Source organism: Callorhinus ursinus, unplaced genomic scaffold (genome assembly GCF_003265705.2).
Source record: "Callorhinus ursinus isolate GAN/ISIS: 27379988/994484 unplaced genomic scaffold, GSC_fseal_2.0 scaffold10, whole genome shotgun sequence".
NCBI lineage: Eukaryota > Metazoa > Chordata > Mammalia > Carnivora > Otariidae > Callorhinus > Callorhinus ursinus.
The window spans coordinates 52,771,760-52,914,528 of NW_027397072.1; the positions used below are offsets into that span (position 1 = coordinate 52,771,760).

At 40.9% G+C, this 142,769-nt stretch overlaps 5 protein-coding genes and 1 non-coding gene across 25 annotated transcripts; 5 read left to right on the forward strand and 1 right to left on the reverse strand.

Annotated features, from left to right (window-relative positions):
* Nucleotides 1-4,063: 4,063 nt before the first annotated feature.
* On the forward strand, nucleotides 4,064-8,558 carry FAM136A (family with sequence similarity 136 member A). 2 transcript variants are annotated; one of them, XM_025868457.2, is made up of 3 exons: nucleotides 4,064-4,250; nucleotides 5,144-5,284; nucleotides 7,067-8,558. In XM_025868457.2, exons 1-3 carry the CDS (start codon nucleotides 4,164-4,166, stop codon nucleotides 7,253-7,255), a joined length of 417 nt encoding a protein of 138 aa, XP_025724242.1. In that variant the 5' UTR covers nucleotides 4,064-4,163; the 3' UTR covers nucleotides 7,256-8,558. The 2 variants fall into 2 exon arrangements, with proteins under 2 accessions (XP_025724242.1, XP_025724243.1); XM_025868458.2 differs by lacking the exon at nucleotides 4,064-4,250 and adding an exon at nucleotides 4,268-4,729.
* A 1,329-nt stretch (nucleotides 8,559-9,887) lies between these two features.
* On the forward strand, nucleotides 9,888-20,305 carry SNRPG (small nuclear ribonucleoprotein polypeptide G). The gene is made up of 4 exons (XM_025868460.2): nucleotides 9,888-10,021; nucleotides 13,768-13,790; nucleotides 14,852-14,976; nucleotides 19,838-20,305. Exons 1-4 carry the CDS (start codon nucleotides 9,990-9,992, stop codon nucleotides 19,886-19,888), a joined length of 231 nt encoding a protein of 76 aa, XP_025724245.1. The 5' UTR covers nucleotides 9,888-9,989; the 3' UTR covers nucleotides 19,889-20,305.
* A 31-nt stretch (nucleotides 20,306-20,336) lies between these two features.
* PCYOX1 (prenylcysteine oxidase 1) lies at nucleotides 20,337-40,757 on the reverse strand. The gene is made up of 6 exons (XM_025868459.2): nucleotides 40,596-40,757; nucleotides 39,317-39,523; nucleotides 37,913-38,087; nucleotides 24,639-24,850; nucleotides 24,167-24,319; nucleotides 20,337-23,741 (listed from the first exon to the last, which is right to left on the reverse strand). Exons 1-6 carry the CDS (start codon nucleotides 40,705-40,707, stop codon nucleotides 23,083-23,085), a joined length of 1,518 nt encoding a protein of 505 aa, XP_025724244.1. The 5' UTR covers nucleotides 40,708-40,757; the 3' UTR covers nucleotides 20,337-23,082.
* A 6,442-nt stretch (nucleotides 40,758-47,199) lies between these two features.
* TIA1 (TIA1 cytotoxic granule associated RNA binding protein) lies at nucleotides 47,200-77,615 on the forward strand. 15 transcript variants are annotated; one of them, XM_073897566.1, is made up of 14 exons: nucleotides 47,565-47,834; nucleotides 49,310-49,414; nucleotides 57,536-57,632; nucleotides 60,186-60,284; nucleotides 61,905-61,959; nucleotides 62,132-62,164; nucleotides 63,384-63,471; nucleotides 66,614-66,689; nucleotides 71,198-71,306; nucleotides 71,699-71,794; nucleotides 71,909-71,993; nucleotides 72,364-72,487; nucleotides 73,697-73,839; nucleotides 74,931-77,615. In XM_073897566.1, exons 2-14 carry the CDS (start codon nucleotides 49,362-49,364, stop codon nucleotides 75,055-75,057), a joined length of 1,185 nt encoding a protein of 394 aa, XP_073753667.1. In that variant the 5' UTR covers nucleotides 47,565-47,834; nucleotides 49,310-49,361; the 3' UTR covers nucleotides 75,058-77,615. The 15 variants fall into 15 exon arrangements, 12 of the variants coding, with proteins under 12 accessions (XP_073753669.1, XP_025724257.1, XP_073753667.1 ...); XM_025868463.2 differs by having other exon boundaries at nucleotides 47,566-47,834; nucleotides 73,694-73,839; XM_025868467.2 differs by lacking the exon at nucleotides 49,310-49,414.
* On the forward strand, nucleotides 47,202-47,272 carry TRNAG-CCC (transfer RNA glycine (anticodon CCC)). The gene has a single exon. It is a non-coding gene; the product is annotated as a tRNA-Gly (tRNA).
* Nucleotides 55,229-119,321, forward strand: CUNH2orf42 (chromosome unknown C2orf42 homolog). 5 transcript variants are annotated; one of them, XM_073897563.1, is made up of 11 exons: nucleotides 55,229-55,254; nucleotides 100,594-100,746; nucleotides 101,749-102,018; nucleotides 102,402-103,236; nucleotides 104,190-104,270; nucleotides 107,193-107,297; nucleotides 109,852-109,956; nucleotides 111,876-111,983; nucleotides 114,171-114,271; nucleotides 115,634-115,796; nucleotides 118,180-119,321. In XM_073897563.1, the coding sequence occupies exons 4-11, from the start codon at nucleotides 102,414-102,416 to the stop codon at nucleotides 118,386-118,388; spliced, it is 1,695 nt and encodes a 564-aa protein (XP_073753664.1). In that variant the 5' UTR covers nucleotides 55,229-55,254; nucleotides 100,594-100,746; nucleotides 101,749-102,018; nucleotides 102,402-102,413; the 3' UTR covers nucleotides 118,389-119,321. The 5 variants fall into 5 exon arrangements, with proteins under 5 accessions (XP_073753664.1, XP_073753665.1, XP_073753663.1 ...); XM_073897562.1 differs by having other exon boundaries at nucleotides 55,231-55,254; nucleotides 104,160-104,270; nucleotides 118,180-118,867; XM_073897564.1 differs by lacking the exon at nucleotides 111,876-111,983 and having other exon boundaries at nucleotides 55,230-55,254; nucleotides 104,160-104,270; nucleotides 118,180-118,867.
* Nucleotides 119,322-142,769: the final 23,448 nt, after the last annotated feature.

Sequence of the window (142,769 nt, forward strand, 5' to 3'; positions counted from 1 at the left end):
TTCTGTTAAACCTTAGAGGGATTTACATGGGCAGGACTGCAGAAGTGAGCAGGAGGGTGTTTTCTTCAAGTTGAAGGAGCTGAGAAAAAAAAATAAAATAAAATCCCATGGTAGCAATCAGATCGTTGGTACGGAAGATCGGAAGATCGAGTGAGTCAAGGCGGGTCCTCAGCAAGCAGGTACTAAGCTAGGATTGGCCACACCTTCAGGAATCAGAATAGCATTCTGTGATCCAAGGAGGAAGGAATGCGTCCTCTCAGGAAGCTGGGTGAGGCAAGGCTGTCATTACGGCAATCTGGGCACAGCTATGGTTACGGACAGGCCAACCTGTCGGCATGAAAACAGAAATCCGTAGCACCGGCGGCCACGTAGTGAGCTTTCCCATGCTAACCTTGTGTCCAAAGAGCATATCTGGGCAGTTACATGACCTTAAGTCTTTATGGGGAAAGTACCTAATAATAAAAATAATAATTTTATTTTTATAAAGATGTTATTTGACAGAGAGATAGGGAGCACAAGCACGGGGAGCAGCAGGCAGAGGGGGAGGGAGAAGCAGACTCCCCGCTGAGCAGGGAGCCCGACGTGAGGCTCGATCCCAGGACTCTGGGATCATGACCTGAGCTGAAGGCAGACACTTAACGACTGAGCCACCCAGGCGCCCCAAATATAATAATAATTTTAAAGTGTTGCTGAGTGAGCTGCAGTATTACCTGAGCTAATCAATCCTTGCTCTCTTGCTTATCGATTATGATGAAATGTTTTTTTTTGAGAGAATTTTTATATAACCAAGAGAGACACATTAATTGCAGAGAACTTAGAAACTCCATGTAAATACTCAGAAGAAAATTATAATCATTTATAATCTCATCACCAATATATAACAAACCTTTACATTTTATTGTATAATTCTTCAAATTTTCATATATATATATATAATCATGATGTACACTCCTTTGTCACTTGATTTCTTCCCCCAATCAAATAGAACATACATCTCTTCATGTCACTAAAAATACTTCTACAGCATCATGCTTTGTGCCTGCAGGGCACTCCATTGCATGGTACTTTTATTAATTATTTAATCAGTTTCCTGTTACACATTTACTTGCTTCCAAATATGACTATTGTAAATGCCATAGTAAACCTACTTATTCATGTCTTTCCAAACATTATTTCCCTACGTTCTTCCTTTAAACGGAATTGTTGAGTCAAGGGGTTTTTATATATTTATGGCTTATATATATTGCCAATAGCCTTGCCCTACAGCTAAGTCCCCACCACCATTCACATCATTACATCATCACCTGTATGAATGTTCTTTTCTCCTCTCATTCTCTTTTTTTAAGATGTGTTTATTTGAGAGACCATGTGCACACACACGTAAGCATGGGGGGGGCAGGCAGAGGGAGAGAGAGAGAGTCTTAAGGAGACCCCCCCGCTGAGCGTGGAACCCCACAAGGGGCTCAATCTCAGGATCCTGAGATCACGACCTGAGCTGAAACCAAGAGTTGGAGGCTCAGCCAACTGAGCCACCCAGGCGCCCCTTCTCTCATTCTTACCTACGATTGGTTTTAACCTGATATCTAACAAATTTAACAGTACTATAAAAAACACTGATGTTTTTTATTTCTTAAATTTTTAGTGATGCTGAATATTATTTCACATGTGCATTCATTTCCTAGGGCTCCTGTAACAAAGCACAACAAATTGGGTGGCCTAAAACAACAGAAATGTCTCACAGTTCTGGAGGCCAGAAGTCCAAAGTCAAGGTGACAAGATTTGTCCAGGTCCAGCTCTGCCTCTCTACTTTCAGGCTCTGTGCTTCTCCCCAATGCTGAGAGATCATTAGGTAGCTCCTATCTTGGGCCATGGGAAAGAGATATTCTCAGGCTTCCTGAGGCCCTCTCTACCTGGACCTACCATGCAGTCATCTCTCTGGATTCTGGTCACCATCGTAGGGTTCTACAAAGTTAGATGTGTCCCCTCAGCTCTTGGATTGCTTCACCATCTGGGGTTTTACCAGCCCCCATCCCAGGACTTACTCGAGTGGTTCCATTTGTATTATAATTTCAGTCTTCTCCCTAACATTGATCATTAGCCACATGCTACGTTTCCCTTTATTTGTACATAATGACATGAAAGTACTTATAATTTAAAAGCAAGATATCAAAATGCAGCACAACTAGAAGTAGACTGGAGTCCTGGAGCTGCCGCATGAGCTGAACTTCAGCTGATTTATGAGAAATAAATGTTTATCGTGTTCGATCCAAAAAATTTAAGAAAAATGCCAACAATGGCATTTAAAATAGTAGGGTAGTATTTATGGATTTAAAATTTTTAATTTCTCTATTATTGCTTTTGTCTGGTTTCCAAATATTTTTGATTAATTACTTCTATAACAAAATAAATTATTCATTCATTAGACAAACCTTTAATAACGGGTTAGTATACGCCAGACACTAAGCAAAGAATTTAGGAAGAACGATGAAAAAGATAAACGTGGTCCTTGTCCTCGAAGAGGTTTTACTCTAGAAAAAAAGAAAAAAGAACACAGGACAAGTAATGAGTAGTAGTGATGAGCACTGTCACAGGTAAGTACGGGATGCTAAGGGAATGCATGACAGAGGAGCATATGGGAGTGGGGAAGTAGGCAGTCAGAAAAGTCTTTGAGGTCCTAAAGCAAGTTTCAACAAATTTCAAAAGACAGAGTATGTTTGGTAACCGTAATTCAGTCGCCTCTCCGATTGATAGGAAAAGTTATCTTCGGGGCACCTGGGTGGCTCAGTCGTTGAGCATCTGCCTTCGGCTCAGTTCATGATGCCAGGGTCCTGGGATCGAGCCCCGCATCGGGCTCCCTGCTCTGCGGGAAGCCTGCTTCTCCCTCTCCCACTCCCCTTGCTTGTGTTCCCTCTCTCGCTGTGTCTCTGTCAAATAAATAAAAATCTTAAAAAATAAGTTATCTTAAAAATATCCATATGCTTGGAAATTAAGAGGTGCCTTTCTAAATAATCCATGAATCAAAGAAGAATTTGTAATGGAAATTAGAAAATGTTTGAACATACTATATTCAAAACTTGTGAGAGTAGCTAAAGCAGTGTAAGAGGGACACAACCTTAAAAACACATGTACAATTGACCCCTGAACAATATGGGTTTGAACTGCACCTGTCACTTAAATAGGGATTTTTTTCAATAAATACAGTACAGTAGTATAAATGTATTTTCTTATGATTTTCTTAATATTTTCTTTTCTCTAGCTTACTTTATTATAAGAATATAGTATATAATATATAAAACATGCAAAATATATTAATCGACTGTTATCAGTAAGGCTTCTGGTCAACAGTAAGCTATTAGTTTAAGTTTGGGGGGATTCAAGAGTTATATGGGGAGCACCTGGGTGGCTCAGTCGTTAAGCATCTGCCTGCCTTTGGCTCAGGTCATGATCCCAGGGCGTCCGGGTCCCTGCTTAGCGGGAAGCCTGCTTCTCCCTCTCCCACTCCCCCTGCTTGTGTTCCCTCCCTCGCTGTCTCTCTGTCGAATAAATAAAATCTTTAAAAAAAAAAAAAAAGTTATGTGGGGATCTTCCACTGGGGTGGGGGTCAGGGCCCCTAATCCCACATTAACCCCACATTGTCCAAGGGTCGACTGTACATACATATATGAAATTACGGAGAGGGAAAATTTAATCTGTAGTAACAGCAGATCAGTGGTTGCCTGGGGTCAGGGTGGGGGAGTAGGGGGAGAAAGGGTGGAGATTGACTACGAAAGGGCAAGGTTTGTTAAAACTCCCAGAGCTATATACTTAAGATCTGCGCTTTGATCTGGATGTTAATCAGATTAAATATTTTTTAAGACTGAAGGAAGACAGGAAAGGAGAGAGAAGACAGTGAGTCCCAGCGCCCCCTCCAGCCCCATAGGGGCTCAGGCTTAGCCGGGCGTGCGGGGCGTGGCCACGAGGGGAGGAGGGGCAGACGCCTGAGAGCCCGATGGGGAGGCGGGGCGCGGGGCGCGGCAGGCGCCGGCAGTTCTTCCTCTCCGACGCCAGGCGGCGGCGTGGGCGGGGAAGCGTGGCAGTGACCCGGGCAGCCGCAGCAAGAGGGCGGGCCGAGCGCGGGACTCCATGTGGGCGCCGGCGCGGAGTGGGTGAGGCGCGGGGTCGCCATGGCGGAGATGCAGCAGCTGCGGGTACAGGAGGCGGTGGACTCCATGGTGAAGAGTCTGGAGAGAGAGAACATCAGGAAGATGCAGGTAGCGGGCGGGGGTCATGGCGCGGAGTCCCGGCAGTCCGCGATTCCCTTCTCGCAGCCGCGGTGCGCTGCTGCCCGCCTCCCTGCAGACCCGAGTCGGGGCGTCCCTGGGGTCGCCGCGGCCCCCTCGGAAGCACCTCTCACCCTCAACTCGTGGAGCTTCCGCCGAGCGAATGAAATCTGTGCTCCCTCCCCACGCGCGAAGCCATTTTCCCCCCAGGCCAGCTCCGGGGAGGGGCTGTTAGACCCTGGACCAGCGTTAGAAAGCCCCTAGTGCGAGGCGTTCGGCCTCCCCCGCCTTCCTGTCTTGTGCTGCCCCTTCCGCAGGTGAGCGGACCGAGGCCCAGAAAGGGCACGGCCAAGGTGAAACACCGGAAAGGCAAAAGCGCTTGGCTTCCTCAGTGGCCGTGTCATGCCCGTTTTAGTGTCTGCTCCACACAGTGCTGCTTTATTTGCCGTTGTGCTTTGATCCCCTAAATGGTATGTGGCTCTTGGTCCTGCCTCTCTTACAAAATTGTGGGGTTTCTGTTGTAGTGCTTCTTGGGTCATTGATAATGGATCGGTTGCCCCCTGGTGGAAAGTACATTACTAGGTTGCTGACCTCTGAACCCTGTGGTATAGGTACCTGATTTTCAGAATTTGACTTCATCAGACCCACCTCCACCTTCTCCGTCCACCCCAGCCTTCGATGCACCAAGTGCCAATGAGCTAGCAGCAAAAAGGCCGTGAAATCTTCTGCTGGGCTTCGGGGATAATTTTCCCATTTGTGGTTTTAGGTTCTTGGTGCCTGTTAGGAGAGATGCAAATATAGATGCTCCTCTGTTGCACTCCATGGTTATCTCTGCCCCAGAGGCTTTCCTGCCTAACCTCTCTCTCTCTGCCCTCCCTCCCCAGGGCCTCATGTTCCGGTGCAGTGCCAGCTGCTGTGAGGACAGCCAGGCCTCCATGCAGCAGGTGCATCAGTGCATTGAACGCTGCCACGCGCCTCTGGCTCAAGCTCAGGCCTTGGTGACCAGTGAGTTGGAGAAGTTCCAGGTGAGAAATATCCCAAGCAGAGGATGTCAGGCCTTGGTGTTGCTCTTTATTTGTTCAAAACTCTTGGCTCTAATATCTTGGTTCTTTTAACATTTGTGACAGTCCTGTGGCCAGCCAGTCTTCACAGGGTTTGAAATTTGGGGGAAAACTCCTGGAGGTTGAGTGCTATAAGTATTCCCCATAGAAGAAATGATGTAAAAAGGAGTTCATGACCAAGAGCCTTTTCCATGACCATAGACACGAAATAGATTTACCGTATAGTATAAAGCTTTCTAAGACACATATTAATTCATTCTTAGACTAGTAGAATCCCCAGGAAAGTGGAGTAGGCTAGTCATAAAGAGGTGCAGATTAGCACAATATCCTGCCGTCATGTTGTGGACTTGCCCACCCAGAACCACCCCTGTTTGCTATACCTAGAGGGCAGCTCCTGTGTCACTAAAGAACAGTCATTTATATGAAGTATTAGTAATACTGACTCATTGATGTCTTCCTCACAAGCCCCTCTGAGGTCACTAAGAGCAAAAGGTATCCACCGGATCTCTTTCGGGAGAAAAGGGTAGCCACAACTTCATTTTATTCCCTTCCTATGACTGTACCTTCCTGGAGCCAGAGAAAGCAGAGCCCACTTCTGAACCAGTTTTTCATAGCCTGAGATCCTGTTCACATGGGACAAATTGTATCTAATATACAATTTTTACATTCTGCTCTACGGAATTCTTCAAAATTACTGACACTGTGAAGGACAAACTTATCCAATTTCCTGAACCCACAGAGGTTTCTTTGTGTTCATTTTGACAGCTAATTTTCACGATAGGGTCTTTGACATTTTGATTCTTGAATTGCTATATAACTTTTTCCTTCTATTCACTTTGTAGTCCTCTCTAATTAGACTTACTCTTCTACTCCGCCAGAGCTGTGCTGGCCACTCCCCTCTGTGGAGCTAAATCCGGTGGTCATTTCTCATCCCTTATCTTACTCAGCCTGTCTGCATCGCTGACGCAGTGATCACTTGCCTCCTGAAACAGTTTGTTCAGTTGGGCACCAAGACACCTCACTCTGTGGTTTCCCACCTCTCTCCCTGGCTGTCCTTTCTTGGTCTCCTTTCCTGCTCTTCCCCTCCAGCCTGTGAGCATCGGAGTGCTAGCGCTGTCCTTGGGCCTTTTTTGATTTAATTCTCTAGTCTCATAGCTACAAATATCTGTAATAAATATCGTCTATAGGCTGACAACTCCTACATTCATTCGTATCTGTAGACCAGATTCACTCAGATTCATATATCTAACTGCTTCTTCAACATCTCCCCCCATTTTGTCTAATTCCCCTCATTGGAATGTAAGTTCTATGAGGGCAAGAACTTTATGTTTTACTCATTGCTGTATTCCCCAGCATTAGAAGAGTACCTGACACATAGTAGATACTCAATAAATATTTTTTGAGCGTTTTTCTGTAGCAAGGACAGACATTAAAGAATCAAAATGTAAGTCTTAACTATAGTTGACCAACGGTAGCTTCTAGTTACTTCCCTCTTCTGCAGGGGGCTTCTGTATAATTTATTCTATCATTCATTGCTTTCTTGTCATGCTTTGTCTGGACCCTCCTGGTGCCACCCTCTATTTCAGTCAGGATAATCTTGATTAATTGCACTATAGTGTCCCTTTAATTGATCAAGATTATATATGTGAGGCCAAAATATGTAGAAAGGGGCCTAGCACATGGTAAGCACTTGGTAAATGGAGGCCAGCCTTTCAGCCTTCTCTGCCCTCTTCCTTCTTGCCACAGGACCGCCTGGCCCGATGCACCATGCATTGCAATGACAAAGCCAAAGATTCAATAGATGCGGGAAGTAAAGAGCTTCAGGTGAAACGGCAGCTGGAGAGTTGTGTGACCAAGTGTGTGGATGACCACATGCACCTCATCCCGACCATGACCAAGAAGATGAAGGAGTCTCTCTTGTCCATTGGGAAATAGAAGTCCTCGCAATTGGCCATCGAGGCTGACCAGCAGGAATCTATTTAAAAAGAAATGGGAGTTTTGGTCTTTTAAGTGAAGTTTATGAAGAAATTAAGGATGGCAGCAAGTGTGAGGCATGTGTCACTTGCCTCTGGATACTGGTTCCTTTATGTTTCAACCCTAGAAAGTGAAATGGAAAAAACTGGTGCTAAAATTTGGGTTAGAGATGGTCACAGGAAAGTTTTTGATAGCCTAAATTTCATGTGCTTGTCCTGGCTCAAGGGATTCCTTGTACCAAGCCAGAGCCCTCCAAGATACCAGATTGTTCTCAGTACACAGCTACCAGCAGGCTGGCAGGTTCCTCTAACCTGCCTATGATTTGGTGGTATAAGCAGAGGTGTTTCTGTTTGTTGCCAACCTCCTGTTTACCAGAAGGATCATCAAATCGTTTTCTATAAGCTGTAAAACAAAATCCACGAGGTTACTAATTTAGAAGGGAAAAAAGATTTCTGGGTCTTTGTTTTGCTTGGTTTTGTTTTATATACAAGGGCATGAAGTTGATTTAAGATGTGGAGTTGGGAGAGTCAGATAAGAACTTTGAACAGTTCTTGTGGATATCTGTTCCTGGCCATCAAGATGTGGATATACATTTCTTGAAATATATATTATATCTTTCAGCTAGGAGACCCTGTTAAAACATGACAAGCGATGTTACACTGGGTATGGGAAGCGGACTTTCCCTCTCACTGGCTGCCATGATGGGCCCTGAGGCTATCTGCAGAAGAGCAACAAGACAATCTCGGAAGTGACACTCTCCCTTGAAGGGAAAGGGGGTTTTTATTGCACTATATACCAGTATCCAGGAATGAACATTGAAGGAGGAACTGTTGTCTTCTTAATTATGAGAGTTATTAAATACTGGATGTGGAAAAACCTGATTTTTATAGAACAGAATGGAATGAAGGCCTAAACTCAGTATTGCTTATTTTGCCCCCTGAAATAACAGAGCCCTATTGAGACAATCCCTTGGCAACAGGAAGGTCAATGGAGAAAAAGTAGGCAATCAGGGGTGAGCTGTGATTCCTTTAAAGGAAAAGAGGGGCAACCCCCTATTACCAAATACCACTTTTGCCTGGGGCCTTTGCAGCAAGCAGTGTTCCTGCCCCAGCTCTAGCACCTTTTCATTTTGATAAGGACCTTACTGTCTTTTTACCAGCTTATTACTTGAAATGATAATATAGCCTGTGTTTGGTGTTTCAAGGCTGTGATATATTTTCCTAGTGGTTCAGTTTTAAAAAATAAAGGTTTAGTTTTTCCTCCACTAAGATGTTTCTTATGTCTGGGTAGTGAATATATAACTTTCTTAGGATGCTTCTCTTTGTAGTGTGTGAAATAAGTTTCTTAAGAGGTCATGAAGAGTAAAAATTATTTATGAACTATGATTCAAATGCAGGACTGGTTCGTTGTAAATGGGAAGAACTGAGGGCAGGCTACATTCATTAAAAAAAAAAAAAAAAAACTAAGGCTAAAAAAATTCAGTATCCATTTCAGGACTCTAGCTTCAACTAAACACTAACAGCAAGATGGAAAGGGTAATTAATGATCCCTCTTGAGAAAAATGCAACATCTAGGATTTTGAGTGTCAAGAGAGTATAAACTATGTGATGAGTTTAATTAAGTCTTTACTATCATTAGTAAATAGAGCCATTCCTGAACATTAGGAATGAATGGAATTATGGAGACTCGTCCCCTACTTAGAATCACCAAGGCTTTACTATTTTGGCCTAAGTCTTCTATAATCCCAATTTGTATTTTATTCATACATATGTATTCGCCTTTTTTTTGGGTAACTTAAGTGGGAACAAATCGGAGATCACTTTACACTTGAGTTGATTTTCAAGTCAAGAGTATCTCATTAGAGATCGTTCACGTTTTTTATATAGGAGCAAGGCACATCAAGTAGGGTTCTGGAGGCAGTGTTACAAGAATTGGAGGACTGTCAATAGGTAATCCACTTCCGCGCTCTAGATTCAAATTCTTTTTTTTTTAAAGATTTTATTGATTTATTTGAGAGAGAGAGAGAACGAGAGATAGAAAGCACGAGAGGGAAGAGGGTCAGAGGGAGAAGCAGACTCCCCGCTGAGCAGGAAGCCCAATGTGGGACTCGATCCCGGGACTCCAGGATCATGACCTGAGCCGAAGGCAGTCGCTCAACCAACTGAGCCACCCAGGCGCCCCTCTAGATTCAAATTCTTAGAAACGCTACATCACCCTACTTCTCTGGTGTCCAAAGGTCACTAATTGATGTTACTGGAACGCTAGGCTTAGCGTGACAATATGCGGGAATACATGCCAAAGAACTATTAGAGGCCCACTACTCCAGAACCTATATTCACTTAATATATGAAGAAGGCAACCAAGGCAGTGCACAAAAAGGGATAAGCCGGTCTCGCCTAGAAACTAGAGACCAAGCTGCTATGTCAATTTTACAAACGAGGAAACGGAACTGAGAAGACGACTGGCCCCACCCCTAACCCTATCTTGGCCAATCGCTGGTGACGCAATCGGAAACACGAGACCGATAAATTCAGGCGCCCCCAAAGTATCGCGAGGTAAAATGTGAAATCAGCCGACATTTGATTGGCTGGCGGGATCGGTGACGTCAGACGCGAAACGCCGGGCTTACCGGGGGAACGTGTGGGACGCCACGAATTCCGTTTGGAGGCATCTTTGAGCTCGCGCAGTAGACACCATGAGCAAAGCTCACCCTCCCGAGTTGAAAAAGTAAGTATGTGAGAGGGCCGCGTCCAAGTGGCAGCTTCTTTGCGTGCTTTGAGTTCCTTAGGTCCTCTCCATTTCCTGCAGTGTGCCTGACGTGCATGTTCCGGCACGAGGCCGCCGAGAACGCCAAAGGGTCTCGCGCCTGGGCGCCTAAAGCCCGCGCCGACGTCTCGTTTCGGCTTGGTTGACATGGCATGGTTACTAGTGACAGAAAAGGTGTGTCTATTCTGCTGTCTCGCCTTCCTGGGTGCATCTCCCGACCCCACGTCTCTCAACGCGCTCCCTCTCGCTCTTTCTCCTTACTTGGAGATCCTGGAATGCCATCCTTTGTTGAACTTCTTGAATAGCGTTAAATTCTAGATAAAGTGGCTTGAGAGTAATTCTATAAAGAACTAAGAAGATGGGCGGAATGGAAGTGTTTAATAGTAGATGAGTCAAAAGCCACCTTAATCTTAGAGTGTGTTGTAGCTGTTTCTTTGAGCTTTAATTTAGAAATCCCATTCCTTTCTTTTGCTTTCTTGTGCTGAAGTTAAACTTGAATGTTATGTGATCTCTCGCTCTATTAACAGAGCTGTTTGAGAACGTTCATTTTTTTAATCAGAGAAAACTAGGGATTTTTTTTTCTGCACCCAGTAAAATCCACTCAAAACAGGATTTTCCTACTTTAAAGCTTTAACCTCCGCACTCGTGACTGAACTTAATATGTTCGATGCCTCCTAATTATTTGTCTGTCTCGTTTATACCATGTAATGCCAGAATTCTGCGCACGGTAGTTGGATAGCACAAAGTATGAAAAATTGATTTCAGGAATCGATTTGTGAAACAGCCAGCTGGCCTGTGTATAGTTCACTTATTACCAGCCTCATGGAGAAGTCAGACTTAAAGAAAAGGTTGTATTTAGTAATTTTACATTTAGGGGCACTTAGGTGGCACACTTGGGTTCAGCTCAGATTGTGATTGCAGGGTGGTGAGATCAGCCCCATGTGGAGCTCTCAGCTCTTGCTTAGTGTTTATCTCTCCCACTGCCCCTCCCCACTGGTCTCTCTCAAAAAAATGAATCTTTAAAAAAAAATAATTTTACATTTAAAGGTACATCTGTATCAAAGCCATTTTTTGTGTTTTAGTTGGATCCCTTAAAGAATTATTAATCATAAGTCTAACATTAAGAAAAGTAGAAATTATTTTGAAAATGCTGATCTAAAACATTCTTTTATTGATGAGCTGGTAAAATCTTAGAAGTATTCTCTGGATTCTTAAAGAACTGGTGAAATGCTAATTATTTTTTAACAAAAGAACATTGTCTACTTGTAATCTTGGACTTTCTTTTTTGTTTCTTAACAGATTCTTTTTTTTCTTAACAGATATTTGAGAATCTCAGAGAACGAACCTAGTTTTAATATTTTTCTCATCTCTAGATTTCATGTATTGTAAAATCCTTTGAGACCTGCCTCCAAAATGACCTTCAGATTTTTTTTTCCTTTACTTTCTCACAGATATTTTTTACTCTTTATACCCTCCTCCTGGTTTAGCTTAACTCATCGTTATTGACTGGGAGGGAGGGAGTCTGGTTCTACTGGCAGGGATCTAGTAAGTAGAAGCTGGGGATGCTGCTAAACATTGTACAGTGCACTGGACATCGTTCAGTAAAGAATTATGTGACTCCAGATGTTAATACGCCAAGGTTTAGATATCTAAACCTACCCAGATTCTCCATCCCGCCTCTTAAAAATCACTGCCACAGTGGTCTTGCCAATGACTGGACTTTGCCTTAATAATTTATCACTGTCTGAATGATAAAGTCTAGGCTTCTTGACACAGCATTTAAACTCTTCCATCTGAAATCTTACAAGTGCCAAATACCACACACACTAATGGAGTGCCTGCATTCTCCAGCCAAACTGAACCATTTGTGTTTGCTCAAACTTTCTCACCTCCTCTGTGACTTTTGAACAATTTACTTAATCTTCTTGATCCTCAGTTCCTCGTCTGTAAAATGGTGGTAATAACAATATATAACTTACAAAGTCATCATAAGGGTTAAATAAGTTCATGTGTGTTATATTTGCTGTGTTGTATATAATTATCCTATTAAAATGGATTATTTTATATATCATACTACATATTTTTGGTTTTTTTTTTTTTAAAAGATTTCATTTATTTATTTTAGCACACGTGAGGGGAGAGGGAGAGAGACAAACAGACTCCGTACTGAGCGCCAAGCCCTACTTAGGGGCTCCGTCTCACAACCCTGAGATCATGACCTGAGCCAAACCAAGTCAGCTGCTCAACCGAGGTGCCACCCAGGTGCCCCAGGCCTGTGTGTTAAACTTATCTCTGAATTCTCCCATTACATGTTATACATTAAAATTGCATGAAATTTCAGGGGCGCCTGGGTGACTCAGTTGGTTAAGCGTCCCACTCTTGGTTTCAGCTCAGGTCATGATCTCATGGGTGGTGAGATGGAGCCCCCTTTCGGTCTCCATGCTCAGCACGGAATCTGCTAATACTCTCTCCCTTTGCCCCTCCCCACTTGTGCACGCACGCTCTCAAATAAACTTTTAAAAATTGCATGAAATTTCATATTTTCTAGGCTGTAACTGGAAGGGGTAAAAACTGGTTTGGTTACATGGCTTAATATTTCCATAATACCCTGCTGAGATGGGATTTCCCTGTTTAATTCAGATTTTTTTAAAGCTTCAAAATATGTATTTATTTTGCTAAAAAATACTTATGTGTTGAGAAATATTTTGAACACAAGTGTGATGCTTAATATTAAAACAACACTCCTTATTGTCTCAAATATAAAATAAAATAGCTATTGAATTGGATATGATTTGATTACCTTCTAGTTTCCTCACAACTTTGGTTTTGATAATCAAAATATAAACAAATCTTTGTTTTTCTGTTATGGCTCTAAAATCCAGTCATCAAGGGGTGCCTGGCTCACTCAAGTCAGTGGAGCATATGACTCTTGATCTCAGGATTGTGAGTTAGCCTCATGTTGGGTATAGAGATTACTTTAAAAATAATTTTAAAATCTTTTTTAAGAAAATAAAATCTGGGGACGCCTGGGTGGCTCAGTCGGTTAAATGTCTGCCTTCCGCTCAGGTCGTGATCCCAGGGTCCTGGGATTGAGTCCCCTATCAGGCTCCTTCCTTGGCAGGTAGTCTGCTTTTGCCTCTGTCTGCCAGTCCCCCTGCTTGTGCCCTCTCTCGCTGTCAGAGAGACAGACAGCGAGAGAGGGAACACAAGCAGGGGGAGTTGGGAAAGGGAGAAGCAGGCTTGCCGCCGGAGCAGGGAGCCCAATGCGGGGCTTGATCCTAGGACCCTGGGATCACGACCTGAGCCGAAGGCAGACGCTTAACAACTGAGCCACCCAGGCACCCCATTAAATAAAATCTTTAAAAATAATAATAAAATCTAGTCATCAAACATTAGGTCAGTATTGAACAACAAGAATGTTTTGGTAATTCACATCATATAAAGACTTAGTTTGATGTGCATTAATATATTTTAAATTCATTCCATTTTTATTTATTATTTTGCCCCTTCCCAAATTACATTGTGTAAGTGCTAAATGAGGTAGCCCATTATTCTCTACTCTACAACAGTACAGGTTTTCTACTATTTTAAATTTCATTATTTTTATTGTGCAATTTAGCAAATCGTATTGACTGTACCTACTTTTGTGCTTATGCTTAAAATTTTTAAATCATTTATATAATTTGTACCCCTTTTTGCTTTTTCAGATTTATGGACAAGAAATTGTCATGTAAGTATCTTGTGTTTTTTGTTTTTATTTATTTTTTTTTTAAGATTTTATTTATTTATTTGACAGAGACAGAGAGCACAAGCAGGGAGAGCAGGAGTGGGAGAAGCAGGCTCCCCGCTGAGCAGGGAGCCCGATGCGGGGCTCGATCCCAGGACCCTGGGATCATGACCTGAGCCGAAGGCAGACGCTTAACCGACTGAGCCACTCAGGCGCCCCTGTTTTGTTTTTAATTAATTGCTTTCTACATGTGTCTTGGCAGTATATAATGTTTGGTGCAACTTCATAAAAATTTAAATCACACAGAACCTCTAATTCACACCCATTAATTAAGGAGGTTTATCAAAATCCTACCCAGACAATTCTGTTTGCCTAATTTCTGATATTTACCAAATTGCACAGTACTTTGGACTTTTCATTATTTCCTTTAAGCCTTCCCTCACTTAGACAAAATTAATGGGATTTTCCTATTTTGTGATAGTTAAAAGTGTATCAATATTTTTTCCTTTAAAAACAAAGGACTTGGACCAGGACTAAAAATCTGACCTATACAATGCTAGAAGGATATATGGGTTAAGACCTGGGCTTCAGAGGCAAGCAGCCTTCCCTTTGAATCCAGGTTCTAGCCCACAGTACCTGTATAACCTTGAACCAGTTTTTTAAGAAGCTCTGTACTTTAGTTCCCTCGTGAAAAGTTAGAATAATTCTACTTGATAGGATTTTTGTAAGTTAAATTTTGTATTTACCTTTTTTTAATTCCAAAATAGTTAACATACAGTGTTGTATTAGTTTCAGGTACAATATAGTGATTCAACACTTCCATTCAACACCTAGTGCTCATCACAAGTACACTCCTTAATCCCATATATTTCACCCATCCCCCACCTGGATTTTTATAAGTTTAAATGTGGAAGTAAATGTGAAATGTTTAGCCCACTACTTGACATATAGTAAGGGTAGAGGATTATATTTCTCAAGTACCTGGATTTAATTCCACCTAATTTTTAATGAATAGTTGATATTTATTGGTCAGTTTTATTAAACTATTTTTTCCCTTTCTATAGTGAAATTAAATGGTGGCAGACATGTCCAAGGAATATTACGGGGGTTCGATCCGTTTATGAATCTTGTGATAGATGAATGTGTGGAGATGGCAACTAGTGGGCAACAGAACAATATTGGAATGGTGGTAAGTAAAGATAGAAGCTTTCTCCTAGAGATTTCATATTTTGAAATAAGGATTAACTTCCTTTCTATTAAAGTCTTGGTTTAAATTGAAATTAGGTAAATAACAGCAAAGATTAGACTTTCCATTTTCCTTTTAGTTTAACATATGGCAGTCATTTAACTGTGATAGTATCCTAGTTACCTGTAGGTTAGGTCTGAATCTTATGCAGAACCCTCTGAAGTCCTTGGATTTGAAATAGCCGTAGGAAATCACTTTTGAGCCTTTTTTTTTTTTAAGATTTTATTTATTTGACAGAGACACAGAGAGAGGGAACACAAGCAGGGGGAGTGAGGGAGGGAGAAGCAGGCTTCCCACAGAGCAGGGAGCCCGATGTAGGGCTCGATCCCAGGACCCTGGGATCATGACCTGAGCCAAAGGCAGACGCTCAACTGAGCCACCCAGGCGCCCCCATTTTTGAGCTTTATAATAGAGACCTATAGTCCTTCATTATGCTCAGTTTTAACTTGCTTATGAGCTCCCAGAAGATCTTACTAAAAGGTAGATCCTATCTAACAAGTGTGTGATGCAGATCTGCTAGTCTACCATCATACTTTTTGATTTTAATTGTGTATATAATTAACCCAGATTTTCTGGTTTATTGCACCCAAATTTAAAAGTGGCCAAGGTAAAAGTTGCAAGGGATGATCACAGTGACAGCCATTCACATGAAAGAAAATAGGAAAAAAATACACTGAGTTAATTATAGGAGCAAACATTTCTACATTAGGCCATGGTGGTATGACTACTGAAAAAGTTTTTGATGTTTATCAGCAAGACCCAGGCTTTGAATCCCACTCTTTGTCCAGCACAGGACAATATACCCAGTAAGTAAGTTCCAGGTTTCTTGGAAAAAGTAAATCAAAAAGGACAACTTCGCTTCAGCAAATCATTGAGCATAAAGACCTCTAAAAGATGGTAAGAGTTCCTAATTAGCCTTGATTTTTTTTTTTTTTGCCTCATAATTTTTAATCACTTTTTCCAAGGTGTATGTTATTGCTTCTTTCAAATGCATTTTCATTTGAAAAGCAGATCAATGGTCTGGGCTGGAAAAATAGCTTAGAGAATCCCTTGAAATGAGACTCCCACCCCCCCCCAAGTTTTATGCAAATGGACCTTCCTTTCAGGTACGTTCTCCTTGAACTTCTGTTGAAAGATGAATAAAATTATGGGCAAATCATTATCAGCCAGTTTCTTCTAAAAACCCACAGACACCCCCAAGATTTCTCTCTAGCCTTTCCTTTTACAGATTCAGTAATCTTCATTCTAAGAGGGGGTTAATTAGGTTTTTAGTTTATATCTCAACAGATTTGCCAAAAAGATTGAAGAAGGACTTTGATATCTAAAAGTCAGTTCTAATTTGGGAAGATAATTTTGAGAGAATTGTGTGACACTTCTTGGGATTTTATCCAAGAAGGGATTAAACCTAGATCATGCATCTTTCTTGAAATTTTCCCCCTAAATTTTAATCGGCTTAGTCTTTACACAGAAATTGGTTATGAGCACCTACTTACTGTGTTAGGCAGTCAGCTCTTCCACCTCTGATGCTTGTCATATGACCAAAAAAAAAAAGTTTTTATTAGTAGGCAGTAATTCTTGCAGCTGAGTTAACACTTTGAAAATGAAATAGTAGGCGGCGCCTGGGTGGCTCAGTCAGTTAAGTGTTTGGCTCAGGTCATGATCTCAGGGTCATGAGGTCAAGCCCCACATCAGCCTTCCCACTGAGCAGGGGGAGTCTACTTCTCTCGCTCTGCCCAGCCACCTGCACACTTCTGCTCTCTCTTTCTACTAAATAAATCTTTAAGAAAAAGAAAACGGAGCAATGACAACATATTAATTGTCCTTAATAAAAAGACTTTTTTTGAGAGAGAGAGGGAGCAGGGGGAAGAGGCTAAGGGAGAGGGAGAGAATCTTAAGCAGGCTCCACCCCCAGCGTGGAGCTTCCACAGAGCTTGATCTCAGGACCCTGAGATCATGACCTGAACTGAAAGCAAGAGTCGGACACTTAACCAACTGAGTCACCTAGGTGACCCCAATAAAAAGACTTTTTAAAAGATTTTATTTATTTATTTGAGAATGAGAAACAACATGAGAGGGGAGAGAGTCAGAGGAAGAAGCAGGCTCCCCGCTGAGCTGGGAGCTCAACGTGGGACTCGATCCCAGGACTCCAGGATCATGACCTGAGCCGAAGGCAGTCGCTTAACCAACTGAGCCGCCCAGGTGCCCCAAAAAAGACATTTTAAAGAAAACGCAAGAATGTTTTTTCTGAGGTTGGAAGAAAAACAAATAGGTTACGGTTTTGTTTTCACAAGTTTGGCAAAGGAGACTGTTACATTGGCTTTGCAATTCCCTTGTCCAAGTCAGTGATCCACTGGGACCATTGAAATGACTTAATTCTGTTATGTGTAGAGTAGTATTAAAAATGTGTGTGTTCTGGGGTGCCTGGGAGGTGCAGTCTGTTAAAGTCTGGCTCTTGATTTTGGCTCAGGTTGTGATTTCAGGGTCATGAGATTGAGCCTGCATGGGGTTCCATGCTCAGCACAGAGTCTGCTTAAGACTCCCTCTCCTTCTCCCACCTGTGCTGTCTAAAATAAATAAATCTTAAAAAAAAAAAAATGTGTTCTGAGGGGGAGATAGTTTGAATTAGGGATCTGTCAGCTGGATAATTACCTAATGATGTCTCAGCTAGCCTCTTCTGAAACATCCCCATAATTGTCAGTGGCCTCACCTCTCTTATTCCTTTAAGATTTCATTCCACCCCAGAGCTCCCCTAAGAATGTAATAAAAATTCTATATTAAGGTGCTGCATAGTTCAGGAGTTCTTACCAGCTTTGAGGTTCTGTAGTTCCATTTTAGGTTTGTATTTGTTACTAGATAGCTGTGCCCTTTCAAAAGACTAAAAGCCTAAACAGCATTTCGTAAAAACTAGCACTGAAGCACAAAAGGAGCACTATGGAATTCTGGACCTGATGGTTCCGGTTTGATTTGGAGAATTAGGCCTAAACACAATGAGAAAAGAGGAAGATTACTATACAGCAGAAGTGTCTACCCACTAACCTTACTCCATGTGTTATGTGAGAAGGCAAAGATGTGTGCGATACCTACTATTATAGAAAATGTTGATAAAAGTGACACAGTTGTATTTTGTTTTTTAATAATGCTCCAGAAAATCCTCAAATCTGAAAATCTTAGTTATCTGAAATAACTTCTCTGCCACCCTCCCCTTTCTAGGGTTAGAAATGGACACATTTAAGGGAGAGATAGGAAAGAAGGCTAGTAGTTTTTCGTGCTTCGATCAGTGAGATTTGATGTTGACCATCTGTTGCAAATAAGCCAGGAATTAAAACCCTGAGAACTAGATAAGCCTGTTGTTTAGCTTTCTTCATTTCCATCCCTAACTCAGAGGAAGAATAAAAGTCTGTAGGCTCCTTCAGTCCCCATCATCTTCAGGGCATTGTTCTCCTTTCATGCTGCTCTTCTTCACCACCTTCTCATCATACTCATTGCTGTTTGTCTCTGCCAGGCTCCAAGACACTGTCCCACCTGTCATATTCCTTTCCCTTCTGTCAGCTGCAGTAAACATGCAAGGTCATTTGTTTATTTAACAGGTGCTTACTGAGCCCTCTGTGTGCCTGCCACCACTTTAGGCACTGGGGATATTGCACCTGCCCTCATAAAAATGGCATTTGGGTGAGGAAGACAATAAATAAACAGTATATGTAATAAATGAGCAGATAGAATGGAGGGGAGAAAAAGTTTTTTGGTGTTTTTTGGTTTTGGGTTTTTTTTTTTTTTACTCCAGTTGCCTACAAGCACAGCTCTGTTTTGAATCTTACTCAGAATGCCTCCATTTCTACTATTTCCTCTCATCACCCTCCTGTCCTTTCACCTTTCCTGCTCTACTTGACCTGATCTGTAGTATGACCTACAGTCCACCGGGGGTTCCTTGTGTTCCTTATGTTCACAGTCCCCTTGCCTTCTAGTTTAACTTACTTTTCTACCCATTTTAAACTCAATTACCAGCCATTTCACCTGTGCTCATAAGGATCCTTCCTTATCTCCATTTATGGAATGGCTACTATGTTAGGCACTGTGCTCCTAGGGCCTTTTCTTTATAACTTCTCTTCCTGCCCCTAAGCTCTCTCCCATTCTTACATTGCCAGAACAATGGTTATTCCCTTGACTGTGAAGCTTTCATTGGCTTATTGTCGGTTTCATGATGTCTTCCGAGTACCTTAACACTGGCATTTGAGGCCTTCTAAGATTGGCTGCAAACTCTGTTTCCTACTTCCCATCATAACCTTTTACTACAAATTAGAATCTTTCCTTATCCCCTTACACTTTTTCATCTCAATTTTGTTTAAAGTTCTATCTTCCTGTCAAAATTCTGCCCCATTTTCAAGACCAACTGAAATGCCATCTTCACAAAGCATACTTTTCACAATTTCCATCCTGGTTTGTTCCCTAAGTGATCTTACACCCCTAGACTGACATTCTGCTGTACATTTTTCCCATTGACTTATGGATCGCTTGGGACAGAGGTGGGTATGTTATTTCAGTACTGCAGTTTAAAAGGTGAGAAATCAATCATTGGAGACTTAGCGTTCTCAAAAGGGTACTTGTTAGTCTTGTTAAATCTAGAAAGTACATCTTACTTAAAAAGGGCTTCCTGGCTTCTTGTCATGATTAAGACTTAGTATCCCTGTGGCTTGAAAAAAGCCTCACAAACTAATCTTTAATACTGAAAACCCATTAATGGATTTGTGAAAATTCTTTCATCGATGTCTGTCAAATAAATTGTGTTCTTTTCAAATTTTCTTTTTAGGTAATACGAGGAAATAGTATCATCATGTTAGAAGCCTTGGAGCGAGTATAAACAATGGGTGTGTTCATCAGAAGAAATCAACTGCTTCCACATGTCCCCTCCATAGTACCTGTTTTACTACAATATAAAAATCAGGTCGTGTGCATTTTCATATTGAACTTTTTTGTTAAATAAACTTTTATAATAGTCAAAAATGCTTTCTCAGACATTCTGAATGTAGAAAATTGAGTATTAGCTCTAATTTTTTCTAACATGAATTGTTCCTCGTTGAGATTGATTTGTTCTAAAGCTTTTATGCATTAATATAGAAGAATCTGATTAAATATGAAGCATGGCAAGGTTGCCTTTTTTCCATCTTCTCATGGAAAGAACCTGCATACCTGAGCGGGTTTCTTCTGAAACATTAACTGCAATTTTCGAAACTCTTGTAGTTTTGATGTACTTTTTCCAAGTACATCTACGTTCCAAGTATAGTGCAATTGAAGTAAAACACAGGAAGTAATGATACAGTTGTTTATTTTGAACATAAACACGGAAAAATTTTTAATACAAGAATAGAACTCTAGAAAAAAACATTCCAGTGTACTGTAGTTCTTTGTGGAGTATAGAGAATAGTTATAATCCTCCCCATATTCACCTAGGTCATAAATTTTATGGCACACAAACTCAGATGAAAGATAAATTGCAAATGGTGGTATCATAAACCTAACTTCAAGAACCCTATCAAGCAAATGCTTAGGCCTCTACTTTTTGATCTTGTAAAAAGCCTACAAATCTTGAATCACTTTAAAACTGTAGAGAATAGGGTATACAGAGGTGACTAAGGTACTTGAAAAACAGAACACAATGGATGGCTTATATATATATATGTCTAAAACGTTATTTCCTCTTTATAGAAAGTGTTTACAGCCAAAGAATAGCTAGAGGGATCAAACCAACTTAATCACAATAAGGAGAGTTGGTATCAAGTGCAGTACATTTTTATTCCCTTCTCCAGCAGCTCTTTAAATCTTCACTGATGTTGACAGGCATTTTTTTGCAACCACATAGAGCTAAATTACAGAATTGGTTCTCCTAAGTGCGGTTCCTAGACCAAGAGCATCACCTAGGAACTTAATAGAGATGCCTGTTTTCATCTACCACTCCAAACCCACTAAAACAAAATCTGGGGTGAGGCCCAGCAGTATTTTTAAGAAGCACTCCAGGTGATTCTGATGCATATTCAAGTTGGAGAACCACTGGAGTAGAACTGGCTTTCAGTCAACTCCTACATAATTTTTACCATTCTCTTCTGTACAAAGACAAATCCAGTAGTCTACTTAAGTATAACAGGCTCTGATAGTATTTTTCTTCCAATAAAAAAAAAATTCCTTATTTAATGCTGTTTCCATTAAAACTATTATGCCTGATACATTAATAATCTGTTTTGTTCTTGAAGGAAGCAGTTTCTGATGCCCTATTGGAAAACTTAATCAGAGTAGGTCTGATACAGTGGCAACATTGTACATTGGTGTTCTTCTAAGTAAATAATATATCCCATTGCAAAACAAGTCTGTAAGTGAATTAACTATTTCATTACCAATTTTTATTTATCAATCTTTAGCACACATATAACAATATTACATTCTCTACAATACTGTCTTCATTAAAACCACAAAAAGAAAAATGTGACTGCCTCTTAACATACTGGTTAAGAATAAAATTTTTAAAGAGCTGACCCTTTGACAAACTATAAATTTAATCCCTGCCTTTACATCAAATACATTTTGGCAGTTTTATCAGCATATTAATATTCACAATTGTAGAGACAAATCATTTTAATTAAGGATCAGTGTTTTCTTACACCATTTTGTGAAAGTAGCTGCTGCCATAATCTGATGGACTTTTTTCCCCAACAATACATGTTAAACTTTGTTACAGTTACTTTTAGAATTCACAAGCTTTTATTCATTCTGTCCTATTAGTGACTGACTGTAAGGAAAACCATTCATGATAATCTTTATATAGTAGATGTAGAACTGGTTCTTAAGTTTGGCTGCATATTAGAATCATTTGAGAAGCTTTAAAATCTTAAAGGTTATTCCAATGTGCAGCCAAAGTTAAGAACTACTGCCTTAAAAACAAGGTTTCAGCAACCAGTTTCTAACCCCCATTGCAGTAGTTTTAGAAGCATATAACAGTTTGAACATGTGCTGGATTTGATCAAGTGTGGTATCATTCTGAATATCCTACTCTAGTGTTGATGGTTCTGGAGTAATCTAAGTTGTCTCTGTTGTCAGACTGACAGTGCTTACTATCAAGATTACTACTAGAGTTCTTGTTGAGAGAAATCATTCTTCAAAAAATGAATCTGCTTTGATAATGCATTAGGTTTTCTGGGACTTTTAAGGCACTGAAAATCCTTTGGAGACATCTTAAACCCCCATATCAGTGATTCTCAACCCAAATTGCACCTTAGGAACTTTTTAGCTACAATGCTGAGATTCTATCCTCAATCAACTAAATCAGAATCTCTGGTTGCATGGGGCTCTAGCAATATTTTTTAGAGCTCCATAGGTGAGGATTTGATAATAGAATGCCAATTTCTTAATAGCCTGTATTTGCTTTCATTTTGCTTGAGATTTTTGTGTGACAAAGTTAAACTACTAAGGCTTCTGAATTTCACCCCTAATAAAATCAAGACAGAAGCAGTCAAAAGAACATTCAGAAAGTCAAGGCTTCTGGCATGGGCACATCTACTTTGAAAAAGGATATAAATTAATAAAGCCAGACATTATGATACCTGTTCCCATAGTAGTTATAACTGTCTGACTGAAGGTCACTTCCAGCTGTAAAGCACAAGTGAACTAGTCCCCCACTAAAATTTGTCTTTAAACTCTTCCTCAAGTGCTCAGCTTAAAATGCTCTAAAGTTTTGTTCAAAATCCAAGGCCCCCCCATCCCCTAGACCTAGTAAATCAGAATCTCCAGAGGAGCTAGAGAACCCACATGTTTAACAACTCCAGGTGATTCTATACTGTTGATGGATATTAAGAGAAGAGTTAAATTTTGGAGATGGCATAAATGCAGTAGTTAACACTGTCACACTAAATTAGAAACTTGTATTTTCTCATAACTCACTGGGATTACTTTTGTTAAACAATACTAATTTACAGCAAAATATGATTGAAAATCATCTCTGCTCAGATTGTGTTCTTTGCCAGTGATACTTCATTTGGAACCAGAAGGGGGGAAAAAGTGATCATTTCATAGTTCAGTTTTAAGCTTCTCATATAAGTCCTCTTGGTCAATCATGTCTGTGTGCCCATTCCAGCGGTGATAAGCAAGAAGAGCAGCATTGTGGGCAGCAATGGCACTCATTTCCATGGCACTTGCTGCACACTCTATGCCATTGAGGTAGTAAAGTCTATCGTGGAGTATGATGGAGGGGCATTTCTCTGGAGGCTTATAATGAGGATATGCAAGCCATGGCTGCTTCACAGCATAATCATAGGACAAAAAGAGCTTTAATATTTGTTCTTTAGTGAGAATTTCTTGGGAAAAGATCTTCCAAACATATCCCCTATCTGTTAATGGTTGAGGATTATCACTCTCTGTTACAGAGGACACAATCCCAATGCTGTTAATGAACAAATCTGAATTATCAGTAGTTAAGATTGTACTGAGATCGAATTTGTCTAAGGCTCTAGAGCTAAAAAGAGTTGAATTCAATTGCCCCTTAATTAAAGTTGTCACTATATGTTGGTAGTACTGATGGAATTCCTCAATTGGAGGATCAAAGTTGAGGAAAGTTATATTGGACATTTTTCGATTCAATGGAGTGGCCACCAAGACGATGTCATAGAAGTCTGAACGGGTCTCAGATCCAATTTGGTAGATCACTTCATACATCTTTGTGGGATTTCCTAGAAGAAAGAAGCATACGTTTTAGTGTTTCTAGCATACTCTTCTATATACCTTCCAAAAATAATTTTATTACCATAGCAATTTATAAAGTATAAAATAGTTAAAAGATAATTCTAAGGAATTAAAAAGAGTTTTACCCTCTAATATAACTGTGCCAAATTCAGGCAGTTTTCCACTGGAATAGAAATGATACTTTATCAGTAACTACAAAATATGGAATTATACTTTTAAGAATGAGATTATTTTTAAATCCAAGGAGATGTGTCACTGTACTTGAGCACATCTGGGAATATTTCCATGCGGTGCAACATACACAATTTATAATTCCATCATTTGGAATTGAGAGATGACAGAAGAGTGGTTTTTCTCCCTAAGCAATTATTTTCTAGAGGGTAAATTAGGAACAATAGAATTTCAGGCTCACCTGTATGCTTGGTCCTTGTTTTCTCCTCTATGTACATTACTGAGCCAGATACAAGGTTGCTTTTGGATGCCTGAAGGAGCCCTGAGCAAACAAGTTTATTGCCACCTTCTACTGCCCAAAGGCCAGAATCAGCAGAGGACAATGATACTGCTCCTGTCAGTGGTAGGAAAAAATGTGTTTTAATTATGACTCTGTAAAAGACCCTCTACCCACTCTTCCCAATTTAGGTGAGTTTTGCTCCAAGACATTGCCAAAAAGCCACTGGGGGCAAAAATCGCAATGAAAGCTAAGGACTCTCTCCCCACTAAAAATGCACATATCTACTTATACACAATTTTGCCAACCATGTCTGAGGTTTCAGAGAAAGGTAAGTCTTCTCCAACTCATGGCCTAAAGTTAGGAGCCACCATAGTATCAGCTAAGCCCCCTCTGTGAACTAATTAATGTCTATAACTTCCAAGCCTTGGCTTACCCACAAAGCCATTGACGTTCATGCTTTGGCCATAATTGACCCTCATGACAGGTGCAACAATTTCACTGAGGAATTTCTCAGAGAAGCCTGCTTTCTGCAAGGTTTCAAGTAGTGTTCGGTTAAGCATTCCAAGGAATTCGTCCCCTCCTAGAGAATGTAGTAACTTTTCTACACTGCTGAAGGCGTAGTCGTGAGACTGGTAACGGTAGATCCTTTTTGAAAAACAGAGAAGTGGCCATTAAACACCAAACAAGATAAGGGGAAGGGAATTAGCATATTTCCTTCTAATGATTTTCTACCTATCACGTAAGATGCACCTCAGTCACTATCTTCCCCAGGTATCCCAGAAGCTCTTATCCCCACCCCTACCTCCTCAGGTAGTACACTGTCCTTTATATACTCTTCTGCATTAATATGGTCACTGGGAGCACCTTTAAAGAAGTGGGTATGTCCTAGGTCTTGTTCTCATTCACCTTTTTATCTTCCAGCAGCAGTTAGACATGTCTAAAATTAATCTTTCCACCAGGCTTGATCCTCTCCACCCACTCCCTATCCCAACCAAAATGTAGATTGGGATGTTAGTTCACTCCTAACATCGTACATGTCACCCTCAGTTCACTTAATTTCAAACTTAAATATTTTCACTTCTTTCTGGTTCTCCCACCCAAGAAGAAAACCTTACCAGTCTTCCCAACATCTCTCTTGTTACTTCATTCTCATTTCCCTGACCTTAACTCGGGATTTATATTCAAACTACTAAAATGAGTAACTGATCTACCTGATTCCAGTTTCTTTTCTTTGAAACATTTATGAATCTCCCAGAAGTTCTAAAATACATCTTTAGTTATTTTTTTTTAATATTTTATTTATTTGACAGAGAACGAGAGCAGGAACACAAGCAGAGGGAGTGGGAGAGGGAGAAGCAGGCTTCCCGTGGAGCAGGGAGCCCGATGCGGGGCTCAATCCCAGGACCCTGGGATCATGACCTGAGCCGAAGGCAGATGCTTAACGACTGAGCCACCCAGGCACCCCCATCTTTAGTCATTAATGACTTATCAAAAAACAACCTGCTTACTAAATGAACTCCTGACCTTAAAAAAAGGAATGGATTTTAGAGCCAAACTCATCAAGTCTAACTCTTTGCTCTAACTGCAGATAGAGACACAAGTAAAAGGACTTGTCTAAAAGTCACATGACAAGTAGAAGGTTCAAGCACAAGCTGCCCCCTCTACCCTCAACCACACACACACACACACAAACTCACACACTCACAGCATCCACTTGAACACACCTGACCCATTCACTGATCTCTAAATATGCTCTGCATATTGCTCCCCAACACTGCACTAGCTCTTCTCCAACTAGAATACACTTTGGGCTTAATCCCACCTCCTCTGTAAAGTCTTGCTCAACTATTACTTAATTTTTAGAAAATACCACCTAACATTTTCTTGAACCTCATAGACATCCACACAATAATTCAAGATGTAATTTTTCAAGTTGCAAGAGATAAAAAAATGAGAAAGATGATTCCTTTCCCTCAAGGAGCCTACAGGTGGGGACAGATGATAAGGCACAAACACAGATAAGTACGTGAAACGAAGAAATAAGGACCAAAGAAAGATCTCTGTCTTACAACAACTTTCTTCTCTCAAAGTTGTAAATTTTTTGAGCAGGAGACAATGTCCCATCCATTTCAGTATTACCTACTGTCTAACAGTGTAGTATACAAAACATTGAATACATTTTTGCCAGAGAAACTGATATCCGTGCCCAAACAAAAACTAAAATAACTTCTTCCAGCCTTATCAATTGGTTTCTAGTCCCTAGGAAGTTGGAAAAAGTAGAGGATGAAAACACGGAGTTCTTTAGAAAATAGACTATCTCATAAAATGAAGAATGACCTTTGGCTAATGGTCAGCAAGACAAAACAGCCAATTAAATAATACATATAATATCATAAAGAAATTACTCCCTGCCACTTCCTGCCTGGGACCCAACCCCACTCCATCAAGCCTCCTAGGTGTGAGACAACAGAGACCATGTAATCATTGAACACTGTAACTTTTACAATACTAGTTGCATTAGAATACATATTTACTAAAAAGTTAGATGTGTAATTTCTGCTAATCAGACTGCTTTACAGCCTTTTTTTCTTCTTTTTAAACTACATTTGTATAACCCTTAACATTTACTCATTCAATAAATATTTATGAAGCATTAACTTTGAGCCAGGTATTCTAGGTGCTAAAGATGCAAAGGTCAACACAAGAGAGAAAAAATGCCTAATGGATCCTGTGTTCTAGTTGGGGAAACAGGTAGTAAAAAACTTAATGTGAATAAATTATGTAACAGTTTAGAGAATGATAAATGTTAAGGAGAAAGCAAATCAAAAAGGAAGACTGAGAAGGCTAAGAGTTGGTAGAGTTGCAACTCTAAGATGGTCCCCCAAAATAAGTAGAGTGGTCAAGGAAAGCCTAAGAAGGTAACATCTGAGCAAAGACCTGAGGGAGGTGAGAACTGGAGCATCCAGGGGAGAAAATATTTCAATAAAAGTGTGGTGCAATAGCCTCATGACAGAAGCATGCCTGATGTGTTCAAAGGGCAACGAGGCCTGTGCAGTTTAAACAGATCCAGGAGAGCAGGAAGAGGCAGAGTGAGAATAAAAGTATTGGGTGAGGGTTGGGGGGTGAGAGATGAAACACTTCTGGAAGGGTGGAGCAAGGACCTCAGAAAATCTACATAAAAGCAATGAGAACACTGGCAAAAATCAACTTTTTCAAAACTCTGGAAAAAAACCAGACTTGCCAAAGTCCCAGGAGTACTTTTTCAAGAGAAATGGCTCAATCTCAGTACGAACAATGAGCCCTGTGGCATGTTAACTTGCCCTATTCCCATTCCCCTCAGACCAGCAAGGTAGCCTTCAAAACCAGCAGTCTTGCAACTATAATACCTGTGAAACTTACAACCTGGCAGCCACGAGAGGATAAGACAGGTTTGGAGTTCCTCCAAAGTGCCACTATTTGGCCTGACAGCTCACTGAAAAGCTCTATCCTTGGGGCTTGTCTCAACTTGACCTCAGAGCTTGATCTGTACAAACAGCCCATCCTGGGGGCATCTGTCAAAAAAAACAATCAGGGGCAATTTAAAATCACAGCTACCTGAGGTGGTGATAACAAGTGGGGCTAACAAGAGGCTGACCAAAAGACTTTAAAAAAAAAAAGAAAATGGGGCGCCTGGGTGGCTCAGTCGTTAAGCGTCTGCCTTCGGCTCAGGTCATGATCCCAGGGTCCTGGGATCGAGCCCCACATCGGGCTCCCTGCTCTGTGGGAAGCCTGCTTCTCCCTCTCCCACTCCCCTTGCTTGTGTTCCCTCTCTGTCAAATAAATAAATAAAATCTTAAAAAAAAAAAAAAAAAAACCTAGGGAATTAAAAACACATTCTTGGTGACCCCAGAAGGCCATGACTATGTACAAGGTTATCACGTGCCTAGGAAAGACCTTAGAAGGCACTAAAGTAACCTCTGGTTGACCTTGAGCCTTTTTTTTTTTTAAGATTTTATTTATTTGACAGACAGCAAGCTCAATCAGGGGGAGCAGCAGACAGGGAGGAGAAGCGGGCTCCCCACCGAGCAGGGAGCCCTATGCAGGACTTGATCCCAGGACCTGCGATCATGACCTGAGCTGAAGACAGATACTTAACTAACTGAGCCACCCAGGTGCCCCTGACCTTGAGGCTTTGAGCAAGCAGGAAGTAAAAGCTAAAGTAGACCACCTGCCAGAGCACTGAAAACTTACCCCCCAATACACAATTAAGTGACTATGCATGACAAAGAATACAGACTTCACAGAATTAGTCCCAGAAAGTGACCAAACTAACAACAACAGTTTCTGAGGTAGCTAGGAAATCTGATTTCCAGAGTTGACATATAATATTACTTTAAATGTCCCATTTTCAACAAAAATCATGAAACAATCATAGAAAGTATGACCCAGAGGTGCCTGGCTGGCTCAGCAGGTAGAGCATGTGACTCAAGGTTGTGAGTTCAAGCCACACACTGGGTGTGGAGATTTAAAATTTTTTTAAAAGGAAAGAATTTGGGGCGCCTGGGTGGCTCAGTCAGTTAACCAGCCAATTCTTGATTTCGGCTCAGGTCACAATCTCAGGGTCCTGAGATCAAGCCCTGAGTCGGGTTCCCTGCTCAGCTGTCCCTCCCCCACCCCTCCCCATGCTATAGAAACCATGTTTAAGGTTTTAAAGCAAGTATGTCAACAGTGTCTCACCAAATATCAATAAAGAGGTTTTTTTTAATTCTGGAGTTGAAAAGTACAATATCTGAAATTTAAAATTCCCTAGAGGGGCTCAATAGCAGATTTGAAATAGCAGAAAAATCAGTGAACTTAAAGGTCAGTTGAAATTATAAACTAAGGAACAGAAAGTAAAGAAAAATGAGCAGCATCAGAGAACTGTGGGACAACATAAAGCATACCAACATACACTTAATGGGAATTGTAGGAAAGGCAGAAAAAAAGCAGGGGTAACAAAAAATACTTAAATAATGGCCAAACACTTCCCAGATTTGAAAGAAAACATCAATCTGCACACCCAGGAAGCTAAATCTAAGCAGGATAAATTTAAAAGATCCACACCCCAAAATATAATAAACTGGAAAGACAATACTGAAAGCAGCAAGAAAAAAGTGATCCAGAAAAAGGGATCTTCAAAAAGATTAACAGCTGACTACTCATCAGAAACCATGAAGGCCACAGTGTAGTGGGATGACATATTCAAAATGCTGAAAGAAAAGTCTATCAACCAAGAGTTCTATATCCAGCAAAACTATCCCTCAAAAATGAAGAGAAATTAAATTAATCCCAGGTAAACAAAAACACAGGATTCAATACTAGCAAACCTTCCCTACAAGAAATTAGACTAGAGAAAGTCCTTCAGACTGAAATACACTAGACAGAAATTCAAATCCCCATCAAGAAATGAAGAGCACTGGTAAAAGTAACTGCATAAAGTAAATATAAAGAACTGAAAACAGAATCAAACAGATTAAACATCCATGTTTACGGCAGCATTATTCACAACAGCCAGGAGGTAGAAGCAACCTAAATGTTCATCAATGACGAATGAATAAAACAAGAGAAGGCAATAATGGAGGAACAGACAAAAGCAACATAAGATGTACAGGAAGTGAAGAGCAGGCATAAACCCTACCTCCCCAGTTATTATATTAAACATAAATGGACTAAACACTGTAATCATAAGGCAGAGACTGGCAGAATGGATTAAAAAAAAAATCATGATCCAACAATATGCTGTCTACAAGAAATACACTTTAGACTCAGACACAAATAGGTTGAAAGTAAAAAGATGGAAAAAAGTATACCATACAAACAGTAACCAAAACACAGCTAGAGTGGTTACACTAGTATCAGAGAATACAGACTTTAAGATAAAAATTGTTACCAGAGGCAAAGAAGGACATTTTATAATGATAAAAGGGTTAGTCCATGAGGAAGTCATAACAATTATAAACATACACACACCTAAGAACAGAGTTCAAAATATCTGAAATGAAACTGACAGAACTAAAGGGAGAAACAGAATTTAACAATACTAGTTGACTCCAATATTGCAGTTTCAATAATGGATAGAACAAATAGGCAGAAGATCAACAATACATTAGTTCATTAGGGCTGCCATAACAAAGTATCACAGACTGAGTGCATTAAACAACAGAAATTTTTTTCTCATAGTTCTGGAGGCTAAAAATCCAAGATCGTGGCATTGACAGCTTTGGTTTCTTCTGAGGACTGACACCTTGGCTTACAATGGTCACCTTCTCATTGTGTCCTCCCGTTATCCTTCTTATATGCGTGCACATCCCTGGTGTCTCTTCTGTGTTCTAATCTCTTATAAGGACACCAGTCACATCCAATATGGCCCACCCTAATGGCTTCATTTTAACTTAATTCCCTCATTAAAAGCCCTATCTCTGGGCACCTGAGTGGCTCAGATGGTTAAGCATCTGCCTTCAGCTCAGGTCATGATCCCAGGGTCCTGGGATTGAGCCCCACATCAGGCTCCTGGCTCAGTGGGGAGCCTGCTTCTCCCTCTCCCTCTGCCTCTCTCCCTGCTCATGCTCTCTCTCTCTCTATCTCTGTGTCTCAAATGAATAAAATCTTTTTTAAAAAAATAAATAAAAGCCCTATCTCCAGGGTTGCCTGGGTGGCTCAGATGGTTAAGCATCTGCCTTCGGCTCGGGTTGCGATCCCAGGGTCCTGGGATTGAGCATCAGGCTCCCTGCTCGGCGGGGAGCCTGCTTCTCCCTCTCCTCCTGCTCCCCCTGCTTGTGCTCTCTCACTCTCTCTGTCAAATAAATAAATAAAATCTTTTAATAAGAAATGTTTTAAAAGCCCTATCTCCAAATATAGTCATTCTGCAGTACAGGGGGCTAGGGCTTCAACCTATGAAGGGGGTAGGGCCTAATTCTGCCCATAATAAACAGGAAATAAAAAATTAGGAGATAGGATTACCTATGTCAGGACTTTCAAGCCATTGTACAGATTTTGGCTGTTAGTCTGCATGAAACAGCCACTGAAAGTTTATATTTTTAATTTAAATTCAAGGTAGTTAACATATAGTATTGGTTTCAGGAGTAGAATTTAGTGATTCATCACTTACATATAACACCCAGTGCTCATCCCAACAAGCCCTCCTTAATACCAACCCCCCATTTAGCCCATCCCCCAACACACCTCCCCTCCAGCAACCCTCAGTTTGTCCCTTTTTTTTTTTAAGCTTTTATTTATTTGTCAGAAAGAGAGCACAAGCAGGGGGTACAGCAGGCAGAGGGAGAAGGAGGCTCCCTGCTGAGCAAGAAGCCTGATGTGGGACTCAATCCCCTCATGACCTGAGCCAAAGGCAGACACTTAACCAACTGAGCCACCCAGGCATCCCTCAGTTTGTTCTCTTAACTAGAGTCTCTTATGGTTTGCCTCCCTCTCTGTTTCTATCTTATTTTTCCTTCCTTTCCCCCATGTATATGTTTCGTTTCTTAAATTACACATAAGTGGAATCATGATATTTGTCTTTTCTCTATTTCACTTAGCATAATACACTCTGGTTCCATCCACATTGTTGCAAATGGCAATATTTCATTCTCTTTGATGACTAAGTAATATTCCATTGTGTGTGTGTGTATCCACATCTTCTTTGTCCATTCATCTGTTGATGGACATTTGGGCTCTTTCCATAATTTAGCTACTGTTGATAGTGCTGCTATAACTGGGTGCGTGTGCCCCTTCAAATCAGGACTTTTGTATTCTTTTTTTTTTAAGATTTTATTTATTTATCTGACGGAGAGAGACACAATGAGAGAGGGAAAGGGGGGAAGTGGGAGAGGGAGAAGCAGGCTTCCCGCCTAGCAGGGAGCCCAATGTGGGGCTCGATCCCAGGACCCTGGGATCATGACCTGAGCCGAAGGCAGACACTTAACAACTGAGCCACCCAGGCACCCCTTGTATCCTTTAGATAAATACTAGTAGTGCAATTGCTGGGTCATAGGGTAGCTCTATTTTGCCACTGAAAGTTTCTGAGCAGAGAAGTAATATGATGACTCCTAGATTTTTAAAAAGACCTCGCTGGCTGCTATGCTGAAAACAGATAGTGGTAGCACACGGGCAAAAGCAGGGAGGTGAGTTAGGAGGTATATTAGTTTCCAGTTGCTACTGTAACAAATTACCACAAACTAAGTGGCTTAAACAACACAAATTTATTATCTTATGGTTCTGCAGGTTAGAAATCCAAAAGTCAATTTCACTGGTCTAGAGAGTCAAGGTGTCAGCAAGGTTGGTTCCTTCTGGAAGCTCTGAGGGAAGAGTCCATTTTCTTGCTTTTTTCAGTTTCTGTAAATCACCTGCATTCCTTGGCTCATGGCACCTTTCTGGCATCATTCCAACCTCTTACTTCCATCATCACATTTCCTGCTACTCACTCTGATCCTCCTGCCTCCCTCTTATAAGGACTCTTGTGATTACACTGGGCCCACCTAAATAATTGGGAATAATCTTCCCATTTCAAGATCCCTAACTTAATCATATCTGCAAAGCCCCTTTTATCATGTAAGGTAACACATTCACAGGTTCCAGGGATTAGGGTGTAGACATCTTGCATGGGGAGAGAGGCATTCAGCCTACCACAGGGAGCTACTCCAACAATACAGACAAAAGATAATAGTGGCTTGGGTGCCTGGGTGGCTCAGTTGGTTAAGCGACTGCCTTCGGCTCAGGTCATGATCCTGGAGTCCCGGGATCGGGTCCCACATCGGGCTCCCTGCTCAGCAGGAGTCTGCTTCTCCCTCTGACCCACTTCCCTCTCGTGCTCTCTATCTCTCATTCTCTCTCTCTCAAATAAATTAAAATCTTTAAAAAAGAGAGAGAGAGATAATAGTGGCTTGCATCAAAGTGGTAGAAGCCATGGTGGTGACAAGTGAAATTCTGGATACATTTTAAAAACTGATAGGATTAAAAATAGACTGGATTTGGGAAAGGAGTAAGAGAAAAGAGTAAAATATGACTCAGTATATTTGTTAGGAGTAACTGGAAGGAAGAAAGGGTGTTTATAAAGCCTTTCACTGTGAATCCTATCAGTCTCAGATTAAGAAATGTTTTAAGGATCTAATATTTCCTCAGAAACACACTAAGTGCTAGAGACAAGAATGAGCTTTAACCTAGCCCAGAAACCAAGATATCTCAACAGAAAGCCATCACTGAACCAGAGGATTCAATTCAACAAACATCTGAGTATCTACTGTATTCTAATTATTGTACATACCATAGAACAACACAAGTGTGTGGGTGCTGTGCTCCATATAACACTTATGGGATGTTTGAAAAGAAATGAATGGCAACTAGAGATTTAGGGGAAGGCTTTGCTGACAGGGCTGAGAAAAGAGACTGGACTCTGGAGTAAGGAATAGCATCCAACCAGAAGAACTGCATAAATAAATGCTCAGAACTGGAAATTAACCTGGAAAGTATGGACAGCAGGGGCTACAGGATTTCCACCCCAAGCAGCTCCACCAACAAGAAAATGAATGCATACTCGCATGGGTGTGGGGTGTTGCCTATCACCCTCTTTCAAATGTCATGGTTTACTACTACTGTCACATGGGCCTTCGCTCACACTGTGCACTCTGAAACAGAAGCACAAAAATGACAATGTACTTCTCCAAAGCTGGTCAGCAAATCTCCCAAAAGTTTTTCCAGAGGGGACCCAAATGGATTTGTCATATACACTGAAAATAGGGAGAAAAAAACTTGAGCAAGGGCTCTAGGTTTCTATACTATTCAAAGAAAGAAAAAACTCAAGAATATTATCCAATTGCACATTTTAACCTAATATTTGCAACTTTGACCGTAGGTAAGAGTAACTTGAGGTACTTTTAAAAAATACCAATGTCCATGGGCACCTCAGTCAGTTAAGTGTCTGCCTTCGGCTCAGGTCATGATCTCTGGGTCCTGGGGTTGAGCCTTGCGTCAGGTTCCCAGCTCAGCAGGTGGCCTGCTTCTCCCTCATCTTCTGCCGCTCTCCCTGCCTGTGCTCACTTGCTCACTCTCGCCCTCTCAAATAAATAAATAAAATCTTAAAAAAAAAAAAAAAAAAGAAGGGCGCCTGGGTGGCTCAGTCGTTGAGCGTCTGCCTTCAGCTCAGGTCATGATCCCAGGGTCCTGGAATCGAGCCCTGCATTGGGCTCCCTGCTCTGTGGGAAGCCTGCTTCTCCTTCTCTCACTCCCCCTGCTTGTGTTCCCTCTCTCGCTGCATCTGTCAAATAAATAAATAAAATCTTAAAAAAAAAAAAAGATTGTGATTCCAATGTGCAGCCAGGGTTGAGAACTACTGCTTCACTGAAATGCAGGGGAATCTGTTGTTCCAGATTACTCTTTGGCAACCTCTGTTGTTCCCAATTCTGATTTTTGCAACATCCCAGAGTATCTCCAGCATGGGGTGATATTACAAATACAGTTGACCCTTGAATAACACAGGTTTGAACTGCGCAAGTACATTTATACATGGGTTTTGTTTTTTGTTGTTATTTTTTTTCCCAGATATATATAGTGGGAGTACCATAAATATATTTTCTCTTCCTTGATTTTTTAAGATTTTTATTTATTCATTTGAGAGAGGGAGAGGGCGCACAAGCTGGGGGAGAGGCAGAGGGAGAGGGAGAAGCATACTCCTCACTGAGCAGGGAGCCCGACATGGGCTTGATCCCAGGACCTGGAGATCATGACCCGAGCTGAAGGCAGACACGCAACAATCTGAGCCACCCGGGTGCCCCTCTGTATGATTTTCTTAACATTCTTTTCTCCAGCTTCCTTTATTGTAAGCATTAGACACAGCATATAAAATATGTATTCACTGTTTATGTTCTTAGTAAGTCTTCCTGTCAACAGCAGGCTATTAGCAGTTAAGTTTTGGGGAAGTCAAAAGTTACACACAGATTTTCAACTATGCAAGGGATTGGCACCCCAACCCCCCCCAAATTATTCAAGGGTCATTTATTTAATAACTGGTATAGCATTAAACAGAAAGTAGACTGACGACAGCACTAGAACTGAGTCAAGATTCCCTGCTGGTGGCGGGGGGAAGGGGTTTGGGCAGGAGGCAGACAGGGAGGAGTGGGAACACAGAGGGCAACAGCTATGTCACTAGTCCAGCAGTATTTAACTACTTTAACAACTGGCACATGCTGGCTCAATACCAGCCTTCTCTCCAGCTTTCTCATAGGATATGATAAAACTACCAAAATAAAATTTTTCTGTTCCTGACTTATTGAAAGAAACAGAAATGTAGGGTGCATGGCCCTTTGAACAGCATAAGGATTAGTGCTGTATAATCAAATATCAAAGACCAGAGGTAGGCAGTAATTCCATAAAGTAGGGGAACTGTTTTCTAAAATCAAAAATAGGGATGCCTGGCTGACTCAGTCAGAAAAGCATGCGACTCTTGATCTCAGGGTAATAAACTTTAAAATCAAAAATAGTATAATCCTGGGGCACCTGACGCCTGGCTCAGTCCATACAGCGTGTGACTCTTAATCTCTGAGGTCACGAGTTCAAGCCCCACATTGGGCATAGAGTTTACTTAATCAAAAAGAAAAGTATAATCTATCCCATCACTGCATCTATTTCACAGTTCTATAATATCCAGAATTCACTTTAAAAGTGATTTCTTAATTTCTCACAGGGCAGTTCTCTACATGTCAAGTAAGCCACCAGTAAGAAAACTAACAGACATAGGGGCTGTATCTGATGCCATCTGAACTTGATTTTCCTGTTGAGCGTGCAGCAACATGCTACCTTCCTTCTTTACAAACTGGCTATCTCTACACAAATTCTAAATATTTTCTTAGTTATGGTTTACTGCTTGTCTCTCTACTAGAATGTATATTCTTTGAGGACAGGGACATGTTCTATTCTACATCCTCAGGACCCAGAATAGTGCCTGGCACATAATAGGCAGTCAGTATTTGGTAAATGAATAAATGAATGAATGACTACTTTAAAACAATCTGCACTGTAGCTGACCTTAATGTGCCCACTGGAAAAGTGTTTGAGGAATTGACCTAACAACGATGCTTAGAAAGAGAAATCCCAGGGGCACCTGGGTGGCTCCATCGGTTAAGTATCTGCCTTGGGCTCAGGTCATGATCCCAGGGTCCTGGGATCAAGCCCCACATCGGGCTCCTTGCTCAGGGGGGAGTCTGCTTCTCCCTCTCCCTCTGCTGCTCCCCCTGCTTGTGCTCACTCATGCACTCTCTCTCTGTCAGATAAATAAAATCTTTAAAAAAAAAAGAGAGAGAAATCCCAAACTACCATAAGTTACAAAAACTAGAGTATATTTATCCTACTCAATCCTTATATCTGTCCTTGTCAATACTGGGTCACATATGACATGTAATTTTACCTTATTAACAATTATTTCACTACACTGAAACTCATAGTAATGAAATATCATTAGCACTTACAAGTTAAATTTCTCCAGCATCTAAAAATTGTAAACCAGCATAAAAATTAGTACATGCCAACAGCCTTAAAAAAGAAAAAAAAAAAAAGGCTGGCTGCATATTTTAAGGTTAGACTGGTTATTTTATATCATTTTTCCTAATTACCAAAGCAATACACATAGAAATATTTGAAAATACAGAAAAACATAAAGAAGAAAAAGTGGCGCCTGTTATATTCTCACTACCTGGAAGAGTCCTGGGATTCAGTATCTCAATTTAAATTCTTGGGGCACAGAACCAATACTCTGCCTCAGGCTAGTGGCTCACTGAAACATCATGTCACAATTCATTAAATTAAATGAAACATCATGTCTCATTTAAGTTTTGTGATCCTGTCTACAAGCTTTTATACACATTACCTCATTCACCTATACAACATCAGCACAGTGCAGAGATTAAGAGTGAAAACTCTGGGGGCACCCAGGTGGCTCAGTCAGTTAAGTGTCTGCCTTCGGCTCAGGCAGATCATGATCCCAGAATCCTGGGATAAAGCCCCTCGTCAGGCTCCCTGCTTCTTCCTCTCCCTCTGCTCACGCTCTTTCTCTTGCTATCTCAAATAAATAAATAAAATCTTAAAAAGAGAGAGAGAGAGAACTCTGGAGCCAGAATACTTGGGTGGGAACTCCAACTCCACCACTTACTAGGTTGGTGTTCTTGCACACTTGAAACCTCTATGCCTCCACCTTCCACATCTGTAAGAAGCTAATAACAGTACCTGAGAGAGCTGTCATAAGAATTCAAGGAGTTAACATTTGTAGAGCATTTAAGTGTATGTGGCAAAACTAGGGGCGCCTGGGTGGCTCAGTCATTAAGCGTCTGCCTTTGGCTTGGGTCATGATCCCAGGGTCCTGGGATCGAGCCCTGCATTGGGCTCCCTGCTCAGCAGGAAACCTGCTTCTCCCTCTCCCACTCCCCCCCTTCTTGTGTTCCTGCTCTCGCTTTGTCTCTCTCTGTCAAATAAATAAATAAAATATTTTTTAAAAAACCTAAACATTTGCAAAATACATTTTCAAAAGCAAAAATTACTCTTTCAATATTCAAGTGGATAAACGGTCTGCATGTTTTATGCAAACCATTTACCTAACAATCTGACAAACAGGCCTTACAATTAGGTAGAGAACTGTTTCAAGAAATAAAATTCCTAACGATCATCTAACTAAAAGGTCTTAGGGTAAATGGAAGGGGGACAAATTACCTCATAAACTTGTCCAATATGTCCTCTACCCACATGTGCATTCGGAGGGACTGAAATCCATAGTGCCAAATTAGTTTAATCATGTTAATTATAAACCAGCTGCTCTCCTCAAACACCAGAGTCTCTCCGTTATACACCCCCATTAGGCCACCAGAGCTCTGAATAGTAAAGAGACCTGCAAAAACAGAGAAAGGGTTAGCTAAACTCAGGGTTTCTATGTTGAACAAATGAAAGATCATCTGAAGCTAGGGGGACACTCTGAAGTGCATGAATTCTGGGCTTCCCCCAGTTCTCAGGAAAGGAGCTCTATCTTTAGAACAGTGTGTAATACACTATTCATTCACTACACTGTCCTAAAGCAGATCTCTAAAGGATGGGTCAGATGGTCATGCACATATATCAAAATCAGACTGGCTATTTTTAGTTGAAAAAGACTAAAAAGTCCAAGGAAAACGTCAGAATACAAACTGAATTCAATTTAAAAACAGAAATGTTGGGCGCCTGGATGGCTCAGTCAGTTAAGCATCTGCCTTCAGCTCAGGTCATGATCCTGGAGTCCCGGAATCAAGCCCTGCATCGGGCTCCCCGCTTAGCAGGGCGTCTGCTTCTCCCTTTGCCCTTCCTCCTGCTCATCCTCTCTCTCTCTCTCTCTCAAATAAATAAAATCTTTTTAAAAAATTAAAAAAAAAACAAACATCAGACATGAATATTTGCAGCATTAACTGCTCCTGGCATATATTTGCCCTCATGGAGGAAAGTGGCTCAGGAAGCATCCATAGGAGACGTGGAAAGCAGCAGAGGGAAAGGAGGCATCGCCATTCCTATGTGAATCCTATTTTGCATAATTGGCTATTTCAGATAGCAAAAACATAAGAAGGCAAAAATTACACAATATTCTCTGAGCAAAGGGCCTGCTGAGGCTTCCCAGACTTCCCCCAACCTGTCCAGCTCCTCTACTGGCAGGGAAGCAGTCAGATGTCCCAGGTTCTAGGCACATGTCTGGACCCACACCTGTGTGAGTGACTTTAAGCTAGACACCGAAAGCCTCTGGGCCTCATTTTCCCAGCTGTAAATGAGTACACAAGGTTTCTGCTAACTCAAACCATTCTTTGATTCTTTAACATGAACCCAGAGGTTTAAGAACCAAGAAGAGCAACCATCCCCACCCACCCCCCCAATGGCTGTAATTCCAGATAACTGAAGATACAGATAACTAGCGTCCCATTACGGGAAAGTGGCTCCTAACTAAGCTTGCACTAATTGCTAGCAGCAAAATGAGGAAAATCGTTTTACCAACTTCTCTGTAAAAGACAATAAGGCGGAAAGTTTCAGTTCCCTATCTGATAAACATATCCATGGATGGTCACAAAGAAATCTGCTTAGCTCTAAGAACAAATTACATACCCAGGTCCTTGACAAAACGCTTCATGTGCAGATTTAAAGGATGGATGACAGAACCTCCTGCCTCATATTCTTGCCCTCGGACAGTCATTGTGGCCAGGCGGCCTCCCACCTCTCCTCTTTCAAACAGGTCAATCTTCACATCTTTCCCAAATTTCTGCCGCAGATAATAGGCTGCTGAAGTGCCACCAATTCCAGCTCCAATAATTGCTATGGATGGAAAGAAAAAAAAAAAAAAAAAGAACAGTTTCTTTCCTTCTTACCCAGCTATGTGGGTTTTGTTTTTGAATAACAGATGTTAGTCAAGGCTATTATCACCAATTTAGGGAAGCTGGGGACCCAGGGGCAAGTGACAGTTGCTGAAGACAGAACTCTCTGAATCTGGACAGACACGGCCCTCGGACAAAAGTGGTAGTACATCAATGTACAAATTGACATTGGATTGGGGGGGCAGATCCCCAAAGGTTCTCACAGTTCTTTGTTGAGGCACCACTGGTTCTGCACAACCTTCTTTGCACCCAACGCATGGCAACAGAGGAGGTGGGCCTTTCCAGCACGCATTTTAAATAAAGTGGCCGCCATCTGTGCCAAGATTTGTTCTGTCTCATTAATATAGATGGGTTAATGCCCCCACAAAACAAAGCTTTAAGGGGAACAAGAAAGCAAACCAAAGACGGTAAAAACCAAGACTGAAATTTGAGAGTGGATTATTTCGGCTGTGCAGTAGTCCTAGGTAGAGGAATTGTGCAAGCTAGGGCCTCTGGGAGCAGGCTGACCTCAGCAAAGTGGAAGTGGGGAACGGGGTTCCAGTCCAGCCTACCAAGGGAAGCAGACGGGTCTGCCTGTTTGCACTGCTCGGCGTGCTGTGACCGCGTGCGCCTGTCATCCGCAGAGCGAGGCGGCCGGTCGCTCCAGAACTAGAAGACTGGCCTCCCAAAGACGCAGCAAGCGAAGGAGGCGAGAGGGTCCTCGGCCTCCGCAGATCCCCAGGCCTCTGAGACAGGGGCACAAGGGGCGCTTGGCGGCCGCCCGCCCCGATACTCCCTCCACCGCCCATTCCCGTAGTGGGCACATCGACAAGGTCCCGGGAAGACACGGTGAGTGTGGCACCGACAGCGACCCTGAGTCACGAACTGAGAAGACCGCGACCTGCGCGGAGGACTCGGCGCGCACGGCCTGGTGGACGTAGCGGCCGCGGGGCCTGGTGCACTGCGTAGCGGCCACCCGGCGCGGGGCGCGCTCCCGCACCCTTTCAGTGCCGTCCCTCGCCCCCGTCACCTACCGATCTTATCTGGCGGGGCCCGCAGCTCGGCGCTCCCGGGGCACCCCCAGCTGCACAGCAGCAGCCACAGCCCCAGAAACGACGAGACGAGCTCCCCAGCCGTGAGCCCCATGGCTCCCGGAACGCAGCACTCCACAGCAGCGCCCTATAGTCCGCGGCTGCTAGGAGTCTGCGCGCTCCGCACGCCCCGCCCCCGACCGGCCTCGCCCCTCCGAGCCCCGCCCAAGGAGCGGGGCGTCCTCCAGGAGCTTCCAAGCATGGTCCGCTCGGTTCCCAAGCATGTCCCGCCCCTTCGAAACGCACCCTACTTCTGGGACACACCAAAGGCACCAGGGGCACCAGAGGCGGAGGCTCACCCCAGCTCGCCACCTTACTCTCCTTCTATTCAGGTGGAGCATCACTTCTTCACTCGTGCCCTCTTCTGTCCTTTCAGTCTCTCCGTGTCAGAGAATGCACAAAGCAAATCACTGTCAGACCCATGGAGCAACAAATGCTTACTGAGTGACCACTATGTTCCGGGGACTGTTGGGCATAAGATGAATGGGTAAACAGTGATCAGTGAAAGGGAAAATGAGGGCGACCAGGGATGGGGTGGTCCAAGGTGGAAAGTAATGGCAGATATGAATAAAAGTAATGTACCCGTATCACACAGTAGAGCATTATGCAAGCATTAAAAAGAATGTAGGACCTCTCCTGGTATTGTTAGGTGAAAAAAACTAGTGGCTGAGTGATGGGTATTATAAGATCCCATTTTGTAAGTAAAATACCCCACCTCCACTCTTCCCCCGCCCCTCCAAAAGAAAACAAAACAAAAAAACAGTATGTGAACATGAAGAACAGTGTGGATGGAAGGAGCAGAAGTTGGATAAAAAGAAATATTGAACTTGGAAAAAGGGAGTATAAAACCCAGTGCAAAAAGCATTCATTCATTGGACAAATATTTATTGAGTTCCTACTAAGTGGCAAGCAATGTTCTAGGTGCTTGAGAAAAATCAGTGAACAAAACAGATTTTTTAAAATATTTATTTTAATTGAGCTGATAGTCTAGTGGAAGGAGATATGGTAATTAGAACAAATAAGCAAATGATGTATTATACAGAGTGGGGTAAGAAGAATGAGGAATGGGTTACAGTTTTAAATAAGGTGGTTGGGGTAGGCCTCATTGAACAGGATAGCATCTAAGCAAAAGCTTGCAGGAAGTAAAGGAGTGGGTCAAGCAAATATCTGGGGAAAGAGCTTTCTAGGTAAGGAAAATACCTGGCATGTTTGAAGAACAGCAAGGAGGCCAGTTAAGCAGAGAAAGAAAGGGTGAGTGAAGGTGGTTTTAATGAAACAAGATGCAAATCATACAAGGAATAAACACTCCTAGTTAAGAACATAAAAAGATGAAGAGTAAGCCCCATTTTTCACTATATCTAGAAATTACAAAGAAAGAACTAAACTCTCTGTGTCTTTTACTTTTCTTTTTCCAAACTACATTATCCTCACAACACAATTACCCATGCACTGAGCCTACTAGGCTCTTCAGTAAGTGTTTGTTGGTTGATTAGAATGGACCATGTTAGTGACCTTGACACATATGTCATCTTTGGAAGCTTTCACTGCTGCTGCTGAAATCTTGGGAAAGAGTTTACTGAAAGAACACTCAGTGGGTGCCTGGGTGGCTCAGATGGTTAAGCGTCTGCTTTCAGCTCAGGTCATGATCCCAGGATCCTGGGATCGAGTCCTGCATCAGGCTCCCTGCTCCTTGGGAGCCTGCTTCTCCCTCTGCCTCTCTCTCTCTCTGTCTCTCATAAATAAATAAAATATTTAAAAAATAAAGAAAGAAAAGAACACTCAGTGAAAAGACAGTGTAAAGGACTTTGCAAAGTGGAAGGTGGGTCAGAGGCTTTCTCATTCCACACTCTTGCCCTTTCAAAGTAACACTGCCACTGAAAACCCAAAAGGTTTTTAAAAAGGTCATAGAGGGGGAAATGTTACCATATATATGAAGAGTAACAATAAGGTAATATAGCAAACATTCATACAAAGGAGTGCTGTTCGAAAAAGCAGACTCCCCTCTAGGAGACTAAACACTTACTAAGGTTCTCTCCTTGACCAAACTCCAGCCAGGGTCCTCTGAGCAATCTACTCCACTAGGCAGTCCTTAGTCTTAGCCTATTAAGACTTGAACAAAACACTAACATTTTCTAACAGCTCAAAGCTCTGTCCTTGGGATGACCCTAGCTACCTTTAAAGTGCCTGTCTGAAAAAACTCAAGGCTGCCAAGACTACTGTTTGTTCCAGCCAACACATGATGATAGAGCCCCTGTCTCATAGCCTCTGTGGGAGGGTAGGAGCCTAACTGATAAGCACCAGTTACCACCCTTTCCCTCAAGTTTTGTAATCTTTCACTTCCTGGACTCTACTGGGCCCCTGCTCATCCCCCTCCCTATACCTACATTCTCCCTTCAAAATGCCAGGTCACATCTATACATATTGAAGTCAAGTTCAGATTATGCTAGAATCTTCCCTATTGCAATAGTGTATTACCGATTAAAAGTAAAACTTTAGTGCTGGCTTTGCTTATCTTTGATAACACTTAAATCTATAATTCTACCACTGCTCCATGTTTCTTTTTCTTTTCTGAAACTACCTTGAAAAAATTCACTTTCATACCTTCTTACTGCCTTACATCTCACTTTTTCATATTCTAAATAAACTAAATAAAATTTATTCCTTGTTAAGCAAGACAGGAAATTTAGAAACAATATAAGAAAAGATAAACATATTTGACTACATAAAACTTAAACATTTTCAGATGGCAAAAGATAGAATTTTAAAAGTTTAAAAAAATAATACACCAGAAAAATATCTGCCACTAATATGGCAGGCAAGATTGCGGTATATATTGCAAACATACAAAGAGCTCTGCAAATTGATAAGAGGTAAACAACTCAATATAAATACAGGCTATATAAATAGGCAAGTCACAAAAGAGAAAGCAAGTGCCAATGCTCAAAACAACAAAACAAAAAAAACAAAACATACATGAATGGGAGCATTGGGTAAATGGGAAATCTCTACCTTCCTCTCAATTTTGTTGTAAACCTAAAACTGCTTTGAAAAAATAGAGTCTTTAAAAAATGAAATATACATGAAGAGATGCTTAATTCTAGTAGTAGTTTAAGTAAATGCAAATTAAAGATATACCATTTTTCATCTTTCATATTAGCAAAAACTAATAAGACTGACAGCTTAATGCAGGAGAAAATGAGGTGGAATGGATGGGGATCTCTGGAACTGACTTTCAAACATTGTTGTGGGGTGTGAATGACTAAAAACTTTTTAAAAACAATTATCTATTAAGATAGATATATAGATATACTCTCTAATCAAAAAATCCCACATTTGGGGATCTATTCTAAAGAAAAAAAGAATAAGGGTGCTCTTCCCCTAAGCAGCCTGAGGTGACCCCTGAAAATGGTTCACTATTCGCTTGACCCAGAAAACCCTACAAAATCATGTAAATCAAGAGGTTCAAATCTTCATGTTCACTTTAAGAACACATGTGAAACAGCCCAGGCCATCAAGGATATGCATATCTGAAAAGCCACCAAGTATCTGAAAGACGTCACTTTACAGAAGCAGTGTGTGCCATTCCGTCGCTACAATGGTGGAGTTGCTGGTGTGCCCAGGCCAAACAGTGGGGCTGGACACAGGGTCGGTGGCCCAAGAAGAGTGTTGAATTTTTACTGCACATGCTTAAAAATGCAGAGAGTAATGCTGAACTTAAGGGTTTAGATGTTGATTCTCTGGTCTTTGAGCACATCCAGGTGAACAAAGCCCCCAAGATGTGGCGTAGAACGTACAGGGCTCATGGTCGGATTAACCCATACATGAGCTCTCCCTGCCACATTGAGAGGATCCTTACTGAAAAAGAGCAGATTGTTCCTAAACCAGAAGAGGAGGTTGCACAGAAGAAAAAGATATCCCAGAAGAAACTGAAGAAACAAAAACTTATGGCGCAGAAGTAAATTCTGCAGAATAAATGCAAAAAAAAGAATAAGGGCGCCTGGGTGGCTCAGTCGTTAAGCGTCTGCCTTCGGCCCAGGTCATGATCCCAGAGTCCTGGAATCAAACCTCGCCTCAGGCTCCCTGCTCTGTGGGAAGCCCACTGCTCCCTCTCCCACTCCCCCTGCTTGTGTTCCCTCTCTCGCTGTGTCTCTCTCTGTCAAATAAATAAAAAATCTTAAAAAAAAGAAATAAAAGAATCAGTTATGAGGGTATATGTACCCAGATGCTTATTGTAAAATTTTTTGTAGTGGTAAAACAAAACAAAAACAGGGGTAACCTAATGTCCATCAATACCATTTATGGTCGTTTATTCAATTTAACAAATACTGTGGCACATTCATTTTATGGACTATTTTGCAGCTAACAAAAAACCAGTAAATTAGATCTGTATTTGTTCAACTGGAAAATATCTATGATGTAAGTTTAAGTGAGAAAAGAAAGTTGCAAAGTAACATCCATGGACTAACCACATTTTTTTAAAAAGATTTTATTTATTTATTTGAGAGCACAAGAGGAAAGAGGGTCAGAGGGAGAAGCAGACTCCCTGCTGAGCAGGGAAACTGATGTGGGACTTGATCCCTGGACTCTAGGATCATGACCTGAGCCAAAGGCAGCCGCTTAACCAACTGAGCCACCTGGGCATCCTAACCACATTTTTTAAATAAAAATCCCAAGTACTTAAATACATTTGCATTTGTATGATTGTAAAATAAGATGTGGAAGCCTACTGATTAATCTTTTTTTCTAATTTTTTTTTTAAAGATTTTATTTATTTGTCAGACAGAGAGAGCACAAGCAGAGGGAGCGGCAGGCAGTGGGAGAAGCAGGCTTCCTGCCAATCAGGGAGCCCGATGTAGGTAGGACTCGATTCCAGGACTCTGGGATCATGACCTGAGCAGAAGGCAAATGCTTAACAGACTGAGTCACCCAGGCATCCCACCTACTGACTTATCTGTTAACATCAATTACGTCAAGAGAGGGAGAATGAGGGAATTATTAATCTTTTCCTTATTTATCTATATTGTTTCACTTTTTTTTAAAGGATTTTATTTATTTGTCAGAGAGAGTACACAAGCAGGGAGAGCGGCAGGCAGAGCAAGAAGCAGGAAGAGGGAGAAGCAGGCTCAATCCCAGGACCCTGGGACCATGACCGGAGCCAAAAGCAGTTGCTTTACTGACTGAGCCACCCAGGTGTCCCTATATTGCTTCACTTGTGATAGTGAGTCTGTATTAGTTTTGTAACTTTAAAACTTCAATATATAACATGTTAACATATATCATATGTATTACAATTATATATTTATATGTATTTTATATATTTATATTTAATATAATATATAAGTTAATGTAAATAATATATATTTATATGATGTTATACAAATATAATATATACATATATTATAATGTAACATATATAACAATTTAAAACATATAACAAAATAATAAAGTTTTCATAAAGGTTTTAAAGTTTAAAAGATACTTGTGCTATATCCAGACAATGGAGTTTTATTTGGCAAAAAAAAGAATGAAATATTGATACATGCTACAACTTGTATGAACCATAAAAGCACAATGCTAAGTGAAAATAGCCAGTCACAAAGAACCATATATTGCATGATTCCATTTATATGAAATCCCCAGAATAGGCAAATCTATAGAGACAGATGAATAGGAAGGAAGTCGGGTGGGATGGGCAATAGAGAGTGACTGCTAACTGGTAAGAATTTCTTTTTTGGAATGATGAAAATGTTCTAAAATTGATTATAGTGATGGTGCAAATCTATGTGAATAAACTAAAAACCACTGAACTGTACAGTGTATATTGAAATAGCTTCAAAAAGCTATTTTTAAAAATTTTACCCACTATTAACACCATTAACACTTGTCTTATTCATCCTCAAAAGACTATCTTTGAATAAAATCGAAGAACGTGCCCCAGATTCTAAAGACAATTACACAAATAGAAATCTTAAGTTGTAGTCTGAAGAAACTATTCTAAAGAGGACATCACGTTTTTGGATGTGTACATTCTCCTATGTTTAAAAATATTTCACATAAAAAAAATATTTCACATAATTTATAAAATGCAACACGAAAAGCGTAATGATTACACCGAACCACATTTCAGAGTCCTAATTCTTCCACCCTCTTCGAAGAAGACTGAAATTTATATATCTTCTGACTCAATTAGTTTTAGGATTCTTTGACCGATTTGCCTATTTAAATAACTACTTCTTAAATATTTTCCAAAGTGAATTGAGTATACCAAGGAAATGAAAATATCTGAAAAGATTTTCCTGGCTCTCAAAAATCTGGTTACTAAAGACAAATTCTTCTTAATGAACATTAATGAACAATAACGTAATGGAATAGGAATAGTCCTTCAACTGTATTGGGATGAGAGAAGATAACGTCCTTTCTTATATTAATGAAAAACAGCAGATTAAGACTCTTAATAAACTTTATTTTTAAATGAATAAATCCTCACATAGGAACAAATGTTTGCTTGCATTTAGTTCTAAAAGATTTTAGCGAAACCCACAACCATCAGCGCCGCTGGTGTAGTGGTATCATGCAAGATTCCCATTCTTGCGACCCGGGTTCGATTCCCGGGCGGCGCATGTACCTTTTCTCAATTCCGCCACCTATAAAACGAGGTGATCTTAACAGTGTTAATAAATCTTTCTTCCTCAGGAAACACTGAGAATTTTTAATTTCCATGAAGATTTCTATTTCATTATAATTAACAGTTGAAACTTTCGAATCTGGAGCTGGAAGACAAAAACTTCACGCAACTCCTCAGTTAATTCTTACGCCTGCGCAGTCTGACATATCTTTGGTGTCCGCTTGAAGAGCGGCTGCGCAACAAGTGAACTTATGGATTGAAGGAGGTTGAAAGTGCAAGATTATTCTGCGCCTGCGCGGCCCGGGTCACTTCGCTGGCTGCTCCTAAGCTCCCGGCTCGCCGCCATCTTGTATTGGGGCTTCATTGTTCGCGCTGCGCCGGGTTGTTTAGTGTAATTGCCGCGGAAGAAGGAGGCGGACTGCGGTCAGCCGAGAAACCCCGCTATTCCGCAGCCATAACCGCTCAAAAGATCTGGGAGGTAGTAAAGGGTAGGGAGCTGGACCTCGAGGCGCCGGCGCGACAGCAGCAGCCATGGAGGACGAGATGCCCAAGACTCTGTGAGTCTGGGGCAGCGATGAAGGGGGCGGGATGGTGGTCGTCCCGGAGGGAGGCCTCGGCTCGGCGCGCTCCCCAGCCTATTGTTCTCTGTGGACGCCGCGATATCTTGGCTCTTCTCCTTAGCGCACACCTGGATGCTTAGGGACCGAACCCCGGGCTGTGAGAGGACAAGGTGGAGGGAGAGGGGGCTCAGCCCTCTGAATTAATCCCGTCACCTTAACTACACCATAGCGTGGCCTTTGGCCTCGCCACGGGCCCTCTGTGGTCGTAGGCCTGGAGAAAGGACTTTTTCATTCAAACCTCGTTTCAGAACTCGGTGAACCTTCTTTTTTGTACCATGCTTTCCTTCTGTGTTTTTTCCGCTCCCCCCTTCTTGATTAATCTCTTTTTATCTTTATAGCCGTCTCTTTCATTTTACTTTGATTTGCTCCAGAAACTCTTCCTCTTCCTTTCAGTTTTCTTCTCATTGATAGGAGTTTTTCTCTCGAGGCTGCTTGTGCTTCGTTTTCAGTGAGATAAACTTTATTCTCGCAGTTGCCAACTGGAAAAAAGCCAAATAGTTTTCTTTAACTTCTCTTTGGCTTTCCTTCTGTAGTACCCCTCCCCCCACCGAAAACCCGACACCGTAAGGATTTTGAAACTGCTTTTTTTTTTAATGGAAATCTCACCCGGAGGTATATATAAATCTCTCAGCCGTGGTGAAGTGGATTTAATACATTTTTATCATCGCTTGCTACTTTTGTGATTGACATGTGGCTGAACGAGCGGGCAGTTTTTATGAAGCAACAGTTGATAAATACCTTAACAGATTTAGTCACCTCTGAGAGTTGTTAGTGTTAAATAATCTCAGCTGGTGATATTTTCTTTGTCGTATAGTTTCCCCCACAGCATTCTCCTTTGTTTTTCAAAGTATTCTCGGAAGAGGTGATCTTGTCTTTGTTGCTTTTCTCGAAAAGAAGAAAAGGCCTGATGAGTTTTTGACCTTTTTGTTTTTATTCTTAGCATACTGGCGATTTGAGAACTTCATGCATTAAAAATACAATTTTAGGTTTCTTTCTGCATTTTTTTAGATGTTACAGTTGTTATGAAGAAAATGCAATCGATTATTTTTTCACCCTGAAAAGTGTTTCCGTTTTTAATCTGTTTGAGAAACATAGTCACACTTGTTTCTTAAGAGATTTGTAAACTTTGATTCGTAAACTTTTTGCTAGTTTATCTGATAATCTGTTACCTTGAGTGTCTTTTTAATAGGATGCAAGAATTAGTGGGTGTCTCTTGTTTTTGAAAGATTATATCTATAGATTAGTATTCCCTAAAAAACTGTTAGCCTCATAGGCTTTATGGAAATTATTTTTCCCCTTGCCTCTTTGCTAGAAGTATGACAGCCAGCAGCATATTGGATTAAGCACTGATCATTTTTTATAATGTCTTTAAATTTAAGATTCTTACATGATTGTGAAATTTTTAATTTCAGAAACTGCCAGAAATATCTGGGAACTTAACCTTTTTATTACGTTGATTTGGGAATGTCAAATAATGAAGACAACCTCAGCTTTCTCAGGCCAGTCTACAAAAGCAGGTAGTTAAATTGTACTAGCTTGGGGACAGGGGACCAACCGTTGCAGGAGAAATAATGAAGGAAATTTTATTCACTTATTGAATGCTTATGATTGCCAGGTTCTGTGTTAAATGCTTTACATGCTTGTTTAATCTTCATCAGAACTCTGCAATAAAGGGTCCATTCTGCAGCTCAGGAAAAGCTAAGCTTAAAAAGTTTAAATAACTGACCCAGGGTCATATACCTTTTTGTTCATCATCCTGCAATTCTGCTGTCCTCAACTCTTTAACTCTTACTGCTAAATGTGCTTTGTATTCTTCACTAGAACACCCCATCCAAGAACTCTTCCCCAAAGTGTAGTCCATGTTCTAACTGCCTATTATCTCCCTTGCTTCTACCTCCCTCAACCAAAACTCCCTGTTCTTCCAGTGAAACCAGTCTTGATTAAACGTGAGTAGGTGTAAATCACTAAGTTTTACCAGTAGTGTTTCGTTTTACCAGCAGTGTTTTTACTTTTTATATAAAATACTTGTTTTAAAGATCTTGCAAGTCAGGGTCTTTCAATATGTTCTTAGCACAGTGTCTAGTCTACGGTAAGTGATCAGTAAATTTGTTTTAAAAGCCGGTACAATTCCAAGCAATGATTCAAGATTTTATTCATTCTTGAGGAAAAGATGGTCTGAATCTCAGTATCACCTGTGTACGTAAATGGATCAGAGGAGATAACTTCATTGGCCACAGATGAGCATTCAGCATTAAATTAGAGATTGCCAGTGTTCAGTTCCTTGTAAGCAGGACTTTGGAGACATTGTGAGAAGTGGTTTGATTTGGGGTATATTTTGAAAATAGAGCAAAAGGAATTACCTACAGACTGGATGTGGGGTGTGAGAATGAAGTCAATAATAAGTAGTTTTGCTTACAAATGTGTAGTATCAGTCATCTAAAAAGTTCGTTTGTTGGGTGGGGGTGCTGGCTGGCTCAGTCAGTAAAACGTGGACTCTTGATCTCCAGGTTGTAAGTTCAAGCCCCACTTTGGATGTAAAGATTACTTAAAATCTTTAAAAATAAAATAAAAAGGTATTGCAAAATATAAGTAAAAATGAGAACAGTCTTGAGAACATGGATGTCTTAGGATGTCGGGGCATAGCATTACATACATTTGCAGGCTGGTTTATGTATATGGTCTGATCTCCAAGTGAAGGAGGTATGAGCTAATGAAATATGGCGGTTTCAGCTATCAGAAAAGTGACAGTTGTTACTAATAGTAAGGTTATGATGCTGGTGTACCATTTGCTGTTGTACATAATTTCATAATTAGTAAAAGACATACACATTTCCTCCTGAATTAGAGAAATTATTTATAGAATACTTAAAATGTTCGAGGCAGGGCTCTCAACACTAGATATATAGTATGAGTAAAAATGAAAGTCTACCCCCCTGCCTTTTTAAGAGTTTAAGTAATCTCTGCACCCCACCTGGGTCTCACACTCACGACCCCAAGATCAAGAGTCGCATGCTCCTCTGACTAAGCCAACCAGGCGCCCCACTGAAAATCTCTACCCTTAAGGAATTTGTCATTAGATAAAATCCTATTTATGCTTTTCACTCATTTTCACAGAAACTTCATATCAAATTCTGCATTTTTATACAATGATTGCAGCTCAAAACCCAATACAGCATTCTGCTTTGTAAATCTTTACTGTCAAATTTTCTAGAGCTATGCTAATAAAAATGAATATTTTAAATGTTTTGGATTCCAATTTTGTAACTATTTGAACTTATCAGCTTCAAAAAAAATGTATTAAATTGATGTGAAATCCTATCCCTGGTGGAACTATCAAGTGTTAACTGGTAGCATTGGTGACTTTTCCATTGAATCTTCCCAGGTAGCTTTTTATTTTGAAAAATTAAAAACCAGAAAAGTAACAAAATACTGTGTTGTGGACTTAGGTACCTTTTGTGTGCTAATACCAGTTGTGTGCTAATAACCAATTGCTAATAGCCAAATTTGCCTTATTTAGGTATATTTTTTTGATGAACCATTTGAAAAGATGTGACACTTCAGGCCTAAGTACTTTACCATGTATTTCCTAAGAACAAGACCATTTTCTCTCTCTCTTTTTAAGATTTTATTTATTTGTTTGACAGAGAGATAGAACAAGTAGGCTGAGCGGCAGGCAGAGGGAGAGGGAGAAGCAGGCTCTCCGCTGAGCAGGGAGCCCCATGCGGGACTCTATCCCAGGGCCCTGGGATCATGACCTGAGCCGAAGGCAGCCGCTCTAACCGACTGAGCCACCCAGGTGCCCCAAGACCATTCTCTTATATAACCACAATAAAATTGTCATATTAAGGAGACTGCATTGATACAATATTGTTAGCTAATGTACAGTCTGTATTTATATTTATACAGTTACCCAAGGAAGACATTTTATAGTCCATGGAAATCTATTTGCTTCAACAGTTAATTCTCTTGTACTCCTCTCTACTTTCCAGTTCTGCACAAGATTGGTACATAATCTCAGTGGTGATATAATAAATATCAACATGGGATACCATGGGATATTTTAATCCGTACTGTTAACAAGAAGTCCATGGAACAGCTAAAAAGGGATATTTTAATGTTTTTTTAAAGTATTTTGAAAAACATAAACTTGCATAAATAAGAAAATTACATTTTTATTTAGTGGTCCAATGTACATGACAGGGAACCTTGGCTTGCCACTGCTCCAGTATCAGTTTTTTTTATCAGTTGGGATTTTTTTTTTTAAGATTTTATTTATTTATTTGACAGAGAGAGACACAGCGAGAGAGGGAATACAAGCAAGGGGAGTGGGAGAGGGAGAAGCAGGCTCCCCACCAAGCAGGGAGCCTGATGCGGGACTGGATCCCAGGACCCTGGGATCATGACCTGAGCCGAAGGCAGACGCTTAACGACTGAGCCACCCAGGCGCCCCGGTTGAAATTTCTTTTAATGCAGGAGCAAAAAAATTTAAGCATAAAAGCTATTTATAAAAACAACATATTGGACATTCCCACATTTGCAGGAAGGTTATGGAACCTGGCTTAGAAAATGTTCAGGAAAGTGAGACAGCTGTCAGGCCCACAGTCCTTATCAAGCCACAGACTATCCCAGAAAGGGTGTTACTACCACATCCACTGAGGACCAGATACCACCACAGCTTCCACTTTCACTGGACATGGGACTCCACTGCTGTTTGCCACGAAAATGTATTTTCTTCAGTCTCTTGCTTCTTTAAGCCCTCTCTTTGTCTTCTATGTTCAGGTCCGGTTTCTCTAATCAACCTAACCTAGATCACATGTAAGGGAGACTACAAAACCATATCAAGCCTTTTCAGCTTCTGTAGAGAAGTGAGCCTCTGCCATAGAGTGAGGATTTCTCTAAAAATAAGATGTTTGGCAGCACCCCCCAAAAAATAATCCACTACGCCTATAACAAATCTGTGCTGTTAATAGGAAATCCTTTAGCTTCAAAAACAGAATGTAACAAAGTATGGAACAGCTAAAGAAACATATATACATAAAGATGAGAATTAACTTTGTATAGTGCATTCTACAAACTACAAGAAATTTGTTTATTTTTCCATTGAAAGTATGGTGAGGGGGCGCCTGGGTGGCTTAGTCATTAAGCCTCTGCCTTTGGCTCAGGTCATGATCCCAGGGTCCTGGGATTGAGCCCTGCATTGGGCTCCCTGCTCAGCAGGAAACCTGCTTCTCCCTCTCCCACTCCCCCTGTTTGTGTTCCCTGTCTCGCTGTATCTCTGTCAAATAAATAAATAAAAATCTTTAAAAAAGAAAGAAAGTATGGTGAGTATAAAAAGAATCTGCAGTTTTCAAATTTGGGCTCTCCGTTTCAGATTAATATTTATTTAGCAGATAGATTTGGAAAGTAGTAACATAAAGTTGCTTCTAAAAATCTGACATAGGTATTAATGATTAACTTATTGGTAAAAAGCAAAATTCTAATGGATTACTTTTATTTGCATGAGGAAGGAAAAGAGATTTTGTCGTTTGATTTCTTTGATATAAAAATGTTGTATGTATTACTTGTAGTTTATTGTAATGGTGTTGAAGGTTGAGAGCAAGTTGTTTGTGAAACTTCCCCTGAAGAGCTTTTCTCTAAACAGGTATATGTAGAGTTAATTTATAGAGGCTCCCTGGAGCTTACAATATACAACAGGTCGCATTAAATAATTGTAATACAAATCCTAGTGCTTTTTAATGTAGCTTTTTTTTAATTACATATCTTCAAGTAGGTAGTATCACTCAAAATATTTCTCAGAAAATTAGACAATTTTGCAAAGAGTAAAAGAATTTCTATTCCCTAAATACTGCCCACTTGTCACTAGATTATCTAGCTTTAGCGAAGTAGATGTTAGAGCCATTTTTTGGGGTGCCTGGGTGGCTCAGTCATTAAGCGTCTGCCTTCAGCTCAGGTCATGATCCCAGGATCCTGGGATCAAGTCCCACATCGGGCTCCTTGCTCAGCCAGGACCCTGCTTCTCCCTCTGCCTGCTGCTCTACCTGCTTGTGCTCGCTCTCTCTCAAATAAATAAAATCTTTAAAAAAAAAAAAAGAAAAAGAAAAAGCCATTTTTTTCATTTAGACATATGCAATTCTGAGATTTTCTTTTTTTATAATTTTTTATTGTTGTGTTAATCACCATACATTACATCATTAGTTTTTGATGAATTCTGAGATTTTCTTATAGGTCTAAGAGTCAGGTGAAAATAGACATGGAAGAGTTGCAGAGATAGCACAGAGTTCTCATATAACCTTCACTCAGGTTCCCTTAATGTTGACATCTTACATAACCATGGTATACTTAGTAAAAGTAAGAAATTGACATTGTACAATACCATTAACTACAAGGTTTATTCCAGTTTCCCCAGTTTTTCTGCTAATACCCTTTTTCTATCCTGGGATCCAATCCAAGATACTACATTGCATTTCGTTGTCTTATCTCTTTACTCTCCTTTAATATGTGAGGGAATGCCTTTCATGACTATGGCACTCCCTTGAGAGGGTAGTGTTTCTTCACTGTACAGTGCCTACTTTTTTTTTCTTCTTCAACACTGTTAACTAGAATTGAGTCACTAAGACTAACCTACACTCAAGAAAATGTAAATTTAGCTTCACTTCATAGAGGGAGGTTTGGACATATGTTAAAAAAAACCAATTCATTGGTTAAAATCAATCATTAAATATTTTAGTGAAGATACTCTGAGGCTCTACACATATCCTATTTCTCCTTAAAACTTCCACCAACTAAAAGATCCATGGGTGGATCTCACCAGTAGCAGTTATTACTTTGCTGGCTTAATGGTGATTTCATTCCTTCTACATTTATTAATTAGAGTTCTCCAAGAAAAAGTTAACTCCTCTCCTCAAATGTAGGTTATAGGATTAGTCATTGCATTTGGTTGTCAGTGTCTTTCAGGTTTCTTTTAATCAAGAACAATCCTCTCTTGGGGTGCCTGGGTGGCTCAGTCATTGGGTGTCTACCTTCGGCTCAGGTCATGATCCCAGGGTCCTGGGATTGAGCCCCGCATCGGGCTCCCTGCTCCATGGGGAGCCTGCTTCTCCCAACTCCCACTGCTTGTGTTCCCTCTCGCTGTGTCTCTCTCTGTCAAATAAATAAAATCTTAAAAAAAATCCTCTCAAAAATTTTTAGGACAATTTTTTTAAGAGATCAAGTTGTCTCACATAATATTCCACATCTGAATTTGTATAATTTTTTTTTTAAGATTTTATTTATTTATTTGACAGAGAGGCACAGCAAGAGAGGGAACACAAGCAGGGGGAGGGAGAGAAGGAGAAGCAGGCTTCCTGCTGAGCAGAGAGTCCAATGCAGGGCTCAATCCCAGGACCCTGTGATCATGACCCAAGCTGAAGGCAGACGCCTAACGAGTGAGCCACCCAGGCGCCCCTGTATAATTGTTTTATATGCCCAATATTCTATAAACTTTTTTTCAAGATTTTATTTATTAGAGAGAGAGAAGCAGGCTCCCCACTGAGCAAGGAGCCCTATGTGGGACTCGATCCCAAGATCCTGGGATCATGACCTGAGCTGAAGGCAGACACTTAACCAGCTAAACCACTCAGGCATCCCCCAGTATTCTATAAACTTAGGTTTAAATTTAAGCTTGAGGGCGCCTGGGTGGCTCAGTTGGTTAAGCAACTGCCTTCGGCTCAGGTCATGATCCCGGGGTCCTGGGATCAAGTCCCACATCAGGCTCCCCCTGCTCTGCGGGGAGCCTGCTTCTCCCTCGGCCAGCCACTCCCACTGCTTGTGCTCTTGCTCGCTCTCTCTCAAATAAATAAATAAATAAAATCTTTAAAAAAAAATAAATTTAAGCTTTATTAGATTCAAGTTAGACCTTTTTTATTTGAATACTTCATAGGTGATGTTGTATAATATATATTGTACACGCAAATGTCCATCCATAAAATGATTTAAAGTTTGATCACTTGCTCACAGGGGTGAAACAGCCAAAGCTTTCTCTTTTAAGGTAGAGTTTTCCCTTTGCGGTGTTCAGTAGTCTGTGTGGTAACTTTGGCACCCTGCAAATAACCATTTTCACACCAATGATTTTTGCCTGAATCATTTCAATAGGGTTTATGCATTGTTTACTAATTTAATTCTCTCTACACTTACTAGCATTTTTCTGTAAATTCCCTCATCAACTAGAGTTTATTAGATTATACTACAATGGGGACTCCTGGGTGACTCAGTGGGTTAAGTGTCTGCCTTTGGCTCTAGTCATGATCCCAGGGTCCTGGGATTGAGTCCCGCATCAGGCTCCCTGCTCAGCAAGGCGTCTGCTGCTCCCTCTGTCCCTTACCCTACTCCTGTGCTCACTCTCTCTCTGACAAATAAAATCTTTAAAAAACAAACAAACTATGCTATCCCTTAAAAAAAAATTATACTGCACCGGAGTTTCTACTCAAAGCAAGATAAATGCTTAATTCTTTCCCTTTAATTACAGATATTCAGAATAAGGACATAATGTAATAATAGCCTCCAATACTGGAAAAATTATGGGTATTTAGATGTTGCAGTTGATTTTTGAGTATCATTACTCTTACCTGATCTTTAAATTACTCTACCATGATCTACCTATCATTACTCTTACCTATTCATTGTTCTTAAGACTCATCCCTTCTCCCTTTGGCATTTTAAGCTGTTCCAATGCCTTCATAGTAAGCAATCAGTATATGTCTCTTTAAGTGGAAGGAAGGAATTGGATCCATACTTTCAGGCATGTGTGGATATTTATTTTTCTGGGGAGAAAGTCTACCTCTACTATTCCCCCCCGTTTGTGCTCTCTCCCTCTTTCTGTCAAATAAATAAAATCTTATATATGTGTTTTTGTGTATATATATGTATATATACATAAATATATAAACCAAAGTGTACCTAAATTGGACAGTGTAAGGGGAATTGTGTGGATTAAAAATTGAGGAAATTTTAATGTTCTCAGTAATACTGTAGAAGTAGAAATAATTGCAAAGCTTCCTAGGATTGATTGTATAAAACGTTCTATACATCTAATGATTTCATTTGAGATTTTTGAAAAATTTTTAAAAGATTTTATTTATTTTTGTGAGAGAGCGCAAGAGAGCACATGCATGAGTGGGGGGGAGCAGGATGGGCAGAGGGAGAAGCAGACTCCTCACTGAGCACGGAGCCTGACGTGGGGCTCCATCCCAGGACCCTGGGATCATGACCTGAGCCGAAGGCAGACACTTAACTGAGCCACACAGGCGCCCTCATATGATTTTTTTAAAGCATGTCTTCCTAAGGTGAGCCTACAGACTTAGAAACATCAGGTTTAATTTGCAAAACCTTGACTAAACACAGACACACACACACACACACACACACACACACACGATTCCCCTTTACTAGTGATGTCAATGTAATTACAAGTAGCATGTCATACATCTGCTTTGAAAGAAATTTTGAAGTTTTGGCAAACTTTTAGAATCTGTTCCCTGTGGTGTGTAGTTTAAAGCAGAGATCTGCCTATTACCAAAATTTCTTTTTCAGTAAGCAACTTTAGAAACTGATCGCAAAAGAAGCAAATTTAAAATGGTAAGTTGTTTTTCTTTGTGTTTCAGATATGTCGGCAACCTTTCCAGAGATGTGACAGAAGCTCTAATTCTCCAGCTCTTTAGCCAGATTGGACCTTGTAAAAACTGCAAAATGATTATGGATGTAAGGGTATTTTACTTAGTTAACTTTCTTCTTTTTTAATAGATTAGTTAAATCCATTACTTCCAGGAACTCCCTCTATTTTTATAAAGAATAGTTTTATTTTTTTAAGTATGCTTTATGCTCAGCATAGGGTTCAAACTCATGATCCCGAGGTCAAGGGTCGCATACTCTACCAACTGAGCCAGGCAGGGGTCCCTCTTCCAGGAACTCTTAAATTAGTTTATACAGGGGTGCCTGAATGGCTCAGTAGGAAGAGCATGGGACTCTTGATCTTGGGGTCATGAGTTTGAGCCCCACATTGAGTGAAGAGATTACTAAAAAAAAAAAATTAAACTTAAAAACTGCAGGGTCATTCATTTAAAAAAAAAGTAGTTTAGGGGGGCACCTGGGTGGCTCAGTCGTTGAGCATCTGTCTTCGTCTTGGGTCATGATCCCGGGGTCCTGGGATCGAGCCCCACATCGGGCTCCCTGCTCGGTGGGAAGCCTGCTTCTCACTCTCCCACTCCCCCTGCTGGTGTTCCTGCTCTCGCTGTCTGTCTCTCTGTGGAGTAAATTAAAATCTTAAAAAAAGTATACAGTCTAAATTCCTAGTAATTTTAGTGAATTTAAGTCAGTCTTAGCCACTGAGTTTAACTTACTTTACTAATAAATAAAGGAGGAAGAGAAGAGAACTAATTATTTTTAGAGCAAATAAGAACTATATGTGTAGGCTCTTGTTTTAAGGTGCATTGAGGTTATCAGAATTGTTTTATATGTGGTGTCTGATTGGCTAAGTTATTACAATTACATTAGGAAATTGAGTCAAAAATAATATACTGTGAAAGTGTTTGTGTGTGTGTTGAAAGTGTTTTTAACTTTTAAATGTTATGATTCAAGCTTTTCTTGCATTGTGGCAATTCCCATTCATCTGTAATTGCTGTTAACCCTGAATCATAGCATGTATAAAAAGACAAGTCTAAATTCCAGTCTATTCATACTGTTGGACTGATGTTCTTAGTTATGAATTTTATACTCTCTGGAGTATAAAGGCTGATAGTGTGAATGCTTAGATCTTTTTATCTTAGAAGTGCAGTCTTTTCTGAGTACAAATTAAGTAAAATTAAGACTTTTTCATTTGATTATGCTGAAGTCTAAGTTACTTTGTGTAACATTAATGCCTGCCAACACTCACCTTTGTAATAGAATTACCATTAAGTGTAGCATTAGTTTGAATTATGCAGTTTTTTAAACATTTTTATATTCAATTTTTTTTAAGATTTTTTAAAATTTAATTTAGAGAGCGAGTGTGAGGGAGAGAGCGCAGAGCCCACCATGGGTTGATCCCAGGACACCAAGATCATGACTTGAGTAGGATGCTTAACCAACTAAGCCACCTAGGTGCCCCTCTTTAATGTTTTTAAAATAAAATGATTGTCTCGATGTTACAAATTTTGTGGTTGCCTCCTTCCTCTAACATTCTTAAAAATCATTGCCAGTGACCTTGTTAAACGATTAATTGTCCTTGAAACAAAATAGTAATTTCTTTATTCTAGTGTCATTCTAGTCTTTTGAATTAGTTTCCTATTTTAACAATTCTGCTTAGGAGTTTATGGAAAGAATTTAAAAATGGACCCGGGGCGCCCGGGTGGCTCAGTCGTTAAGCGTCTGTCTTCGGCTCAGGTCATGATCCCAGGGTCCTGGGATTGAGCCCCGCATCAGGCTCTCTGCTCTGCGCAAAGCCTGCTTCTCCCTCTCCTCTCCCAGTCCCCCTGCTTGTGTTCCGTCTCTTGCTGTGTGTCTTTCTCTGTCAAATAAATAAAATCTTTAAAAAATTTTTTAAAAATGAACTCAAAGTCATTTTGTATTTTGCAGATAGGTGTAAAATATGGGGTGTTTTTTCTGCTGCTTTAATTTACAATAAAGCGTCCAAGCTGCACTTATCAGACCTCAACTACTTGGAACACCAGAAAAGAGGAGAATTTTTAAAAGACTATAGGCAAAAAATTGATGTCCGAAAGTCCACATTCTAAACCTATTCTAAAAACTTTATTTACCAGAAAACCTCTTCAGTTTTCCGAGCCTGAAATAGGTTTAAGAAAGTTGGCTGGTATTTTCAGCTACTTAGCAAGTTAGAAGCAGCAAGGATATGTGTACATTTATAGCAGTAAAAGGTAACATTTAACAGGGAAGGGAGAGGAAAGATCATTAAAAGCCAGTACTGTGACTTGAGGGCATAAGCGTCTAGGCAAACTTAACATCCGTAGCATAAAGAAATGATTATATGATGAGGAATGTGTGTGTAGTTTCTATATGCATCCATCCATAATTAGGATACTTAATCATTAATACAGGATTAAGTTATATGTAGTATTATAGTATAACTTGTTGAAGTTAGTATTTTTTTTAAAAACAGTTCATTTTTTTTAAGTCTTTACTTCCTTATCTAAAGATTTACTTGTGGGATGGACCCCTTCATTTTCCTTGGCCTGGTAATTTGAGATATATAAAACTTTACATAATTTTAAAATAATGGGAGTATACAACTTAAATTTGGCTTTTGTGTTTCTTCAACAGACAGCTGGAAATGATCCATATTGTTTTGTGGAGTTTTATGAGCATCGTCATGCAGCTGCAGCACTAGCTGCTATGAATGGGCGGAAGATAATGGGTAAGGTAAGCTGTCATATTTAAAGAAGGTGACTTGAAATTTTTAAGTTGTATACAATTTTGTTTACTATTTATTTATTTATTGAGAGTGCACACAAGCAGGGGTGGCGGGGAGGGCAGAGGGAGAGAATCCCAAGCAGGCTCCACGCTTAGTGCAGAGCCCAACATGATCTCACGACCCTGAGATCATGACCTGAGCCAAAATCAAGAGTCGGACACTTAACCAACTGAGCCACCCAGACGCCCCCAATTTGATTACCTTTTAGAAGCATTATATCACTTTATAGCAGAAGGTCACATTTAATATTTAAAAGATGGAATAAAGCTTTTTAGAGGGCATGTTTATGTTGGTATTCTTCAGGATGCCTCACACATGGTAAATACTAAAATATTTGTTGAATTACTCAAGCTTGGATGAAACCTCTAGAACTTTGGATACTAATGGGAAAGAATAAAAAGAAAGAAATGATTTTTACTTTAGATAAGAAAGGTTAGTTGAATGTTAACAGAGAAGTATGATTAGGATTTGCCAAGGTTTGAGAAAGTGTAGGTTAACCTAAAGAAAAAAAAAAAGAAACCTTAAAAAAAAAAAAAAGCGTATGGGGCTCTTCCTAGGCCGGCGCTCTCATCAAGGAGAAGGCCATGTTCAGTTCGAGCGTGAATATCGTGAAGCCCAATGGCGAGAAGCCGGACGAGTTCGAGTCCGGCATCTCCCAGGCTCTCCTTGAGTTGGAGATGAACTCCAACCTCAAAGCCCAGCTGCAGGAGCTGAATATCACGGCTGCCAAGGAAATTGAAGTTGGCGGGGGTCGGAAAGCTATTATCATCTTTGTTCCCGTTCCTCAGCTGAAATCTTTCCAGAAAATCCAAGTCCGACTAGTCCGTGAATTGGAGAAGAAGTTCAGTGGGAAGCATGTTGTTTTTATCGCTCAGAGGAGAATTCTGCCTAAGCCAACTCGAAAAAGCTGTACAAAAAATAAGCAAAAGCGTCCCAGGAGCCGCACTTTGACAGCCGTACATGACGCGATCCTGGAGGACTTGGTTTTCCCAAGTGAAGTTGTGGGCAAGAGAATCCGTGTGAAACTGGATGGCAGCCAGGTGATCAAGGTTCATTTGGATAAAGCACAGCAGAACAATGTGGAACACAAGGTTGAAACTTTTTCTGGTGTCTGTAAAAAGCTTACAGGCAAGGATGTTAACTTTGAGTTCCCAGAGTTTCAGTTGTAAACAAAAATGATTAAATAAAACTTTCACAGTATTCTGAAAAAAAAAAAAATGTATGGGGGCACCTGGGTGCCTCAGTCATTAAGCGTCTGCCTTCGGCTCAGGTCATGATCCCAGGGTTCTGGGATCGAGCCCTGTATCGGCAGGGAGCCTGCTTCTCCCTCTCCCACTCCCCCTGCTTGTGTTTCCTCTCTTGCTATCTCTTTCTGTGTCAAAAAAATAAAATCTTAAAAAAAAAGTGTAGGTTAAAAGATAAGTATTGAAACTTTGACCAGAACTGTTATCCTCTTGAATGTTTCATCTCCAGCGTATGCCTTCCGGTGTGTTTATAGATGCAAATCTTGTAATATCTGACTTTGAACTTTATTTTTATGGAGTATAAATGTAGAAACATTTTTTTAGGAAGTCAAAGTGAATTGGGCAACAACCCCCAGCAGTCAAAAGAAAGATACAAGCAGTAAGTATATTTTATACTCTTTGAACATTTGTTTTTATTGTACACAGTAGTTTTATTGTAAAGCATATAAACATCGTACATGTTTGCAGTAATGTTTTGATCGTTATCCTAAGATATGATTGAATGTGTTTGTGTTAATAAATTTAAGAACAAATCTAATCTTTGTCATCAGGTAGTACCGTTGTCAGCACACAGCGTTCACAAGGTAATTGTATCTTCTTAAACATAAAATGAAATCTCTTGAAAGGGTATTCACTAACCACTTGAAGTTTTTTTGTTTGATATTGGGGGGAGGTGGGAGGGAGGGGGTCGTATTTCTATTTGTCTCTCTGGCAATATTTTTCCCCCTTCTTCCCAGTGTTGACCAAATGTGGCTTGTCCACTACTTTGGTGCTATTTCAAGCTCTCTGACCCCCTTGGTAGCAGCTGATGCCTTTGAAATACTTTCACCAACTAAAGGGCAAGATACCCTGCTTCCTTGAGGTCACGATCTGTGCTTCAAACCAGATCTTCTGTGCTTGAGTTGCTCCTGAAACTCTGTTTCCCAAATGGCAACCCAATATGTTGCTTAAGGCCTGCCAAATGGGGGTAACTTTTCTTTCCAAATATACTTTGTCAAAGTTGATATATGTGTTCCTTTTTAAAGTGTTGATCCAACTATTTTGTATTTTTAAAGTGTTTCTTTTTTTGAACATTGTCTTTTAAAAAAAAAACTTCACATATGGGATCGTTATTTCTCTCCAATGCTTTTTTAATGGCTCTGATATAAAGTGAAGGGATTACTGTTTTCATTCTGTTGCCTTCAGTCTTAGTTCACTTGCACATGGATTCACATAAACTGAATGGTGTAATGTCTGGGCAACCAAAACTGTTGGCTTTTGAGAAAACTGTCAAATACTTTAACATCAAACTGTTGCAATGCAAGGTATTTCTTTGATTGTTCTTCACAAAATATGGTTAAACCAAGTATATCATGTAGCTAGCTTCAGTCAGTTGTCTTAACTGAGGCAAATTTAGTCTACATAACTCAAGAGTACCACTATTTTATTTTAATTTTAAAACCTTAATGTAGTGGTAAACTGGATAAATGTAAATAATCACTATTAGAATGGTAATTAATCATTAATTTTTTTGCAAAGCTTGTTAAATATTATTTATTTTCTTAGACCAGTATAATTAATTGGCTGTAAATAGAAATATAACTGTCAGTTTCCAGTTAGATATATCAGTCTTTAAGAGAATCTTTCCTATATTATCACCTTCGTTCATTATGTGTAAAATTGATAGGATCTGTATAGATATAGGATAGTGTTTTACTTATACTTAATCCATAAATTAAGATTATTTTATTGAATAGATTTTAGTATATTTTAAATTCTAAAATTTTATTTTTCTTTTCACTCCCCCTTCCTTCCCCTTATAAGATCATTTCCATGTCTTTGTTGGTGATCTCAGTCCAGAAATTACAACTGAAGATATAAAAGCTGCTTTTGCACCATTTGGAAGAATATCGTAAGTTAACAGAAGATAAATTTAAACTGATTTTAATTAGAAACAGGCTTATGTAGAAGTAATTTGAAAATCTGTTATGAATTTTAACCTTTCAATATAATTCATTATGTTGTTTAGAGACTATTTAAGCCATTAACAGCCAAAGATTGTTTTCCCATTGATAAATCTTTGGTCTTCAGTTATTTTAAAATCCTTTTTCAGTTAGCATTAGCTCCTAAGAGACAAATTTGCTGTTGTACATATTTCTTATGTAAGTGTCTTGCTTAGCTTGGTCATAATCTTTAGTAACCTTTTGCTGTGACTAAGGAATTTAGACCCTTGGGGAACTTCCATGATACCATGCATTTTGTGTTAATATATTTTAACAAAAAGAAACCTTAACAATTCAACCTAAAAAGCAGTTGTTAAATATTAATCCCCAGGTATCTACCCTTTTGTTGTTACTGTTAATAATGATGCCTTTTAGTATTTTGTGGAGCACTGTCTTGCTTGCATTTGTTATTAATCATATAGTTTGGGCCCTTTGGAAGTAGCTTGCTCAAGGTAGTGTTCATCATAAAAGAACTTTAATATTTTGAAAAGCATGCCATAATAGAATAAGAATAAGTTGATTATAGTATTTTCTTAGAAGTACTTGTTGAATTTAGAAAACAGAATTTTTGGGTTTCTGGTTGCTTTTTTATTGTTGTTCCAGCTAGAAGAGTAGTAAAAAGGAAACTTTAGCTTTGGTTTGGTTTGAGGAACAGAACAACAGCAGAGATGAGAAGGTGAGGAGACTGGAAAGTAAATGCTGGTAGTATTGGTGGTGAATTTGGGGAGTTTTTATTTGAAGAGTTGTAGTTCATTGATAGGAGGACGAAAATGAACCATGACCAAGGAATGGCCCTAATAGAGGCCAACTTTAAAGGCAGTCAAAAGATTAGGGTTTATAAATGGACTCTCTTGTTGGGCAACATTTTTCTTTTTGAGAACCAATTAGGAAAATAAAGTTCTAGTTTCTTGATTGTTCCTTTTAATCTGTCTTAGGGTTTTGATGATGGTTAGCTTGCTTTCAAATACCTAGACAGGAAGGTGTTAACCTTTGGCCTCTCAAAAGCTCTATAAATCTCTGTGTACGGAATTTTGTGTTTGTTTTCATTTTGGTGTGGAGTATCTTTGTAAGTTTTATCCTATTTTCAGAGTAGTCACAGGACCCTAAAAGGATTAAAGAAGGATAAAAGAACCCTGATCTAGATCTTTGCTGCTTCTTCCTTAGAGAATCCTTTCAGAAATAAGTAAGACTTAAATATATTTCAAGGCTAACATATCCTGAAACTTAACTTAAAGAAGAAAAAAATTTTCTAACATTTTAACAGATTCAATAGCTATTTTATTAAATGCTTTGATTTTGATTGAAGTAGCTTTTCTGAAAACATGGGGATTTTAGTTTGGGATTAGATAAAGATTGTTTAACAATCAGTGAGTTTAAGTTAAATGACATTCCAATTTTAATAATGACTTTTTAATCGTGGGTCAGTAAGTTCTTTTTGTTAAATATGTTGGTATCATAATTATAGCCTAGATTTTTCTTATGATCAACCATGATTATAGATGTATATATATATTTTTTGGTAAGGCCTTTATAATTTATGGATTATAATTTTCAGTGGAGGTAATGTATAATGTCTAAGTTTTAGGCTACCCAAGGAGTTAGTGTTTCTAAATTTAAAAGGACGATTTTCAGTTGGTAGCATCATTTCCTGATTTTTTTGTTAAAGGAGATAAATGGATAAATATATATTGAAAGGTTCTCTTGATAGCCAGATATTCTCTGTAGAGATCCTCCAACAGTACTTAATTTATAGATGGTGTGCAGTAAGTGGTGGCCTATTAAGATAATTGAGTAGAAAAGATATAGTACTTTCCTACCCTAATTTATACAGTTTATACTCTATTCCTTGAGTTTAGGGTAGTCTAACAAATTTTGGTATAGAAGTGAATCAGCTACCAAATTAAATGCATGTGTACCATACTGATAATTTAATAAGTATTTTTTCGTATTGAGAAGTGACTTGCATTAGTTTTCCCTTTTCACCACCACCTCTTTGTCATTTTGACCCTAAACACTTAATAAATCACTCCTAAATTGATCGAAATATGCTTATGTATACTTTAATATAAAATTATATTGCATGGCTTTCTGACTTGGGTTTTTGTTGTGAAAGTGCCTGTTTTGTTCATGTGTCCTGAGAGAACAAGCATTGTGACATACCTGGCTAACTTAAAAGCAGATTGCCTGTGAAGCACAATTTGAGTCCAATTTTTTGAGGTATGGAGTTTTAGCTATCATGGCTGGGTTTTTTTACTCAATCTCAAATAATAGGGCTCTGGTTATTTTGCAGAGTATCTCTGAAGAATGGACAGAATTGCCCTGGCTAACTACAAGCTACGGTTCACAGTGGATAAATGTTGGCGTGCTTTTTTACTTTCTGACTTTTAAAATTTTGCTTTTATATCTTGTAGTTTCCAATCAATCTTATATGATTGCTATTTTAAAATTCAGTATAAAATCTTTTCTTATATAGTTTAAAACTAAAGTGTGTGTCTAGTGTTTTTCTTCAATTATTTAGCATTTCTGAAAACATCAAGTTCTCAATTTACCCATAGTCCAAAAGGGGGGTGTCGATTGATCTGAGAAAACAAAATAATTAATTTAGGAAATATACAGCTTTTCATTCTTTTAGTTTCCAGTTTTCTATTTTAATTTTTTTAATGATTAGGTAGTATATGGTGTCAAATAGAAAATTATCAGTTGCATGGTTAAAGAAAGCCATTCATCTAATGTGCCTGTGAACCCTATAAATGGTTAAGTAATTTCATATGAATAGCTGCTTTTACCATGCTTAATATTTAAAAGTTTAAAAACTTTCGGAAATGGGAGGCAATTTTTGTACAATATATACATATATATTTAAGAAGTTATTGCATGTTTATTATGCCTCATTTGCTAATACATGATAAATTTTATAGAATAAAAGGTGAATATGCATTAAAGGTTCATTTTAATGAAGATGAAACATAAAAATGAGTTGTGTGTGACATTCTCACTTGATATCCAGAGGAGAGTTTGCAAACCTAAACTTCTGATTATTTCTGATTTCAGAGATGCCAGAGTGGTAAAAGACATGGCAACAGGAAAGTCTAAAGGATATGGCTTTGTCTCCTTTTTCAACAAATGGGTGAGCTCAATTAAAAAGTGCATGTGTGGTGCTTTAAGAGTAAAGACTAAAGATACTCATTTTGGGGTGCCTGGGTGGCTCAGTTGGTTAAGCGACTGCCTTCAGCTCAGGTCATGATCTCAGGTTCCTGGGATCGAGTCCCGCATCGGGCTCCCTGCTCAGCAGGGAGTCTGCCTCTCCCTCTGACCCTCCCCCCTCTCATGTTCTCTCTATCTCATTCTCTCTCTCAAATAAATAAAATCTTAAAAATAAAAATATAAAAAAATAAAGATACTCGTTTTAATAATTATCTTTCATCTGCCACTTGCTCATTTCACTGATAACACCTTCACAAAGAGGATATCTTTTTTCTCCCCTTTGGTCATTTCTTCAGCATTTATTTAGCACCTGATGCATGCAAAGTACTGATAAAATGTTTTCAGAACATAGAAAGTAGAGATGTTTAAATTATCAGCCAAAGGTAGATACTGAAAATCTCATTTATGTATTTAATTCATTATCTCCCTGTTTATATTCTCATGACAATTTAAAAGTAATAATGTTTTCTGTTTGCTTCATATGTATGAATATGTATAGTTATTATTAGTTAACATGCTATTTTACTAAATTTTCTTACTCGTAGTAATTTTCCATTGGTTCTTGTGAATTTTTAAAATACAAAATCGTATTACCTGCAAATACATGTATTTTACCTGAAAAAGAAAGTGATAGGGCACCTGGCTGGCTCAGTCGGTAGAGCATGAGACTCTTAACCTCAGGATCATGAGTTTGAGCCCCATGTTGGGTACAGAGATTACTAAAAAAATAAATAATCTTAAAAAAAAATAAAAACAATAAAATGCTCCAGTGGGTGGGGACTTTTTAGAAGTTATATACTAATGTATTTGAAAATGTCTTCTCATTTCTTTTATTTAACAATCATTTATTGAATACCAATTTGCATGGACTTGAGATTTCTGTGTTTTGCGGAGAAAAGGAAGGATAGTAGTTTGTCAAATGAGAGGTGAGAGTGGGGTATATACAGAAGGAAAAGCTTCATCTTCAGTATGTCAGCAGGATGAACTCTCTGGCATATCCTCCATACAACGTAATCATGTACTGTTGTTTTAAAAAATAAATATATACCATAGAAATCTTTCCATAGCCAGTACTTACGGAAAAATAAAAGAAGTCTATAAATACTGATTATAGAAATATTTCTGTGGTAAATTAACTGAAAAGGCTCATTTGTGTAAAAAAGGGAGGTATATTTTTTGGGTATGTGTGTTCCTCTCACAGGGATAAACAAAAGCTTGCTGTAGAGTTTCCTGTTTGGGAGTTGGAAGTGAGAGGCAAATGGGGAACAGAGTGGGAAGCTTATCACAGTATTGTACTGTTTGAAGTTTGAACTTTGTAAATGTATTATAAGTTCAAATAGATGATTTACCTCTTTTAGTGTGATAACTAAGGTTCAGAACAGTTAAATGTCAGGGATGCCACACTTCAAAAATACAGGGGTGAACGTGGGAGAATATATATATGCCTTGGAATATATACTAAGGTTTTGTTAACCTTAGATTTTAGTGTATTCCTTCTGTGTTAGGACTGTCATTTGCCAAAGATAAGTTATAGAAACACTACTGTACTTTGTGTGTAAGAATACCTTAGGGGGTAAAAAAAAAGAATGCCTTAAAAAATGAGCCATTAGGAGAGCCTGACTGGCTCAGGATTTGAGTTCAAGCCCCATGTTAGGCATAGAGAAATTTTTTAAGGAAAAAAAAGTTTGAAGAAAATGAGCTATTAAAAGTTTTTGGTAGTATGGGGGCGCCTGGGTGGCTCAGTCATTAGGCGTCTGCCTTAGGTTCAGGTCGTGATCCCGGGGTCCTGGAATCGAGTCCCACATCGGGCTTCTTGCTCAGCGGGGAGTCTGCTTCTCCCTCTCCTACTCCCCCTGCTTGTGTTCACCCCCACCCCCCATCAAATAAATAAATAAAATCTTTAAAGAAAAAAGTTTTTGGTAGTAATGAAATGTATTTTAGAAAGGTTTTCTTTAATAAACAAGGTATTTGAAATAGATACTGTATCCTTTCTTAATGGCTTTAGGTGAAGTTTATGACCATTGGTTATTGTGCCAGTTCCTTCTGACTTTTTAAAAAATATGTTTGCAGTTAACACCAAATATTATCACTTTTTTTTCTAGTTCCTGTGTCTGCTTACATTGGAACTGTCTGATTATTCCTCATATGAACTCTTACTGTCCAGATATTTGCTATAACAGCTTGCAACCATTTTGCCCAAAATTTATTTTCCAAATAAGAAATTTGCCTTAGGGGCACCTGGGTGGCTCAGTTGGTTAAGCGACTGCCTTCGGCTCAGGTCATGATCCTGGAGTCCCTGGATCGAGTCCCGCATCGGGCTCCCTGCTCAGCAGGGAGTCTGCCTCGCCCTCTGACCCTCCCCCCTCTCATGTGCTCTCTCTCTCTCTCATTCTCTCTCTCTCAAATAAATAAATAAAATCTTTAAAAAAAAAAATTGCCTTAAAAATGTTTACATGGCGGGCGCCTGGGTGGCTCAGTCATTAGGTGTCTGCCTTTGGCTCAGGTCATGATCCCAGGGTCCTGGGATCAAGTCCCACATTGGGCTCCCTATTCGGCAGGAAGCCTGCTTCTCCCTCTCCCACTCCCCCTGCTTGTGTTCCTGCTCTCACTGTTTCTCGCTCTGTCAAATAAATGAATAAAATCTTTAAAAAAAAAAAAAAGTTTACATGGCTTGCAAGTTTGGGTAAGAGAACATAGAGTGCACTGCAATTATATCTTAGCCGTTCACATAGTAATATGGTATCTTGGGATCTAATTGTTTATTTTGTTGTTGTTTGTTTATTTATTTGAGAGAGCATGGATGGAGGGGAAGGGCAGAGAGAGAGGGAGAAGCAGACTCCCCGCTGAGCAAGGAGCCTGACTTGGGGCTCAATCCCAGGACCCTGAGATCATGACCTGAGCTGAAGTCAGACACTTGACTGACTGAGCCACCCAGGCGCCCTGGGATCTAATTGTTTAAATGTGTTGTACAGGGGCACCTCCCTAAACCATTCTCTTCCTAGTGCTAAGAATGGCCTTGTTAAAACATAAATCAGATCATGATAATCTCTTACTTAAAATCTCTTAGTTTTTTCCTCTGGCACCCTTTTTAGCTCACTAGATTCCACTGAAACTAGTTGTCTTTAACATGGCCTTTTTTTGTTTTGTTTTGTTTTGTTTTGTTTTTAAGATTTTATATATTATTTGAGAGAGCGAGAACATGCACAAGCAGGGTGAGGGGCAGAGGGAGAAGCAGGCTCCCCACTGAGCAGGGAGCCCGGATACAGGGCTTGATCCCGGGACTCTGGGATTTTACCTGAGCTGAAGGCAGACCATTAACTGACTGAGCCACCCAGGTGCCCCTACATGCTTTTTTCAGATACATACCAAACTCTTTCCTACTGGAACACACTTCGAAATGCTTTTCTCTCCACAAGGGCTTTCTTCCTTGGAGTTTTGACTTGACTAGCTCCTGTTCCTCTCAGTTTCAGCATACATGATACATTTTAGAGAGACCTTCCTTAATCATGCTGTCTGAAGTAGATCCCAAAGCCCATATTCTGTAGGTCATCCTTTTGTGTTTTTTAAATTAATTTAATTTTTTTTTAAGATTTTATTTATTCATTTGACACAGAGGGAGAGCACAGGTAGGCAGAGTGGCAGGGAGAGGGAGAAACAGACTCCTTACTGAGCAGGGAGCCCAACGCGGGACTCGATCCCAGAACCCCGGGATTGTGACCTGAGCCGAAGGCAGACACTTAACCAACTGAGCCACCCAGGCGCCCCCCTTTGTGTTTTTTTAAATTTTTTTTTTTTAATGTATTTGAGAGAGAGTGCACAAGCAGGGGGATTGGTTGGCAGACACAGGGCTCCATCCCAGGACCCTGGGATCATGACCTGAGCCAAAGGCAGATGCTTAACCTACTGAGCCAGCCAGGTCCCCCTATCCTTTTACTATGGCATTTACCACAATTTGTGATAAGTTTGTGGCCCCAAAAGAATGTCAGCTCTGTGCCAGCAGAGACCATGTCTGTCTCATTAACCGGTGAATCCCTAGCACTTAATCTGCTGCCTAGAACATTGTAGCTATTCACTGTTTACTTGTTGGATGAATGAGAAACCAAATATTGTCACAAGTTTGTTGGATTGTGTAAAGTGAGATTTTCATCCATAATAGTCTGAGTTATTACATGAATAATAGCTATCTCATAAGGGCTTTGGGGCTCTGAACTTTTTCAGGTAATTAACATTCCCAAAGTCTGATATCCAAATAAAAGAAAGATAATTTAAAAGCACCATTGCATTTTAGGCAACGTATTGTGTATTGTGTATTTTATAAAGCATTTTCATTCAGTAGACATTTGTGAAAAGCAACTGAATTTTCTCTACTGCTAATGGTCTTTCAACATCAACTAATGGTGGCTTCTTTGTCATTTCTAATGTGCGGAACAGGATGCTGAAAACGCCATTCAACAGATGGGTGGCCAGTGGCTTGGTGGAAGACAAATCAGAACTAACTGGGCAACCCGAAAGCCTCCAGCTCCAAAGAGTACATATGAGTGTAGGTGTATTGGAGAAGAAAAGGAAATGTGGAATTTTGGAGAAAAATACACTAGATTTTAAATGTTAGAGCTGTTCCCGGAGACTTATTGCAGAAATAGATGAGAAGCAAATCAAGACTACTGTTCAAAATGTACTTAGTTTTCATTCTTGTAATTTTAAATAATAAATGATACTGTCTTTAATGTCAAGTCTCCTGTTAAATAGAGAATATTGAGTAATTTTTTAGACCTTCTTGGGGGAGGTTTAATCCTCAATCAAATGTATTATGTATTATGTTAAGCATTTTAGTCAAGGTAAAAATTACCATTACACTAGCGTAGTTGATACTGCTTTTCTCTTTCTGAACATTTTATTTAATGAATTTAAAGTATTAAACTTTTCCCTCCCCAGCAAACACCAAACAGCTATCATATGATGAGGTTGTAAATCAGTCTAGTCCAAGCAACTGTACTGTATACTGTGGAGGTGTCACTTCTGGGCTGACAGGTATGGGAGCCTTACCCGTGTGGCATTTTGAGGTTAATTTTTTAACTGAAAAGCTTAATGTCTGTAGGATTTTATATAACTTGCTGTGGTTTATTTTTGTCTTTTATCTAACAGAACAACTAATGCGTCAGACTTTTTCACCATTTGGGCAAATAATGGAAATTCGAGTCTTTCCAGATAAAGGATATTCATTTGTTCGGTATGGGTGGTTTTTTTTAAAAAAACTTTTTCCCCAAAAATCATTTTGAGTATTTAATTTAGTAGTTTTCTTAAAAATGTACCTTGGCTGTAAAGAAATAGAAATTTCTCTAGCATTTAGCAGTATTTGCCACTGTGTTTTAATGGCTCCCTCCTTGTAACCACAAGATCAATAAAACATTCTCTGTTAAAAGAAGTTTCTTCAGAACTACAAGATTTTGGGGAAAATATACCAAAGAAAATATACCATCTTACTCTTTTGTGTGAAGTGCCTCTTATACCTCAGGCTCAGCTTAATTTTTAAAAATAGGTTTTATTCATAAGTACCTTAAACAGTTTATATTGGTGATTCTTAATATTCTTTTGAATAGGTTCAATTCCCATGAAAGTGCAGCACATGCAATCGTTTCTGTTAATGGAACTACCATTGAAGGTCATGTCGTGAAATGCTATTGGGGCAAAGAAACTCTTGATATGATAAATCCTGTGCAACAGGTGAGAGGATTCTTGACCTTGTAGAGTTAATTGCTGGGCTAATAATAGGTTATTTTAAAATGAAATTATTGATAATCCTTGTTAATAGTTTCTAGCTAAAATGATAATATATAAGGGCTCTGTATGTATGTGTTATAGTTCTAGAGTGGTAGTTTACCTAACAGGGTGTTCAGGCTTTTTTCTTAACACTTGATAGATTTATTCACATACTATTTGGAGAACTCACAAGCATGTTTGACTCAGTTGAAACAAAAGCTGTAAATATATTTAGAGCCTTGGCATTTTTCCTAGATTTTGCTGCTTACGTTTTTTCCAGGAAGCTTTAGTGGTTCAAATGTGATCCCATAAAGATTTCTGTGCGGGGGTGCCTGGGGTGGCTCAGTCAGTTAAGCGTCTGACTCTTGATTTCGGTTCAGGTCATGATATCAGGGTCATGAAATCAAGACCCACATCAGCTCTGTGCTGTCCATGGAGCCTGCTTAATATCCCCTTTCTTGCATGCTCTTGCGCTCTCTCTCTCTCTTTAAAAAAAAAGGGGGGGGGGGCACCTGGGTGGCTCAGTCGGTTAAGCGGCTGCCTTCGGCTCAGGTCATGATCCCAGGGTCTTGGGATCGAGCCCCGCATTCGGCTCCCTGCTCGGCGGAGAGCCTGCTTCTCCCTCTCCCTCTCCCTCTGCCTGCCACTCTGCCTACTTGTGCGCTCGCGCGCGCTCTCTCTCTCTCTCTCTCTCTCTCTCTCTCTCTCTGTTAAATAAATAAATAAAAATCTTTAAAAAAAAAAGTTTTCTGTGCACAAATTGTAAATGGAGCACCAAGAAAGGAATAAGAAAATCCTAAACTATATAAGCTATATAGGTTTCTTAGGTAAACTGAATACAGGAATAAGTAATCTTTTCTATTTTCCCTATCTAGTTTAATTTACAAAACACTTAAACATTGTACTGAGTTTGATATTTATTACTGGGGCATTACCTACTGCCTTACAAAGAGTGTGCCGTTTAGAGCATGAGGAAGAGTTACAGCAGTATAACCGCACTCTTTTTTTTTTTTTTAACTCATTTATCTTATAAACTCTTGTTTATCCTTTTATTTTCATTGCAATGATGGTCCTATGTGTTATGGCTATATATTTGTGGTACATTAGGACTGAATGCGTACACATAACTTCAAATAATACTAAATTACTTGTTATAATTTTACTTAATAGCAGAATCAAATTGGATATCCACAAGCTTATGGCCAGTGGGGCCAGTGGTATGGAAATGCACAACAAATTGGGCAGTATATGCCTAATGGTTGGCAGGTACCTGCATATGGAATGTATGGCCAGGCGTGGAATCAGCAGGGATTTAAGTAAGCATACTTTCTTTTCTCCTTTATTATCAGCCTTTGAAAAAGTTAAGAACTTAGGAAGAGATTTTAAGTAATTAGTAGGTAATGTGGTCCTCTGTCTAAAGCAAGTTTTAGCCTTTGAAGGACTTAGTTTAGAGCTGTTTTTAATTTATAATTTTAAGTGTATTTCTTAAAAAATTTGTCTGGAAATGTGCTGCTCTGAGGCATAACCAGTGTTAAAAGAATTTTGGTAATGCTTGGTAATGAATCAACTAATATTTAAGTAAGACAATGAGAGCTTAATAATTGCTAAGCTTTTTATTTGAGAAATGATCATTTAGCCATTTTTGGATGCAGTTATTTTGATGCTAATTGTTTTATTCATTATACTTTTTTTTCCTGTGCTGTAGGGTTTATCACACATTGTTATATGGATGCGTCTTTGTACACCCTGAGTTATGAAATTTCACTTAAATTTTTGAAAAAGAAACTAAAAATACTTTGCAGTTTTTATTTTAAAAGAATCTTGTATTTGTGGGATGCCTGGCTGGCTCAGCCATTAGAGCATGAGACTTTTGATTTTGGGGTTGTAAGTTTGCACCCTGTGTCAGTTTACTTAAAAATAAAGTCTTTTAAAAAATAAAAGAACCTTATATTTGTAATGTTGAAAAATATGAGCTTACATATGCTAATTTTTAGTTTTTTCTTTTGAGTAATATAAGTGGTAGTCTCTCTTGTGCCAAATGATCGAGTTTCTTTCAGGTAGTGGTTTGTTCAATTTATGTCTAACCCAGATGCACAGTTTTCCTTTCTGAGATTAGAAATGACTTTTTTCTGAATTCAAAGGAGAGAAATGTTTACAGGTAAAGGGTATTTTTTTTTTTTAGCTATATTAAACTAACAAAATTAAACTGCACAAATTAAACACTATGAGGATGCTTGTTTTTAAGAGAAAAAACTTGCCTTTGCTTTCCCTGGCATAACCATTATTCTTATATTTGGGCTTAAGTAAAAGTATTTTTTCCATGTATATGTTACTTTTTCTTGGCATTACATTTTATTTTAACCAGTGGATTTCCCCTCCTCTCTGCTTCTTTCACATTTTCTACCAGTCAGACACAGTCTTCTGCACCGTGGATGGGACCAAATTACGGAGTGCAGCCACCTCCAGGACAGAATGGCAGCATGTTGCCTAATCAGCCTGCAGGGTATCGAGTGGCAGGGTATGAAACCCAGTGAAAAAGGACTCCATAATCTAAAGCCAGTGGCTTGAGGCTACAGGGAGTGTAGTAAAGCCGTTGTTTACTTAAAGATTTATCAAATCAGTCAGTGCAAATGTCAGATACAATGTATTTATTTAAAAGATTCATTTTTTAATCATGAAATTACTTATCATCCACATTGTTTTAAAAAGAAACAAGATGCTGGATGTCTGCCAATTTTTGCCTTCATTACCTTTTTTGATAAAGTTTCTCAGATCCTTGTTTCAAATACAAATGCAGGGATTGCTGCCACTTTTTTAAAATTAAGAGGCAGAAAATTGCACAATGTTGAACTTTTTTCCACTAAAGTAGTGTGCAGTTCTAGTTTGCATTCCTGATATGATTTAAAACATGTAATATAAAGATGTTAAAAATGAAGAACCAAAACTGTGCAAAGTCTAGAAGTTCTTTGTAATCTTCAGCTTGCGCACAATTCTGTTTTAGGGTTTTTTGTTTTTTGTTTTTTTAAAAGCATTGTTTGAACTGTCCCATCTCCACTGTTTCCCTTTGGGGTTTTAAAATATAAATTATTAGTTTACATCATTTTTGTATCATTTTTCACAAATTTGTCTTGCCTTATTAAATTTCTGTAAAATATACTTAAATGGAAAAATGATGTTCACTTAGATTGAAAACTTTTCTCAGATGGATTGATAATTGCATTCAATTTGTGTTTTATATGAGAAGGTGCCTCAAGAATTCCCTCTTGGATTTGTTTAAAGGATTTTTATCTTCTGTGATAAACTTTGCTGTGTACCAGGAAATATAAAAACAAAAACTTGCTACTAAAGAAAATCTCTGAAATGTGAGACATTCTTATGAGCCCGTGTTAATTTCATGTGTCAACTTCTACATTTACGTGTATTGTTTCATTCTGTAAAATGTTTTAGCAATTTAATATTTTGCACAGTTAGCAAGCTTTGTATGTCATTTCCTTCCTAAAGGCATCATGCAGAGTTGACAGGAGATTTCTAAGGTTTTAAGTTTGCATGTGAATATCAAATACACACTTTGGTAGTCTTTGAATACAAAGTCATCTGCTCTTGTTTTTCAAGAATTCTGAGACACAAAGTTGTATGTAAAGGAACATATTAATTTGCCATTTTCTAGTTATATTTACTCAAAAAGAGTAAATCAACCTAATTTTATTACGTACAAATGATAGCTGTGAAACTGTATAATATCCTATATCAGGCTTGGAGTTCGTTGTGAACTTCAAAATTAGCCTGAAGGACCAGCCGGGCAAAGCATTTTTTAAATGTTCAGAGGCCAAAAGATAAAACAAAACAAAAAAACCTTAAAATCCTACCTCCTTAAACAGCCTTCAAAGAGGAGAATCCTCAGTGCAGTCATTATTTTGATTCTTTTGGTACCTGTTTTCCTGGAGTTCCCAATTTTATTATTTTGGGGTGGCTCCGAGCATTAGGTTTAATCTTTGATGGCATTGTTCTAGTTTTGAAATTTCTAGTACATTTCAGAGTCTCTTAGAAGAGTTGTGGGAGATTTTGTTTTGTTTTCAGTGAAAGTCACAAACTTTCTTCTTCCTTTACTCACAAAGGGGAAGAGTCCCCCAGTATACATATTTGAACGGTTTGTTGTTTTTAAGACCTTCAGAGAGCTCCTAGCATTTAGCAACAGAAAAGGCCTGTGAAATCTTAAGTTTCCTGGCCTTGTCTCTTCCAGGTAGGAGCAAATTAAGCTGGTCTCTAAAGCCAATATTCATGTAAACCAGAGCCCAGGAAAGACAGCTCATAAGTGTTTAATTCTCTGGAGCTCAATTCTATGCAGTTGTACTGATGTTTCATTACGTACGTCACTGTGTATTTTTAAGTGTTGATACATTAAAAGTTGCTTTATGGAAGATGAGTAAATTTTTTAAATACTTGGGAATTTTATTTCCATGTTAACGTCTACAGATCAGGACATGCGACCAGAAGCAGCTTAAATGAAATACTCAAAAAGTAAAATATCAGGAAGCTATTTTTAGATTCTTCTGGTTTATGTTTCTATTTTAGGACCCTTATTATTTTTCTTACTCAAAAATATTTTATTTCCTGTACATCTGTGGACTGCAGGGTAAATTATTTGGGCATAAGTAATTTAAGCAAAAGTATAGTTTTTCTTTCATTTTGACTTTCTCAAGTAACACTTTTTATTAGCCAGTATATTTTCTTATTGCACAAATCTTAAAGTGTACATTAACTACTTTTTGAGAAGAAAGTGGTATTTCTCAAAAAAGTTACTACTGAACAAATTGACGTTTCAGGAACATTGATAACTTTTGTTTAAATCTTACTCCTAGTGTTAAAATCATTAAAAGATTTTTTAGTCTAAAAATAATACTGGTATTAGTATCAGGTAAGGAAATTAAAGTTTTAAAAACAGTTTCATTCTCTGCAATATGCATTCAGATTTTACTATAAAATACATCTGGTACTGTAAAGAACCTGAAGTGATTCACACTTAATGGGTCGTTAATCCAGTATTCTTTGCCCTGACTGTTTGGATATTAAAGTTCCTTTATGTTTTCTATAACCTGTGGGATCTTCTTGCAGTGATTATTGTGTGTGAAAGATTTTTCTTTTTGGTGTAACCATATTGTTATATTCACTCGGGTATTTGTTTTTTTTTTTTTTAACCTTATTCCAGAAACCATGATTTGCATTAGATTACTATTTAATACCACAAAGAATTGGCATTCTGTAGATTTAACTCATTATAAAACCAGGATCTCATTTTCCTTGTTGATAACTATCTCCCTGTTGAAAGTTAGTTCCACATTGTAGTTTTATTTTCCTGGTTTGTCCCTGTGCTTGCTTGTCTTCCTTTTTTATGTGTGTTAGAGTTCAGTTGACATTTGAGAACGCAGTTGGTAGGGACTAGATTATATATACAAAGAGAGTTAGGTTTGCTATGGGGTGCTCTTGAGGTTGGAAATTGGAAAGTAAACTGTGTTTGTAGGAATTAAAAAGCAAACCCTTTAGAGGCACCTGGCTGGCTGAGTTGGTAGAAAACATCCAACACTTGATCGTGGGGTTGTGAGCGCAAGTCCCACGTTGGGTGTAGAGACTACTTTAAAACAAACAAAAAACCTCTTTCAATGAAAGATAGTTCTACAGACAAAATCATTTTTTTGTAGGAGGTTTTTCCATTTTTTCCTGTCACTTCAGTTTTGACTGTTGTGTTTAGAACTGCAAGAACCTACCTTCAAAACAACACATTTTATTTTATTTTATTTTTAAAGATTTTATTTGTCAGAGAAAGCACGAGCAGGGGGAATGGCAGGCAGAGGGAGAAGCAGGCTTCCTGCTGAGCAAGGAGCCCGATGCGGGACTCAATCCCAGGACCCTGAGATCATGACCTGAGCTGAAGGCAGACGCTTAACCAACTGAGCCACCCAGGCGTCCCCAAAACAACACATTTTAATTTAGGAGCTTTAATAAAATATATAAATGTGTCTAACTTGAATAGGATTTTATATTATGGCCTCTGAGGTGGGAAACAGCTGAAGTTCTGATGGTAATTCAACTAAAAAAGGAAAAAGTAGACATCCGTCTCAGGATTACTAGGCTAGGAATAGGGATTTAGTACAATTTTACTAATACCAGGGAAATTGGATTCCTAGCTCCTTATCCTTGTTCAGCTCTAGAATTTGGAGGATGCTTACATGGAAAAAATAAACAACTTTTGAAAGAAAAGACAGATGCTGACATTTGAGGGTCCCCACCAAAAAGCCAGCTGGCCACCAATCCCCTTACAGTGGAGAATGCCAATCAGTAAGCCCTGCCCATGTACACAAGTCTTCCAAACAGGTGTTCAGTGCTTCACTTTTAAATAAAGACAGCTAAAGATCACCAGAAATTGGGCACCTGGGTGGCTCAGTCGGTTAAGCGTCTTCCTTCGGCTCAGGTCATGATCCCAGGGTCCTGGGATCAAGCCCCACATCGGGCTCCCTGCTCAGTGGGAACCTTGCTTCTCCCTCTTCCCCCGCCCCCTGCTCATGCTTTCTCTCTCAAATAAATAAAATCTTTAAAAAGAAAATCACCAGAAATTGAGGATAATTGTGAAAGATCTAAACAAAAAGCAATTCTCAAGAATCCAACAAACTAAGAACTATAATATCAGATATAAGAAGATACTGTAAGAAATTAGAACAGGATACTAATAAAATGTTAGAAGAAATTAAAATATGAGTACATTTAGTGAGAATATTAAAAGACAAGGAAATGTTCTAGAACAGAAATCAAAAGTAGAGGGGGAAAATAAATAGGAATCAATTCAGGAGGTTTAAATACAACCAATAGGAGTTCCAGGAAGAGAACAGAGAAAATAAAGCAGTGGTTGAAATTTATTAGAAAATAAAATTTCCTTGATTAACTTGAGTCTCAAGATTGAAAAAAAGCTATTATTAGCACAATAAATATTAAAGATCCATGGGAAAGCACATCACCATGAAATTTTAGGACACCAGACATAAAGAGAATAAAGTTTACCAGAGAGGAAAAAGAATTGAGAATAATACTCAACAGTAACACTAGAAACTAGGGATCGGTGCATGGGGTAGTGTCTTCAAAAGTTTGAATTATATATCCAATGATATTTTATACACACACATGCACTGCCATGGGTGAGCATTGAATAAAGACATTTTTGGACATACAACTTTAAAGATTCTCTTCCCTGGGCGCCTGGATGGCTCAGTTGGTTAAGCAACTGCCTTTGGCTCAGGTCATGATCCCGGAGTCCTGGGATCGAGTCCCACATCGGGCTCCCGGCTCAGCGGGGAGCCTGCTTCTCCCTCTGACCTTCTTCCCTCTCATGCTGTTTCTCCCTCTGTCTCTCTCAAATAAATAATAATAAAATCTAAAAAAAAAAAAGATTCTCTTCCCTGAATTCAATGGTTCTCAGTTACTGGATAAGCTCCATAAAAATGAGAGCAAATCAAAAAATGTGTCTAGAATGGGGTCCAACATGGGAGTCCTGGATAACAGTTGTGAAGCAACTTGGTAGTCAGTCTAGATTGATGGTCAGAAGGCTCAACTTGATCATCTATCTGACAGGTTGGGCTATGTAGATAATTACAGAATGAGCCATTTTACAGGAGGGCAGAAGATGTAAGAAGACTTTAATGTTGGAAGAAAATCAGGCAAGTGAGAAGAGGCAATTGGGAAAAACATCCTAACGAAAAGGAAACATTCCTTTCCTGGGCCAAGTACATGTACTAAGGTATTTAAGAAGTTTTCTTGAATTACGGTCGTAAATATTTGTAGTATTCCCCTGCTTAGAATATTGTTGAATTTCTTCTGCCTATCATGTTTCTATCATTTGTTCTTAGTTCTTTTTATCTTTTTGTTTGCTTTTCTCATTTCTAATCTCTGTTCCATAACATGCTTCCTATGGTTTCCAGACTCACTTGTGCTCCTTTTATTTATTTCTTTTAGGGGCGCGTGGGTGGCTCAGTTGGTTAAATGGCTGCCTTCAGCTCAGGTCATGGTTCCCGCCGGGGTCCTGGGATCGAGTTCCCGCATCGGGCTCCCTGCTTGGCGGGAAGCCTGCTTCTCCCTCTCCCACTCCCCCTGCTTGTGTTCCCTTTCTCGCTGTCTCTCTTTCTCTGTCAAATAAATAAAATCTTTAAAAAAAAAATTATTTATTTTAGAGATCAAGAGCGAATGAATGAGGGGAGGGGCAGAGGGAGAGAGAGAATCCACAAGCAGACTCCCCACTGAGCATGGACCCTGATGTGGGGCTCCATCTCAGACCCTGAGACCATGACCTGAGCAGAAACCAAGAGTCGCCTGCTCAACTGACTGAACCACCCAGGTGTCCCTAGTCTTCATTCAGGAAATGGTTTTGTCATTTTCTGTTTCCTGAGTTAATACCAATTTCTGTTTCATTTCAGGGACATATCTTCCCTGAGTTCTTGTATTTTTTTTAAATTTTAATTCCAGTAGAGTTAGCATAGAGTGTTAAATTAGTTTTAGGTGTACAATATAGAGATTCAACAGTTCTATGCATTACTAAGTGCTGATCAAGATAAGTTACTCTTAATCCCCATCACCTGTTTCACCCATCAACCCACCCACCTCCCCTCTGGCAACAGTTTGTTCTCTATAGTTAAGAGTTTTTTTGGTTTGTCTCTTTTTTTCTTAATTTTTTTTGTTTCTTAAATTCCACATATAAGTGAAATCACACATAAGTCAAATCATTTGTCTTTGACTTATTTCACTTAGTATTATACCCCAGATCCATCCATGTTGCAAGTGGCAATATTTTACTCTTTTTCATGGCTGAGTAATATTCGGGGGTGTGTGTGTGTGGTATCCATTCATCTATTGATGGGCACTTAGGCTGCTGCCATAATTTGGCTATTGTAGTTAATGCTGCAGTAAACCTAGGAGGGCATATATATTTTTTTAATTAACATTTCTATATTCTTTGGGAAAATAGTAGTGGGATTACTGGATCATACGGTAATTCTATTTTTAATTTTTTGAGGAACCTCCATACTGTTTTCCACAGTGGCTGCACCAGTTTGCATTCCCACCAGCAGTGCATGAGGATTCCTTTTTCTCCGCCTTCTCACCAACCCTTGCTTGTTTCCTGTGTTTTTTTATTTTCACCATCCTGAATTCTTGTATTTCTTAGCTGCATTTGCTTCATTAGGTTTGTTTGATTCACATTAGAATGTTGGTATATTATCTGCAGCTGCTTTGTGGGAACATTTTTCTTGTGTGTTTTCTCCAAGGAAACTCGAGGTAAGTTTTGCTATTTCATATTTTTATAGAGTATCTGCACAAGTGTTGTGTTAATTCCTTTCTATTTATTTGTATTGGAAACCGTTAGGAGAATGAAGGAGAGGAACCCCATCCAGTTTTCTTACCTCCCTCCTCTGGCTACAGTGAATTATCTCTCTTGGGATGTGACTTTTTTTAAGATTTTATTTATTTGAGAGAGAGAGAACGGAACAGGAGTGGTGCGAACAGCAAAGGGAGAGGGAGAAGCAGGCTCCCCGCTGAGCAGAGAGCCGGACATGGGGCTCGATCCCAGAACCCCAGGATCATGACCTCAGCCGAAGGTGGACACTTAACTGACTGAGCCACCCAGGCACCCCAGGATGTGACCTTGCGCAGAAGTTCTGTGCGGGCTGTCAGCTCCCTGGGTTCCTTCATCTGCTACATTAAGAGACCTAATTCCTGCCTTTCAAGAAGATCCCCTAACTTGCTTTCTGAAAGACCTCTGGAATCCCAGGCACTTCACACCTCTTTCTTCCTTCCCTACCACTCACAGCACTCACTTGTTCAGTCCTCACAGCAGGCTCCACGCAGAGTGTGGCTCTTCTCAGTGAATATTAGCAGAGTGAGATCTGCCACCACCAGCCCACTCATCCCATTCTCCCCACGCTACACTCTATTGGCCTCCCATCCAGTACCACTTAGTGTGGAATTTGTAAATTTTCTCTGCTTCCTTAGTGTCACCTAAGACAGTGTTTGTGGGGGGTCAGTGGTCATATGTTTTCCTAGTTGCGCTCTATGGCTTCTAGGAGTGAAAAGATCCAGAACCAGGCTGCTAACATGTTTCTACAGAATCAGAACCCCCAAAGAATCTTTTAAGTAAATCCAGGGGCGCCTGGTGGCTCAGTCATTAGGCATCTGCCTTCGGCTCAGGTCATGATCCCAGGCTCCTGGGATCGAGCCCCACATCGGGCTCACTGCTCCGCGGGAAGCCTGCTTCTCCCTCTCCCACTGCCCCTGCTTGTGTTCCCTCTCTCGCTGTGTCTCTCTCTGTCAAATAAATAAAATCTTCAAAAAATAAAAATTATTTAACCAGGTATTCTGTGTATCTTTCACTCCTAAAAACATCTGTAAGCTGCTGCAGTCGAAGCTGCCAGAGAAGCAGCTGCAGGCTGGGTAGAGTGTAGTGTGAGGATGCAGTGAGCTGGGACAGGTCCCAAAGACCCCTGAGAGGAGTGTCAATGGGTCTTCATACACTGATCCACTGGCTCCCACACTGAATAAAAAGAGAATTAGCACCCATAAAGGAAGTGCTTTCCCATCACTATCCCCTTCCATTGTTTTCCTAGTGCCCTCTATTGACAAAGACTAACATTGAGCCAACTGGCAAATTGATAAAACAAGGCAAAGAAGGGTGGGGTGGGGCCTGAGACTCCTACCACTTCTATCACTCCTTGCCACCTAGATGCCTTTTGCCTGCTTTGTCTTCAAGTCTCTTTAAATGTCACTTCCTCTAAAAGGCATTCCTTTACCCACAATCTAAATCATAAGTCAGTAGCTTCTCAAACCATCTTATAAAGCTTTTCCTTTATAGCATTTTTCGAAATTTTTAATTAATACAGTTGACCCTTGAACAATACAGAGGAGCACCAACCCCCTGCACAGTTGAAAATCTGTGTATAAACTTTGACTTCCCCAAAACTTAACTATTAATAGCCTACTGTTGATTGGAAAACTTACCATAATATAAACAGTTGATCACCACATAATTTGTATGTTATAAATATTATATACAGTTTTTTAAAATAGGCTCCACACCCAGCGTGGAGCCCAATGTGGGGCTTGCACTCACAACCCTGAGATCAAGACCTGAGCTGAAAGAGTCCGATGTTTAACCGACTAAGCCACACAGGTGCTTCTATACTCTATCCTTACAATAAAGAAAGCTAGAGAAAAGAAAGTTATTAAGAAAATCATAACTGGGGGCGCCTGGGTGGCTCAGTCATTAAGCTTCTGCCTTTGGCTCAGGTCATGATCTCAGGATCCTGGGATCGAGCCCCACATTGGGCTCCCTGCTCCGCGGGAAGCCTGCTTCTCCCTCTCCCACTCCCCCTGCTTGTGTTCCCTCTCTCGCTGTGTCTCTCTCTGTCAAATAAATAAATAAAATCTTTAAAAAAAAAATCATAACTGGAGGTGCTTGGGTGGTTCAGTGGGTTAAGAGTCTGCCTTCGGCTCAGGTCATGATCCCGGGGTCCTGGGATTAAGCCCCACGTCAGGCTCCCTGCTCGGTGGAAAGTCTGTTTCTCCCTCTCCCTCTGCGCCTCCCCCTGCTCATGCTTGCTCTCGCTCTCTCAAATTTAAAAAAAAAAAAATCACAAAATATATTTATAGTACTATACCGTACTGAAAAAATCTGCATATAAGTGGACCCAAACAGTTTAAACCCGTTCAAGGACCAACTGGTGTATTTGTATGATTATATAATTTTTTAAAGAATATTTATTTGGCAGAGCAAGAGAGGGAACACAAGCAGGGTGAGTGGGAGAGGGAGAAGCAGGCTTCCGGCGGAGCAAGGAGTCCAATGCGGGGCTTGATCCCAGCACCCTGGGATCAGGACCTGAGCTGAAGGCAGACGCTTAATGACTGAGACACCCAGGCGCCCCTTTTTTGTTTATTTTCAAGAAGTTTTTAAAAATATAATCATACAGGGGCGCCTGGGAGGCTCAGTCATTAAGCGTCTGCCTTCAGCTCAGGTCCTGATCCTGGGGTCCTGGGATCGAGCCCCGCATCGGGCTCCCTGCTCAGCGGGAAGCCTGCTTCTCCCTCTCCCACTCCCCCTGCTTGTGTTCCCTTTCTTGCTCTCTCTGTCAAATAAATAAATAAAATCTTAAAAAAAAAATTGTGTTCTTCACTAAACCAAAGCTGGCAACAGTTTTCTTCAATACCATATATGTCCAGTATCTGCTAAATAACAGGTGCTTAATACATGTTTGTTAAATTTAATCAATTAAACTTTTATCTTGTACAATCTGATTTTGACCAAATGGCTTTTCTACCATGTGCTGATGGTACTACCAACTAGAGTACTAGGTGTGAGGTGATAAGAGCTAAAACTAAAAGACCAAATCAAGGCTAATTCTTTATGCCATGTCAAGTAATCTGAACTTTTTTTATCCTAAAGGTCCAAGGGATCCATTGATCTAGTTTGTGTTTAGTCAAGATATCTCCCAGGCTCCTGGCTTGAAAAAGCAGATGGATGGTGGGGCTAGTTACTGGGGTGGGAAAAGGCAAAGGTGCAGTTTGTGAGGGCAATTAAAGCCAGAAGCTAGTTAGAGGACAGGAAAGGAGAGCTAATGAGATCCAGACTTCAACATGCAGCTTGGACATGTGTGACAATCAGAAATAACCAGTAGCGGGCACCTGGGTGGCTCAGTTGGTTGGGCGACTGCCTTCAGCTCAGGTCATGATCCTGGAGTCCCAGGATCGAGTCCCGCATCGGGCTCCCTGCTCACTGGGGAGTCTGCTTCTCCCTCTGACCTTCCCCCCTCTCCTGCTCTCTCTCTCTCTCAAATAAATAAATAAAATCTTAAAAAAATAAAAAATAAAAAATAAATAACCAGTAGGTAATGATACGGAATTTAGAAGGGAGATTCAGGCTGAATATTAGAGATGGGAGTCATCAGCATTTAGGTGATAGTTTGAAACCCATGGAATGGAAATCACCCAGAGAAATGCTAAAATGAGAAAACTCTTCTGTCCATCATGTTTAAGGGGGCAGAGGCAGAGAAGCTTGCAAAGGAGATTGAGAAAGAGCTGTTTGATGGGTGGGAGAAATACAGAGGGTCCTTGATGTTGCAGAAATCAAGGTGGAAAAACTTCAAGGAAATAGTAGTAGTCGAGTGTGTCAAATACTGCAGGAAGGAAAAATACAAGTGTGAAAAAAAAACCACTGGGTTTAGCAATAAGGAAGTACCTTTAAAATGAGCATTTTCAGTGAGGTAGTGGGTGCAGAATATGGACTGCAGTGGGTTAAGGAGTGGGAGGTGAGAACGGTTTAGTTAGTGCAGATTGGCTTCCTGTTCATTTGGCTATAGAGAGAAGGAAGGAGAGAAAGAGGAGATGGGTTTAAGAAAGCAATTATGTATCAATACAATAAATTACAAAACTGAATATTGAATGAATAAATACAATTACAAAATTATAAAATTAAATGACCCCACCATTCAACCATCTGGAAGTGTAAAACAACATTCACCTCCTTTTTATATAAAAAGTTGGAACTAGGGCGCCTGGGTGGCTCAGTCGTTAAGCGTCTGCCTTCGGCTCAGGTCATGATCCCAGGGTCCTGGGATCAAGTCCCGCATCGGGCTCCCTGCTCTGCGGGGAGCCTGCTTCTCCCTTTCCCACTCCCCCTGCTTGTGTTCCTGCTCTCACTCTCTCTCTCTCTCTGTCAAACAAATAAATAAAATCTTTAAAAAAAAAAAAAGTTGGAACTATCATTAAAGAATGTGTTTTTGTGCGGGTGTATACTGTTTCTCTAAGATACACAGAAATTGAAGGTTGGGGGACGCCTGGGTGGCTCAGTCGGTTAAGCATCTGCTTTCATGATACCAGAGACCTAGGATCAAGTCCTGCATTAGGCTCCTTGCTCAGCAGGGAGCCTGCTTCTCCCTCTGCCTGCCCCTCCCCTCACTAGTGCTCTCACACTCTATCTGGCAAATAAATAAATGAAACCTTAAAAAAAATTGAAGGATGGGTTAAAGAAACATGAATTGTAAAAATTGTATTATGTTAAGTTGCCCTCCTAAAAAACTGTACCATTTTACACTCTAAACAATGATGTCAGAAAGTACTTATTTACCCCCACCTTTACCAACTGCTGATTGTTGAGCTTTTTTTTTGTTTTTAAAGATTTTCTTTATTCATTTGAGACACAGAGATACAGAGAGAGAGCACATGTAGGGGGAGAGGCAGACGGAGAGGGAAAAGCAGGCTTCCCACAGAGAAGGGAGCCCGACGTGGGGCTCGATCCCAGGACCCCGAGATCATGACCTGAGCCCAAGGCAGAGGCTTAACGACTGAGCCATCCAGGAGCCCCTGCTGATTGTTGAGCTTTTATTTTTGCAACAACCTGATGCACGTAAAATGATCTCTTTAATTGTATTACACCAGTCCAAGTAAAGTTAATCAGTTTTTCCAGGATAATTGGATATTTGTATTTCTTTTCTGTGACATAATTGTTCATATTCTCTTGATTAGATTTTTAAATTTTTAAAATATTTTATTTATTTATTTGACAGAGAGAGACACAGCGAGAGAGGGAACACAAGCGGGGGGAGCAGGAGAGGGAGAAGCAGGCTTCCCGCCGAGCAGGGAGCCCAATGCGGGGCTCGATCCCAAGACTCTGGGATCATGACCTGAGCGGAAGGCAGACAGACGCTTGAGGACTGAGCCACCCAGGAATCCTGTATGTAGTTTGGATACTCACAAATCCTTTCTGGAAGAGTATATCCCATACCCAGGCCCCTCAGGATTAACTCAGATTAAAATAATCAATTAGGGAGTGCCTGGGTGGCTCAGATGGTTAAGCGTCTGCCTTCGGCTCAGGTCATGATCCCAGGGTCCTAGGATCGAGTCCCACATCAGGCTCCCTGCTCAGTGCAGAGCCTGCTTCTCCCTCTCCCTCTGCCATTTCCTCTGCTTGTGCTCTCTGGCTCTATCTCTCTGTCAAATGAATAAATAAAATCTAAAAAAAAAAAAAAAGAAAACTTTTCTTTAGAAACAATAAATAAAAAATAATCGGTTAGGAGCTCACAATCAAAAACTATCAAACATATGAAGAAACAAGACCCAGGAGGGATTCAACAGAAACAAAGAACAGCAGAATTTGACCTCCAAGGACTTTAGCCATTATAGTAATCATATATTGAATATGTAATAACTATATTTCATATGTCTTTAAAAATAAAGGCTGCAAAAAAATTATGAGTAAGGAAGAAGTAACTATCAAATGATTAGCAGAATTTTAAAAGAAACTGATAAACCCTCTAGAAATCAAAAATACAATAGCTAAAATTAAAAATTCAGTGGACTGACTAACCCAATTTAGATAGAGATGAAGAAATCTGTACATTGGAACAGTACAGAGGCAAAGGAATAGAATATAGGGAAAGAGCATGGAAAATGAGAAATCTAAAATACATTTTTTAAAAGATTTTAAGTAATCTCTACACCCAACATGGGGCTCGAACCCACAATCCCAATATCGAGTCCCATGCTCTACCGACTAAGCCAGCCAGACGCCCCTAAAATACATTTAAACTGGAGTTCCACAAAATAAAACAATTTGGGATAGACAATATTTGAAGAGATACTGACTGAATTTTCCAGACTTGTAGAAAGCTAGGAATTCTCAGATCCAAGAATCACAATAAATCCTAAGAGGAATAAATAAAATGAAGTCCATACTGACATACACAGTCAAGTTGCAGATTATCAAAGACAGAAGATCTTAAAGCAGCAGAGGGGGGGAAAAGTCACTATTATTTTCATATCCTGCTTTGCCACAAGTTGGAACTTTCACAATATCACTTCTCTAATGTTTTCCTTTCCTTGTATAATAATTGTACTATTACAGTATATCTTGATGCCATGGAGGATCACTGTGAATTAATAGCTTGACTCAGGCATCACAACAAAAATCTACCTCAAGGCTGAAAAAATGATGTTCAGAGAATAGGGAAAGAAGGGTTACGGTGTCATATGAGAGTATTGTACAATTTTGAGAATTCTGTTTATGAGAAGAAGGCTGAGAAAGGACTTCTATGATGGTATTGCTTCTTCAAAGCCCCTTCTTTGAAGGAGGAATAGAGGAACCCTGTGTGTTTGGCTTGGAAGGAAATCACCTCTTCTAGAATGGGGCTGTTTGATAGCTTCTTTCCTGACTGGAACATATAACATGTCTAAAGAGAAAACCCACAAATCTCTTAGGACACATTTGGGCAAATCAAAATTTAAACACTCTAAAACAGGGTTTAGGAGTGCAGATACTACTGACTCCAACTTTGTCCCGTTCTCTCCCTTCCCCCCCCCTCCACCCCCAACCCCTGCCTTATCCATGTCCCTGCGATGATCTCCCCTGGGGCTACATGTTCCAGGTCCCCTAGATGTTAATGTATGCCATGACCAGAATGTGGAGAAGCTGCTCTTGCCTTCTCTAAATTTGTTTGGATAACTCCTAGAGATAACAATCCCCCCCACCTCCCCGATGCACAGAGGGTGCCTGAGGTCTGTTAAATGTTAGCTATCAATTAAATGTATGCAGACCTTTGACCTCACTACAGTGCCCTCCTGAGCATCCCTTCGTTCTATAAAATCTGTAGACTAAAGGTCTGGATTTTACAGAGAATAGCTGCACAGCTGCCTGGATCATCACCCTCTGAACACTTTCTGTCAGTAAGTTAATAAAATTCTATAAACTGTAGGGAGGTTGACTGCTTCATTTTTTGGCCTGAAAGTGCCTTCTCAATTTGGAGGATACTTTATAGTCCCTCCTCCCCACTTTCTAACACAGGGTCTCTCAACTTTGGCACTATTGACATTTTGGGTCAGATAATTCTTTGTTGAGAAGACTGTCCTGTGTATTGCAGGATCTTTTTTCCTTTTTTTTTTTTAAAGATTTTAAGTAATCTCTACACCCAACCTGGGGCTCCAAACGACAACCCCTGAGATCAAGAGTCGCAGGCTCTAGTGACTGAGTCAGCCAGGTGCCCCTTAGGATGTTTAATAACATCCATGGCATCTATTCAGCACTCCTGTTGAAGAACAGCTTTAGAGAATCACTTGGCACCAATACAATCATAAACACAACCAGGCATTGAAATCCTACAGTATTACTAGGTTTTCATCCAGATGACCCAGGATATACTGATCATCATTTTAAAAATTTATAATCGAGGGGCGCCTGGGTGGCTCAGTTGGTTAAGCGACTGCCTTCAGCTCAGGTCATGATCCTGGAGTCCCGGGATCGAGTCCCACATCGGGCTCCCTGCTCAGCAGGGAGTCTGCTTCTCCCTCTGACCCTCTTCCCTCTCGTGCTCTCTATCTCTCATTCTCTCTCTCTCAAATAAATAAAATCTTAAAAAATAAAATAAAATAAAAATTTATAATCGAAATGGAAACACAAAATTGCAAGAATTTTGTGGAAAAGCGTGCCCTTTTACCCCTCCCCCGCCTCCCCTCCCCCGTTTGAGAAACAATATAGCAAACCAGAGTCCTGAAAAGGACCATTTTTTTATTAATAGATGAGAAGATTAATGTTTTTAGGCAACCTGCCCACAGTGTCACCCCTAGTAAGTAACAGAATCAAGGCCAAAGCCGCAGGAAATCTCATTCCAGAATTTTCCAACAAACACTGGCCTCATCCTTAACACATTGAACTCAGAAGTTACCCTCAACCATGAACAAAGAGTATTGAGATTTATTTTGTTTGATTCTAAGGACCAGAACTAAAACACACAGGAAGCCGATTTCAGTTCATTATAAAGGTAAACGTTCAAGTACTACGTCAGACTGTAGTTAAGGTAGAAAAAGATAACTTGATATAAACACACAAGTTTTACAAACAGCGAATACTTTGGTGGACAAGACTTCCCTTGACAAAACGCTAAATCACAGCCAACATCTGCTAATAATGCAGATAATTTATGACGATTTTTGCTTCGATAACCAATGAATTCTATGCAGAAACAGTGCTCTCTCGGGGCTGAAACAGTCATGGTCAGCTCTAGAACCCTATCGGTGCCTTCTCACGGTCGTCCAGAAGCACTCTGGCCCCACCGAAGAACCTGTGCATTACAGCCGCCGGGTGAGCGCAGACTCCACCCGGGCGTTCCGCCGAAATTCTTAGCCGTCTACAGGAGGAAACTACAACTCCCATCAGACAAGGCGAGCCGAGTGGGCGGGTATTCGCCGCGCGTGGGCGGCCCTGACCAATAACGACGGTCGTTACAGCGAACAGTTTGGCCGCGTTTGTAAAAGGCCGCGGCAGGCGAAGAGAGAGGAGGTGAGGGCGGTCATCAGCGTGGAGCCCTGGGGCCGCGCGGGGGGGGGGCGGTGGCGCAGAGCAGGCAAGGGGGCCGCGTTGACAGAAGGCGGGGACAGCAGTGCGACGAGGGCGTAGAGCCGGGAATCCCGGCGGAGAGCGTGGCCAAGGAGCAGGGGGAGTCCTGGCCAGGTGATGCTTCTCCTTGGGCCTACTTAGAACCGGAAGTGAGCCGTCGCGCGGGGAGGATGCCGGGAAGCAGGTCCCAGAATGGTGCTTCTGGGGGTGGGCCGGGTCCCGGAAGCCAGGCGGGAGGTGCTCATCCTGCCGGCGGGGTTCCCAGACACGCGTCCGCAAGGCCGGAGCGGCCTTTTTCCGCTATTCCTAGACAGCGCAGGGCTAATGGAAACCTAGGAGTAGAGAGGCCTGGCTTCTAGGCATCTCCCTTCCTTTTACTTGTGGTTTGACAAGGAATCCTGTAGATTACAAACTCATGTTAGATTATCTGGTTGCTGGCTGTGAGACAGTCATCAAATCATTACTCTCTTTGAGCCAGTTTCTTCAACTCTAAGATGGTAAATAATACCCACTTAACTGGATTATGGTGAGCAATACCGGAGTAAATGCATGGGAAGGGCTTGTACTCAGTAAAAGTTAGTAGGTTTTATGTGTTATTCATGATAATCATTCGTTCTCTTCAGTTACTGTTGCTTCACAAGCATTAAGCAGCATCCACCAAACTGTACAGCTCTACAGCTGAACAGTACCTGGATTAAAACGCACCACTTCCAGGGAGCGTTCCTGGGTTGGCTCTTCCCGCATCAGTCCCTTTACACCATCTTGCTGAGGAGGCAGTTTTGTAAACTTGTTTAAAAGAGACCTTTTTTTAGGCAGGATTCAAATACAGGTTCTTTTCTTATCCTTTTTTTTTTAAGTTGAGGTAAAATTGACGTGTAACATACTAGTTTCAGGTGTACCACGTAATTCAATATTTGTATACCCTGTGACATGATCGCCACAATAAGTCGTTATCAGTCACTATACAAAGTTACAAAAAATTTTTTTTTCCCTTGTGATGAGAACTTTTAGGATTTCTTCTCTTGGCAGGTTTCAAATATGCAATATGATATTATCTACTATAGTCATCTTGAAGTACATTACATTCCCATGACTTATTTTATATCTGGAAGTTTGTACCTTTTGACTCCCTTCACCCATTTCTCCTACCTTCCTATCCCTCCTCCCCTCTGGCAGCCACCAGTCTGTTTCCTGTATGTATGAGTTTTGTTTTGTTTCGTTTTTTAGATTCCACATGCAAGTGAAATCATATAGTATTTGTCTTTCACTTTCTTTGTCTTATTTCACTTAGCATAATACCTTTGAGGTCCATCCATATTGTTGCAAATGGCAAGATTTCCTTCTCTTTTATGTCTGAGTAGTATTCCATGGTGTATTCCAGTATAGTATTCCATTTTATAGGCGCACATACACACCAAATGTTTATCCATTCATCCATCTTAGATTGTTTCCATATCTTGTCTATTGTAAATAATACTGCAGTGAATACAGGGGTGCATATATCTTTTCAAATTAGTGTTTTCATTTTCTTTGACAAATACAGGTTCTTTACAGGTGTGTTACTTGTTTGTATATGCTTGCAATATAGAATCTATAATAAGTGATATGAGTCCATGTTTAAAATTCAAATAGTATAAAACAGTGATATGTAAGTCTCCCTCCTATTTCCCAAGTCCTAAGTCACTTCTGAGACCATAGACGTGTGTGTGTGTGTGTGTATCCCTTCTTTTTTCTTTTTTAAACCAAGAGTATCCTACATGAAGTACCTTTTTTCATCCCACAGTATATCTTGGTATGTCTTCCTTATCAGTACATATAGTTCTATCTGATTCTTTTTAATGGCCTTACAGTAGCATATTGTATGCCTGCACCATAATTTTTTTCATCAGCTCTTAGACTGTTTCCATTCTTTGCAGTTCCTGACAACTTTGCATGGGGTACCCTTGTACATACTTTGTGTACATGTGACTGGAGAACTAATGAAATCTTAGAAGTAGAATTGCTAAGTTAAAGTATATGTTGTACATTTATTTTATTTACATCCCTTTAAAGAGGATGTTGCAGTTTACATCCCCACCAATGACCTGCAATGACTGTTTCTCCACATCTTAATGAACACAATAACATTTATCTTTTTTGTCATTTTGCCAAAGTATTATCTTGTTTTAATTTGCCTCTTGCTTATTGTAAGATAGAATTTTGGATGTTTAAAATCATTTTTGTTTTTTATTTTTCACAAGCTGTCTTTTCATGCTCTTTGCTCATTTTTCTAGTGGGTTTCTTTTTCTTACTGATTTGTAAAAAACTCTTATTTTAGAAAATTAGCTCTTTAGCAATTGCATTCCAAATATTTTCCCTCTATTTTTAATGATAACTTTTTAAATTTTATTTTTAATTTTTTTTAAGATTTATTTATTTATTTATTTATTTGAGAGAGAGAGAGAATGAGAGACAGAGAGCACAAGAGGGGGTAGGGTCAGAGGGAGAAGCAGACTCCCTGCTGAGCAGGGAGCCCGATGCGGGACTCGATCCCGGGACTCCAGGATCATGACCCGAGCCGAAGGCAGTCGCTCAACCAACTGAGCCACTGAGGCGCCCCTAATTTTATTTTTTAAAGTAATCTCTATACCCAGTGTGGGGCTCAAACTCACAGCCCCAATATCAAAAGTCACAAGCTCCATCGACTGCACCCCCCGGGCACCCCTTTCAATGATAGCTTTATTAGGGTCGCCTGGGTGGCTCAGTCAGTTGTGTCCAGCTCCTGGTTTCAGCTCAGGTCATGATCTCTGAGTTGTGCAATGGGGCCCAGTGTTGGGCTCCGTACTCAGCATGGAGTTGGCTTCTCCCCTCCCTCCCCCTCTGCCCCCCCAAAAATAAATACATAAATACATAAATAAATCTTTTTTAAAAAGCTTTACTGAAATATGATTCACATAACATAAAATTCACTCCCTTAAAGTGGTGTGATTCAGTGATTTTTTTATATATGCACAGAGTATTGCAGTCTTTCTTCACTCCAAAAAGAAGCCTTATACTCCCCAGCAGGCACTCTTGTTTCCTCCTTTTCCCTCTGCTCTTGGCAACCACCAGCCTACGTTCTGTCCCTATGCATTTGCCTATTCTTCGTATTCATTTAAATGGAATCATACAGTGTAGCTTTTTTGTGTCCGGCTTCTTTCACTTAGCATAATACTTCAAGGTTCATATAACATGTATCAGAATTCCATTCCCTTTTAGTGCCAAATTATATTCCAATTTGTGGGTATATCACATTTTGTTTATTCATTCATCGGTTGATGGGCCTTTGGATTGATTCCACTTTCTGGCTATTATGAATACTACTACTGTGAACATACATGTACAAATTTTTGTATGTTTTCAGTTGTCTCGGGTATATATTCTCTTGTGAGTCATATGGTAACTCAGTTTAACATTTTGAGGAACAATCAACCATCAGTTCTCCGAAGTGGCTCTGCTGTTTTACAGTACCATCAATAATGTATGAGCGTTCCAGTTTTTCAATATCCATAACAACACTTGTTATTTTTTGCCTTTTTTAGTCATCGTAGTGGCTGTGAAATGGCATCACACTCTGGTTTTGATTTATAATTTACATGATGTTGAACATTTTTTCATATGTTTATTGGCTGTTTATTTTCTTTGAAGAAATATCCATTCAAATCCTTTGTCCATTTTTAAATTGGGTTATGTCTCTTTGTTTTTTTTAAAGATTTTATTTATTTATTTATTTGAGAGAGCGTGCACGCACAAGCAGGGGGAGGGGCAGAGGTAGAGGGAGAAGCCGGCTCTCCGCTGAGCAGGGAGCCCAACACCACTCAATCCCAGGACCCTGAGACCATGACCTGAGTAGAAGGCAGACACTTAACTGTCTGAGCCACCCAGGAACCCCCTCCTCAGATTTTTTGAGATATAATTGACATAACTTTGTGTAAGTTTAACGTGTTCAATGTGTGTTTTTATAAGATTTTGTTTATTTATTTGAGAGAGAGAGAGTGAGTGCATGCACATGAGCAAGGAGAGGGGCAGAGGGAGAGAGCAGAGAATCCAGGACGCTGGGATCATGACCTGAGCTAAAGGCAGCTGCTTAACTGACTGAGCCACCCAGGCACCCCAGGTGTTCAATGTGTTTTGGTACATTTATATATTGCAAAATGATTACTACCAAAACATTAGCTAACACCTCCATCATGTCATATAATCACAGTTTTTTTTGTGTGGTGAGAACACTTAACATCTACTCTCTTAGCAACTTTCAGCTATTAGTGAAAGTATATTAGCAATATAATATACTATTATTAACATAATCACCATGATGTACATTAGATCATCTTATAATTTGTTTATCTTATAACTTACTCATCTTATAACTAGAAGTTTGCACCCTTTGATATTTCCCCATTTCTCCCACCCCTCAGTCCCTGGCAGTCGTTCCATTCTCTTTTTATGAGTTTGGCTTTTTAAGATTATACATATAAGCTAAATCATACAGTATGTGTCTTCTCTTTCCACATTGTCTTAATTTGCTTTGTAGTAAGTTTTGAAATCAAGAAGTGTGAGTCCTTGTACTTTGTTCTTTCTCAAGATTGTTTTGGCTCTGCCAGGTGCCTTGCATTTCTATATGAATTTTAGGATCATCTTGTCAGTTTGCAAAAAAGGCATCTGGAATTTTGATAGTGATTACATTGTATCTATAGATCAGTTTGGGGAGTAGTACCTTCTTAATATTAGTCTTCTGATCTACAAGCATGAGATATCTTTCCATTTTTTTAGGTCTTTAATTTCTTTTTAAGATTTTATTTATTTTAGAGAGGAAGAATGAGCATGAGTGGGGGGAGGGGCAGAGGGGGAGGGAGAGGGAGAATCTTAAGCGGATTCCACGCTGAGCACAGAGCCAGGAATGGGGCTTGGTCCTATGACCCCTAGATTATGACCCAAGCAGAAACTGAGTCAGACGCTTAACCAAATGAGCCACCCAGGCACCTGTAGATCTTTAATTTCTTTCAGTGATGTTTGCAGTTTTCAGTGTACAAGTCTTGGCACTGCTTTTGTTCGGTTTGTTTTTGTCTTTGGACTTAGCTTATGGTACATTTTTTCCATGCAGAAAATTTTCATTTTTATGTATCAAATATAAGCAGTCTTAATTTTATTTATTTATTTACTTTTTTAAGTAAGCTCTATGGCCCAGCGTGGGGCTTGAACTCACAATGCTGAGATCAAGAGTGGTGTTCTCTACTGACTGAGCCAGCCAGGTGCCCCTCAGTCTTAATTTTATTTTTTTATTTTTATTTTTTTAAAGATTTTATTTATTTATTTGAGAGAGAGAGAATGAGAGACAGAGAGCACGAGAGGGAAGAGGGTCAGAGGGAGAAGCAGACTCCCCGCTGAGCAGGGAGCCCGATGTGGGACCCGATCCCGGGACTCCAGGATCATGACCTGAGCCGAAGGCAGTCGCTTAACCAACTGAGCCACCCAGGCGCCCTCAGTCTTAATTTTAAAATGGGTGAAATATTTGAATAGTATTTCCTTAAAGAGACAGATATGTCTAAATAAGCATGTAGTATGTTGCTGAACATCATTATTCATTAGAGAAATGCAAGTTAAAAGCACAATGAGGTGCCTGCCACTTTACACCTACTATAATCCAATAGCCATAATAAAGAAGACAATAACACATGTTGGCCAGGAAGTAGAGAAACAGGAACTCTCCTACATTGCTGGTATGAATATAAAAACATTTTAGAAAACAGTTTGATGGTTTCTTGTTAAAAGTAAACCGTATGACCCTGCAATTCCACTTCTAAGTGTATAGATACCTAAGAGAAATGAAGAGAAATGCATGTTAATGTTCTCAGCAGCATGTTCATAATAGCCAAAAATTGGAAACAGAACAGTTATCTGTCTGCTGGTGAATGGATAAACAAAATGATATATCCATTGGATGGAATGCTTTTCAGCAATTTAGACAATGAAATACTGATAAAGGTTACAATGTGGTTGAACCTAGAAAACAGCATGTTGTGTGAAAGAAGCCAGACATAAAATACCACATATTATATGATTCCATCTGTATGAAATGTCCAGAAAAGTTAAATCTGTAGAGACAAGAAAACAAATTAGTGATTGCCTGGGGATGGGAATGGTAATTGACTGTGAACGGCCAGAGGGATCTTTTTAGTGTGATAGAAATGTTCTCAAAATGGATTATAGTGGCAGATACCTAACTCTACAAATGTGATGACTATCATTGAATCGTATACATAAAATGGGTGAATTTTATGGTCTGTAAAATATACCTCAGTAAAGAGGTTTCTTTTTTTGTTCTTAAGATTTTATTTATTTATTTGAGAGAGAGAGTACGACCGGGGGTAGGGGTGGGGTGGGGGGAGGGAGAAGCAGGTTCCCCACTGAGCAGGGAGCCCAATGTGGGGCTCTATCCCTGGACCCTGGGATCATGACCTGAGCCCGAAGGCAGATGCTTAACAAGTGAGCCCCCAGGTGCCCCTCCATGACCAAGTTTAACTTCAGAGCTTCTAGTTGTTTTTCAATTGCAAAATAGAAAAAATATCTATATATGTATATGAAATACAAATATATGAATGAGCTTAACAAAAATTATTTTTTCCCAAAAATTAATTTTAAAAATTCATTGATGATGATCACTTAACATATCATTAAAGTAGAAAAAAAAAACTTTGCTCATTAAGGGAGGAACTGCTTTGCCAATTATCATGGTGAAACCTTAAGGTGCTCTGTATAGTTTTAGCATCATCATAGGAATTCCACTTTTTCCTCTTTTTTTTTCTTTTACTTTTTTTATTATTCTCTGTAGAGGGCAATTTGTTAGTATCTTTCAAAATTACAAATGTACATTTCTTTTAAAAACTTTTAATTTTGGGATAATTTTAGATTTATAGAAAAGATAAAAAATCATACAGACATTCCTATATACCCTCACCCAGCCGTCCCAAATGTTAACATTTTACCTAACCATGAGACATTTGTCAAAACTAAGGTTTTAACACTGGTACAATACTACTAACTCTACTACATACAGACTTTATTTGGATTTCACCAGTTTTCCCACTAATGGCACTTTTTTTTTAAGAATAAACTTTTTTCAAAAAGATTTTATTTATTTATTTAAGAGAGAGTGAGAGCGTGCAAGAGAGAGCACAAGTGTATGGGGGGGTGGCAGAGAGAGAAGCAGACTCCCTGCTGAGCAGGGAGCCCGATGCAGGCAATCCCAAGACCCTGGATCATGACCTGAGCAACAGCAGATGCTTTACCGACTGAGCCACCCAGGCACCCCAAGAATAAACTTTTTTTTAAAGATTTTATGTTTAATGAGATTCCTGGGTGGCTCAGTCAGTTAAGTGTCTGACTCTTGATTTTGGCTCAGGTCATGATCCTAGGGTCATGAGACTGAGCCCAGCATCAGGCTCCTACTCAGCAGGGAGTCTGCTTGAGATTCTCTCTTCCTCTGTCCCTCCCCTCCACTTGTGCATGTACTTGCACTCTCTCTAAAATAGAGAGGGGGGTGCCTGGGTGGCTCAGTTGGTTCAGCGACTGCCTTCGGCTCAGGTCATGATCCTGGAGTCCCGGGATCGAGTCCCGCATCGGGCTCCCTGCTCAGCAGGGAGTCTGCTTCTCCCTCTGACCCTCCCCCCTCTCATGTACTCTCTCTATCTCATTCTGTCTCTCAAATAAATAAATAAATAAAATATTAAAAAAAAATAAAATAAAATAGAGAGGGAACACAAGCGGGGAGTGGGAGAGGGAGAAGCAGGCTTCCCACTGAGGAGGGAGCCCGATGCAGGGCTCGATCTCAGGACCCTGGGACCATGACCTGAGCTGAAGGCAGATGCTTAACGACTGAGCTACCCAGGTACCCCCCAGATATTTTATTTTTAAGTAATCTCTACAGCCAATGTGGGGCTCAAACTCAACCCCAAGATCAAGAGTCACATGCTCTACTGACTGAGCCAGTCAGGCACCCCAAGAATAAACTTTATTTTAGAATAATTTCACATTTTCAGAAAAGTTGCAAAGATAGAATACAGGGGGCTCCTGGGTGGCTCAGTTGGTTAAGCATCAGGAACCCTCCTACATTGCTGGTATGAATATAAAAACGTTTTGGAAAACAGTTGGGTGATTTCCTACTTGGTGGGAAGCTTGCTTCTCCCTCTCCCACTCCCCCTGCTTGTGTTCCCTCTCTCACTGTGTCTCTCTGTCAAATAAATAAATAAAATCTTTAAAAAAAACAAAAACAAAACAAAACTTGGTCACAGAGGTAATTGGTGGTAAAAGGCAAACTAAATCTTTCATCTTTTGACTTGGAACAACCTTCTCTTCTAAGAACCCCTGTGTGGCTGAATGAAAATACCTACTAAAGAAGTTTATTGACCTGGAAAGGAAATGCTGTGTAAACAGGCTACTGTCTCTAGATCAGGGGATTTTAATGGGTAATTTAGGCCCCCCTGAGAGGACATCCAGCAATATCTGGAGACATTTTTATTTTTTTGACCACTTGGGGAGGAAGAGTTGACTACTACTGGCATCTAGTGGGTAGAGACCAGGGATGCTACCAAACATTCTGCAATGTATAGGACAGTTCCCCACAACAAAGAATTATCCAGCCCTAAATGTTAGTAGTGCCAAGATGAAAAAATCCTGCAATAGATCATATTTCACAAAGCTTTATTCACTTAGTGGATACTCAACAAATATTACAGTTGGGAGATTAATTCATAGCACCAGTGAAAAGGTGAGCAGTCTTAGACTTTTCTTACTTGTACTTTACAATTTGTTGATTAACAAATAGACTATATGGGGCACCTGGGTGGCTCAGTCGTTGAGCATCTGCCTTTGGCTCAGGTCATGATCCCAGGGTCCTGGGACTGAGCCCTGCATCGGGCTCCCTGCTCAGCGGGGAGCCTGCTTCACCCTCTCCCACTCCCCCTGCTTGTGTTCTCTCTCTCACTGTGTCTCTCTCTCTGTCAAGTAAATAGATAAAATCTTTAAAAAAAATAGACTATAGAACATGTGGAGGGAAAATATTTTATCAAGATCATCCTTCGGGGTCAGGGGGCAAGAGCAATACTAACAGCCTATTTCAATATCACAAGCAGATTACCTTAAAAAATATATTGAACTTTGGGGTGCCTGGCTAGCTCAGTCTGTAGAGCATGTAACTCTTGATCTTGCGGTTGTGAGTTTGAACCCCATGTTGGGTGTAGAGATTACTTAAAAATAAAAAAAAGTCTTAAAAAAAGAAGTTGAACTTTAGTTAATGAGTGCTGAATTGATGCCTGTAAATTACTTTGAAATGTTAGGGACGCCTGGGTGGCTTAGTCAGTTAAGCGTCTGCCTTCTGTTCAGGTCATGATCTCAGTGTCCTGGGACTGAGCCTGAAGTCAGGCTTCTTGCTCAGCAGGAAGTCTGCTTCTCCCTCTGCCCTCCCCCCCCCACACCCCCGACTCGTGCATCTGAAAATTTTCATAACACTGGAGGGGAAATCAAAAGCAGAGATTCACACTCTTCTTTTTTTTTTTTTTTAAAGATTTTATTTATTTATTTATTTGACAGAGACAGCGAGAGAGGGAACACAAGCAGGGGGAGTGGGAGAAGGAGGAGCAGGGAGCCCGATGCGGGGGGGCTCGATCCCAGGACCCTGGGATAACGACCTGAGCCGAAGGCAGACGTTTAACGACTGAGCCACCGAGGCGCCCTGAGATTCACACTCTTCTTAGCAGACACTGGAAACCACATTGCTGATTTTGCTGGGTGACCTCAGGCAAGTTACTTTTTTTTATGTCAATTTTTTTTAAAGATTTATTTATTTATTTTAGAGAGAGGGAGCATGAGCAGGGGAGGGGCAGATGGAGGGGGAAGAGAGAATCTCAAGCAGACTCCTGGCTGAGCACGGAGCTCGACTTGGGGGTTGATCTCAGACTCTGAGATCATGACCTGAGCCGAAATCAAGAGTCGGAAGCTTAACCAACTGAGCCACCCAGGCACCCCTCAAAATGTTTTTTAGCATTTTATTTTTATTTATTTATTTATTTATTTATTTATTTATTTATTTATTTATTTTAGAGTATTCTTTATGCCCAGTGTGGGGCTCACACTCAGGATCCCTAGATCAAGAGTCACATGCTCTACTGACTGAGCCAGCCAGGTGCCCCAGGTTACTTAACTTTTTAATTTTCTTTTTTTTTTTTTTTTTTTTGATTTTTTTTTTTCATTTGACAGAGAGAGAAAGAGACAGCGAGAGAGGGAACACAAGCAGGGGGAGCGGAAGAGGGAGAAGCAGGCTTCCCGCGGAGCAGGGAGCCCGATGCGGGGCTTGATCCCAGGACCCTGGGATCATGACCTGAGCCGAAGGCAGACGCTTAATGACTGAGCCACCCAGGCGCCCCTTAACTTTTTAATTTTCATGTGAAGTGTGGTGGTTGTTTGGCTCAAATGAGATACTAGTATTGTGAGGTTCAAATGAAATAATGTGAAAGCACTTTGAAAAGCATAAAGCACTCTAAAATATAACGCATTATTATTGGGAAGGATGAGTTTTTGGCCAGTTATATGTCACGGCTCTGGGTGTTCTTGACAGCTACTGATGTAATGACATTAGCACTGTTTTACCTGCTTTAAGTTGGAAGTACAAAACAACCATTTCCCCATAACAATTTCTGTCACATATTTTTCAAATAACCTGCAGAAGACTTGGATTCCTTTTCTAAGAGGAGAGAATCATACTATTTTTATAACCTTAATATTTTTGTTGTCTTACTTATAGATTGCCAGGATCTCCACTTAGGGCAGTGGGAATCTTCTTTGACTCTGGAACACTGGGCAGGAGCTTTGCCATTGGCTGGCCAAGAAGGAGGAGGCAGAATGTCTGCATTGTTACACCATAGAGTTCAAACTTCAAAAGACTTTGGGTTAAACAGTATCATTTACTCTGCAAATGATTATGTCTTTGCCTGTCCTCTATGATCACAAACTAATGAAACACCTTACGAATTCAGGTTACACTGTTTTCCAGATGCTCTGGCAGCTGATTCAGGTAGGATTGCGCCGGGTTTTGTGGGGAATGGTGGAAAGGAAAGAATTCATCTTTCCCGTTCTCCAGTTCTTGTTCAAATTAAACATCTGTGCATGTAAAAATTAGGTTAACTAATCTAGGTTGTTGTATAAAACCATTTTGAGCCTAGGGAAATGCTTTAGTTATTATATTAGGATTTTTAAAATATATGATATGAACGGCAAGGGTTCCTTCACTTTTGTTTGATGGCTTAAGTGAATGTTCTGTTTGAGGGTACAATTTGAAAATGGTAGCTAACCTCTTTACATTTTACTTTCTGTACTAAATATCATAAATGATTTTAACTTTGTGTATGTGTGTATATGAATGTATATTCATGCTGATGGGCTTATTGCTTTTTCTAGGGCCTTTGAGAAATGGAACCCAACTCTCTAAGGACTAAAGTCCCAGCTTTCTTGTCTGATTTGGGGAAGGCCACATTGAGGGGAATCAGAAAGTGTCCCCGATGCGGCACATACAATGGAACCCGGGGACTGAGCTGCAAGAACAAGACATGTGGAACCATATTCCGCTACGGGGCACGGAAGCAGCCCAGTGTTGAAGCTGTCAAAATCATCACAGGCTCCGATCTGCAGGTTTACTCAGTGCGGCAAAGAGACCGGGGCCCCGATCACCGATGCTTTGTGGAGCTAGGCGTGTCAGAGACGACAATCCAGACGGTGGACGGGACAATCATCACTCAGCTGAGCTCCGGACGGTGTTATGTCCCCTCATGCCTGAAAGCTGCCACCCAGGGCGTAGTGGAAAATCAGTGCCAGCACATCAAGCTGGCGGTGAATTGCCAGGCAGAAGCCACCCCTCTGACTCTGAAAAGCTCGGTCCTGAATGCAATGCAGGCCTCCCCAGAAACCAAGCAAACCATCTGGCAACTGGCCACGGAACCCACAGGTCCCCTCGTACAGAGGATTACCAAAAACATTCTGGTGGTGAAATGCAAGGCAAGCCAGAAGCACAGTTTGGGGTATTTGCATACATCCTTTGTGCAGAAAATCAGTGCCAAAAGCTTGCCCGAGCGCCGGTTCTTCTGCTCCTGCCAGGCTCTGAAATCACACAAGTCGAACGCCTCCAAGGATGAGGTGGCCCAGAGATGTATTCATTTCTTTGCTTGCATCTGTGCTTTTGCCAGTGACGAGACATTGGCTCAGGAATTCTCAGACTTCCTAAATTTTGATTCCAGCGGTAGGTGGTGTGTTGACACAGTTACTCTGTTTTTCTAAAATGGCAATGAAAGAGTTCCACTGATGGCATTTGGAGATTGTCCTAGCAACCTTCAGAAGCAGTTGCTAGATAATTCAAATGAAAAGCATTCCTTCTTTTAATCCCAGTCAGCACACTTGCATAAAGGTTGGTTGGTTGATTAGTTGGTTGGTTGGTTGGTTGAAATTAATGATCAAGAGACTTGGGCATTTTTACTGAGACAATGAATCTAGCAAAAGTTAGCTTTGCTTTGCCCTTTTTTTTTTTAACTTTTTCACAGATGCCCTATGTTTAAAGAAACAAAGAATAAACAACAACAACAAAAAAACCTTTTATTTTGGGTTGCTTGCTTGTTTCTTATCTTTGAAGATGAGGAAAACTCAAAAGATCTTTGAAGACTTACAGCAAGTCTTTTGTTGTGGTTTTTAACAGTATTATCTTGTAGACGCTTTTTATTTTCATTTCTTAATGATCTTTAGTTGGCAGTAGCTCCCAACTTTTTAGTTTTATTTCTCTGTAAAGTCTTTTATCATGTTAATGATCCATGAACAAAAACCTATGTCTTGGGGATTTCTTTAAAAGAAATTATTTTAAAGTGGGCAATCACTCCATAATTTATTTTTTACTAATTAATTTTTCTCTAGGCAGGGGCCCATACTTACACTTGGATGGTATTAATAATTAAGAAATCTGGGGTGCCTGGGTGGCTCAGTCGTTAAGCGTCTGCCTCCGGCTCAGGGTGCTGGGATCCAGTCCCGCATCCGGCTCCCTGTTCAGCGGGAAGCCTGCTGCTTCTCCCTCCCCCACTCCCCCTGCTTGTGTTCCCTCTCTCACTGTCTCTCTCTCTGTCAAATAAATAAATAAAATCTTTAAAAAAAATAATTAAGAAATCTGTTGTATTTTAGGTCTTAAAGAGGTTATTGTGCCCCAGTTAGGTTGCCATTCAGAATCGACAGTAACAGCTTGTGAGTCTACTGCCTCTAAGCCAAAGAAGAGGAAGAAGGAGGAAGTACCTGGTGAGAAACCGTTTGGGTTGTTTGTTCAGTGGTGTTGTCTTTAGAGATTGTTTTACTCTATTTTATGTGTTTCACTGAATCTTAGCAAATACAGAAATAATGTTTGTTATGTTTTTTAACTTTTTTAAAAAAGTTTTCTCGTCCACTGATGATTCTTTGTCAAGTGGAGCTAAGAGTTTGTTCTTTTGGCCAAGTATAAGATCTAACCAGACTCTACTTTTATTATTGTATATGTTGTTTATTTTTATTTTTTTAAAGATTTATTTATTTATTTTGAGAGAGTGAGAATGAGAGAGAGAGAGAGAGTACATGAGAGGGGGCAGGGTTAGAGGGAGAAGCAGGCTCCTCGCTGAGCAGGGAGCCCGATGCGGGACTCGATCCCGGGACTCCAGGATCATGACCTGAGCCAAAGGCAGTCACCCAACCAACTGAGCCACCCAGGCGCCCTGTATATGTTGTTTAGCCCTTAAACATTTGAACTAGTCTTACACCTTAATCTGCCTTAGGACAGTGTAATGAAGTTTTCATCCATAGAGTGTTTTTAGAAATTTGTGATAACAGTTAATTATATTTTCCAAACTAATTTAAGAGTGTAGTTTCTTAGCTTCATTTTCAATAGGTGGCACCATATGTATATTTTTTCTTTTTGAATGTAAATGTACCAGTGTCAGTTAAGTAGTCAGATAAATCAATATGAAAATACTGTTCTAGTAAATAAGTATTAAAAGACCTAGACTCTAAACAAAAGAAAAATATTCCAGTCCACATATGTGGGTAGAAACATTTTTGTGGGTAGAGTATTTTTAGAGGTGGGTCATATGGTCATATGAGCACAGGAGTTTTGGTGCTGGGATGTTGGAGAAAGATGGAGAAACAAAGTGACATGGGTATTTCTGTTTTTAAGAAGTAATTCTGCAGCAGTATAGAGCAGAGATTGTCATTAAATGTTTACTTACTAGTCTTGGGGCGCCTGGGTGGCTCAGTTGGTTAAGCGACTGCCTTCGGCTCAGGTTGTGATCCTGGAGTCCCGGGATCGAGTCCCGCATCGGGCTCCCTGCTCAGCAGGGAGTCTGCTTCTCCCTCTGACCCTCTCCCCTCTTGTGCTCTCTATCTCTCATTCTCTCTCTCTCTCAAATTAAAAAAAAAAAAAAAAAAATCTTAAAAAAAAAAATGTTTACTTACTAGTCTTTCCCAAGAAAACCTGAAATTCAAAAAGAAAGTTCTTTTTTTTTTTTAAGATTTTTATTTATTTGAGAGAGGGAGAGGGAGCAAGCACGAGCAGATGGGAGGGCCAGAAGGAGAGGGAGAAGCAGACTCTCCACTGAGGAGGGAGCCCGACATTGGGCTTGATCCCAGGACCTGGAATCATGACCTGAGCCGAAGGCGGACACTTAACCAACTGAGCCACCCAGGCACCCCCAAAAAGAAAGTTCTTATCCTTTGACTCAGTAGAGCTGATTCTAAATAATTGTTTTTTTAAAGATTTATTTATTTTATTTTATTATTATTTTTTTAAAGATTTCATGTATTTACTTGAGAGAGAGAGCACAGAGGGAGAAGGAGAAGTAGACCCCCGCTGAGCAGGGAGTCTGACGCGGGGCTTGATCCCAGGACCCTGGGATCATGACCCGAGCCGAAGGCAGATGCTCAACTGAGCCACCCAGGTGCCCCAATTTATTTATGTGAGAGAGAGAGTGTGTGTGTGCATGTGTGTGAATAGGGGGTTATAAATAATCTTTTATGAGAAAATAATCCTTGATACAGGAAAAACATTTTGTCCACAGATACTCATTTTACAGATATTTATAATATTTAAAAATTAGAAAGTAAGAGCCAACCACTAGGGATAGTTAAATAAGCCATGGTCAAGCTACTTGATAGACTATCAGGCAGCCATTAAAAATTATTATAAAGAATTATAAAAATTAGTATAAAGTATTATAGGGGTGCCTGGGTGGCTCAGTCAGTTGAGTGTCTAGCTCTTGGTTTTGGCTTAGGTGGTGATCTTAGGGTCCTGGGATTGAGCTCCGTGTCAGGCTTCGCGCTCAGTGTAGAGTCTGCTGGAGATTCTCTCTCCCTCCACCCCTACCCCTGCTCGTGCACGCACACATACTCACTCTTTCTAAAATAAATAAATCTTTTTTTAAAAAAAGAGTTATTGGGGCACCTGGGTGGCTCAGTCGTTGGGTGTCTGCCTTCGGCTCAGGTCATGATCCCAGGGTCCTGGGATCGAGCCCCGCATTGGGCTCCTTGCTCAGCGGGAAGCCTGCTTCTCCCTCTCCCACTCCCCCTGCTTGTGTTCCCTCTCTTGCTGCCTCTCTCTCTGTCAAATAAGTAAATAAAATCTAAAAAAGAATTATTATAAAGAAATGTTTAGATAACTCAGGTAAAAAACAATGCTCAGTTAAATTTGAGTTTCATACAAATAATTTTAGTATAAGTATGTCCCATGCAATATTTGGAACATACTTATATTGAAAATAAAACTATTTATTTGAAATTCAGAATTTTTTTTGCTAAATTTGGCAATCCTGGTACAATCACGGTTACTTAAAATCACAGAATAAGTAAAATCAACTATTTACACACACACACACACACACACACACACACACACACACACACACAAAGACAATAGTTCACCAGAAAATTGATAGTGATTTTCTGAGAGGTGGGAGCAGTGGGCAAATTTTTTTTCTTCTTTTCACTTCTAGGTCCCTCACCCACACCCCGATTTCCTGTAAAGAGCATATGAAACTTAAAATGTTATGTATAAAGTCTAATGCTAATTCCTTCTAGAAACTGAAGCTAACTTAGAAATTAACAAAGATTTTTTATATCTTAGACTCTTCAGAAATTAATATTGAATCAATTTCTCTTCTGCAGACATGTTATTAAACACTGTAATGGTTTGTGGTTTAGGTGCACAGACGAACAGTTCACTACTGTCTCAGGATGCAACGAGCAGTCATCTAAGGAAAGGTGGCCTGAAAAAACCTGTGGTTGCTTCTTCATTAAAAAGGCAGGGTAAGTTTCCCTTCCCCAGGGTAGGCTAAAGAGGTGGAAATCATCCTAAAGAAGCCCAAAGCGATATAATGGAAAGAAATGTTGCATGTTATCCCCCAGAGAGTGCTAAGATAAACAGGAGCAGGCACTGAGGCTGAGGTCTGTTCTGTCCCACTGGCTTCCAATCCTAGTCAAAACCAAATCGTGTCTTTTAAATAAGAAATGCAGCAAAAATTACTTCGTGTCTTGGCAGCACATGTTCTGTAGGATATTTTCCTTTTGTTGCTTATTACCCACATGCAGTTGGTATGGAGTCTCAAAGTTGAAGAAGAAACATATTTTACAATTGTGCAGTGATAAATATTTGTTGAGAAAGACAAATCTAATCTGTTCTCCAAAGTTATAAATTTGGGGGTGCCTGGATGGCTCAGTCAGTAGAGCATGCGACTCTTGATTTCAGGGTCATGAGTTTGAGCCCCACATGGGGTGTAGAGATTACTTTAAAAAATAATAAATAAAATAAAAGTCAACGTGTGTTAAAAAAAAATTAAGTTTGAAAACATATGTGAAAGTAGTAGCATGGGTATCATTCTGAACTTATGAGACAAAATGACTTAATTTGAACATAACATATATTTACCTTTCTAATCAGAATAATTAAATTTATACATTTGGGGATCAACATTTTCTTAACTCTCATATATTATGGCTGGGTGATTAAAAACCAGACATCATTCCTGCTCTCATACTCTGGTTTTGAAGACAAGACCAGTACATAAATAGCAAATAATACAAGACCAACTTATAATTAACCAGTTAAGAACTTACACATTCCAGGAATAAATGTTCCTGGAACATTTAGGTTCCAGAAGATCAGGGAGTGTGATCAAAAATATCAGGAAGGGGGCGGCTGGGTGGCTCAGTCAGTTAAGTGGCTGCCTTTGGCTCCTGTCATGATCATAGGGTCCTAAGATAGAGCCCCGGTTGGGCTCCCTGCTCAGCGGGGAGTCTGCTTCTCCCTCTCCTCACCACTTGTGCTCTCTCTCACTATCTCTGTCGTTATTTCTGTCTCTCTCTCTCAAATAAATAAATAAAATCTTAAATATATATACATATATATGTATATATATGACTTGAACTTAAAAAAATATATCAGGTAGAAGATTTTTTTTTTAAGATTTTATTTATTCACTTAAGAGAGAGGGAGAGAGCATGAGCAAGAGAAGAGGCAGAGGGAGAGGGACAAACAGACTTCCCACTGAGCAGGGAGCCCAATGCAGGGCTCCATCCCAGGACCATGAGACCATGACCTGAGCTGAAGCAAGATGCTTAATCGACTGAGCCACCCAGGCGCCCCAGTTAGAAGATTTTTAACATCACTTCCTTTGGTGCAAAGAAAATATAAAATAGAATAAAATAGCTTTTTACGCAAATTATCGCTATATACATTTACCTAGTGAGGATTTAGTTTCAAATGAATAGTAGCAGTGGCATCATTATCTCCTGATTTATAGATCTCTAAAGCAGCCGTTAGGGGCACCTGGGTGGCTCAGTTGGTTAAGCATCTGCCTTCGGCTCAGGTCATGATCCCAGGGTCCTGGGATCGAGTCCTGCATCGGGCTCCCTGCTCAGTGGAGAGCCTGCCTCTCCCTCTGCCTCCCACTCTCCCTGCTTGTGCTCTTTCTCTGACAAATAAATAAAATAAAATAAAATAAAATAAAATAAAATAAAGCAGCCGTTGTACAAGGCTGTTCTTCAATTTGTGGCTTTTTTCCCAGAGATTTTATTTTGTTTTTCAAAGATTTTATTTATTTATTTTTAATATTTATTTATTTATGAGAGAGAAAGAGAGCAAGGAGGAAGGGGAGAAGGAGAGAGAGTCTCAAGCACACTCCACACTGAGTGCAGAGCCCGACGTGGGGCTTGATCTCATGACCCTGAGATCAGGACCTGAGCCAAAACCGACCACACCACGCAGGTGCCCCTCAAAGATTTTATTTTTAAGTAATCTCTATACCCAGCATGGGGCTTGAATTCACAACCCGAGATCAAGAGTTACATGCTCTACCAACTGAATCAGCCAGACACCCCTTCAATTTGCAGTTTAATGTTGAAAGGCTGCAAACTTACTATGGTTAATAATCTTAAACCCATTAGTATCTCCACAGCTTTTCACTTTCTTTTTTGTAGAAGGATTCTTAAAGATCAAAAACAAGGGGCGCCTGGGTGGCTCAGATGGTTAAGCGTCTGCCTTCGGCTCAGGTCATGATCCCAGGGTCCTGGGATCGAGTCCTGCATCGGGCTCCCTGCTAGGCGGGGAGCCTGCTTCTCCCTCTGCCTCTGCCTCTCTCTCTCTCTCTCTCTGACTCTCATGAATAAATAAATAAAACATTTAGAAAAAAATCAAAAACAAAAACATAGAATCTTCCATTTTACTTAATGTATCTAAATTTCTTTGAATTTGAACTTATTGCCCTTTTCTGTATAAAATCCTCAGCTTTTTCGAACATCAGCTAACTGTTGTTTCTGTAAAAAAAGATAAGTTACTGAAAAGTTTTTTGTTTGTTTTTCCTAGCCTCCGGTCAGCTGTTGGATGAGGCACAAGTGACCTTATCCTTCCAAGACTGGCTGGCCAGCGTCACAGAACGCATCCATCAAACCATGCACTATCAGTTTGATGGTAAGTATTGGTCACCTAACTTGGCTATTGCTGAAAGGAGGAGAAATTAAAGTAATTGTGTTGTAGTTCTTTTTTTTTTTTTTGATTTTATTTATTTATTTGACAGAGACAGAGACAGCGAGAGAGAGAACACAAGCAGGGTGAGTGGGAGAGGGAGAAGCAGGCTTCCCGCTGAGCAGGGAGCCTGATGTGGGGCTCGATCCCAGGACCCTGGGATCACGACCTGAGCTGAAGGCAGATGCTTAATGACTGAGCCACCCAGGTGCCAAATTGTGTTGTAGTTCTATTCTGGGTTTTTTTAATTAAGTTTTTATTTTAGTTCTAGTATAGTTAGCATACAGTGTTGTATTAGTTTCAGGTGTACAAAATAGTGATTCAGCGATTCCATACCTCACCCAGTGTTCATCACAAGTGCACTTCTTATATCCCCATCACCTATTTCCCCATCCCCCAACCCACCTCCCCTCTAGTGACCATCTGTTTGTTCTCTATAGTTAAAGAGACTGGTTCTTGGTTTGTCTCTTCTTTTTTCCCTTTGCTCGTTTGTTTTGTCTCTTAATTCCACATATGAATAAAGTCGTATGGTATTTGTCTTTCTCTGACTGACTTATTTTGCTTATCATTATACTCTCTGGCTCCATCCATGTCATTGCACATGGTAGTTCTATTCTGTTTTTGTTTTTGTTTTAAGATTTATTTATTTAATTTAGGGAGAGAGTGAGAGAGAGAGTAGGGTAGAGAAAGAAAGTCTTAAGCAGACACCGCACTGTGCATGGAGCCTGACAGGGGCCTCGATCTCAGGACCCTGAGATCATGACCTGAGCCCAAATCACGAGTCGGAGTCTCAGCTGAGCCACCCAGACGCCCCTAAGAGCCACTCTTAAGTTATATCCAGGCAGGTAGGGGTTCTGGATGTTTCCCCTCTGTTGGGGCTAGCCTGTTGGGTAGTTTTTTGTTTTTTGTTTTTTAAAGATTTATCCATTTATTGTAGAGAGGGGGTTGCAGAGGGGCAGAGGGAAAGAGAATCCCAAGCAGATGTCCTGCTGAGCGTGGAGCCCGATGTAGGGCTCAATCCCATCACCCCAAGATCATGACCTGAGCCAAAACCAAGAGCCAGATGCCAAATGACTGAGCACCCAGGTGCCCTGATTTTATTTTATTTTTTAAGTAAGCTCTACACCCAGTGTGGAAATTGAACTCATGACCCTGAGATCAGGAGTTGCATGCTCTACCCATGGAGCCAGCCACTTGCTGCCCTCCCCTTGGACAATTTTTAAGGAAAAAGTCTGAACTCTTCTGACCCCTCCCCTGAACACTCTTTCTGCAGACTTTTTGTTGACCCTTGTGTCTTGCAATTTTCTTTAAGAGGTTTGTTAAGTATTTTCAAACATTTTGCCTGCTTTGAGATCATATTCAGAGAGAAAGGCCAATGCTTATTGGATAAACAGTGTCCTGACTTTGGGGTCTGCAGTACTCATGACCCAGACCATCTGAGTGGGAGCTTGCAGTTACTTTGCTTGGACATGAATGCACATAGCAAAGGCCTGGGGACAGTGAGCAGGAATGAATCAAGTTTACCTTCTCAACTCAGCCTCATTGTTCTCATCTCATTTCATATACTCTTTAAAGGGAAAGGTCTGGGCTGCGGTGGTGTTTACGAAACAGGGGATTTAAAACATTATCTTCGGTGGATGACAAGGGCCTGCTGTATTTGTTACAATTATGAGGGACCAAGAGTAGGGCTGGTAACAGTGCTTGACTCATAAAGGTCAATCAAAGCCTTCTTTTGCTTCTGTATAAAGCAGCCTCCGTGGCAGTTTTAGTTATTATTGCCACCCAGTTCCATTTCTTGCACTTCTCCCTACACGTCAGAAAGCCCACTGAGTTTCCCTAAATGAGTTTCTTCTTATTTGCTGTAGGCAAACCAGAGCCACTGGTGTTCCACATTCCTCAGTCCTTTTTCGATGCCCTGCAACAAAGAATATCTATAGGAAGTGCAAAGAAACGGCTTCCCAACTCCACCACAGGTATGGGATTTTTTTCCTCAGGAATAGCAGTAGATGTCTTGACTTTAAAGAATTATGTTTAGAAAAACCATGTGGAATTTTCAGGATTAGGACTTTGGGTCACATGCTCAGAGCATGAAGCCTTAGCCAGTCAGCTCTTGGAATAATGATCACCCTCCTCAAAGGCCCCATACTTATTCCAGTAAGAGGTAATGGAAAGATTCAGAAAGCACAAACCTGGTAAAAGAACAATGAAGTGCAATAAGGGTGCCCACCAAGAAGTTTGATATTTTTTTAAATTTATTTTATTTTTTTAAAAAGATTTTATTGATTTATTTGAGAGAGACAGAGCATGAGCATGAGCTGGGAGGAGGGGGAGAGGAGGAGGGAGAAGCAGGTTCTCCGCAGAGCAGGGAGCCCAACTTGGGACTCGATCCCAGGACTCTGGGATCATGACCTGAGCTGAAGACAGACGCTTAACTGAGCCACCCAGGTGCCCTGAAGTTTGATATTTTTAGATATGAACCCATTTCAACAAAAGCATTGCAGTCTCCAATCATTATTTGGGCTGGCGTCTTATAGGCATACAATGGTATGTATCAAAAACAAAAACTTGGGGTGCCTAGGTGGTTCAGTCGTTAGGCGTCTGCCTTTGGCTCGGATCATGATCCCAGGGTTGTGGGATTGAGCCCTATATCAGGCTCCCTGCTTTGGGGGAAGCCTGCTTCTCCCTGTCCCACTCCCCCTGCTTGTGTTCCCTCTTTTGTTGTGTCTCTGTCAAATAAATAAATAAAATCTTAAAAAAACAACAAAACACTTGTTGGGGTGTCTGCGTGGCTCAGTTGGTTAAGCGTCTGCCTTTGGCTCAGGTCATGATCCCAGAGTCCTGGGATCAAGCCCCACATCGGGCTCCCTGCTCAGCAGGGAGCTTGCTTCTCCCTCTCTCTCTGCCTGCCGCTCTGCCTACTTGTAATCCCTCTCTCTGTCAAATAAATAAACAAAATCTTTAAAAACAAACAAACAGGGCGCCTGGGTGGCTCAGTTGGTTGAGCGACTGCCTTCGGCTCAGGTCATGATCCTGGAGTCCCGGGATCGAGTCCCGCATCGGGCTCCCTGCTCGGCGGGGAGTCTGCTTCTCCCTCTGACCCTCCTCCCTCTCATGCTCTCTGTCTCTCATTCTCTCTCTCTCAAATAAATAAATAAAATCTTTAAAAAAAAAAAATTAAAATTAAAATAAAAAAATTAAAAAAATAAATAAAAAAATAAAAACAAACAAACAAACTTGTTTTTCACGACTCCTAATTTTTGATGAAGGAAGATTTTATTTTTAGAGTAATTCTTAGGCTTGGAACGCTTATATTTGCATTATTGTGGTGCATATTTCTTGGTTTTCCATTACATCTTCTACTAGAAATGTCAAGATACTTATTAGGTAGTGTAAGGAAATAAGAGGGAGAAAAGAAGGAAGAAAGGATGGCTCAGCAGCAAATAGCCCAAGAATAACCACAGCTGGAAATCAATGCTGTTTCTTTAGTTAGTAGTTATTTGACGATGTGATAGGGACTGTTTGAGGTTTAATTCTATCTTTGAATAGTCCAAGCTGTGAATCAGTTTAGGGCCATGAAAATTTTGTCTTCACAGCTTATCTATCTGAGGCAGCATTCTTTCTTTCACGTTAAACTTTAGGCCTCCTAATACATTAATTTTAACCCATCCCTTCTCTATTTTTGCAGGCCCTTTCGTGAAACCCTTTTTAACCCTGCAGGCAAGGCATCAGATTGGCAACCACATTAACTAGCTTAAACTCCATATAATCCTTTTAAGAACTATAATTTGACCTCTGATATATCTGAAGTTGTAAGAGATTGTAAGAGGCTATCTTATAATGGAGCCCAGTGTGTGTAGCTGTATCAAACAAAGAAATGTATCTTTTTGTTGTTGTTGTTTAAGAAATAAGTTTCTAAGGTAGCAAAAATAAAGTAGTATCTCAAAGAAGCATCAGAGGCTTTATTTAGCAGAAATCCATATATTTATCACATTTTGCGAAACCCATTATAGATTTGCCTCTAGAATTTCTTTTTCAAAGTGCTGAGATTCTATAAGGAGAGGTTAGCACTGCACCAAACTTTCTAGAAACTGGATAACATGTACAATGAAAGAGAATGTTATTTTTTGGTAGTCTAATCATGTTCCCTTTTTACATTGAAGCTTTTGTTCGGAAAGATGCATTGCCACTGGGAACCTTTTCCAAGTATACCTGGCATATCACTAATATCCTGCAAGTTAAACAAATCTTAGATACTCCAGAGGTAAGAGGGTGTTCCTGCAATAGTAGGAGGGCAAAGGGGGGAAGAGAGAGAAACAAGTGCAAGAAGTGTGTTTGCACGAGTTCTTTGAGTTATAGACACCAAAGAGAATTGCTTTTTCTCCTACTAAGAGATTATTCAGAAATATTCTTAGCTGTCTGGTGCTATGATTTTAATGGCTATTTCTTATGGCTTGAAAAAGTATCCTAAGTTGGAGTATTCCTTTTCTCTGCCTTTGGGATCAGAAAACAGAGATCATTTTTCTTGTAAATTAAATAACGAACCCCTACTAGCTATGGTGAGCCCTAGATTAACTGGCAGGGAGCTAGAAAGTGTATAAATAATTTGAGATGATACACTATTTGTAAAGTCAGTGAACCCAGCACAATTAAAGGCTTCTCCACAAACTGCAGTTTAGTCCTCATTAGAGAAATGACCCTTAATTAGTTTGTGTTCTTTTTTGCAAGGGAAATAGACATTTTTAAACATTTTCTTTTTCAAGCAGATCCTGAAAATTTGAGGGTTTTCCCTTCCTACAGTAATGGAATAATGTAGAAAATTCAGCATAGTATGATTGGATACATTAAGATTAGCTTGATTGCAAAGCGTTGTTACATTCAGAAAAAAAAAATAAGTTGTTGGGAAGCCATAGAACTTAATTGTGAGCCCTAGAAAAGGCCTGTGTTAGCACTAAAGACATTTGAGAAACTCTTTAAATGTCAGTGTCACAGAGACAGTTTCTGGCCTAGAGCAGGGGTTCAGGGAGGCACTGTCAGGCGAGGGAAGAGAGCTAAGAATCGTGGCGTGTCGGTCTGCTGGCCATTACTTACCTGCATCACCTCATTCAGACTCACAGCCATGCGTTGGCATTAACTGTATTTTGCAGATGAGAAACAGGCCGTGAGAAGCTCACCGTGCTGTTTAGTGGCAAAGACCAGTTCAAGTTCTGTCTGGCTCAGTCCCAAGGATGGTGTGAAGCAAGCTGTGAGGTCAGCTACAGGCACTACAGTGGGGCTTCTAGGAGGAGAATGATGCTAGCAGAATGGCAGGGGAAGGAATAAAACGGATTTGAGAGCAAGTCCATGCCAGTAGCCATTGAATAGCCGTGAAGATGTTAGGGGTTCAGTTCATATATACTTTGGCTGGGGTTCAACTTAAAGTTACAGAAGAAAAAGGAAAGCCATGAATGATATAAAGGAGAAAAGGCAGATTAGTTGACAGCGTTTACTTGAAAATACAAGAGGAAGTTTTAATTGGAGTGTACTTAACAAAAAAGAGTAAGTAAAAGATCTGTCATCATCCAAATGTTTGTCTACTTTGAGTTTTTCCTTTCTTACCTTTTTTTGGTATTGTCTCCTTGTCCAGATGCCCTTGGAAATCACTCGGAGTTTTATCCAGAACCGGGATGGGACTTATGAGCTGTTTAAATGCCCTAAAGTGGAAGTAGAGAGCATAGCAGAAACCTATGGTCGTATAGAAAAGCAACCTGTGTTGCGACCCTTGGAACTAAAAACCTTTCTCAAAGTTGGTAAGTGAAATTGTGCTTTCAATAGTGCATCTTCCTTAGAGGGTCAGCTGTGTGCATCGCACTGTCGTAGACTTTGGATCTTGACCTTAAACAAATATTCATTCATCTTGTAAAGGCATTCGTGGAATAAAGTGTTTTGTGTCTTTTGAAACAATGCTTTTAACATAAAATTACAGGGGCGCCTGGGTGGCTCAGTCAGTTAAGCGTCTGACTCTTGATTCCCGCTCAGGTCATGATCTCAGGGTCGTGAGATCGAGCCCGGCATCAAGCTCTGGCTAGGTGTGGAACCTGCCTGGGGTTCTCTTTCTCTCTCTCCCTCTGCCCCTCCTCAACCCCTACTTGTGCACAGGCTCTCTCTTTCTTTTTCTCCAAAAAATAAATTAATTAATTTAATTGACTTAAATGATGCGGGGGGCACCTGGGTGGCTCAGTTGTTAAGTGATTGCCTTCGGCTCAGGTCATGATCCTGGAGTCCCGGGATCGAGTCCCGCATCAGGCTCCCTGCTTGGCAGGGAGTCAGCTTCGCCCTCTGACCCTCCCCCATCTCATGTGCTCTCTCTCTCTCATTCTCTCTCTTAAATAAATAAAATCTTTTTAAAAATAAATAAATAAATAAATGATAGGGGGCATCTAGCTGGTTCAGTCAGTGGAGCACATGACTTGATCTCAGAGTTGTAAGTTCGAGTCCCATGTTGGGTGTAGAGATTACGTAAAAATAAAGTCTTTAAAAATAAATAGAATAGAATAGAATAAAAGTGGGATGCTTGGGTGGCTCAGTCATTAAGTGTCTGCCTTCGGCTCAGGCCATGATCCCAGGGTCCTGGAATCGAGCCCCACATTGGGCTCCCTGCTCCGCGGGAAGCCTGCTTCTCCCTCTCCCACTCCCCCTGCTTGTGTTCCCTCTCTCGCTGTGTCTCTCTCTGTCAAATAAATAAATAAAATCTTTAAAAAAAAAAAGACATCACCAGTAGATTTTAGTATCTTTCCTTTCAGACTCTCTTCTGTGCATGAAAAGAATTTATAAAGCATGGGATCATACCGCAGCTGCTTTTTTTTTTAAAGATTTTATTTATTTATTCGAGAGAGAGAATGAGAGAGAGAGAGCACGAGAGGGAAGAGGGTCAGAGGGAGAAGCAGACTCCCTGCTGAGCAGGGAGCCCGATGTGGGACTCGATCCCGGGACTCCAGGATCATGACCTGAGCCGAAGGCAGTCGCCCAACCAATTGAGCCACCCAGGCACCCCCCAGCTGCTTTTTTAACATAAAAATATATCATGAACAGCTTTCCATGTCTATTTTCAACATTATTTTTTAACTTTTTTTGTCATAAAACATACATAATATAAATTTTTTTAAATGTATGTATGGTTCTTAGGCATTAAGTACATTTACATTGTGCAACCATCACTACCATCCGTCTCCAGAACTTTTTTGTCTTCCTCCACTGAAACTGTACCCATTAAAGAGTAACTCCCCACTCTCACCTCTCCCCTGGTCCCTGGCAACCACCATTCTACTTTGTGTTTATTAATTTGACTACTTTAGGTACCCATCTAAGTAGACTCATACAGTATTTGTCTTTTCTCTGACTGGCTTATTTCACTCAGCATAATGTCCTTAAGGTTCATCCATGTTGGAACATGTGTCAAAATTTCTTTCCTTTTTTTTTTTTTTTAAAGTGAGCACTGTGCCCAACATGGGACTTGAACTCACGACCCCAAGATCAAGATTTGCACACTCTGCTGACTGAGCTGTCAGATGCCTATACTGTATTTGAAAGCTATACTGTATTATTTTTAATTCTGCTAGTGTTTTATATTTTTTCAAAAGCATTCTTTAACCAGAGTTTTTCTTTTTTTTCTTTTTTAAAGATTTTATTTATGTATGTATTTATTTATTTATTTATGTATTTGAGAGAGTGAGAGAGCAGGAAAGTAGGCAGAGGGAGAAGCAGACTCCCCACTGAGCAGAGAGCTCAACATGGGCTCTATCCCAGGACCCTGGGATCATGACCTGAGCCGAAGGCAGATGCTTAACGACTGAGCCACCCAGGCGCCCTCCCTGAAATTTTCTTTTGGATAGGTATACCAGTAAGCATTTTCTTTGATTCTTCTTGTTTTTCTTCTTGTTTTTCTCTTAGTTTGTTGTGTTGTTTTTTTTTTTTTCATTTTCTTCTTTTTTTATTCCTGAACAGAGTAACATCTGTTCATCCTCAAATTTTGGAATGGTACTAATCAGTATTCCTTCCTTCCTTCCTTCCTCCCTTCCTCCCTTCCCCTTCTTTCCCCTCCCCTCCCCCCTGCTTGCTTGCTTTCCCTTTCTTCCTTTCCCTTCCTTCCTCCCTCCCTCCCTTTCTTTCTTTCATTTCTTTCTTTGTCTTCAGGCAACACTTCCCCAGATCAAAAGGAGCCAACACCTTTCATCATTGAGTGGATCCCAGATATCCTTCCCCAATCCAAGATTGGCGAGCTGCGGATCAAGTTTGAGTATGGTCACCACCGAAATGGGCATGTTGCAGAGTACCAAGACCAGCGGCCACCACTGGACCAGCCCTTGGAACTGGCCCCTCTGACCACCATCACTTTCCCTTGAGGCAAAATGAAACAGTCTTTTGCTGCTAAATTTGCACATCCCCACCCCTTGACAATTTTAAATACTAGTTAGGCATTTAGATGGCCCTGTTCCTTAGTGAACTGCTCTTAGCTAAGATACAATTTCTCAGCGCATTCGAGTGGATTCTTGTGAAGAAAAACTCTTCTTGTAAATGGCCTTTTTGGTGCTGCTGTGTATAGTCTTCATTATAAATTGGGTGATATTTCTAGCTAGAATTTTTAAAGGAACAAAAAGGAAACCAGCTCACTTTCCTTCTTCAAGGACTCCCATTTAGAATTTGTTTCAACCTTTTTCTAATTCTCTTAAGAAGTTAGCAGCACTCCGCCTTACACCAACAGTGTTGGAAAGTTAGTAATACCCTGGTTAGGGCAGAATGTTAAGGACCATCCTGACAGAGTTCCAGTCATGCCCTTTTATCTTGTTCTCAAATAAAGCACAATGTCACTAGTTTTTCCAAAGTATGTATCATGTTGGCCTGATGATAAAATTATAAACCTTTGGGGAGATTTCAGTAATAGTGAAATAGGAAAAAGAGGTCCATGTGTTCAAGGGACTATTGACATTTCAAACTAATGCTTCTAATTGCTTATTTCATTGATATTTATTTCCTTCTCTATTCTCAAAAAAGACTAACAGTAAGATTCAATTCCTATTGCTGAGTTCATTGATCACAGAATGGAGATACTGAAAGACACAGAAGTGGAAGCCTGTGTTCAGGGAGAAAAGAAGGAAATGAACATATCCTATATGCCTACTATGTCCCAGGCACTCTCATTTACGTTCCCAATCATTTTTCTCATTTAGTCCTCATCGTTCTTTGAACTTAGGCCTTACCCCTTCTTTTAAGTTAAAGAGACAGCCTCTCTCAGGTTATCTTCCTGGAAACAGCATTAAAAATAATGTTTCATTTTACTGCAAAGGACATGTTCTTTCTACTTTATCATGTTTCTTTGATATAAATTCCTTGTAATTCATTGTCCTTGGGAACACAAGAAAAATCCATATAAGGGAGGCTCTTGGTTTTCTTTTGACTGTAAGTAACAAAACCCCAACTCTAACTAGCTCAGGCAAAAATGAGAATGAATGACTGGTTCATGGACTCTAACATAGGGCTGGACAGCTGTCATGTGGTGGCACTGGGATGTGACTAGGCCTCAGGAACCCTGGAGCCCTCGCCCATGTGACCCATCACTGTCTCTCCTGGGGTTTCACTCACTCTTAGCACTGAGCAGCTCTCTCTGGCCAGAATTCTGACTCCTGAGGTGCCTGAAAGTGTGACTTCTTCCACACTAGAGCAGGACTGACTGCTCTGCTCTGTCTCTCATCCAAAGGGCAAAGACCCAGAGGAAAGACTGATGGGCATTTTTGGTAAAAGGGGGAGCTGGGCCCTTAAGGTGGGGGGTAGGCAAATTAAGTGTCTATCCTGTGTGATTGAGGGGATAGTGTGTGAGGAGAGCTCACAATGCTTTAGGCAGTGGTGGAATTCCTTGAAGAGACTCCAGAGAGGTCCACAGAGAACTTAGAACTTGCACTGGGCTTTAAAGGAGAAAGGGTTTGCACATAAAGAGGAGAAATTAAAATTAGGTGAAGCAGAGCCTGCCTGAAAAGGAAGAACACCTAAGGAAACATAGTGGTTGGCCCATTCAAGAAACCCTTCAACCTGAGTACTTTGAGGACGGTAGTCACAGCTTTTTGACCAAGACAGATCTGTGAGTAACAAGCAATGCCTGGGTCTAGCAGTACTTGACTACAGCCACAGGGACAAGAAGCACCATCGAGGCCATAAAACACATGGCTGGGGCAAATGATCCACCCAAAGAGGCGCACACTCAAGTGCTAAGGTCTTCACCCAGGACCACCCCAGCGCACCATCACAGCCCATCAAAATCTGGAATAGGGTTCAGAGTTACGGTTACTGTTCTATAACTTGACATCCTTTCTAACAGGTCAAGCATGGGCCTAGGAGTACCAACCAGTGGGACTGCTGCACCCACTCTCAACATCCAAACACCTCTGGGACACCACCAGCATTGACCTCATTTCAGATTTACCCCACACTACCACTACAGAGTGATCCTAGATACTTCACCAGAAAAGGGCTCTTCAAACCCTGCACCCACCTGCCTCCCCACCCATCCACTCTTGCACCTGCTATCCATTGTACACCACCTCCATTAGTCATAGGAATCTCCCATCCCTGGGAGATGGCTGTTCAGCTGCTGCCTTTCAACATTGCAGCCACCATTTGTATTCTGGAGTGAACAGCTCAAAATCTTCCATGTTCACATAGCCACCTGTTTACTACACAGACTGATCATCCTTAGACTGAGTAAATTAAAAGGTCTAAGAGGGATGTTGCCTTAACTTCTCCAGACAACGTGGCTGCACCCCTAATGTTGTGGGCACCATGAGAACAACTTGCTACTCATCCACCTGGAGCACTTTGGTTCTAACCTGTCTCATCCCTGCTTCTACCAGAACTGCTGTCATCTTAGCAGCTTGCTAGCTTAGCGGAGTAATAGGCCACTGACAGACCTCCTGAAAATCTGACTCCAAGAACCACCCACCTAAGCGAAGGTCTGCAGGCCTGCCACCTGGCTCTCTCAAGGTACCAGATGTCATCAGCCCTTTGGCCTTCTCGGCCCAGCAATTCCCAGTCACAGAAGTCCATCCTGTCTTTCACAGATTCCTGTTATGTCCGGTCTGCCAATAACCTGTGCTTCCCTCCAGCCCACATGTGCACACACATGCACACACACCACACACACTCCAGCCCCCTGCGTGAGTAGGTGGCCCCTAGCCCTGGCCACTTACAGAATGCAACCTATGTATGTCAAATAAGAGGCACTGTTCCATCAGCATCTGGTTCCCCCCTGTCAGGGCCCAGAACTTACCCTCTGCTAGAATAACCCCGGGAAATCCCACTGTATCTGCTGAAGGTGAGAGAATGGGCAGGGATTGCTCTCCTCCAGCACTTTGAATGACCTGGACCCTCTCAAGAATGCGTCACATATAACACAGAAAAACCAACCACAGAGAAAAACCTTACCCATTAACCTAATTCTCTTTTTTTATCTCCCAGATTCTGATTTCCTAGTTTTCTTCCTTTGCATTTGGTGATATTTTTTTAAAGATTTTATTTATTTATTTGAGAGAGAGAATGAGATAGAGAGAGAGAGAGAGAGAGCATGAGAGGGGGGAGGGTCAGAGGGAGATGCAGACTCCCCCCGGAGCAGGGAGCCTGTTGCGGGACTCGATCCCGGAACTCCAGGATCATGACCTGAGCTGAAGGCAGTCGCTTAACCAACTGAGCCACCCAGGCGCCCGCATTTGGTGATATTTTCTGATACTCCTTATTGGATGCTTTAAGGTTGTTGTTTTTTTTTTTTAAGTAATCTCTACACTGAACTTGGGGCTCCAACTTACAACCCCAAGATCAAGAGTTGCATGCTCCACCGGCTGAGCCAACCAGGCACCCCTTGGATGCTTTTTTTAAATCCTTCTTCTAGACCTTCTTCCTCCCTGTCTGCCTGCCCTCCCATCATCCAGCTCTGCAAGTTCACATCTTTCTACTATCCCACCTGCCTCACCAAGGGAGCGGGATGCCTTGTTTGACAATAGTGCTTTAACATGCATAAGCATCACCCAGGGATCTAGTTAGAATGCGTATTCCCACTCAGAAGTTCTAGGGTGGGGTCCAAGATTCTGCATTTGTGTCATCAAGCTGGATGCAGAAAGTACAGGACTGCAGAGATGCAGCTGGACTCCAGACTGCACTTTGAGTAGCAAGACCTAATGCCTGACTTGGTACTGGACTCCCACTGCTCACTGCCACTAATGGGAGAGGGCAGTGCTGGAGGTCGGTGACACCTAGCAATCAGTGGTGGCTGCTAGAGCACTAGCTAACATGCACCTAAGTGCTTCAAGGCAGTGTGTTAGTGTGAGCTGCTTTATGGCACGCTCCCACGAAGTTGCTCCAAAGCATGGAGCCACTAGCCTAACTCCTCCGAACTGGTTCCAACCCGACAGTTACAGAACTATAAAGTCTGTAACCACGCACATTCCCTGCGCGGTTTTTCCTCCATTCTCCCCAGCACCACTTTTTCATTGTTCTCTCCACACCATCTGGTTCAGAATTTAAGCCCTGGGTTCAAACCCGGACTCCACCACCCGCTATTAACTGTGCGACCTTGGGCGAGTTATTCAGTCCCATGGAACGGTGTCCTCATCTGGATGATGTGCATACTAAATAAGATAGTGTGTGTGGAAATCCTCATTAAATACTAGCTATTACCCTTTCGCCTATTGTTTGCACTTCTCTCTTCCTCTTCTACCGTTTTTTTCTGACAGCCTTGAGGGTCGAATGGTGCTTTTCTGTTTAATATAACAGGCTGGAAGTAAATATGAAGGGGGGGTGTGGTGCTAGTATTCATTTTGTACATATCTTTCCCCCCCTTTTTTTTTCAAATTTTCTATGACGAACAATATAACTTTGATAAGTTCGAAAAAGGCAAGGTTATACCCTTAAAAGAATGGGCATAAAGACGACTCCACACTCCACAGAAAGGTGGAAGAGAAAAAGAAAGACACCCCAGAGCCGCGGGCGGGGACTGGTCACGCGGCGGCCACCCCTTGCCCCCTCCCCCGCGAGATGACGTCAGTCACGTTCTCCACCCGCCCGCGCCGCCGCTTCCGGTCGATTTGGCAGCTCGTTCTTCCACCAGGCGGCGCCGCAGCACGCTCTGTTGCCGACGCCTCTGCGCAGCCTCGCTGGCGCCCGGGACACGTCACCACCTTCGCGTCTTTTCTGGAGAGCGCGGGAAGGCGAGTGTGCAGGAGGGTGGTGACGACACTGGGGTTCCCCGCGTGGTTCGCAGGGGGCGGGGCCGGGGTCGGGGACGTGGCGCGCGCGGGGAGAGAGAGGGGAGGAGGTGGCGCCGCGCGCCGGCTGACTGGGCCACGCCCGCCTCGTGACCCGCTGTGAGGCCGAGCGGCTGCAAACGTGCTGACGAGGCGGGCTGGGCTGGGCTGGGAGCGGCGCCGGGCCCAGCGCGGGGCTTTCCGCTGTCGTTCTTCGGCCCGGGCCGCCCTCAGACGTCCCCCGGGTGTCCCGGGCGCCTCTAGACCCGCCTTTGGGCTGGGCACCGACTTTCTGGCAACTCGGGGCAACGGCGTGGACACGGGCACGTGGGGCCCGGCCGCACCCGAGCTGCAGACCGCGCGGCTCTCCGGGGGAAGGCGGAGCCGCGCCCTCCCTGCCGCGGCTCAGGCTGTTCCCCCCCCACAATACTGGCCAGCCTTCACTCGTGCTGGTCCTGCCAGCGCGAGGAGAGAGGGGAGAGAGGAAGAACGTGGGCTCTGCAAGGAGGCGTGCGTTTGAATCCCGGCCCGCCGCTTACTCTTTGCTTTGAGCGAGTCGTACGGTTCCCTTCGAATGTCGGTTTTGTGCTTTGTAAAATACCGAGCATACCGTCCACTTAACATATATTCGTCTGCCCCTAGCAAGGGTAGATGATGATAAGTCAAAATATAAAGATCAATTTACACTTTTTGCCACCCAGGTATTAATCCCTGGGTGTCCTTAAAAGACTTTGTGTAGTTATGTGTATCGGTTTTTAAGAGACAGAGCTTCCCTTTTCTTAGTATGAGCTCCACAGCCTGCCCAGTGGCTTTGGAAGGCAAGGGGGCAAAGGGGTCATCCATGACCTAATGAGTTGAACCTGGGGCCTAATCAGAATTTAAGGAGGGGTGAGTTACTGGAATTTTCCCTGGGCCCCAGCCCCTGTGAAACTACCTAATGAGGAACCACAGGATTTCCTGCTGGAAGCCCTGTCTAGGGCGCACACTGCCTTGGGGCACCCTTCAGTTGTCTTTCTCCTATTGCTGTGCCTTCTCAGAATCTTTCATCTCATATTACGTTGCTGTGGCCAAGTCATTTTTCCTGGGATGGCCTGATCCCTGGGGACATGTGAGCCTCCAGTAGCTTCTAGGAGGCTGGTCTAACTGAGTAAACAGAATGCAACACTATCTCCTGGAAGGAGGAACACTTATGTATCCCGAAGTGCTTATTTAGCATGTGTCAGATTGTATTAGGTTTTTCACACAAGTTACCATATCATTTGACTTCCACAACCTGTCCTGTGAGCTAGGTGGAATTATCATCCCTTTACATAGAAGAGGAAACTATGGTTCAGCAGGTTAAATAACATGCCTCATATCCTACAGCAAGGATATGGTAGAGCCAATGTGTTTGGAGACCATCCTAAGGTTTGGTTGCATGACTCTGGCAAGAAAGACAGTGCCTGGTCAGCCTTTCTCTAGGGTATGTGATGCTCAGGACCATCCTAGAGGGTATGACATATACACTGTGGGCTTCACCTCCATATCCCCAACTCCCTGGCCACACCTGCCATTTGAAAACAAAACCAGGTTAAGTGACAGATAAAGGGCAGCATTTGTGGCTCCAAAAGACAGAAGAGGCAGCTTCTCCCTACTTTGCCTTAGTCATGGATGTGTTAATGGAAGGACTCCTGTATATCAGACTTGGGCCTTTTTTTAGCACTGCCTGGCAGGAGCCACCTCTCCTTGCACCTGCTGCTTCTACAAACCATTACTCATTTGTCAGTCAGCAACGCAAAAGGCAGAAATGTGGTGCCTGTGTAATTTGGATCCTGTGTACCTCAGGGCGGATGGCTGTGTTCTCTGTATGATGTTGTGAGAATGGCAGCCCGTACCCACTGCTGAGGCTGTATGTGGAACTGCAAGAAACAAGAGAAAGGCAACAAAGGCAGAAGTCCTCTCTTCATTTTCATTTTTTTTTTAAATCTTGAACTTGGCTAGTGCAGAAGATAGAGAAATTCCCAGGATAAGGCAAGCTAATATGGACTCTGGTATTTTGGAGTAGGTGCTTAAAACCCAGGGCTTTGTAAGGAAATACTCCTTGGTTTTGAGCAATGCACGTAGTTTCTGCTCAAGAGAGCAGATGAGCCTGTTTGACCCAGGGCCACTTTGAATAGTTTTTTTTCTTCCTGTTTGCTGCCAAAGCAGTCCTTTCTGTCCTGACTCATAGACATATTTCTTGAAACCTACAAGACAGGTGCTTATAGTCTAATTGGAGAAATTTCTTCTGTTTTGCCTAATAAAGCCTGCACACCTAAGTGACAGGAAATAACTTTGCCTTCAGCCCAGTAAAAATCACATGTAATGGTTGATTAGCTAACCAGGAAAGTAAACCTTGAGGTTGTAAATTTATTGCCTGAAAGTTTGAGGATACCCTGAATGCTGATCGGATGACTCAGCGCAATCTCAGGAAGGAAGGGCTGGAAAGTGATTGTAATTTAGGTTAAGTCTAATCAGTTGTGTTATAAAGCATTTTGGAGACCTGAACACAAGGGGTTTGGCCATCTTTGGAAGCATAGAAGTAAGCCCCAGTACTGGAAGGGCAGGCAGGTCTTGACTAAGGGGAATTGAGCTCCATGATTTCCTTAGACTGCTCTTGTAGCAGGGAAGAGAGAGGCCTTGCCCTAAAGGAGAGATGTGACTTCAGGTTAGTTACTTATGTTCTAAATTCCACATCTTTTTTTTTTAAGTATTTATTTGACAGAGAAAGACATAGCGATAGAGGGAACACAAGCAGGGGGAGTGGGAGAGGGAGAAGCAGGCTTCCTGCAGAGCAGGGAGCCCGATGCGGGGCTCGATCCCAGGACCCTGGGATCATGACCTGAGCCGAAGGCAGATGCTTAACGACTGAGCCACCCAGGTGCCCCCTAAATTCCACATCTTTTTAAAAGATTTTATTTATTTGAGAGAGAGCACAAGCAGGGGAAGGGGCAGAGGGAGAAGGAGAAGCAGATTGCCTGCTGAGCAGGGAGCCTGATGGCGGGGCTCGATCTCAGGACCCTGGGATCATGATCTGAGTTGAAGGCAGATGCTTAACCGACTGAGCCACCCAGGTGTCTCCCAAGTTCCACATTTACCAAGCAATCTTAAGACCATGAGGAAAAGATCCCCCAGTCAGGTCAATTAAAGCATTCCAGTCATTTAGAATGTCTGCTCTTCTTTTTGTGAATCCGTATGTTGATTGGCATTTGGTTTATATGTCCCTTGGCTTCTGTGTGAGCTTAGTCAATAGGTGTTTGAGAGATGGGTCCCCTTGCAATGGGCCAGCCTGAAAGTATAAGGCCCAGATCTGGGTTCTTGTTTTAATTCAGCAAGGTAAGTACTGCCTCATGGGGACCTGTGGGAAAAGGGTAGGAGGTGGGGGAGCAAGGGCAGGAAGCCAGCTTTGCCAAGGAAGTACTACCCTTGTCTTAATTGTTGACCTTCCTGTTGCAGTCACATCCAGGAAAATTATCAGGACAAGGCAGAAAGTGCTAAATTTGTAGTTGAGTGATACAAGCATTGAGTGCTGTGGATTTGGAGGAAGGTGAGATTACTGTGGGAGGTTAAAGGATGGTGCCCCAGGAAGGTCGGTAAGACTTGCCCAGTGGATGTCATTTCAGCAGATGGAGATATCAGAGGTGGAGAAGTACGCACTTCCACTTCAGTGAAGTTACCCTCCAGGGCTAATGTAAAATATGCAGTCACCTGATCCCTTACCTGTTAAGCCAAAGGAAAAACATTGTGGCAGGAGAGGGAGTGGTAGGCCCCAGAGAAAACGAAGGAAAAATCATTTTTTTGTTGTTGTTGTTCATTCAACAATTAGTTTATTCAACATTTATTGAGTACCATGTGCCAGGCACTGAGCTGGGTTTTGTGGATAAAGAAATGAACAAAAACAGAAGCACTACCTTCAAAAAGTTAATAGTCCAGTGAGGAAAGAGAGAGAGACAGACTAGGAAAGGAAGGAAGGAAAGGAGAGGGAGGGAGGGAGGAAGGGTGGTATAGTATGTCAGATGTGCTATGGAGAAAATTAAAACAAGGGGTGGGGAGGTAGGATATGCTGAGGTGTTTTCCTCCCAATTTAAGTGCATTATTTGCAAGTTAATATAGAGGCACAAGGACACGGGGCGCCTGGGTGGCTCAGTCGTTAAACAGTTGGTTAAGAGGTACAAGGACACACAGTCTTTGATCGTTTTTTGTGAGTTGGGAGGTGACGAGGTTGTGACCCAGGGGATAGAGTTTGTCTGTGAATATGACTCACTGCCTGGGAAGAAATAAGTCAAGATCTCTGAGTGGAGCATTTTCTTCTGAAAGCCAGAAAAGCCTGGTGTGATGACAGAGGAAAATGGTATTGTACCCTAGACCCCTAAATATAAACACTATGGTTCTAAGAAGCACCTTCTCCGCTACTTTTCCTGGCCAGGGGGTGGGGACTGGGGGGTGGGGAGGAGAAGAAGTCAGGCCTTGAGATGGGTGGCCACGTGGCCGTGGACTATGCTGAGACCCCATGTGTTTCCTTAGGAGGGTCCCTGTTCACAGGAGCAGGCATGGGTGAGAGTGAAACCTGCCCACCTTTTGCTCCACGGCACTATTTTTCTGAACCAAGAATTTCGGAACTATAAAGTTCATCATACTGCTTGGTGCCAGAGATGAAACGGACACAAAAATATTGGCATCCTGAAGACAGAATAGTAGAAGGAAGCAGAAGTTTGTGGTTGAGGAAGGAAAGATCAAATGTGGGGCAGTATGAGTACTAGTAACAGGTAGTACCTACCAGAACAAGGCAGAGAGATGTACAGCAGGCCCTCAAAAGTCTGTGCCAACCTGCAAGACTTCAGAGTCTGTGGTAACCTACATTCTCTTTGAAGCTGGGGAAATGGGGGTGGAGGTGAGGCTGGTAGCTGAACTTGGCTCAGTAATTTACATTCCTGGTTTCACCTACCACTTTACGTGGTAAGACTTGTACCCCAAGTTTGTAAAATCTCATAAATTTGGTCCAAGACTGTTTAAAAACAGGGTCCTATCTGCTCGGAATCTGTGCATGAGACTTTCCCCAGGCCAGATTCCTTGAATCAGTTCATGTCCCCATATTCCCATGCTTTTCCTCCCTGGAAACAAAACAAAACAAAACAAAAACAAAAAAAAACCTACCTCTCAGTAATTGGAATGGGTGATTTTCATACCTGCTTTTGAATTCTCCTTGCAAGCTGACAGATTTCTGGGAGCCTCAAGGATACAATCTGGCAGTATCGCATCTGTTGGTTTTTCTTACATTTTTCAGTCGCAAAACTGTGTTTCAAGCCAGGATGTCCTGACAGGAAACCTGGGAGTAATAAAATGCTCCTTCTTCCTGCTGATGTGTTGTATGGATATGTAGAAGCCACAGTGGTGCAGTAGCTTCTTGCTGCTTTTTATAGTCTGTGGTGCACATTATCCTCAACCTGGTTGGGATTTTCCTCTGAGAATAAACTAATGCAGAATGAATCTCGTATCACTCCTGGTGATACTGTACATGTGTAATAAGGAGTGGGCATGCAGTCCATGGGGCCTTCGGCTTGGTGTTCCTAGCAAATTTAAAAATGCTCGATGGCAGTGTTTTGGCCCAGCACCCTCCAGAGGTATGTGGTATGGTTCTAGACACCTGAATCCTTGCCAAGCTTGGCGTCGCTGAGAATGACTTGCTTTTAGACTCGCATTTGATTTAAGCAGAACCTTTCATTGGACACATCTGGCATGCATACATCTCAAATTTCCTGCACATTAGCGGAAGAATTCTAGCTAATGAATGCTGGAAACTGAAAGCTATGACACTGTTATGACTAAATTAACACCCTGAAAGGTTAATGAATCTTACGTGGATTACATTACCTAGAGTTTGACCTCTGGCTGTGATCTTTGCAATATAAAAAGCTATTTCCCCAAAACTTTAAAAAAGGGAGAGGCAGGAGAAAGCCATTCCTATAAATCTTACTTCTGACACACACAGCTAACCACGGAAACGTCCACAACTCAGTGCTATAATTGATACCTTGCAAATGGATTTAAAGAACAAAACTAATGAGTCCAGACACATTTATGAATTGACAGTGTCCTAACAGGATTATTAGAGATGACCAGGAGCTGGGTCTCTTGTTTGTTTCTGTCCCCAGCACAGGGCCTCAGATAGCCATGGATACATATTAGGTGTCGATTAACAGTCATGGCATTACTAAATGGAAATTTACTGGGGCTCTCTGCACTGTTAGACTCCACACACAAATAGACCTGCCCTGTGGGATCCTTAGCAAGAGCAGATATTTTATGAGAGCTGTCACTCGAGTTGATTGGCTAGACAAAGTGAAACCAAGGGACTGTTGTTTTTAAACCAAATATATTTACTCCGCTAAATTTTACAACTGGAATGTTCTCCTTTGGGTGGGGAGTTGTACAAAATGACCTCTAATTTGAGGTTTGTAGATTTAGGAAAATACAGATTTTTTTAAGGCACTGAGATGAACCCAGCAGGGTGAGCTGGCAGGAAGTCAGACCGCGGTCCTTGCCTATGAAAATGACACAGGCCAAGGGAGAGAAGGACAACAAGGCCGTCAGAGCTACTAAGGCATTTTGCAGAGTTTTGCAGAGCTTTCCAGGTTTTTCTGGAAAAAGGAAGAAAAGAGAGTAAAGGGCAATGAGGATTGGTTAACAGCTGGCTTCAGAAATGCTGACTAGTCGATTTGCCTACTGGTTTTATTTTTCTAAGTCAGGGATAAGGAAAGAGTGTGGTAGGCCTGGCGCTGCTTGCTGGCAAGGCAGTCTCCCCGGGGCTGTGTGCTGATGCTGTTAGAGCCCCTGGAGGAGGAAGGAGACCCAGCCTGCCCTCCAAGAGTGTCTAAGGGGTGTGGAAGAGTAGAAAAGACAGGAGCTTTGTTTTATTTTATTTTGCTTTTAAAATATTTATATGTGTTTACTTTCTGAAGAGGTAATTCATCTCCGTGCTTCAAAACTAAAAAAATATGAAAAGACATAGAATGAAAAGTCTCTGTCCTGTTCCTAGGCCCCATCTGCCCATTTCCCCCACTTCAAATAGATAACCCTGTATTTAGGTTCTTCCTTATCCCTCTAATGTTGTTTTTATGTATATACAAGCTGGAATAAAGATATACTCCTCTTTATTCCATTTTAACTTCAATGGTACCATGTTATACACATCTTCTGCACCTTGTTGGGGTTCCCCCCCACCACTTAACACTGTATTTTTGAAACATTTCCTTATCAATAATAGAGCATTGTCATTTTTATTTTTATGGCTATAGAGTTTTACAGTATATGGTTATGCTATAATTTTACTGGTTCCCACTGAGGGATATTTAGGTTATTTCAAATTACAAATTAGGGCATGGACTTTAGACAGATGTTCCTTTGGGGCACCTGGGTGGCTCAGTTGGTTAAGCGACTGCCTTCGGCGCAGGTCATGATCCTGGAGTCCCAGGATCCAGTCCTGCATTGGGCTCCCTGCTCAGTGGGGAGTCTGCTGCTCCCTCTGACCCTCCCCCCCTCTCATGTGCTCTCTTTCTCTCTCTCTCAAATAAATAAAATCTTAAAAAAAAAAAGATGATGGGGGCGCCTGGGTGGCTCAGTTGGTTAAGCGACTGCCTTCGGCTCAGGTCATGATCCTGGAGTCCCGGGATCGAGTCCCACATCGGGCTCCCTGCTCAGCGGGGAGTCTGCTTCTCCCTCTGACCTTTCCGCCTCTCATGTGTTCTCTCTCTCTCTCTCATTCTCGTTCTCTCAAATAATAAATAAAATCTTTAAAAAAAAAAAAAAAAAAAAAGATGTGCTTTCAAATCCCAGTCCTGACATTAACTAGGTGATTGACTTTGGGCCTCATTGCCTCATCTGTAAAATGGGAATTATTTTATATTTTTATTACCTGTCCCATACATTGCTGTGAAAGATTAAATAATATAATATACAGTGAACTTGAGAGATAGTAGGTAGGTGCTCAGTAAAAACAATATACCTTGCGGGCGCCTGGGTGGCTCAGTCGTTAAGCGTCTGCCTTCGGCTCAGGTCATGATCTCAGGGTCCTGGGATCGAGTCCCACATCGGGCTCCTTGCTCTGCAGGAAGCCTGCTTCTCCCTCTCCCACTTCCCCTGCTTGTGTTCCTGCTCTCGCTGTCTCTCTGTCAAATAAATAAATAAAATCTTTAAAAAAAAAAAAAAAAAAAAACAATATACCTTGCAACTGGGTATACTAGAACATATTCTTGAAAAAGAAGGTATTTTGATTGCTCCTACTGAAATAGAGCAATCATATACATTTAAATACATTTTTTTTCAGAATCAGTGCATGTTTGTTTTAAAAAGTCCAGATAAGTAAAAAGAAAAATATAAATTGCTTATCATCTTATTACTCAAAAAAAATTACTGCTAACTTTTGATCTGTGTCTTTCTAGTTATTTCTCTAACCAAAGGTGCATATAACAAATTCTCAAAGGAATGATACTGTACGTGCTATTTTGTAACCTGTCTTCTTAGTTAACAGTGCATTGCAATCCTATTTCCATATCATAAAATATTTTTCTCATTGTTTTAAATGACTGTAAGCATTTTATCTTATGGATATACAGTAATTTATTAACAATTCTCTCTGGGTAGGGGTGCCTGGATGGCTCAGTTGGTTAACCATCTGCCTCGGCTCAGGTCGTGAGCCCTACATTGGGCTCTCCGCTCAGCAGCGACTCTGCTTCTCTCTCTCCCTCTGTGATCTCTCTCACTTTCACTTTCTCTCAAATAAATAAATCTTTAAAAAAAATTCTCTCTGGGTAGACATTTTTATACATAAATATTTAATCTTTCTGGAATTAATTTTGATACAAAATATAAGGTAAGTAACCTAAGTTTCCTTTTTACAAATGGTTAGCCCAAACTTTTTTTTTTTTTAAGATTTTATTTATTTGACAGAGAGAGACACAGCGAGAGAGGGAACACAAGCAGGGGAGTGGGCGAGAGAGAAGCAGACTTCCCGCAGAGCAGGGAGCCCGATGGCAGGGCTTGATCCCAAAACCCTGGGATCATGACCTGAGCCGAAAGCAGACACTTAACGACTGAGCCACCCAGGCACCCCAGCCCAAACTTCTTTATTGAATAAGCTATCTCTACCCTAGCCATTGAGATTACCATTTTATTTTTATTTATTTATTTTTAAAGGTTTTATTCATTTATTTGAGAGAGCAGGAAGAGGGGCAGAGGGAGAGGGAGAAGCAGACTCCCCGCTGAGCAGGGAACCCCCCCCAACTCCCAATGTGGGGCTTGATCCTAGGACTCTGGGATCATGACCCTAGCCAAAGGCAGACGCTCAACTGACTGAGCCACCCAGGTGTCCCTCGAATTACTATTTTAATCATATTCTAAATCTTTATAAATGTATAGGTAGATTTGATTTTAGACTTTATTTTGTGAACTGGCTTCTTTATGCTTTAAATAGTAATCACAATGTCATTAAAATACATTTAAATATCTAGTGGTACAAGTCCTTTTCATTACAATTCTGTTTTTCAAGAATGTTTTGGCCAGGGGCCCCTGGCTGGCTCAGTTGTTGTGTCTGCCTTCAGCTCAGGTCATGATCCCAGGGTCCTGGGATCGAGCCCCGCTTTGGGCTCTCTGCTCAGTGGGAAGCCTGCTTCTCCCTCTCCCACTTCCCTGCCTGTGTTCCCTCTCTCTGTGTCAAATAAACAAAATTAAAAAAAAAAAAAAAGAATGTTTTGGCCATTTTTTTTTCGTTTTACAGACTCCACCTTCTCCTGTCTTGGCCATTCTTATGTTCTTTTTCTTTCATTATTTTATTTTTTTTTAAAGATTTTATTTATTTATTTGACAGAGACAGATATAGCAAGAGAGGGAACACAAGCAGGGGGATTGGGAGAGGGAGAAGCAGGCTTCCTGCAGAGCAGGGAGCCCAATGCGGGGCTCGATCCCAGGACCCTGGGATCATGACCTGAGCCGAAGGCAGACGCTTAACGACTGAGCCACCCAGGCGCCCCTCTTTCATTATTTTAGAATAACTTTGTCAAATTCCTTTTTTTTTTTTTTAAGATTTTATTTTTTTGAGAAGGGGAGAGAGAGAGAGCAGTCAGGGAGGAGAGGGAGAAACAGACTTCCCGCTGAGCAGGGAGCCTGTCTCGGGGCTCGATCCCAGGACCCTGGGATCATGACCTGACCCAAAGGCAGACACTTAACCGACTGAGCCAAAAAAAGAGGTTTTTCTATCAGTTGCTTTTGATTCTACATTTGAAATTAGATCCGTGCTTAATAAAGCAATTAATCCATTTTTCCTGCTTTATTTTGCCTTGTCTACTGCCCTGATACTTTTAGGGCTTAGACCCAAGCAAGAAAGGTCCCTACTCTGGAACCTATATTTTATAGGGCTCCACATGTCACAAACACATAAAATAATAATTCTCAGCAGGTGTCAATTATTTTCTGTTGCTGCTATAACCATAAATTTAGTGGCTTAAAAGAACACCAATGTATTATCTTACAGTTCTGGAGATCAGAAGTCCTAAAATCAAGGTGTCAGCAGGTCTGCATTCCTCCTGGAAGCTCTAGAGGAGAATCTGCTTCCTTGCCTTTTCTAGCTTCTAGAGGCCACTTGTATTCCTTAGCTTGTGGCCCCATCCTCCATCTTCAAAGCCAGTGATGTAGCATCTTCCAATCACTTTTCCTCTCTCCAACCTTCTTGCCTTCCTCTTAGGACCCTTGTGATTACTTTGGGCCCACACATTTAAAGATCCTTAATCCCACCTGCAAAGTCACTTTTGCCATAAAAGGTAACATTCACAGGTTCTGGGGATTAGGATATGGCCATGGGGGGGTGCTATTTTCAGCATACAATAGCAGAGATATAACAAATTCTTGCAAAATAAAGTATGGCTTCCCAGTAGTATAGAATATCAACTTTCTTTGTGTTTTACTTTGTGGTTTCAGAGGTACTCATGAATTAGCAAATATTCACAGCATTGCATATAACAGCTGAGGAAATGGCCTTTTTCAATTTTAAAAGACTCATATTGTTCTTAAATTTATCTGCAACATGCATGATTTTTTGTAAATTAGATATGTATTGAATCCTAGAATTATAAATTATTCTGGTTTTATAGAAATATGTCATTATGTTTAAACTTTTTTTTTTTAAGATTTTATTTATTTATTCATGAGAGACAGAGGGAGAGAGAGAGAGAAGCAGAGGGAGAAGCAGGCTCCCAAGGAGCAGGGAGCCCGATGCGGGACTCGATCCCAGGACCCTGGGATCATGACCTGAGCCAAAGGCAGACGCTTAACCATCTGAGCCACCCAGGCGCCCTATGTTTAAACTTTTTAAAAAACTAAATTTTGGATTTACTTAAATATTTTATAATTCAGCCATCAAAAAAAATGAAATCTTGCCATTTGCAATGACATGAATGGAACTAGAGGGTATTACGCTAAGTAAAATAAGTCAATCAGAGAAAGACAAATACCATATAATCTCACTCATATGTGGAATTTAAGAAACAAAGGATCATAGGGGAAGAGAGGAAAAAATAAAACGACGAAATCAGAGAGGGAGACAAACCATAAGAGACTCTTAATCATAGGAAACAAACAGGGTTGCTAGAGGGGTGGAGGGTGGGGAATGGGGAAACTGGATGATGGACATTAAGGAGGGCATGTGATATAATTAATGAGCACTGTGTGTTATATAAGACTAATGAATCACTGACCTCTACCTCTGAAACTAATGATATATATTAATTGAATTTAAATTTTAAAAAATTCAAAAAAGAAAAGGAAAAGAATAAATGTTTTATATTATGATTTCTATTTTGCCTTTTAATTTTAGTATTTTTATTTTTTATTTATTTTTACTTTTTTATTTATTTATTTTTTAAAGATACCATTTATTTGAGAGAGAGAGAATGAGAGAGAGCACATGATGAACAAACAATGAATCATGGAACACTGCACCAAAAACTAATGATGTAATATATGGTGATTAACATAACAATAAAAAAATTAAAAAAAAAAAAGAGCACATGGGGGGGGGGAAGAGTCAGAGGGAGAAGCAGACTCCCCGCCGAGCAGGGAGCCCGATGTGGGACTCCATCCCGGGACTCCAGGACCATGACCCGAGCCTGAAAGCAGCCGCCCAACCAACTGAGCCACCCAGGCGCCCCTATTTTTACTTTTTTAAAGTAATCTTTATGTCCATCGTGGGGCTTAAACTTAAAACCCTGAGATGGAGTCACATGCTCTTTAGTAGATACTTTTAAATGTCTTAGAAGAAATATTATTTGTGAAAACATGAAAATAACTTTAATTTTTGATGGTTTACATTTACTCTACATTCTTACGAGTTATGCAAATTTTATACACTTCAAGTACAATCACAATTTTTAATCCTTAGCTCAGTGCTATGCAGTAGAAATTAATGCAAGCTACATATATAATTTTAAGTGTTTTGTAGTAGCTACATCTTATAAAGTAAAAAGAATAGGTAAAATTAATTTTAATAATATATTTTATTTAACTCAGTGCATCCAAAATATTATTTTATTTTGTAATCAATACAAAAATTATTAATGATCTTTTTTTTGTAGTGAGTCTTCAAAATCCATGTGTATTTTACCACATCATTAGAGATTTTGCCAAATGAATACAAAAAAACTAATTTTGCGGCACGTATGATAATTTAAGAATTATGTGTGTCTATTACTCATTATATATTATGTGTCTATCAGCAGTGCATCCTGACATAATGTAAAAGTGATTAAATTCAGTCAGCTTTGGTGTTTTTTCAAACTTTCAGCTGTATAAAACCATAGTTTCACATTTTGCCATTTCGTTGTTATGAAAGTATGTGCCTTATGATATGGGCCTCCATTTGGACTCTTGTCACAAGCCCTGCAAATGCTGAGGGTGGGCCTGATTACTTTCTCTCCATCATAGGACTAGGTATGGTTGGAGGGGAGAATCTCTAGGCAATATAGAAGCAGCCCTCTGTGATAGCATTTATCAATGTGCTTTTTCACTCTTGAATTTCTTCCCACACTCCTTCTATAATTCCCCTCAACCTTTTCCCTTTCAATGAATTAAATATTATTCACTAAATAAATTAATGTGGGTTATTTTTGCTATCTATAAGGAGTTTCACATATATATGTGATGTACAATAAACCTTGTGAGGTAGGAAATAGCAGACAAGGAAGCAGGCTGAGAAAGTTTAGGTGAGGGGACCAAAGTTTAACAGTAACCAGGGTTTCTCATTCTAAGTTCTTGCTCTTTCTGTTTCATTTCATTGTTACTTTATATAAGGCTCTGTGCTAGGCTCTGTGAGATTCAGCCATGGGAAGGAAATCAACTCTCCCTGCCCTCAAGTTTACAATTCACTAGGAGAGGAAAGACAAAACAAGATATGTGGGTCTCAGAGAGGTACACATCAAGGGCTATGGTTCTTTAGAGAAGAAAAAATTCCAGCTGTTTGGGAGAAGAGAAAGCCTTTGTGGAATAGGAAAGATTTGGTTTGGGCTTTGATGTGGGCCACGAGGAATAGGAGTTAGGGAAGCATGGTAGGTGGAGGGAGCAAACAGCATGAGCAAAGCAGGAGAATATAGTGGTGCCCTGTGGCTGAAGCTCAGGGTCTATGTTCAGGAAAAATAGAAAATGTGGGAAAGGACAGGGCTGTTTTGATGAGGTCTTAGATGTCAGGTTAGGGATTCTGCATTTTATTCTGGTGACATTGGTGAACCCCTGAAGACTTTTCAGGCAAGAAGACGGCACGTTCGGAGCTCTGCGTTAAAAAGCAGAAAAGTCAGAGCCAAGGAAACCAGGTAGGAGACTGTTTAGCAGTCTAGGAGAGACTCAGCCAGGGTGGTGGTGGGAATGGAAATGAAGACACATCTGTGGGACACAACACGGCTATAGAATCTATAGAAGTTGACTCTTGGGCGCCTTGGTGGCTCAGTTGGTTAAGCGATTGCCTTCGGCTCAGGTCATGACCCTGGAGTCCCAGGATCGAGTCCCAGGATCGAGTCCCACATCAGGCTCCCTGCTCAGCAGGGAGTCTGCTTCTCCCTCTGACCCACTTCCCTCTCGTGCTCTCTATCTCTCATTCTCTCTCTCTCAAATAAATAAATAATCTTAAAAAAAAAAGTTGACTCTTGATTATCAATGGAGGGGCAGAGGCATGGGTGAGGAGTCAAACACACCCAACTTTTTATCCTGAATACCTGGGAGAACAGTGTTTCTGTTGATGCAAGCATTGAAGTCAGGAAGATAAGGTGGTCAGGAGGAGGAGTGAGGCAAGATGGGGTGGGGGTGATGGGAAGCTGAAGAATCGGTTTTTTGGACCTTACTGAGTTACTAGTGGGACATCACGGTAGAGATAACTGGTTAGTGGGGTTCCTGGCTGGCTCTGTGGAGCATGTGACTCTTGATCTCTGGGTTGTGAGTTCAAGCCCCACATTGGATGTGGAGATTACTTAAATAAATCTTTTTTAAAAAGAGAGAGATAACTGGTCAGCTGTTGGGAAATCAGTTCTAGAGGTCAGGAGCAAGTTTTAAACTGGGGTGGGATTTAAGGGAGTTTTGCCCTGTGTTGGTATTGGAGTTATGGGGTGAAGACATGCAGGAGAAAGGAAAAGGACCAAAGGAAAAAGTCAGGTGGCCATGGTTCAAAGGGATCAGGGAGCCTTTGCTCTACCTGATTAACCCCCTTGTTGCTCATGGCTCCCGACAGGAAAAAGCCTCAGGAGATATCATCTGTGATGACTGAGAGGAAGAAAAGGGGGAAGTGAGGGAAGTGGAGGAGTAGCCAGGGAAAGGGGAGATCCTTTGTGAGTGACAAACCTGAAAGCAGAGACTAGCCGTCCTTCCCGTGTGTCCCCTGCATCCATTCCTATGCCTGGCATACAACAGACACTTAATGAATGTTTGCTGATTGGGTGAACAAATGAGTGAATCAGAAGAGAGATGATATATCCAAAAAAAGGGGGAGGCAAAGAGGGTTTTCAGATTTTCAGAAGAAGTTGGTTAATAACGTAAATGCTGCTGACAGGAAAAGGGCTGTGTCGACAAAAGAGGGCCTCCGCTTTCCCATTCTTCTTTTTCACAAAGCTCAAGTGGTCATAGGATCATGGTCCTGGTTTGGGCAGAGGGTGACCACAACCACCAAACAGAAGGGAACTCTCCCAGGGAAGAGAAGGGCTCTAGAGACATCGAGGCGGCTGCTAGTGGAGAGGACACCGAATGAGCCGGCCCGGTGTTTTCCCCGCCCTGCTCCAGCCCTCCTCTGTTGGCTCATACAGTCACCAGCGTTTGGGTGCTGGGCCCTTCCCTCTGACTCAGGAAAGAACCATTTCTCCTCCTTTGCCTGACTAAGGTGAAAGACCTGTGTTGGTTGGTTTCTTTTCATTCTTTTTTTTTTTTTTAAAGAAGGAGTGGCAGAAGGTCAACGGGAGAGGGAGAGAGAGAATCCCAAGCAGGCTCCACGCCCAGAGCAGAGCCTGACATGGGGCTCCATCTCAGAGTCCTGAGATCATGACTTGAGCCAGAATCAAGAATTGGATGCTTAACTGACTTAGCCATCCAGGTGCCCCTGTGTTGGTTTCTTTTAATGCTGGATTTCCAGTGGGGGGGGGGGGGAGTAAGGGACTACCCATGTGTAGAATCTGGAGTGGGGCAGATTGGTCCCTGAACTTTAACTAAAGGCATCCTTAGCACTGGCTTGTTAAGTATTCTTTTCCGAATGTATAGAAGGCTGTAGGTTTTTCCTCCAAGGCAGGGGCCTGGAAGCGCCCCCAAAGAGAGGCATTTTGTGGCCGCAATAAAACAGAGTTTAAAGGAAGGGAACTGCATAGGGTGAGACCCCACCTCTAGCCTCTAACCACATCCTCTCTCCCATTCAGGCCCCTGAACAGTCTAGGAACTTTGTAGAAGTACATGCAGGGAGACAGAATGGGGTCACTGTGGTAAGAATGGCTGGCCACCCATGGAGATCCCTCTGGTGTCAACTCACCTCAGAGCTTAGTCTGACTGGCCCTCAGCCTCGCCTGGCTCAAAACCTGATTTATTAACATACAAAAGACTGGATCAGCTCTCAGGGGGCTGACTCATTAACCCAGCTCTCAGACACTGATGTACAGGCAGGGATAGTATTTTGATCTCCTAACCAAGGGTTTTTTTTTTTTTCTCAGTTTCCTGTTACCCTGTAATCCTCCCTCCCTTTGAGATGGCAGTACTGTGAGGCATCTTTTGTCTCCAGGCACCACTGTACAGCACAATGCAGGCAACAGAAGACTAAGAACTTAGATCTGTCTGATTAGTCCCCACCCTGCACCCCACCAGATCAAGTTTTCCCAGACTGGGAAATGGACACTGTCTCAGGGCAGGGTCCCTGCATCTGGCACCTGTGAGGATCCAAACTTGCCCCGCAAGTATCCCTGTACCTGAGAGCACAACAATAAATAGCAGATTAAAAACACCATGAGAGACTGAGAGAACAACTGCAGAAGAAAAGGAAAAACGTCTTCCCTTCTTTTATGAAAAAGGGGGCCCCACATTTTCATTTCACACTGAGGCCCACAAATTACATAGCTGACCCTGCTGACAGAAAAGGCATTCCCAAAGGAGTTAGCCAGAAGTCTAAGAATATTATGGGGGTATTATGGCTTAAGTAAGAATGTAAGTTAGCCCTGCCCAAATTTGGAACAATGTTGGGCCTATTTCAAGCCGTGTGAAATGTCAACAAAGGACTATTAGCAAAGCAAATGTGAAGTGAATGCACATGTGATAAGGAAAAAATCAAACTTGCTAGGTGTGTGTTGGCTGTCCAGCTTCATTTGGAAGAGGAAAATGGTGGGTAGAAAAGGCTGTCTGGGTAGTACCTGATGTAGGAAAGGCGACCTTAGGGTTCAAAGCCAATGGCCAAGGAAAGAATTCTTGAGACATCGTTGGTGCAAAAAGGTGATTTTATTATAAAGCATGGGGACAGGACCCATGGGCAGAAAGAGCTGCAATAGGGTCACGAGGAGTGGCCCATTATATACTTTCAAGTTGGGAAGAGGTTAGGGATAGCGTAAGTCTCTAAGGAATTTTGGAAGCAAGGTTTCCAGGACCTCCAGGGGGCTAGCTGTTGTTGGGAAAAGGTCATGTGTTACCAGCTAATAAAACCTTAGTCATGAGACCCTTCAGATGTATATCGGTGGGCCATATGCTGGGGGATGATTGCCAACATGTATCTTGGGAGGTTTAGAGATAAAGGAAGTTTCCAAAGGAATTTTTATACATTAAAGTAGTCTTACAGGATCCTGGGGGGGGGGGGGGGGGGGTAGGGCTGGGCAAGGACTGCCTTTTGCCCTTAGCAAAGTATTAACACTGAGGCAGTTGAGTCCCTAGAGGAATGTCACTCTGCCTGTTTCAAGGACTTGTCAATGGGCTGTAGGCAGAAAGGAAATTTAGTAATTTTTCTTCTGCCTTTTTTCCCCACATCAGTACCCTCCTCGAAGGAAGAGCTGAGCTTGTTTATCCTGATAATTTGGAATCCAATCTATCAAAACTTCAGAAAATCTTGATTTGAAAAGAGATTTGCTCTCTTCATATTTTCCTCAATATGAGGTGCCACAAAATTCTGGTTGTTGGCAGTTTATTACTCAGCAATGGTCTCGTGTTTCTTATGAGAGTTGAACTTACTTCAAATGTGTCTTCCTTTAAAAAAAGAAATCACTTCAGATGTTTGTCTTCTTTTTTGAATTTCCCATTCATATTCCTCATTTTCTTATTTATTTGCAAGCACTTCCTACATATAAAAAATAACATTTTGTTTGTTATATGTTTGCAAATAGGTTTTCCCAGTTTGTCCATTGTCTTTTAACATTGTCCCTCTGGAATGTCTCCAAGGCACATCATCTCATGGAAATGAATGAGGTCATACTAACAGTAATACCAAAATCTCATTATTTCAAATTAATAATCACCTTATTTACCACTAATAATCATCAACATTTAGTGAGCATGTACTAAATGCTTCAGGTGCTATTAATCCTCACAGTTAGCCTACAGTGTGGGTACTGTTGTCATTTCCACTTTAGAAGTGAAGAAACAGAGATAAGAGAGGGTAATTTGCCTAATCACACAGCCTAGTAAGGGATGGAATATGGGTCTTGATCCCAAACCCATCTGACACCCATGTCCCATGTTCCAACCCTGCACTGTTCAATACAGTAGCGATAAATGGCTATTGAGCACTTGAAATGTGGCTAGCCTGATTTCAAAGACCAAGTATGAAAGAAAGAATGGGAGATATCTCATTATTAATTTTAAGTTAATTACATGTTGAAACAGTATTTTGAATACATTGGGCTAAGTATTTTAGTGTTTATTTTTATTTTTTTAATGTAGCTACTAGAACATTTTAAATAGGAAACAGTAAGACTGTTCTAATCACTTACCCACACTGCTGTTTTTTACATGGGTGAAGGCAGTCTTCATGGTCCCTTGAGTCTTTTTCGTGGTTATCATTCTGTTGGCTTTTTTTTTTTTCATTCTGTTGGCTTTTAAATTTGTTGTTAAACTAAAACCTCCAGTTTTGTTTTGTTTTACATGACCTAAAATCATTCCAGGACCTCCCTTTCTTAACATTCTCAGTTGCCTCCACTCTTTCTCATTTGACCACGTTTTACCATCTTGTCGTCCACATCTGGGTATTCTCCAGTGCATGGCTTTGTCCTCCACAACCTGCTAAAGAAGGAATACAGCCTTTGCAAATACAAAGGTGATGCCCCCAAATTGACAGAAAGTAGAATGGTGGTTTCCAGGGGTTGGGGGGCAGTTACTGTTTAATGGCTACATTCAGTTAGGGATGTTGGAAACATTCTGGAGATCGATAGTGGCCATGGTTGCACAACCATGTGAATGTACTTAGGGCTACTGAACTGTACAATTAAATTTGGTTACAATGGTAAATTTTATGTTATGTGCCTTTTATGTACAATAATCACAAAAACGAAACTCATACATATTACGACATGGAAGAACCCTGTAAACATTACGCTAAGCAAAATAAGCCTGATAAAAAAGACAAATATTGTAGGATTCCAATTCCATGAGATAATCTAGAATGGGCAAATTCGTAGAGGCAGAAAGTAGATCAGAGATTACCCGTAGCTGAGTGGGGGAGGCGGGGAGCAAATGGCTGCTCCGAGGAGGGACGAAGGGAGTGGGGGCCGCGGGAGCGCGGCGGCGTGAGGGAGGGGGGTGCAGACAGAGGCCCGCAGGTTGAGCTTGCCGGGCCCCTGCGCCCGCCGCCCGGGCGCTCGCGTCTGTGTGGATGGGCGGCGGCAGCAGCAGCCCGGGAGAGCGGGGCGCGCGGAGCGGCCCAGGCCGGGAGTGCGGACCGCGGGGCGGGGGGCGGGCGGCGGGGCGAGCAGCGGGACAGAGACGTCCCCGGCTGCCTTCCCCCTCGCG

Coding starts and splice junctions, on each gene's coding strand:
- FAM136A (XM_025868457.2), top strand. CDS start 4,164: ATGGCGGAGATGCAGCAGCTGCGGGTACAGGAGGCGGTGGACTCCATG. Junction 4,251..5,143: donor AGAACATCAGGAAGATGCAG/GTAGCGGGCGGG, acceptor CTCCCTCCCCAG/GGCCTCATGTTCCGGTGCAG. Junction 5,285..7,066: donor GTGAGTTGGAGAAGTTCCAG/GTGAGAAATATC, acceptor TTCTTGCCACAG/GACCGCCTGGCCCGATGCAC.
- SNRPG (XM_025868460.2), top strand. CDS start 9,990: ATGAGCAAAGCTCACCCTCCCGAGTTGAAAAA. Junction 10,022..13,767: donor CACCCTCCCGAGTTGAAAAA/GTAAGTATGTGA, acceptor TTGCTTTTTCAG/ATTTATGGACAAGAAATTGT. Junction 13,791..14,851: donor TATGGACAAGAAATTGTCAT/GTAAGTATCTTG, acceptor CCCTTTCTATAG/TGAAATTAAATGGTGGCAGA.
- PCYOX1 (XM_025868459.2), bottom strand. CDS start 40,707: ATGGGGCTCACGGCTGGGGAGCTCGTCTCGTCGTTTCTGGGGCTGTGG. Junction 24,320..24,638: donor GAACGTCAATGGCTTTGTGG/GTAAGCCAAGGC, acceptor TACCACTGACAG/GAGCAGTATCATTGTCCTCT. Junction 23,742..24,166: donor AACAAGGACCAAGCATACAG/GTGAGCCTGAAA, acceptor TCTTTCTTCTAG/GAAATCCCACAAAGATGTAT.
- TIA1 (XM_025868463.2), top strand. CDS start 49,362: ATGTCAAATAATGAAGACAACCTCAGCTTTCTCAGGCCAGTCTACAAA. Junction 62,165..63,383: donor CAGCACACAGCGTTCACAAG/GTAATTGTATCT, acceptor TCCCCTTATAAG/ATCATTTCCATGTCTTTGTT. Junction 71,795..71,908: donor TGTCACTTCTGGGCTGACAG/GTATGGGAGCCT, acceptor TTTATCTAACAG/AACAACTAATGCGTCAGACT.
- CUNH2orf42 (XM_073897562.1), top strand. CDS start 102,414: ATGGAACCCAACTCTCTAAGGACTAAAGTCCCAGCTTTCTTGTCTGAT. Junction 104,271..107,192: donor GAAGAAGGAGGAAGTACCTG/GTGAGAAACCGT, acceptor TTTGTGGTTTAG/GTGCACAGACGAACAGTTCA. Junction 107,298..109,851: donor TTCTTCATTAAAAAGGCAGG/GTAAGTTTCCCT, acceptor TGTTTTTCCTAG/CCTCCGGTCAGCTGTTGGAT.